General features: G+C 41.2%; 2 protein-coding genes, 1 long non-coding RNA gene and 1 pseudogene across 4 annotated transcripts; 2 read left to right on the top strand and 2 right to left on the bottom strand.

Moving 5' to 3' along the window:
• Positions 1 to 1,305: 1,305 nt before the first annotated feature.
• On the top strand, positions 1,306 to 58,174 carry Vps45 (vacuolar protein sorting 45 homolog). The gene is made up of 15 exons (XM_026404018.2): positions 1,306 to 1,874; positions 2,463 to 2,597; positions 5,247 to 5,307; positions 9,981 to 10,060; positions 11,889 to 11,957; positions 12,072 to 12,209; positions 12,652 to 12,762; positions 15,393 to 15,527; positions 15,927 to 16,040; positions 16,454 to 16,621; positions 25,683 to 25,841; positions 26,054 to 26,161; positions 27,214 to 27,335; positions 37,660 to 37,791; positions 57,555 to 58,174. The coding sequence occupies exons 1-15, from the start codon at positions 1,782 to 1,784 to the stop codon at positions 57,640 to 57,642; spliced, it is 1,713 nt and encodes a 570-aa protein (XP_026259803.1). The 5' UTR covers positions 1,306 to 1,781; the 3' UTR covers positions 57,643 to 58,174.
• A 4,311-nt stretch (positions 58,175 to 62,485) lies between these two features.
• Positions 62,486 to 70,130, top strand: Plekho1 (pleckstrin homology domain containing O1). Of its 2 annotated transcripts, none has more exons than XM_026404031.2 (6): positions 62,486 to 62,608; positions 63,104 to 63,241; positions 66,628 to 66,768; positions 67,435 to 67,539; positions 67,885 to 67,986; positions 69,341 to 70,130. In XM_026404031.2, exons 1-6 carry the CDS (start codon positions 62,579 to 62,581, stop codon positions 70,037 to 70,039), a joined length of 1,215 nt encoding a protein of 404 aa, XP_026259816.2. In that variant the 5' UTR covers positions 62,486 to 62,578; the 3' UTR covers positions 70,040 to 70,130. The 2 variants fall into 2 exon arrangements, with proteins under 2 accessions (XP_026259816.2, XP_026259815.2); XM_026404030.2 differs by having other exon boundaries at positions 63,095 to 63,241.
• Positions 70,131 to 72,088: 1,958 nt separating this feature from the next.
• Positions 72,089 to 73,866, bottom strand: LOC144249083 (uncharacterized). Its single transcript, XR_013342144.1, has 2 exons — positions 73,713 to 73,866; positions 72,089 to 73,545 (listed from the first exon to the last, which is right to left on the bottom strand). It is a non-coding gene; the product is annotated as an uncharacterized LOC144249083 (long non-coding RNA).
• Positions 73,867 to 111,685: 37,819 nt separating this feature from the next.
• LOC144249410 (60S ribosome subunit biogenesis protein NIP7 homolog) lies at positions 111,686 to 112,300 on the bottom strand (annotated as a pseudogene).
• Positions 112,301 to 121,896: the final 9,596 nt, after the last annotated feature.

Genomic DNA, 121,896 nt, shown 5'->3' with positions numbered 1-121,896 from the left:
TCTAAACAAGTAAAACACTTCAATTGACTGAATTTTCTATCTGTTGTCTATAACAAATCACTCTGGGTTTATCCTGGATGAGTCACAAAGCAAGAGTTCGGACTTTATCACTGGTTTCAGCGCTAGTTTTAGAGAGATGGGGAGACAAAAAATGTTCTTGATCTGGAGACATTGAAAATGGCTTGTGTGGCTTTCTTCAGGAAGAAAGTAACGCTGTCAAACTTCAGGACCATGGAGGCACCCTTTAAATATACAATTATTTTGTTCAAAATGTTTTTGTTCCATATCTTATCACTCAATGCATAAAATAACACAGCCACTGACATCAATGGAATTTTATGGGAAATGAAATAACCCCCTTGTCAAAATAGGCATTTTCCTTCTCCCTCAAAAAAGTTATAACTGCCCAAGTATAAATAACCAAAAGGATGTAGATTCTTTCCATGTTTTCTTGGAGAACGAATTAAGGTCTAAAAAACCACAAATTTCATGGACCATGCCTTTTTCTCCTCTAGGTTCTTTCTCAAAAAAGTGCACAAAATAGGGGAAAAAAAAACCCTTATGATATAATATAGTCAAAATTATAGGTAAGAAACACAAAATTCAAGTGACAGGGGAGATGAATTGGAGGTGAATTTTTTTTTTTTCATGAGCATTGTTTCATCACTTTCCGTAATGTAGGAACATTTTTAGTTGACAAGGACAGAATTTTAGGGGCTGGTATTGTGGCTGAGTGGTGGAGCACCTGCCTAGCCCATGCGAGGCACTGGGTTCCATCCTCAGCACCACATTAAAAAACATACCAATAAAGATATTGTGTCCATCTACAACTAAACAAAATTTTTAAAAAGAATTTTACATAACATTTGCCTTTATTTGTATCCATGTAACATAGTTATCAAAGACTTGCTTCAAAACGCATCTCAAAAGTAATAAAACATTCAACTTCCAGTAGAAAAACCCGAAAAGAAGGCATTCTTCACCATTTCGGAGATGACAAAAGTTTCAAGTTTCCAGTGACTTCTGGTGTCCCCTGGAGGATCTGGAAATTGGACATGCTGTATAGTATCAGCAGACTAAGGCCTACCTTAACTGACGACTTCTTAGGGTAAAGTGAAATAACTTACTCGTTAAGGCGGCACTCACTGATTAAACCCAGCCCCCAACGCTGGCCGCTGTCTTAGTGGAAATACTCAGGAGCATCCAGAGTCCATCCACCGCGCGCGGGGCCGGCCGCGGGCCGGGGAGGCCGGCCCCGCTCCCCGCACGCCCGGCCGCCCGTCTCCGCGGCCGGGAAGTCGGGGCGCCGGCAGCCCCGGGCCCCCCCCCCTCGCCCCGTCCCCGCCGCGCCCGAGAAGGCGCGCAGGCACGCGGCCACCACGGCCACGCTCGGTCCTGCTCGCCTCCGAGCCGGCCTCAGAGAGAGGCGCCATCCTCGACCCACGCAGGAGAGGTTCGGGCCGAGGCCCGGGTCAGGCACCCACGGCCCGGAGGGGTCTGAGCGCCCAGGCTGCCGACCCCTCCGGGCGGAAGGAGGCTCGCGCGCCCAGCCCGAGCGCCGCACCTCCCGCGCTCTCACCGCGTTTCCCCACCCCGCGGAGGAGCTTCCCCGCCAGGGCTCGACAGCGGAACTACAACTCCCCACGCGGTGGCCGCCCGGACTCCCGGAAGCCGAGGCCTGGCTTAGCGGAAGCCGCTGCGACCCCGCCAACAGGCCGGGTGTTAATTCAGCTAGAAAAAGGGGGCGGGAAGGGCTGCGGGGCACCTGTCAGCTCGCCACCATGAACGTGGTCTTCGCTGTGAAGCAGTATGTCTCCAAAATGATAGAGGACAGCGGGCCCGGGATGAAAGTGCTTCTCATGGACCGAGAGACGGTGAGTTCGCTTTTGCTCAGTATTTGTGTGTGAAGGGACCCTCCCTCCCTGAGGAGTCCCCTTTCACCGTCGGGTTTAGTATTTGAGGCAGATCCCCAGGCTGGGTTCTGCGTGGGACTGAAAAGTTGCATAAAGCTTGCGCAGTGGGTTTCCAGTGAAAGGGCTTGCACTGCTGCCCACAGACTTTTGTCCCTGGAACGGCGTCTCCGCCAAGAAGTCATTCCTGGGAGAGCCCTGGGAACCTTCGGGTGCCCGGGATCTCCGCTCAACCTTGCACTTTTAAAATACAGCTGTCGGAGGCTCAAGCCGATGCCTCAGGTTATTTGTTGGCTACAGATTTTTTTAAAAGGAGAAAAAAAAAAAAACTCTAAGGCTACGGAGAAATTATTTTTGGAAATTTATGGATTGTTTGTGTTCAGAGAGATCGTGTTTTTCATTCTGATACATTACTATACTTTTTGGATATTTTTCCGTATGTTAATGTGTAAATTACCCTAAGTACTAGTGGAAAAAAAAAAGATATGTTATTGATGCTTGTTTTTATTATTCTGAGCTAGCATAATCTTAGTTCATTCTTCTTCTTTGCAGACTGGCATAGTGAGTATGGTATACACACAATCTGAGATTCTTCAGAAGGAAGTGTACCTTTTTGAACGCATTGATTCTCAAAATCGAGAGATCATGAAACACCTGAAGGCAATTTGTTTTCTTCGACCTACGAAGGTACTATGTAAATCGACCTGCTGTCTGCTTAGGCAAATGCACAACTCTCTGTTCTGAAAGCAAAGAAGGCAAAATAAATTTGTATTTTCATCATTTGTGGCATCATAATTATCATGGTTTGTCAAGAGTTATAACCTTCATTGTTCTCCTTTCCATAGCACAGTTTACCCCTTACAGCCACTTCTTATTTCAAGATATCGTTTAGGTTCACGGGTATTCCCAAAGTCATAAGCAACTCTAAGACCCACATCCTGGACCGACCTCCATACTTACTACTGAACACCATTTCCACTTAGTCTTATATACAGCTATTAGTTTCTTGAGGTTTTACCATTTCATTCACGTCTATGTTCAGGAAACGATAATGGCTCAATTTGATCTCCATGATTAGTAGCTTAGCAAAGTCCTCCTTCAGCTGGTTTGGTCTGCCCTTACTTATCCTACCTTTCTATGTACTGATTTTCTTCGTCTAGTGGAACCAACTAGGCCTTTTTATCATCCCTGGACATGGTCATTCCTGTCCCTTCTTTGTTTGTTTTCCCCTAATCAAAGGATCTTTAGCCATTTGTCAGTTTTTGTTTATCAGCTTCTAAATCTAGCTTGAGTATCTTCTTTAAAAATTCTTTCCTATTTCAATCTCAGTTTGTACATTCTCTTGCCTCATTCATATTCTTAAAATTCTAATGCACTTTTATCACATTTGTATTTTCCAAAATGCAAATCTGATCATGTCATCCCTATTTTAAATCTTTGAATGACTTATTATTGCTTTTATGATAAAACAAAACTCCTTTCTTGATTTTTACAAGGCCCAATAAGGTCTAAATCCTACATTGTCTCCAGTCTCATTTCAAATCATTTCCCTTTTTACACCCTGCACCTTAGCCACACTAATCTTTTAGTTCACGCTATTCTCCTTGTTTCATCAGGCCAGAGGACCTTTGCATAGTCTCTTCTCTTTGCCTGGAACTTCTTCATCCCTAAACAAACCTTTCCTGGCCTTCCTGACCAAGTAAAACCCCTTTTATAAGCACTTCCAGTACCCATCTTCCTCTCTCGTCACTTGTCATGATAGAAATTGTGAGGTATAAATGATTACTTAATATCTGTCTCACCTACTAGCAGTAAGCTCCATGACAGCAGAGATGTTATCTGTTTTTCTGACTTTTATGTCCCTCATACCGGACACTCGATAAATAGCTGCTGAATTAATGAATACATATTGTGTTATGGTGGTTTCCAATTGTTTCACATTTGTACTCATGAAACTTTGGCTTGAGAGGGATCTTAGAGATCATTTAGTTCATTATTTCCTACATTTTTAATGAGAAAATATCATTCACAGTTATATATTTTCTCTCAAACTCTCAGGCTTTGTTATTTTTATCTTAGCATATTATGAGGAAGTAATATTAGGTTTAAAATATTTTTATTAAGAACAATTTGTTCTTAAGATTATATCATAAAATTAATTTTTAATTTATTTTAAGTCTAAATGATAGTTAAGCTTGTTTCCATTTAATAAGTAATGTGCATTTCTTTTTTGTTTTGCAATACTGGAGATTGAACTCACAGCTCTTTACCACTGAGCTACATTCTCCAATCTACAGTCTTTTTTTTTTAATTTTTATTTTTTTAGTTGTAGATGGATACAATACCTTTATCTTATTTATTTATTTTTATGTGGTACTGAGGATCCAACCCAGAGCCTCACACTTGCTAGGCAAACGCTCTACCACTGAGCCACAACCTCAGCCCCTACAGTCTGTTTTTTTTTTTTTTGGAGACAAGATCTCACTGAATTTCTGAGGTTGGCTTCAAATCCTGCTTCAGCCTCCTGAGCAGATGCGATTACAGATGTACACCACTGTTCCCAGCTATAATGTGCAATTCTTAAACTAATTTTAATACTGTATATTCATGTGATATTTTTTTAAAATTCAGGAATTATATATCATGTTTACTTTGGAGGCCTAATTTATAGTGAAATTTAACTATAGGTACTACAAAAAAAAAGCATGCAATTTGATATTATGTAATTGGAATTCTCATATTTCAACCACATAAAAATAACTCATTTTTTGCTTGTAACACTCATTTTATGTTAAAATAATACAGTTATAGAAAAGGTCTTTGCCTGATGTTGCAAATATTTACAAATATTGCTGTTGTTCAGACTCTTAGGTACAATAAGTTAAAAGCCAAAGTGCATATAATTAACTATATTTTCTCTTGAATGTTGTTGAAGGACCAGACACATTTTGATGTTTGGGGTGGAAATTTTCATCAGATGAATATAATTTATAGACAAGCAACTTGAGGCAAAATTTGAAGAAATATTATTAATTTTATGTTGTATTTCAATACGTGGCCTTTATATATTTAACTTAATTTGGCCAGGATAATTCAGCTAATTAATACTTAACATTAATTAATATTACCTGTATCCTATTAAATCATGTGTATGATTCTGATCATTATGTTTAATGTAGCTCTTTTTTTGTGCCCAGTCCTCACTGCCCAACATACACACAGTCTCAACCTCAGCATACAGTAGGCTCTCAGAAAATTAATGAATGAATGGATAATACTTGTTATTCTTTTATTTAAGCAACTCCCCTCATAATTTGTTTGCTCTTTATTTTCTAGGAGAATGTGGATTATCTAATTCAGGAGCTTCGAAGACCTAAATACAGTATATATTTTATATGTAAGTATGTTAATTCACTTTTTCAATCATATACTTATATCCCCCCTAGTATGTTCCACTGAACACTTCATATCAAGTTCTTTGAATTCATCACCATAAAAGTCTAGTTTAGTTAGTGTTCAGTCAAAGTATTATAAGTATTGTGACCAGCATTCTCTTTCAGAGAACTAAATATGGTTTTCATTCATTGATTGCCTTGATTTTAAAAATTTAAGTGTTTTTTGTGACTTTATCTTATTTATTTTTATGTGGTGAGAATCCAACCCAGTGCCTCATACATGCTAGGCAAGCACTCTACCACTGAGCCCCAACCACAGCCCCTAAAAATTTTAAGTTTTCTTTGCTTTTCAAGATGCTTAATAAGTCAAAAGTTGTAAGTAGCCAAATTTTATATCCCACCTCCATCAAAACAAAGTCTATGTTTATTCCTATTTTTCACTTATGAATTGAGGTATATATACTGATTTATTTATTTGGGAGAGGATATACTTGAGTTTGTTGGAAAACCAGAGGTTTCTTTAGGTACAGATGAAAACATCCCAATTCTCTTTGCCACTTTATCTAATTCATGAAAGTATAAACCATCAGGAAGTTATCTCTTATGTGTATACCTTTTTTAGGTAGAGGGTGCTTAGGGAAACTATGGAAGTAAACTAGGTTTATGTTTGCTATACAATTTATATGGATTTTTCTAATACATTCTGCTATGGAAATTACATCTGTTCTCCTCTAGATGTCATTATTGATCTTTGTAGGATAGCTATAATCTATTTGGTAATGTTCCCAAAACCAAGAACAAAACATAACACTCACTTAACTTACTTAATAGTAAGCAGGGCATTTGAGAGGTTTTAAGAATAACTTAAAGGCTTTAGAATTTTAGGGTTTAGACTATAAGGCATACATATTTTCTTTAATGATATCCAGGGGGCCAGGGTTGTGGCTCAGTGGTAGAGCGCTTGCCTAGCATGCCTGAGCACTGGGTTCGATCTCTGTCACCACATAAAAATAAAAACAAATAAAATAAAGGTATGTGTCCATCTACAACTAAAAATATATGTATATATTTTAAAAAATGATACCCAGGGGCTGGGGTTGTGGCTCAACGCTTGCCTAGCGTGTGCAGGGCCCTGAGTTTGATCCTCAGCACCACATTAAAATGAAGGTATTGTGTCCAACTACAACTAAAAAATAAAATATTGAAAAAAATGATACCCAGAATTAACATTTGTAGTAAGACTAAATATTTTATAGAGTTGTATCATTTTATTTCATTTGGCTCTTTGCAACATTCCAAGAGGTAAAAATGGGTTATTTTATTTGTCTCTCATCCTAGGTTTTGTTTAGGGCTAATAGTCACAGGTTTTCCTTCTTTCTTTCTTCCTTTCTTCCTCTCTCTTTCTTTCTTTCTAACTTTCCTTCTTTCTTCTTTATTTGCAGTACTGATGATTGAACCTAGGGCCTCACCAATACTAAGCAAGTTGTCTACCATTGAGCTATATCCCCAACAGACAATTTTACTTTTGAGATGGTCTTGCTAAGTTGCCCAGGCTAGCCTTCAACTTGAAATGCTCCTGCCTCAGCTTTCCCAGTTTCTGGGATTACAACCATGGGCCACTGCCCATGCAGCTTTCCTTTTTTAATTAAACTTTTTATTTTGAAATAATTGTAGAGTTACATGTGCTATGATTTGAATATGATTTATCCCCTCTAAAACTCATGTTGAAATTTAATCGCTGTAGTAGGATATTAAAAGGTAGGAAAATTTAAGAAGCAATTGATATAAACTTTAAGAGGTTATTGATCCATTTATGTGATTGAGGTGATTTGAATGGATCTGCTTTAAAAGCTTAGATTGGCTAGGTCTCTCCGTCTTACCATGTGATACCTTGCACTGCCTCAGGTCTATACCAGCAGGAAAGCCATCCACAGATGCTGCCCTAATCTTTGGACCAGAACCATGAGCCAAAATAAACTTCTTTTCCTTATAACTTACCCAGTTTGAGGTATTGTATTATTAGCAGCTGAAAACTGACAAAGATAACATGCAGTTGTTAAAAATAATACAGAAATCTCATATATCTTTTACCCATTTCCCCCTAATGTAGCATCTTACATGACAATATTGTGTACAAAATCACAACCAGCATATTAACATTGATACATTCAGGTTACAGAACATTTCTGTCTCCACAAGGTTCTCATATTGGACTTTTATGAGCCATGTCCACTTCTTTCCTACCTTAACCCATCATTAACCCTGGGAACTACTGTTCTGTTCTCCATTCTGTAATTTTGTCATTTCAAAAGTATGGAATAAATGGAATCATACAATATGTAACCTTTTGGGATTGGCTTTTTTCACTTAGCATAGTTCTCTGAAGATTCATCCAGGTTGTTGTGTATATCAGCAGTTTGTTTCTTTTTATTGCTGAGTAGTATTCCATTGTAAATTTTATTTAACTATTCCCTGTTTCCAGTTTTGACTACTACAAATAAAACTACTTTAAATATCTTTATATAGGTTTTTATGTGAACATAGTCTTTATTTATTCAGATAAATAAAGCTTAGGAATGCAATTGCTGGGTCATGTGGTAGTTATTTGTGTTTAGTGTTTTAAGAAACTGCCAAATATTTTCCAGAATAACTACATCATTTTACATGTCCACTAGCAATATACTGGTGATCTGTTTTCTTTGCATCTTCTCAGGCATTTGGTATTATCTCTGTATTTTATTTCAGCATTTTTTAGTCTTATCACAAGCTAGGTCCTCTGTTAATATATATAAATAAAATATCCACATATATTCATGTATGTATGGGTGTGTAATATACATGTATATATTTGGCAGCATAGAGAATATCTATACATATTCATATTCTCTATGCTGCCAAATTTAATTGGATATATAATATAAGTACTGTTTTACTAAGACTCTACTAAAAATTGAAGGGGGTCATGTGACAAAAGACCATTTTATCCTGTAAAGAGAGTTCTTTCATGCAACAATTGAGATTAAGGATCGTAATGATAATTAAGAGTATTTACTGGGCTGGGATTGTGGCTTGGCGTTAGAGCGCTCACCTAGCATGGGCGGGATCCAGGTTCTATCCTCAGCACCACATAAAAGTAAAGGCATTGTATTGTGTTGTGTCCATCTACACCTAAAAAATAAAAAAATAAAATAAAAAAATTTAAAAAGAGTATTTACTCTTCTGCTTCTAAAGATTGTTTAATTCAAGACATAACTATGAAGTGGAAGAAAAAAATTATATTAGTTAATACTAAATCTATGAAAAATAGATTTGTTAAAGTAAACTAAAATATATTTTTTATACTAATTTTGGGGGACAAGGTACCAGGCAATGAACTCACAGGCACTCGGCCACTGTGCCATATCCCCAGTCCTTTTTTAATTTTATTTAGAGACAGGGTTTCACTTATTGCTTTTTGCTGAGGGTGGCTTTGAACTCCTGATCCTCCTGCCTCAGCCTCCTGAGCTGCTGTGAATACAGACGTGTGCCACGTAGGCAGCTATTGGAATTTTATGCATTATAAATTTTTAGCACAATTTATATTGACACTAAACTGTCCTTTTGTTTATCTTTTTTCTTATCATATAACAAATCTCAGTGTACCCATCACCCAGGTTCAACAATTATTGAGCCATGCCCAATCTTGTTTTAGCTATGTTGACACCTTCTCCTCCATCAATATTATTTTGAAGCAAATCTAAGACATCATACATTTCATCCATAAGTATTTCAATATGCCTCTCTAAAAGATAGATTAATTTTTATAAGTACTAGTATTTTAGACAAATAAAAAATGAAAAATAATTTCTTACTATTTTCAAATACTCATTCAGTGTTCAAATTTCAAATTCTCTAATGTCTTTTTTTTTCATTGTTTGTTTGAATCAGGATCAAAATAAAGTTCACATATTGCTATTGGTCAATATGTTGAATTTCTTTAATCTTCTATAGGTCCCTCTCTTCCATTCAATTTATTTATTGAAGAAACTAATTTTTCCTCAGCCTGAATCTTGCTGATTGTATCCCTGCAGGGGTAGTTGTACATGTTCCTTGCAATTCAAAATATTCTTCTTTCCTTGTACCTATAAATTTGTAGGTGGATATGGAGCCTTATTTAGATGTCTCAGTTTCCTTTTGGAAAGAATAATTAAGTGATGTGGTATAGTTTCATTGGATGTTTCTTCTTGTGATACTAGCAGCTGTAGATAAACAATGCTTAGATCCATCTACTGATTCATTAGGGGCTGGAAAAATTGATGAAATTCTAATTATTAACATTCTTTCTTTGTTTTTTAGATGGAATATTTCCATAAAGAAAATCTTTCCTAGTTTCTTTTTTGGTTCAATGTCTATATATAATAGAGGATAAGAGCTTATTTCTTTCCCTTTAGTTGTTATTTTCAGTGTAATAACTTGGTTCCCTGATATCCACCAGTCATAGCCCCCCTTTTTTAGTACTGTTATTAATTTATGCATTTAAACACCTTTATGCTTCTCATTCCAATTTGAAGCAGTGTGGTTTGGCATATACCACAATATATATCAAACATGGCTTGTTCATTAGGCTTTAACTCTCAGGCCCATTTATGTCTTATTGCAGCAGAGATGATCTTGCACACTCATGTGTCTGTTTCAGATTTCAGTAATGTGATCAGCAAGAGTGATGTGAAGTCATTAGCTGAAGCTGATGAACAGGAAGTTGTGGCTGAGGTTCAGGTAAACATGTTGGTCCTGTAACACTGTCTTATTTGGCCCTTTTAAAAGATCTTAGTCTAAAAATAAGGTGAGCTGGAGTTGTAGCCTAGAGGTTGAGCGCTTGCCTAGCAAGTGGTTGAGCACTTGTGAGGTACTGGGTTCAAACCACAGCACCACACCAATAAATAAAGATAGTGTGTCCATCTACAACCAAAAACTTTAAATAAATAAATAAATAAAAATAAGGAAGGTGCTGTCTCAATTTAGGACGCTATTGACTAGATGGAATAACTATGCCAGACTCTACTTATATTCAGAAAGTTTGGAAGAGGTATCAAATTGGATAAGAACAATTAAAGGAATAAGTAAAAAGGAGAGAGGGCTAATGAATTGATAGGAAGAGTTTCACTGGGTTGAGGACAGTCAAGTATGTCCTATGTTAGTTTTATGAACCACACTATAAAAATGTTCATCAACAGGACTATATTTAATGGGAAGAGAATAACAAGAATGGTTGTGAATGATGTTTCTTAAAGTTCTATTTGTGGTTATTATTCTTTGGGAGGTAATGGATGACTTTTGTCATTAGGTTAAAACTTGGAAACTCCTAAACATTCATTCTGCATGCTATATAATACAGCACTAAAAAACTAGGACATATTATATTACCTTTCCTTCTTGAATACTTTAGTATTCTTAAATACATTTATCACAAAAGTGTGAATATATTTATCACCTAAGTGAAAAATATTGTCTTCAGGGGCAGCAAATAAATTAGTTTTGAATTTTTTAGAAGAACTGCTAGGTGAATTGTTATTTTTTTTTATATTTTTGGTACTGGGAATTTAACCCAAAGGTACTTTACCATGGAGCTACATCCCCAGTCCTTTTTATTTTTCATTTTAAGTCAGGGTCTCATTAAGTTGCTGAGAGCCTCACTAAATTGCTAAAGCTGTACTCAAACTTGCAATCCTCCTGACTCAGCCTCCCAAGTTGCTGAGATTATAGGCAAGCAACACTATGCCTGGCTGATAAATGAATTTTTCAAATGACCAATTTTTTTTTTTTATACTGGGGATTGAACTCGGGAGCACTTGACCACTGAGCCATCCCCAGCCCTATTTTGTATTTTATTTAGAGACAGGGTCTCACTGAGTTGCTTAGTGCCTCACTTTTGCTGATGCTGGTTTTGAACTTGTAATCCTTCTGTCTCAGCCTCCCAAGCTGCTGGGATTATAGGTGTGTGCCACTGTGCCCAGCTAAATGACCTATTTTAAATCATATTCTTCCTCATGAGAATGTATTAGCCAGGTAGAGTGGCCCTCGGCTGTAATCCTAGCAGCTTGGTAGGCTGAGTCAGGAAGATGGAAGGTTCAAAGCCAGCCTCAGCAACTTGGCAAGGCCCTAAGCAATTTAGTAAGACCCTGTCTTACAATAAAAAGGGCTGGGAATGTGACTCAGTTTTTAAGGGCCCCTAGATTCAATCCCTAGTACCAAAAAAAAAAAAAAGCGGGGGAGAATACATTAGACAGCAAAGCTCTTTTTAATCTGAGTGTAACTTTGTATATCCTATAGCAGTGTTTTATTTTACTAATTGATATGTGTATAGAGGTCTCCTGAAATATAATGTGTATACTTCTATGACTTTTGTTTTTTTAAATTCATCATTATTGCTGGTGGTTTGTAATTATTTTAATTCTACCACACTGACTATTGTTACTCAATTTTTATTTGAATATTTCTTTATACCTGTGTCTTACCATTTGTTTATATCATAGTATTTTAGCACATATAATACTTGTGCTTTATAGAATTCATGGAATGACTAATCTTGATGCTTTATTTACAGGAATTTTATGGTGATTACATTGCTGTGAATCCACATTTGTTTTCCCTCAATATTTTGGGTTGCTGTCAGGTATGAAGTGAAAGGATTTAAAAAATAATTTATTGGGTGGAGTTAATTCAGCAATAAATTGGACTTGTAAGAGAAATAAAATATTTTCTCTCAATGTATGTTTTAAACACAAAGGGTCGAAATTGGGATCCAGCTCAACTATCCAGAACAACTCAAGGACTGACAGCTCTTCTTTTATCTCTGAAGAAGTGTCCCATGATTCGTTATCAGCTTTCATCAGAGGCAGCAAAGAGACTGGCAGAATGTGTAAAGGTATGGCATTCCCTGTCCCTGGCTCCAAATCATCAAGGCCATTTATTTCCCTTTTGTGTTTTAGAAACCATCAGGAATATTTTCTCTACAGCCAAGGGGAGGTTGATATGGTAGGTTTACTGGCAAAGAAGAATGTCTATATATAATTCAAAACAAAAAAAGCAACAAATTAGAGCTAAGTTTGGATTTAACCTAACAAACATTCACAAGCTTTTTGGATAAACAACTGGTAGAGTTTCAAGTCTTAAGCTCTTACATAGTATGCTGCAAAACTTGTAAAGTTTAAAAAAAAAAATCTTGTAACATTTTAAAATCCTTTTATGGAAGGCCTATGAGGGTATGAAGAACGGCTAAAAGTGGTTTTATTTATCAATTTTCTATTTTTACCATCTCTATCTACAGCTAATTAGTTGTTCAAACCTTCTCTCTCTCTTACCTACAGCAAGTAATAACTAAAGAATATGAGCTGTTTGAGTTCCGGCGGACAGAGGTTCCTCCATTGCTACTTATTTTAGATCGCTGCGATGACGCCATCACTCCGTTGCTCAACCAGGTGTAGAACCCTTTGTTAGCATGATATAAGGATGATTTTAAGTGATGTTCATCCAACTGCAGACATAGTCCCTCCACTTGCCTCCTTTTCCCCTCTGTTCTTATTTCTTTGCCTAGTATTTCTTGGTGTTTTGGTATCACTATTTTTCCAACCACAGTCACGGTCACTCCCTCTTCCGCCTCATCCTTCCTATCCCTTTCTGCCACTACTCCCATCCCTAATCAAGGATTCTTGTTTGTTTGTTTCTTTGTTTCTTTGTTGTTGCTTTTATTAGAGCATTATAATTATATGTAGTATTTAGTTTAATTTTGACAAAACCACCCATATAAGGAATTTGATATTAATCCCCATTCCCCCTCCCTCTTCTTTCCCTCCTACCTCCTCTTATTTTCTCTCTTCTCCTCTATTAATCTTTATTTATTTATTTATTTTTGCCTAATCATGGGTTCTCATTTCCAGTGTTTAATTCTATATGCTCTTTTCCATTATTATTGTATTGCCTTAGTGTAGACCCTAATCTCTTATAGAAACAGTGCAACAGTCACCTGTTTGGTTCCTTTCTTTTAATTTCTTTTCACTCTAATATATTCCACAAACACAACGTTATTATTTTTTTTTATAAAGAGAGAGAGAGAGAGGGGGAGAGAATTTTTTAACATTTATTTTTTAGTTATTGGTGGACACAACATCTTTGTTGGTATGTGGTGCTGAGGATCGAACCCGGGCCGCCCGCATGCCAGGCGAGCGCGCTACCGCTTGAGCCACATCCCCAGCCCAAACACAATGTTATTGAATTATTTTTCCTAAGCCCAATTCCAATCCTATTATTTCTGGCCTAAAACTCTTCATTGGTTCCCATCTGCCTGCTGGGTTAAAACACAACACACACGCACCCCTGACTTTGGCGTACCAGCTTCTTAACAGTGTGTACTAAACCTCATATAAAACTGATAGCTCACTGCTACATAGAAGCCACATGTTTTCTTGACATCTTGCTTTTGCTGTGACCACTGTCTAAACTCTGAAATGTTTGGAATACCTTCTCTTCCCATCTTTATTTATCAAAATTTTCTCCCTTAAAACCACTCAAAAGTCACATAACATCTTCTTGAAGACTGTGTCCTTTTATTCAGACAGGTTCTTTTATCCCTAAAATCACTGTGGAATTGTGTCTCCACTGTATCTGGACCTGCACTGAGTTCTGTCTTTGGTTGTTTTTACCCTTCCCTGGATTACATGATCTGTTTAGGCAAACTGTGTCTCACCAGTGTTTATTTTCTTTCAAGTAAAAGCACAGTTCCTTGCACTTAGTAGGTGCTCCATGAATAATGACTTTGGATTTATAAGGAAAAGCAGAATCTGTTTCAGTTTCTGCCCAGCTTATAATGTTGATGCTAAGAGAAATCTGTAGCTGTGGAAACTTCTTTATTGTATAAGATAATCCTGTATTTCTAAAATTGAAAGTAACATATGTTTACTAAAGAAATCTTTGATAATATAAAAAGTTAGAAAGAAAAATAATTGCCTATAATTCTGTCTCACAAAGTAAAGCAACCATTTGTTCAACAATTTTCACTAAGAATCTATTATGTGCCACACACTAAACTAAGTACTAAAGATAAAAGGTCAGGAGATACAGTCTTTGCCTTCAAAAAATTCAATGGCCCAAGGCGGAAAGCAGAAAACACATGGCTTTAAATACAGCGTAAAGTGGTGTGGTAGAGCCAAGTACGAAACATGACATTATACTTATTTTAAATGTCCTAATGGAACTTGCTTTATTAAAGGTTCCTTTGGCAAATGTTTTAGGAAATAAAGCACCTTCTTTTGTTAATTTATAAGTTATTTATTAATAAATCTATTTGTTTGAACTAAAATATATTTATATAAAAATTTTAGCATTTGAATTCTAGATTTAAAAGATAACATGCTGGAAATATTAGTTTTATGTAATGGACTTATGACAGAAGTAATCCATTCTCCATTAGTCGTGAGAAGGCAAAATTTGGAAGTGTTTTCTTTTCAGTTTTACCAGATGAATTTACATTTGAGTACCAATCTTCTTTGTAATTTGTACTAGGTAAAAATATAAAACAAAGTGGATTGAGAGGCAAGTTTTCTGAATATGCCAGTGTTTTGACCAACTCACAAGGTTTCTTCTGATAATATTAGTGTTCCCAGGATAAATATAGCATCTCTCAGATCTGCAAGAACACACTTCTCGTGCTGCAGAAAACCACAGAAGCGTACAGGAAATGGCACAGCTTGTCACTGCAGTACCGATATAGCCCTGTCTGTGAAGCCAAAAATATACTCGATTCACAGGCGAAAATTAGAGCTAATGATAAATATAATTTGTTTTCTTTCTATCAAGAATATTAATCTTGTTGTCTTTCTTCCAAAAGTGTGAAATCTAAAAGTATTTTGACTTTTGGGTGTTTAACCAATTAAAATGATAATCTTAATGCTTATTATAGCATAAACTATTAATAAAATTTGAACAAAATAGAGAATCTTCATGTAAGCAGACTAGTTAATTAAGAGTGTTATCAATTTTACTTATTTTCCTGAATATGTACTATATCCATGTTTTGTTAATAACCATTTTTTTGTCTTAATTCTTTATTTAGTGGACATATCAGGCCATGGTTCATGAACTACTAGGCATAAACAACAATCGGATTGATCTTTCCAGAGTGCCGGGGATTAGTAAAGACTTAAGAGAGGTGGTTCTGTCTGCTGAAAATGATGAATTCTATGCTAATGTAGGTGGTGTTAAATTTTTAAAATTTTGTTTGTTTTTATGTAACAAGGTCAATATTGACTTGTTAGAATGGGGACAGGTATGGGATTTCATGTAAAAAAAAAATGATAGAAGCATACCACAGATAGGTTGCATCTCAAGGGAATGCAAAAGACTTGGATTCTGATCCTCTAAAATAATTTTTTTCCATAGATATCACATAGTTATTTACTTCCCTCCCTTCCAGTGGCTCTTTGTGAGAATAATAATGGTATTCATCACTGGTGTCCTGGCTAATGTCCAAATTTGGTAATTAAAATGGAATTTTCCCTTCAATTCTGTATTCAGGATTCTTTTTCACTTCTTTTAAATTATCTGAAAGACTAGTTCATGAACTGTCTTCCAACTTCCTTTTTCACAGAATATGTACCTGAACTTTGCAGAGATTGGCAGCAATATAAAGAATCTCATGGAAGACTTCCAGAAGAAGAAACCAAAAGAACAGCAAAAACTAGAATCAATAGCAGACATGAAGGTAAATTGAATACACACGTGGTTGACTTACATGTGACACTTTGGAATTATTCATGTAAACAAGATTCTTGGAATTTCTGGGCCTGATTTCTATCTTGGTTCATCTGGTTTTGTTGAGACATTTTCTGTAATGTGTCTCTTTAGTAAAAAATATAGTGAGAAGTTCATAATAAGCCTTGTGCTTCTTTCTGTTGTTTAGTCACATTTGTATTCTTTAAAGACTTAGTCTATTGCCATACATCAGTTTTTCTCTCAAGCATCACAAAATGCTGTATGATAGAGAGCTGTAGGTGCCTTAGCCTGTGCAGAAAAACAACTCCTGGATTTTTTAATTATTATTATTCCTTCTTCATATATGTCTATTCTCAGTCAAAAAGTAACAGAACCTTTCCTATTGATGTTTTATCATGGCAGGCCTTTGTTGAGAATTATCCACAGTTCAAAAAGATGTCTGGGACTGTATCAAAGCATGTGACAGTGGTTGGAGAACTGTCTCGGTTGGTCAGTGAGCGGAATCTGCTGGAGGTTTCAGAGGTTGAGCAAGAACTGGCCTGTCAAAATGACCATTCTAGTGCTCTTCAGGTCAGTCCAATTTGATGAGCACCCACTATGTGTAAGACACTGTGCCAGGCAGAGCAAGAGATGCAAAGGCAAGTACCTTCTTCATCAACGTGGAATTCCATTTATCAAAAAGTTAAGGCAAGGACACAAATGAACACCATTAAGATATTAAGATAGATATTATAAGAGCTACAGAAGAAGTATAAAGTGCAGTCTCCAAGGTTCAGTCAGTTAATTGAGTATTTATGAGAGCAGCCTCATTAACTAGAAAGTGCAGTAGACTACAATTAAGTTCTGGATATTAGTGTTTGGTTTACAACTCACTGGCTTTGTGACCTGGAGCTATTGACTTAATCTCTGAGCCAGTTTTCTCATTTGTGAAATGGATATAATAATACTTGTTTCACAGGGTTGTTAAGAAGACCTTGACAGATAAAATGCATTATCTAAGTTTTTAAAAAATTATTGAAGATTGCTTTTCATTCCACAACATGTGAATGCCTCTTATATGCACATACTGCTATGAGGATCTAAGAGTACAGAGATGAATAGATCCCATCCCCTTCTTCAGTATGCTCACATTATGGGAGGTAAGGAACTATATAATACCATGCAGTAAGTGCTATAATAGTGGTACTTCCAAAAGAGTTTGGAAATACAGAGGAAAGACAAGGGTGAGGCTTGTTAAAACTTCCTAGAGAAATGTGACATGAAAACTGGGTCTGGACAGCTAATAACTAGGAGTGCACCAGGCTGAGCGAAGGGAGGAACATTCTCAGCAAAGAGTATGCAAACATGGAGGGGTGTGTGTATAAACAGAGAGTAGTTCAGTGTAACTAGTGTAGGAATAGAAGCTGAGGAGAGGTTTTAGATAAACTAGAAAGACATATTAGGGTTAATTATGGCCATTGAAATGAGGTTGAGCTTTAATTTTAAAATGATGAGAGCTACCAGAGGATTTTTGAAGAAAAGTGACATAATCATACCCTGACCTCAAGAAATTTATAGTCGATTATAAAATTAAATTTATAGTCTACTATAAAACTAAACTAAAGCAAAATGAATAAATAATGTTTATTATTAAATTAGACAAAACTAAAGCACAAGAAATAAATAATGTTTCAAGATAATATTTAATTAAGTTAAAATTATGATACTAACTATAATAGGATTTTAGGTTATTAGGAAGACTTTCTTAGTGAGGGCAATATGAAGATGAACCAAAAGAATGAATAGAATTTAGAGGAGGATTTCAGTCAGGAATAACAGCAAAAGAAAAGATGCATAAGTATGCAGGAAATAATACATAGCTTCACTTGTTGAGAGTGGGCGTGAAAGAGAAAGAGAAGATGAAGTTGGATTGATAAACAGGAATCAGTTTATAAAGAAGCTAGTAAGAGGAGTTTATATTTGCTGAGATAGGCGAGAGATCCAGTGCAGATCTTGTATAGAAAGTTGAAGGCAGTGTTTTAACCTAGTGAGGATGCATTACGGTGAAAAAACTGAGAGGCTGTAGACTTATCGTGATGTTAATGACAATGTATAATAAGGGGAAATCTAAGAGACATTACAAAGGGAGAAAACAATTAAATGATAGATTGGATCTAAGGATTGAAAGAACAAATCAGACGTAATTCTAAGGTTCATGAGTAAAAAAAAAAAAAATGTGTTGTCCCCAACAATTAATTTAGGAGTGAATCCTTTGGGAGATAATAATTTCTAAGCCACCTGTAAGAAGCACATTTCCTCAATACTAGGATTTTATATGCTAAAACTTAGTTTTACTTTCCCCACTGCAATTCTACTTGATTTCATAAAATAAACCCAGTCTGGTATATCGGAAACATCACAGGCTTTGGAGCCAGGCTGTCCTGGCTGGTATCTTATCTCTACTTGCCAAAGTTTTTTGGGAAAAATTCCTTATTTTGTCCAAGCATTAAAGATAGTGATTTCAAACTTTCAGATTGTTATAAAGAATCAGTGTGATAATAAAATGTTTCATATATGATAGGTGCTTTGTAAATATTATTTCCCTTCCTCTAAGAATAATATTTTTTGCATGGTATAATCAAAAGAAGGAAACCTACCTATGGGTACTCTGTTATATCAAAATCTTTATTGAGATTTTTAGTTTTTAGTTTTAAATTTTTAAAATGTTTATCAGGATTTCTCAGAAAACACCTTCATTTTGAAAATTATAAAGTTGCTATTTGCTTTATATTTTATTTTTATGTAAAGTGCTTCTCTATCATTGTTTTATTTTGTCCCCGTGTTTCTAAATCTTTACAAAGGACTCTGTTCTTTAGACTGACATTATTTCAATAGTGTATTAACTTTTAACTCTTAAATAGATGATATAAGTATTTGGTAAAAGAGGTGTATAGTGAAAACTGAGTCTGTTGTTTTGTATGCATCCTTTCAGTTCTCCATGTATATGCAAGGCTTGGTGTGTGTGTGTGTGTGTGTGTATGTGTTTTAATTAAAATGTTACCATACTAGACACAGAATTCTGCATTTTTAAAAAATATTTTTTTAGTTGTTGATGGACCTTTATTTTATTTGCTTACTTAAATGTGGTGCTGGGAATCGAACCTACTGCCTCACACATATGAGGCAAGCGCTCTACTGCTGAGCTACAACTATAGTGCCCTACAGTTTTGTTTTGTTTTTAACTTTGTATCTCAGAGACTGTTTCATATCAGAACCTAAAGTCTCCTTCAATTTAATCACTAAATAGTATCTTTTATAAAAAATGTATTAAAATCTATTTTACCAGGGCTAAGGTTGTGGCTCAGTGGTAGAGTGCTCACTTCTCACATGTAAGGCACTGGGTCAGATCCTCAGCACCACATAAAAATAAAGTAAAGGTACTGTGTCCACCTACAAACAAAAAATATTTTTTAAAAAACCTGTTTAACTTTGCCAATTTATTTTAAACAACCCTACTAATAGTTTTTAGTTGTTTTGTAGGCCTAACAGAAGTGTTCCTATCTTTATCTCAATAAAATGAGTTTTTTGCCTCTTATTAAATAAAAACAAAACTTTTTCCAATAACCAAATATAATTTTTCTTATATTTATCACTTGATTTTTCTTTTTAAAAGGTTAGAACCAAATTTAGCCAGGTGTAATGGTACATATCTGTAATCCTAGCACCTTGGAGGCTGAGTTAGGAGGATTGGAAGTTCCAGATCAGCCTGAGCATCTTAGGAAGACCAACCAGTCTCAAGATAAAATTTTAAAAGGGCTGGAGGTATAACTCAGAGGTAGAGCATGTCTGGGTTCAGTCCTCAGTGTGGAAAGGAAAAAAAATATCAAAGCTTTATCACTAGCCAATTTCAGTGTCTTTATTTGTATCTCTCTATCATATGGAAAGCAGTTAGAAAAATTATTGTAATTCCTTCTTTGAAACTTTGTTCACTTTAAAAGTAGATATTTAAAAATGTGAACCTGATTTCCGATCTACTTTTTATTTCTAAAACTTATCTTTTGAAGACTTTCTTGTCCAGGGTATTGGGGTTTTACAGTAAGCAGTAGATTCGGACTCTCCCACCATAAAGGATTTCTTTGGCAACATGATTTAAATAGTCTATAAAGGGAACTTTTGTTTGATAGTCAGTAGATGCCAGGGGCCTGATCCCTAAATGGCTATAGCATTCCTTGGCTTGACCTTAGAGAATAATACGTCATGAAGCAATGAATTGAGGTTTTGAGTAGAGATGGGTTGTTTTATTGAGTAGTAAGCATATCATGGTTAGAAAAAGAAAAGCTCATACATTGCTAAAAATTAACCTATAAATTGCTGCCCCTTCTATCCTACAGGTTAACAAAAATATGATTTATAAAGAATTTTACCAGAACCAAAGTGCAATGTACTACTATTGAAGCACATCCATATTCTCAAAAAAAGAGATCGATTTGATTAGTAATGAAGATTTTTCATATCATTAAGAGAAACTTCTGCAGAAAGTGAGCAATCCCCACCCTACTCCCACAGTCCCACCCATGTTGTCATATCACAACTTTTTATTTGGGAGGAGGAACTGGTCTATTTTATATCCTTTTTTCCTGATCTTGCATGAAAGATTTCAGATCATACTGTTATTGACACATGGTAAAAACTCAATAAATATTTGTTAGAAAAATGAGGAGAATGAATCCTTTTTGAAGCAATATAGAATGGTGGCTTAAAGCTTGGACTTTTGATGACTTGAGTTTGGAAATGATTCTTAACTACCCTAAGCCCCCGTCTTTATCTCTAAATGTGGGGAAATAACAGTACTTAATTCAAAGATTGTGGTGAGGATATAATGTGCTAATACATGTAAACACTTAATATGTACCAGGTCCTTAAAATTTTCAACAAATGTTGTCACCATTAATCTTAATATTATTTGATGGTACATTCTATTTTCATTCTGGGATTTAGAACATGTTTTTTTTAATCCACAGGTGACTTTGGATCACTCCCCACTTTCAGAAAGGTTTTTCTGTAAAATTATGATAAAACTGCTTGGAACACATTGGACCATTTTATTTTAATCAGTTAAGAGTAAAAATGACCCTTTTTTCTCTAAACCACCACTTAACCAGTATTTCAGAAGTAATGTTGACCCTCAGGAGATCTACTAGAAAGCTAAATTTTATGTTAGCCAGTCATTAAGAAAAATAATACTGACTCACATGTATTTATCAGTCAGTAGTATTGGGTTCTGACTACTTTCTATTATTTTTCCTAAATAAGCTCTTTAGTGTTCTACAACACTGCTAGATCAGACTCATTCTTATCAGATCAACATATTGAATACCTCTGCCAATTTCATCTTCATATCCTAATCTATTATGATGATGATGATGATGATGATTATAATACCAGGGATTGAACTCAGGGGCACTTGACCACTGAGCCACATCCCCAGCCCTATTTTGTATTTTATTTAGAGAAGGTCTCACTGAGTGCGCAGTGCCTCGTTTTTGCTAAGGCTGGCTTTGAACTTGTGATCCTCCTGCCTCAGCCTCCCAAGCAGCTGGGATTACAGGTACACCACTGCACCTGGCCCTAATCTATTACTTTAGTTACTTATTCATTAACTGTTTTACTACATTATTGTGATGGTAGTTAGCAAGGAAGGAATCCTGTTCTTTAGGTTAAACTAAAGTGGCGAGGTGTGGGGGAAGGAGAGTCTTTCATTACTGAGTACTCTGTAATTTGTATAATGTATGTATGTCATACAAAATTTTTTTCTTTTTCTGTGCTGATTCATCAGTTTTAATAGAATAAAACAAAAAGCAGTCAGCTAGAAACAATGAAAGAATCTCTAAATATTAGAAAATAATTGTTTTCTCATTATGTGTGGGTGTTAGTGCCTTTTGGAAACTTTACCTCTAAAGACAGTATTTTTGCTTTTCTTTTCCTGTTTCTTGATTAGACCTACTTACACAAAGTTTTTGAATCCTATCTTCTTAAATAGACACTAGTTTTCTGTTTTGCTCTTTATTCATCTATTGTCATTATGAGGTAGTGTCCTTTTCTCTCTTGGTAGTTTCAAGGCTTGTAGAAATTTTATCTATCGGTAGTAGGAATTGAACTCAGGGATCCTCTACTACTGACCTGCATCCCCAGGCCCTTTCATTTTTATTTTTGAGACAGGGTCTCCCTAAGTTGCCCAGGCTGGCCTCAACTTGCAATCCTCCTGCCTCCACCCTAACCACCCCAACGCCGTTTCCCCACCACTACTCAACATTGCACCCCAACCAATAGCTGGGATTATAGGCGTGCACCACCACACATAGCAGCTTATGGAAATTTTATTGAGAAATTAGAAATTTTAAAATTTATTATAGAATTCAGTTATATTTCCAACATATAAATACTACCATATGGCACATACCAGGTCTGTAGTTAAAAGTCTCTCTAATTATTTTTCCTCCTCTTCTCTGGTTAGTACTCTGGAATCTCAATATAACATATGCCATTGTCAGTCAAGTTGATGAGTCAAGTAGCCATAGGGAGATAGTTTAAAATCAAAAGATAACATGGGATCAAGTCAGACAAAAAAAAAAAAAAAAGGCCCTGCTTTTTCAAGGAATGACATTGCTGAAAGAGAAGAAAGAACTCAACTTGTACCTACAGGTTTCTTCTCATGAGAAAATAGGTAAGTCTAGCCAGATCATGGATCTGAGCCCTGAGTTGGGTTCTAAGAACTCAAAAGTAGGCGAACTAATCTACTCAAAGTAATCCTAGGTCAGATCTGGTCAAAGTCAAAGAATCTACATACCAGTACCATATCTCAAGAAAATAGGAGTGGATTCTTTTATATTTTTTAATCTGTTCTAATGAGTTATACAGGACAGTAGAATGCATTTTGATACATTGTGCACAAATGGAGGAGTGGATTCTTAAATGGGAAACAGAACCCAGAGTCAAGATCCAAGTGAAGGTAATTAGGAAGGAAGGAAGCAGGAAGGGTATTAACTGATTGCTGCAAATAGTCTTTAACTTTTTGATGCCAGTTATCTGGGTTTATAGTTACATGGGTATCTCATCTCAGATTTGTTTTAAAGGTCAGCCAGAAATTGAGCAGATTATACGTGAAAGAGTGCAAGGGCAGGAAATGAAACATTGTGCCTGTAAGAAAAGTGACAATAGAGATTCCAAGGTGGGATTTCTTAATGTTTTAAATTTATGCCCAGTTGATTAAAATATATGTGAAGTTGTACATAAATACTTGAAGAATAAACTGTACCCTGTCATGTCTTTATATTATGATAGAAAATAGTAGAACACTTGAGCACATATTTTAAATAAGCTGTATTCCATAGTTGCTCTGTGGAAAACATACAACAAAGGGAGAAAAAATTAAATTTTCTTATGAATGTGGGTCTAAAGGAGAAATTTCTTCCTTTTTTAGTCTCTTAAGGATGATGATAATGAAATATTAACCAGAAAAGCCACAACAGGAGTCCCTCTCAGAGAACTTTCTACTTGAGAGCTCCTGGGGAGGCTCCCGTTATCATCCTCGTCGCTACTCGTTATGTACAGAGAGATTCTTAGACGTTGGACATGGTTGTTGTGGGTCACCAAAGAATGATGTGTATGACAGCATCGTATACATTATAAAGTGCCACACAGACGGGGGTTGTCATGTCCTCAGAAGCCGGGGTCCTCCCAGGTGCTTGCCACTCTCACGTTCTTTCCTCTGCTTTCACATTCCTGTTCGGGATGACACTGCTTTCATTCCTTTATACCAATTCCAACTGTTACTGATTCTTTTGCAGATGTCACCTCCGTTGTGAAGTCTTTCCTGTTTCCTCAACAATCAGATGTACTTTATTTTTGTCTTTTCTCCCCTCCCCATGGCACTGATTTTCAGCCTGCTTTCTATACATATATGTCTGTTATAACGCCACATATTTGTTCCTGAAAACCCTTATTTTCTACAAAATCATGCATTAAAAATAAACAGATTATGGGAAAATACGGTTATAAGCAGACCACTTAAAAATCTAAAAAAAATAAATCTATATAACTTTGTAATCAGAGCACTAATAAAAATACTAGCAAAGGAAATCTCCACTGGAATTTGCACATAGAAATTGAGCCAGTCCACATTCACAGCCTTATTCCTGAGGCTCCTGTTTTCTTTAAGATCCAAGGTCTTGCTGGGTGCAGTGGCACATGCCTATAATCCCAGCAGCTCTGGAGGCTGAAGCAGGAGGATTGTGAGTTCAAAGCCAGCCTCAGCAAAAGTGAGGCACTTAGCAACTCAGTGAGACCCTGTCTATAAATAAAATGCAAAATAAGGCTGGGGATGTGGCTCAGTGGTGGAGTGCCCCCGAGTTCAATCCCCTGTAAACCCCCACCCCCACCACCAACAAATCCAAGGTCTTAAAGACATTTGCTTCTCATGGAGACTAATTTCATCAAAATTAAAAATACCATTTGAGGTAGCCTTCTTCATTCATCAATTTTTGCTCATCATTTTGTTTTGTTTTGATTTTTAACAGTGAAATGTCTTTGAATCCTTTTCATTCACACTTGCTCCTTCTCCAGAGAGTTTAACAGTGGAAAGTGCAGCAACTCCTAAAACCAGATCCTTCCTGTAGAAAATACTTTTGTAGCATTGTCATCTTTTTTTTTCTCTTAAAATTTTGATAAAGCTTCTTCTTTAATCATCAGGAAGCCTGTCCATGCTGGAAAAATTACATGTGACTCAACATGCCTTCTGATATCATACCATTTTTACTGTTCTCGTAAAGCTAAAGTACATTAACTAGATATGTTTTGTAACAGAATGGATTATACTCATTTCACCTCTCTTTACCTCATTGTCTGTGTACTCGCTGAGGACAGAAACTGGCTCTAACTCATCTGTGTTTCCCTAACAATGCCTGGCATAGTGCCTGATGGGACTTAAAAAGTTTTTTTTTTTGTTTTGTTTTTTGTTTTTTTGCTAAAATGGAATTATTTGTTCTGTATAATAAATATAAATCTGTACCATATGGAAGACCCTTAATGTGAGAATGGAAAAATATAAACATGTTTTCTTTTGGCTCCTTTTGCTGTCTGTATCTGTACTTTAAGATCATAAATACTCAATTTAGAGATTGCATGCTTTACCATCTTGAGACATATTGTTACTTCTGATGTTTCTTGGGGATTAAGTTTAGTCCTATGTAAAATTCTATCAACTCGTCTCAGTGTTTAATTAAAGCAAAGAGAAAGCAGTAGAGTTGCAAGTCAACTGCTCAGTTCTGTGTGCCGTATTGACTAAAGTGGTGGAAAATAGTATCTGTTCTTATTTCAGCAAGGAAATGATTACTTGGGTTATTAGAAAACAGGAACAATCCAGTATTAAATTCATTTTTTCTAAAGCAATTATAATGGGAATATATTTCCTTATTTAATTCTTATCTTGAGCAAAAGGCAGTTAATTTTCTATAGTTGAGACCTGGGCATTGTCATCATAGCCATCTCATGAATTCAGATGTATCACTATCACTCAATAATTATTAACTCTAAACCATTATACAAGAGATCACTCATGTGAAAGGGGATAAATGTCAGTTCCTTCTTCCTTCAGAATGTAAAGAGGCTCCTACAGAACCCCAAAGTGACAGAGTTTGATGCTGCTCGCCTGGTGATGCTCTATGCTCTACACTATGAGCGGCACAGCAGCAACAGCCTGCCAGGACTAATAGTGGACCTCAGGAATAAAGGTGTTTCTGAGAAGTATCGAAAGGTAACCAATTTTACATGTTGAGCCCAATAAGTAGGAACTGGTTCTGTCATATTCTTAGCACCAACCAATGATAAATCATACCATTTTTATTTATAGAACTGTATAATTCTGTCTTGTCATGTCTTCATTTCCTTAATAAAGGTATTTTTTATTAAATGGGCTTGCTGATCCCTAAGCAATAAAAGATAATTTCTATTTTCTTCTTTCTATAGCTCGTGTCAGCGGTTGTTGAATATGGTGGTAAACGGGTTAGAGGAAGTGACCTTTTTAGCCCCAAAGATGCTGTGGCTATTACCAAACAGTTCCTCAAAGGATTGAAGGTATAGACATCTCTTCTGTGCTGAGAAACGGTCAAAGCCCCTAGGGCAGAAAGTACATGAACATGATCTTCAAATTAACTTCAGGAGTGCTGCTGGTTTAGTACTAGAACAGTTAAATGAAATTATATCAGCCATCTCTTGAAAGCTTTTTCTTTCAGTGCTTTCCTGTATTGGAGTAGTATCAGCACTGGCTCAAATAGCCAAGCAGGAAATAGCTGAAGATATTTCCAGGAAGTACTCAAGAATAAAAAGACAAACAATTCTATTAGTTATAGCTATTTTTCATATTTGTTTATAATCTGGGATTTAGATAGTTTCTCTTTGAAGGACATTAAAGAGAAAGCAAACATTTTTGATCTTTTAAAAATACTAACCAAATTTTTTTTAATGGTCAAAAATTAGTTTTAATTTGCTAGCCTTTCTCATGTTTCCTGAAGTTTCTTTCTTTTTTCTTCCATGTTTACAGTCTCCTTTTCTACAGTTCTTTCCTTTCATTTGCTTTATTTGTCATTTAGCATTTTCACAACAAAATGAGCAAGACTCATTAAAGACATGATAAAAGATTTAAGCAACTCCAGTTTTAAAATTCTTTTATAATAGTTAGCATTAATTTTAGTATTTTTATGAGATTGGAACATTTCTGATTAAATTTTTGAGTAAAATATTTTTCTTTTTCTTTTTCTTTTTTTTTTTTTTTTTTTTTGGTACCAGAGATAGAACCCAGGGACACTTAATCACTCAGCCACATCCCCAGCCTTTTTAATATTTTATTTAGACAGGGTAGCGATCAGTTGCTTAGGGCCTCGATAAGTTGCTGAGGTTGGCTTTGAACTCACGATCCTCCTGCCTCAGCCTCCCAAGTCTCTGGGATTACGGGCATGTGCCAATGCACCCAAAGAAATAAAATAATTTTTAAAATATCATAAAATTCCTATTTGAATCTATCTCAGGAAATATCTATTGAGTGTATGTCCTTTTCTATGTGAGTATTATAAGCTGTTGTATTGCTAGTTTTCCCAAAATGACCTAAGAACCATTTTCCCCTGTTTTAGGGAGTAGAAAATGTATATACTCAGCATCAGCCTTTCCTACATGAGACCCTGGACCATCTCATCAAAGGAAAGCTTAAGGAAAACCTCTATCCTTATCTAGGCCCCAGCACACTCAGAGACAGGTAAGGTAACAAATATATTAATAATAAAAACCAGAAACACTCTGAGAATAGGACATTTAGAATAATGATAAGAACAGACACCAAAGTTATGTCATGTCCACCTTCCTCTGCTTGAGTTCTAATATTCTTTTTGTTTTACATATGTGAATATTAGACATGAACTCCCCTGGTAAGCCTGAAACATTTATGTACTTGGGAATAAAGAGACGGGTGTTTTGGAGGGTCTCGATCCTTAATATTCTGTGTTTTAGTAGCAGACCAGTTTACTTATGCCATGTAAGGTTCAGTTCTATGGCATCTGGCATTTGGAGTTTCAAACATTAAAGCCAAAAATAGATCTGGGCTTGATTGCCATCCAGAGCAGGTTGTTACTATTTTTGGTGAGGACTGGACTTTGCCAAATGTGGCCAGCACACAACCTGAGAGACCTAATTAACAAAAGCCATGTGTTACAAAGGAGAAAGAGATAGGCTCTCTTTTAGTTGTAATTTCAATCCAGTAGGTAATAAATTTTAATAAATATAAAATATGTCCAGAACAATTTACTTACATCAGCCTGAAATTTTAAATATACACAAATTCTACTAGTTAAAAATACATTCCTATATTTGTTATTTGGACCGAATGTTATGCAGGACCTACTATATATAGCTGAACTCTATCGGGCAGTTTAATGTGAAAATTGTATACTAGTAGTATAATTCTTCTGTTGTTTCAGCTACTAATAATCTAAGAGTCTTGGGCAGGGTAGTATTTTAAAAATGAATTTCTGAAAAGGGAAAATGTTTTGAGGTTCAGAGATGACTCTTTTATATGATGAAATGTATTTCTTCACTCTGTCCCTTTAAAAAAAATCTCTATAATTGATACAAAACAGAAAAAAGATCATCTTTTTAAAATCCAAGGTTGAAAGGCAATGTTAAATTAAGAGAGTACATTCATTCAAATAAATGTTTAAGGTCCTTGGCATCAAGATTCAGAAATGTCAACTAAGTGGTAAGAATGAACACCAATCCAAGATATTTGTCTGAGAGGATTTTCAAAAAAATGTAACTCTATTATTGAGACTTTTAATTAATTTGAATAAAGGAAAAATATTAATTTGCTTATGATATTTATATAAGAATTGCTGAAGAAGAAATCAGCTACTCATTGCTAGAGGGAAACCATAGGCTGGAAGAATATATTGTGTATGATTAGTGCACAACAACAAACCTTTCTAAGTTTCATGGTTCATGCCCAAACAAAGCTCAAAATAATGCTCTTCATCCAAAATACACATTTATCAATTGTTGGCATCTGTCAGCGTGTCACTATAGTCTAAATATGTGTATAGTTAATAATTCAATCACTTCACTCTTTTATACAGATGCTTATTTAATGCCTTCAATATGTTAACTGTTTTAGATGCTAGGGATACAGAAGTGGCAGGAAAGAAAAGATACCTGCCCTCAAGGAACTAAAATAAAGGAGACAGTAAATAAGTAAAAAAAACCTAAGTGCTATTAGGATGTGAATAGGATAATAAGCTGCAAAGTATCTGTGGAAGTGGGGAGAACTACTATAGATGGAGAGAGCCTCTCTGAGGAAGTGATACTTAAAATGAGTTTTGAATCACAAGAAAGCCAGTCACATAATGATTAGGAGAAAGAGCATCCCAAGCAGAGGCAACACCAGATCACAGTCTTTGAAGAAAGGGAGAACTTGGCAGGTAGGTAGCCAGAAGGAAGCCCTGTGTGGGTAGAGTAGAGTAAGGAAGGAGGAAATTAAAGAAGATAAATAGGAGCTGGATCACAGAGGGCCTTGTAGGCCCTGATTAAAAAGTTTTTGTTTAATTTTTTATTTTAATATAGGAAGCCATTGAAGAACTTGAAGCATGTAAGCAATGTGAACTGAATTATGTTTTAAAAGTTCACTTTGTGGAGCAAATGGATTCTTGCAGGCAAAAAATAGAAGGAGGAGATGTCTATAAAAGTCAGAAATCAAAGTGGGTTGGATAGGAGGCTGAGGAAGAAAATAGAATCCATAAATTTATTTAGTGGTATAGATTGATGGAACAGAGGTAAAAGAAGCCAAGAATAATGCTCAGTCTTGTTAATTGGAGATGCCTATTAGAAATATCATGCTGAATTGAGAGTTAACAAGATATTAGTGATACCTAAGCCACAGGATTAGGTAAGATTACTTAAGAAGAAAGCAGAGAGAGAGAGAAGAAGGTCAGTGGGGTCACACACTGTCTGGAGGAAAGGAGCCAGAGTGGTAGAAGGGAGTCCAGGAGAACATGGTCAGAAAGGCATCGAGTGAGCGGGGAATGTAAGAAGGTGGAGGAAGTAAAGAACCTATCAAGGTGGCAATATAAAGAAGGTCTTTGATGTTCTTATTCCTACGTTTCAGTGAGATTAGAAGCCAAATTAGGTTTACAGGATATAAAATAAAATGGAGACATTTATATGTAACACTTTTTAAGAAGTTTTGCATAAAGGAGACAGAGAAATAGGAGGGTATCTAAGAGATTGTGAGTTCAAAAGAGAGATTCCAAAGCATGTTTGTAATCTGTTGAGAGTTATCCAATAGAGGAGGAGAAATAAATGAAGAAGAAGAGCTGCTGAAGTAAAATCCTTAGGGTATCTAGAGCACAAAGGAATTGCCTTTGATAGTGGCAAAGGTACTTTCATTTTAACAGGAGAGAAAACAATGTGTATAGTTACACCAGGTTTGTAGTTCATTTTTTGTTTGTTTGTTTGGTATCAGGGATTGAACCCAAGGGCACTCAACCACTGAACCACATCCCCAGCCCTTTTTATGTTCTATTTTGAAACAGGTCTCACTAAATTGCTGAGACTGGCTTTGAACTTGTGATCCTCCTGCCTCAGCCTCCTGAGTTGTTAGGATTGTAGGCATGTGCCACCGTACCCAGCCACCTTAGGTTTATAGTTCTGATCATGAGAACATGGGCTCATCCTGTCTGATTTTTCTCCGTAAAATATGATGGTCAGATTATCAGCTAAGGGAGGGGGTGAAAAAAGAAAACATTGTGAAGTTGTCATCTTTTTTTTTTTTTTTTTTTTTGAGAGAGAGTTTTAATATTTATTTTTTAGTTCTCGGCGGACACAACATCTTTGTTGGTATGTGGTGCTGAGGATCGAACCTGGGTCGCACGCATGCCAGGCGAGCGCGCTACCGCTTGAGCCACATCCCCAGCCCATGAAGTTGTCATCTTGCAGGCTAGGAATCAGACTTGTCAGGGGAATGTTAAGTAGACCTTCTGGGCAAGGTAGAGTGCCTATCAGTGGTCATTAATTTACAATAGTGAGCCTGGTTGTGTGGTTTTATCCAGCAACTTTTAGTTACTCTGGGTTAAATGTAAAGAAGGGAGATAGTTTGGTTTAGCCAGCATTTTGGAAAATGGAAACAGAAAGAAGGTACTGGATAGTGAAAAAAGTATCAGTGATGAAGTCACAGAGTTATTATATTAGGGCATTTTTGTAGTTGAGTTAAAATTGAGAGGTGGTTATTAGACAAAGAGGTGTTAAATTGAAGATTCTTGTAATGAAGAGTTGGTTATAATCAAGAATGTAGGTGATTGATTACAGGGGATGGAATAAAAAAATCAGTGTGAGGGAGGAGACCAGGATGTGAGACGAGTAATCTACATTGATGTCAGAGTCACCGAATATCTTGAAAAGAGAAGGAATAAAAAGGAGGACAGTAAGCCAGAGCTAAATACTTTAGAGAGTAAGAGTGACCAGGAAAGGAGGTCAGGAGGAAACAGTGGGACTGAATCACAAGCTTCTAAAATTGGAGAGATTTTGGAGGAATACAGAGAAATGTTTATGAAACTATAACTATCTACACCACTTCCTGGCTCTGCTTCATAGAAATAAGACTGCAGAAGACTTGAAGAGACTCCTTCCTGATAATTTCACTTCTAAAAGTTCACCCTACAAATATACTTGCACAGGTATACAAAAATATGTTTACAGGGTTGTTCACCAAAACATTATTTGTAATAGCAAAATCTAGGAACAAGTTAAATGCCCACTAATAAAGGGCTGGTTATCTAAATTACAGTATATTACTATGCATTCTTGTTTTAAAATGGCTAACTCTTTGTGAGGTGATATGCAAAACATTTTTTTTATTATATAGAAAGAAAGATGCTGTTATATCCCTTTTTAAAAATATTTTATTTATTTTAGTTTTCGGTGGACACAACATCTTTGTATGTGGTGCTGAGGATCGAACCCTGGCCTCACGCATGCCAGGCGAGCGCGCTACCTCTTGAGCCACATCCCCAGCCCATGTTATATCCCTTTTAAAAATATGTGAGAATAAATGTGACTGTATGTGTTTATAAAATAAGTATATGCTTGAAAATAAATATGTATGCAATATGTATGTATAATACATATACAAACATATATGTATGCATACAGTAACCTTTTTTTTGGTACCAGGAATTGAACCCAGGGGCACTTAACCTTATTCAACCACATCCCCAGCTCTTTTTTATATTTTATTTAGAGACTGGGTCTTGCTGATTTGCTCAGGGCCTCACTAAGTTGCTGAGGCTGGCTTTGAACTTGAAATCCTCTGCCTCAGCCTCCTGAGCTACTGGAATTACAAGCTTGAACTACTGTTCCCTACAGTAACTATTTCTATTTTTTTTTCTTTTTCCTTTTTTTTTTTTTTTTTTTTAAGTCGTTGGTGGACCTTTATTTTATTTATTTGTATGTGGTGCTGAGAATCGCACCCAGTGCCTCACACATGCTAGGCAAGTGCTCTACCACTGAACTACAGCCCCAGGCCCCCTACAGTAACTATTTCTAAAAGAATAAATAAGAAATTATTGGTAATCCTTATCTCTGGATATTGAGACAGTAGTTAATTATGATATACATATCTATCCTTTCTATTAGCTACTATGTTAAGTATTATAATATTGAAATAAGAATTACATTTTATTAATCTTTAAGGTTTTCACAACAGTTAACATGATACTTTTCAAATAATAAGTATTCAATACTTGTTCAGTAAATCATGTAGACATGTATAGCAGTTGATTTGCCAAGATTTGTGTTTGGAAAATTTAAACCAAAGGATAAATTTAGTTGATGCTACAGAAGATTTAGATTTTTGCAGGTTGCTATTAACTCTACATAATATTTTGGCTTTGCAACTACTTGGCCCCACTGTCAGTTCTGTCTACTTTCTTGGCCCTGGTACATCACATTGAGAAAAGTTATTGATTTTGGTCATCTTTATAATGATTTAAATCTCATGGTAGAACATCTTGGTTTTATTGGTGTTGTAATATTGGAAAGTGTCAGAGGAGATGGAGCAGGAATATAACTTTATAAAGCCAGAACACTTGTAGAAATTTCCTAGCCCTTAGCTATTAAATTAGTGGTTAACCTGTTTGGCAGCATAGTCACATCCATAAACTGGGTTTGATCTTTATCCTACAGATGGGATTCCCACATGTAATATTATTAGGCTGATTTTTTTCTCTCCAGAATTGCTTCTTTCCCTGATTTAAAAAACAGTAATAAGTGCCCTCTTCACTTGGTGGGAAACAGAGCTGTGTGATCGTGCACTCCAGAGTCAAAGAGTTCAAGGAGGTGCCCCCGTGTTTTATGATTTTAGCAGACTCTTATCCCAGCCGTTTGCTTTTGTTTCTATAAAGGCAGAAGTCCTTTTTACTGGCTTTTTTTTTTCCTGCAGTAAATTCTCATAAGAATTTTACCATCTGCAAGTATTTTAAAAATTTGAATTTTAGACATAAATGTAAAGGTTCACAAATTAGACAAAATATTGCCTTTTGAAGTTTGTTTTTCTGTCTAACTTATTCACATACAGAAATAATTATTTGCAGAAATACTGTACATGAAAATTTTTAAATTTTTCTAACAAAGTAAGATACAAATTGGGTTCTTAGGATGTCCTTGTATAGCTGGCTACAGTATAAACTGGCTGCTGTTTTCCAATGTTTGCTGTCTGCGTTAATTAATGCCTTTGGTTGCTATGGTGAATTAAAGAGCACAAGAAGATGTACACAAAGAATTGAACTTGTATTTTCCACTTAACTTTGACCATCATATAAAACATTTTGCTGTATATTTTACCATTGGCTTCATCAGAACATCTGCTTTTAAAATTCCCGTGGAAAGGAAAAACATCAGAGAGATTAAAAACTCTTTTTCATAGATACTGTTCTGTAGACCAGATTGAATACGTAGAGGAGGCTCTGGAAACGTGCTTTTGTGTTTCCATGATCAGATGCAGTAAGGGTACCTTTGTTAGGTACGCAGTTGAGCCTAGCACTCAGTCCCTATCCTAGTATTTATGTTTTGTCCACACATCTGTATAACCTGCACCCACAGATAACTATCCATGACATTTTCTTCCCTCTTTAAAAATACCCTGGCTCCCTGCAATTATCAACTAAAGGACAACATTCTAGAAGTCTGCTTGAGTTATTCTCTCCCAGTTCTCATTTTTCTTTTCCATAACAGACAGCTGTATTCTTGAGGTAGATTGAGGTAGATTAGTTGTAGTTGTCAGTACCTTTATTTTTTTATTTAACTTTTTATGTGGTGCTGAGGATTGAACCCAGGGCCTCACATGCGCCAGGCAAGCGCTCTACCGATGAGACCCAGCCCCAGCTCCAGCCCAATAATCTGTGTAATTCATCAGTGTTCAAATAAACCCGTATGATGGACCTCAGTAGTGTTGTCCCTCACCACAGCGAACATTGCACATGGAATCTTACTGTTACAAATCGCTCAATTGGTAGAGTGCTTGCCTCGAATGCACAAGGCCCTGGGTTCAATCCCCAGCACCACCACCAAAAAAAAAAAAAACTCCTCCAGGTGTGGTGGTAATCCCAAAGACTCGAGGCTGAGGCAGGAGAATTGTGAATTTAAGTTTAGCCTCAGCAACTTAGCAAGACTGTAAGCAACTCAATGAGACCCTGTCCCTAAGTAAAATATCAAAAAGGGCTGGGGATATGGCTTAGAGGTTAAGTGCCCCTGGGTTCAATCCCCAGTACCAAAAAATAAATAAATAAAATACTCCTTTTCTGAGAATATATTGTCTGTATTCTCTGGTCTCTCTTCTTTCTTCTTACTTAGCCGCCAGTATTCAGTCATGGGAGTCCACCCTGATAAGTTTATCTAACTCTAATCAGCTCCCAAAGGTCCTGCTTCTAAATGCCATAGCCCCCTCACCAAGGGAATTAAATTTCAGGATATGAACTCTTGGGGGACACCCTCAAATAATATCTAAACCCTAGCAGGTAGCCTCTAGCTACATGTGGCTATTGAACACTTGAAATGTGTCTAAAGGTACTGAGGAGCTGAACATTTTTATTTTATTTTGTTTTAATTAAGTTAAATTTGAATAACCAAATGTAGCAAGTAGACGCACTATTAGAGCAGATCTAGGGAGTATGTTAGGTTAGGAAGGAAGAAGAACCAATGACTGGACTCTGGGCACTATATCATTAAGAGGTTAGGGAGATGAAATAGAGTCATCAAGAGACACTGAAAAGTAACAGCCAGCGGAGTAGGGAGAAAACAAAGAATGTGTATCCTGGAAACCAAGTCAAGAAACTACATCCAGGAGGAACAGTGATCAACTTAATCAAAAGTTGCTGACAGCTGGGCATGATGGCCCAGGCCTGGAATCCCAGCTACTCAGGAGACTAAGGCAGGAAGGTCACAAATTCAAGGCCACTCTGGGCAACTTAGGAAGACCCTATCTCAAAATTAAAATAAATAAATAAAAAGGGCTGAGGTTGTAGCTCAGTGGGAGAGCACCCCTAGGTTCAATCCTTAATACCAAAAGAAAAAATATTTAAAGAAATAACTGAAATGAGAAAGGACCTTATTTTTCAGTGTAGTCTTTTGTATTTTATACTATGTGCATGCATTTATCCTTTCAAAATCAATTATTTTTTAAAAAAAAAAACATGATTTTAGATTAATACACAGCAGTCTAACTTTTTAAGTGATATGGTGCTAGTCTATTGTTTCAGGTGGGTAGTCTTGAATGATGTTTATTTTGTCTTAAACAGTAAACTTAGTCCTGTCAGTGCCACATACCTGTAATCCCAGTAACTCAGGAGGCTGAAGCAGAAGATTGCAAATTTGAGGTCAGTCTCAGCAAGTTAGTGAGGCCTTAAGCAATTTAGCAAGACCCTGTCTCAAAATAAAAAAATAAATGGGCTAGGATATAGGTCAATGGTAAAGGACCCCTGAGTTCAATACTCAGTACAAAAAAAAATGCAAATTTAGAAGTTGGGTACAGTGACACACATTTATAATTCCTGCTACTTTGGAGACTGAGACAAGAGGATTACAGTTCAGTTCTTTTGTGTCTCATGGTTTTAAGTCCCATCCATATAGAAATGTAATAATTGACTCTACCTTGTTGATTGCATTTCTTCATAATTGGGAAATTTCTGCAATGTGAAGACTATCTGAACATCCTTAAATAGCTACAGTACCTGATTCTGTTCTGTGAAGTTCCACTAAAACAAATGCCCTCTACGTTAATTAATTAATTCCTTCCAGGTGTCTTAGAAAGAGAGAGACAAACAGAAAGGAAATGTAGAGTTGGAGTTTTATTTGAGATTTATACATAAGCATGTGTATCTCTTAAAGATGTTTCTGGTTGAGTATTATGTCATAACCTCCAAAATGGGTGCTTCTGCTTGATGTAGTTTTAAATAGTGTCCAATGAGTAATTTAATAAAATTGCTTTCCTTCTAAGATAAAGTAATTTTATCTTTCTGATGGCACAAGAAAAAGAAAACAAGACAAATAATAGCTTTAAAAAATAACATGAGGGGGCTGGGGTTGGAGCCCAGAGCGCTTGCCTCGTACATGTGAGGCACTGAGTTCCATCCTCAACACCACATAAAAATAAATAAACAAAATAAAGATATTGTGTCCATGTGTAATTAAAAAAATATTTAAAGAAAACAACATAAGGGGCTAGGGTTACAGCTCAGTGGGATGAAACACCTGCCTAGTCTGTGTGAGGCACTGGGTTCCATTCTTAGCACCACATATAAATAAATGAAAAAAAAGCTACAAAAGAAAAACTTAAAGAATTAGAAGTTTAAAAAATAATAATATGAGGGACTGGAGTTGTGGCTCAGTGGTAGAGCATGGCATGTGTGAGGCACTGGGTTCAATTCTCAGCCCTGCATATAAATAAATAAATGAAATAAAGATCCATTGGCCGGGTTTGGTGACCCATACCTGTAATCACAGTGGCTTAGGAGTCTGAGATAGGAGTATCATGAGTTCAAAGCCAATCTAGCAGCAGTGAGGTGCAAGGCAACTCAGTGAGACCCTGTCTCTAAATAAATACAAAATAGGGCTAAGGATGTGGCTCAGTGGTCCAGTGCCCCTGAGTTCAATCCCCAGTGCCCTCCTTCCCCCCAAAATCCATCAACAATTAAAAAAAAAAAACCAACTTTCTTTTAAATAGTGATAATATGAGTTTGTTGATATCTGCAAAAGAAGCTCATAGGAGAATCATTCATTTGTTATGAAGCCATTTTAATAGATTGAAACACAGTAAAACAACCTAGTGTCCCCAAATTAAGCTAGTGGCTGAGCTGATATGTGATATGTCAACATGTCCAGTATCAAAATTACACCCACTTTTGTTGTTGTTATTGTTTCCATGGTTTCTTTTTCTTGCTTTATCAAAGGATTCCAAAACAAAAAATTTAAGAAGAGGTGGAGTTCTTGGAAGTGCTATTAATTTATGTGTTACATTCTTTTTATGTACTCAAAATACTATATGTTTCTAGTTCGAGTGTTATGGATATCCAAATATACTATTACTTTCCGAAATGCTTTGAGGTCCTTGGACAGAAGCCATTGTAATAACATTGTACCAACTATTTGACACAGGGTATACATGAAAGGAGATTCATGATACAAGTCCAAATTAGTGCTGATATCATGTCACAGTATGGTATTCTGCAGCCTCTTGATTATGAAAGATTATTTCTGCATTTGGTTCCAGCAAACACTATTGTGCTATTCTGAAATCCACAGCACAGAAATTATAAGACATCCGCTCATACACAGAAAGCAAATCACTATTCAGCATTTCCTGCTCTGTTTCCTGCCAATTTCAGATAATTAAAACTTTTTTTAAACCTTTTATTCTATTCTGCTTTAATTCTGCTTCCTCCACCAAAAAAGAAAGATTAAGAAATTAAAACTCTATGTAATAACAACAAATCTTTGCCCTAGTTTTTTCTTATCCTGTGACATTATCTCTGTCTTCATTTTCTCAGACCTCAAGATATCATTGTATTTGTAATTGGAGGAGCCACCTATGAGGAGGCTCTAACAGTTTATAACCTGAACCGGACCACTCCTGGAGTGAGGATCGTCCTGGGAGGAACCACGGTGCACAACACAAAAAGGTAAAAGACAACAACCATCCCTGCGGCTCTCTCCCTTTTCCCAGAGAATAAAGCTTAAATTCCCTGTAGGTTGGAGAGATTGGTCAGTGATGACCAAACTCCTATTAACCAAATGCTCTGTGTACGCAGCATCAGTTCATAGAATAATTGATCATTTGTGAGATGAAGGTTCTATAGTCCCTTAAGTTCATCAGTCACTTTATTAGGTCAAAGACCTGGAGAACCATCCTATGCTGTCAACAATTTGTGTGTTCTGTGTTCATAGGCTGGCATTTTAAAAATAGCTAAGCATAATGGCATTGAATTGACAGTTTTTCTATTTTGTCTTTAAGTACATTGTTTAATAAGTATTTAGTAAGAAGACTACAAAGACAAACTGACGATCTTGTCTCAAGTTAGTCATTGTCTATTAGGAAAGACAGAACAAAAAAGTAAGAAAATAAGTGCCTGGAGAGACAGAGAAAAGACTCATGGATTCTTAAGAGTGGCTATAGGAAATCACCAAAAGTTTCATGGAGAAGACAGTATGAAAACTATGCCTTAGGCAGAAAACTGGCAGATGCAAAGAGAGTATATTCTAGGTAGAGTTAACCACAGGGACAATTTGTGAAAGCTGTAGACAACAAACATACACAAAGAACAGCAAGTAGTCAACTGTCTGGAAGGAGTGTTAAAGTAAAAAGATTGTTATAATTATGGAAGGGCTTAGATGCTAGGCTAAGTAAGGAATTTGTACTTTTTTATGTAGAAAACTAGAAAATATTGAAGGTTTTTAAGCAATGAAATTTTAAAAGGGTCACAGTACTTTAGGAAGCTTCATTTGTCAGCAAAGGGTAGAGGAAAGAGAAGCAGGAGAATTGTGGCAAGATGATTGAATTTAGTGACTGGGGGCCTTGAGAGAGCAATGCATGGATAACTGGGAATCATCAAAGATATTTGTGTATTTTTCTTTGTGTGTTATTGTTTGGTTTAAAAAAAATACAACTTTCACCTTTATTATGATATAATATATGCTTATTCTGAAATTTGTTTGTTTTTTAATTCAGGAAGCATATAGAAAATAAAACCTACCATAATCTAACCACTGTTACATTTTGATCTTTTCAGACTTCTAAGCCTGTATAGCCATTTGTGTTGAGTGTATGGGCAGAAATAGTTCTCCTTGTACAGACTAGTCTGCCTTATAAGTTTCATTTCACAGTTTGATAGAAACACCTTTAGTGTTATATATATATATATATATATATATATATATATATATATTTTTTTTTTTTTTTTTTTTTTTTTTTTTTTTTCCCCTCACTCAGGTAAATTACCTAACATCTTTGTCAGTGTCCAGAGCTCATTGACCATTTGTATATTTTTTGGGTGAATTACCCATTCATGTTCTCTACCCATTGCCAGGTATTTTTTAATTTTTATGAATAATTTTTCAAAAATTCTGTATATATAATTAAAAATTTTGTCCATTCACATTGTATTTTACAAATCTTTTTCTTCTATTTGATGTTTTTATTTTATTCAGTGTTTTGCAATATGAAGGTTTTCTTGTTATTGTGTTCATTTTATTTACTCAAAACTACCAGCAATTTCTGCCTTTGGTATTATGCTTGGAAAGTTCTTTCTCAATCAAGATTATACTAACTATACTAACATCCATTTTTCCATTGCTTTTAGAACTCATATTTAAACTTATATCTTCATAATCTATCAGAATTTTATTTTGGTTTAAACTGTTCTGTAGAGTTTTCTTTTAAAACTTTGAAAAAACTATTTTATTGAACTATTATTGTATTTTTGTCATTAAGTACATTGTTTAATAAGTATTTAGTAAGAAGACTACAAAGACAAACTGAAGATCTTGTCTCAAGATAGTGCTCCTGACTATCAAATACCTGGCATCTTCTCTAACACTACTTCTCCATTTCTCTCGATACCAACTGGATGCTGAACAATTCAATTCTAACACTAACTGGAGTTAGCATCAGATCTCACCAATTAAAGAGACTCATTTCCACAAGACTCTCGGTCCTTCAAATGCCAGTCATAAGTCCCAGACCACCCATACTCTGTCTAACCACCTATAAATTCAGGATTCTCGTGACCACTTCTCCAAGTTTGAGAATTTATTAGAAGAGCTCACAGAACTTTACTTGCTTTACTTGCATTGCCAATTTATTAGAAAGGACACAACTCAAAAAACAGCCAAATGGAAGAGATGCATAGGGCAAAGTACAGTGGCGAGAGGTGGATTTTCCAGGTCTGCTCCAAGCACACCACCCTCCCAGTACCCCACCAGGCTGGAAGATCTTCCAACCTTATCATTTAGGGGAATTTAAACAGGTTTCATTATTTGTGTCAATGGATTAAATTATGATTGATTAAACTATTGGCCATCTGGGATTAACTCAATCTCTAGTCATTTTCTCCTCCCTAAAGGTTAAAGGGTGGGCTGAAAGTTCTGAGCTTTAGATCAAGACTGGTCTTTCTAGTGACCAGTCCCCTATCCTGAAATATGGAGGCTTCCTTCAAGAATGGCCTCATTGGTATAAAAGACACTCTTATCACCCCTCAGCAAGTTTCAAGGGTTTTAGGAGCTATGTATCAAGAATGAGGGACAAAGCCAGATGTCTTAATGTGATACCACATACATGTATTAAATATAGAAAAATATATAAATGATAAGACATCTCAATAAAATATCACAAAATAAATAATTCAATATAGCCACTGCCAGCACCCTCAAAATCACCTCTTTTGCCCACTCCATGTCTTAACTCCCCACAAAGTAATCAATATTAAGACCTCTGTCACCATAGATTACTTTTATTTGTCCTTAAAACATATTTGTGGCCAGCCATGGTGGCACACACCTGTAATCCCAGCAACTTGGGAGGCTGAGGCAAAAGAATTGCACGTTTGAGGCCAGTTTCAGCAACCTAGCAAGCAACTTAGTAAGATCCTGTCTCAAAACAAAAAAATAAAAAAGGTCAGGGGATGGGGTTAGGGATTTAGCTCAGTGGCACCCCTGGGTTTAATCCTCAGTACCCTCCCTCCAAAAAAAGATACTTGTTTACTTGTTGAATAAAGAAATAGAGAAATAGATACCAAATTTTTCCCTCCTGTGCTGTGGATCAACCTAGGCAAGCACTCTACCACATCCTCAACCGCCATAGAGGTTAAATTAATCTATCTCAAACTTTTCTCACAAATAGATTTGCCACCCATTTTCCTCTGTTTTGTTTGTTTCATCCTGTCTCTTTCTTTCAGTTTTCTTCTTACTAAAGAATATCCTGTAGTAATTCTTTCAGCTACTGGTCAACCTGGTATTTTTGTCTAAAAAATGTCTTAGTTTAGCTAAATTTAGAATTCTAGGTTGATAATTTTCTCTCAGCACTTAAAATCAAGATGAAAATGGACTATTAACTGTTGCCATTAAGAAGTTTGCTCTCAATATCACTATTTTCCTTTTGTAGATAATCATCTATGATTCATTTTTAATATTAGTCTTTAATGTTTTGGCTTTAATATTCTGTATCTAAATGTTTATATATTTTTATTTATGTTACTTGATATGAAAATTTGTGTTTGGCATATTTTGGGAAGTTTTCCAGTTACATTTCTTTGAGTATTGCCACTCTTTCATTTCCTCTTATCTCTCCTTCTAGAACCTCTTATGAGATATATGTTGGACATTCTTCTGTTCTTCGGGCTTCTTGACCTTTCATTTATATCACCCATCTGTTTTCTCTATTTGCTGCCTTCTGTATAATTTTTTCAGATCAGTATTCCAATGCAGTTAAACTCTCTCCAGCTGTATCTAATTTACATTTAATTAAGTTTTAATTTAAAATAGTTACATTGGGGCTGGGGATGTGGCTCAAGCGGTAGCGCGCTTGCCTGGCATGCGTGCGGCCCGGGTTCGATACTCAGTACCACATACAAACAAAGATGTTGTGTCCACCAATAACTAAAAAATAAATATTAAAAAAAATAGTTACATTTTATACCTATAAGTTCTATTTGCTTCTTATTCAGATTTGCCTGATATTTTTTTTTTAAGAGAGAATGAGAGAGGAGAGAGAGAAAGAGAATTTTTAATGTTTATTTTTTAGTTCTCGGCGGACACAATATCTTTGTTGGTATGTGGTGCTGAGGATCGAACCCGGGCCGCACACATGCCAGGCGAGCGTGCTACCGCTTGAGCCACATCCCCAGCCCTGCCTGATATTTTTAATACTGTCTTTTTTTGTGTTTTCAACTCCTTCATCATCTTTCAAAGCCCATAATTTTTCTTTAGAAATTACAGGAGTACCTACAGAAGTTAAGTACCTCTATAATCTAAAGTACTTGGAGGTGTGATACTACTATTGTATCTGCTAACATTAGCTCACAACGAATCATTTCCACATGTTCTATTAGTTTGAACCATAAGTCATTTTAAGCAGAGTTTTATTTATGGGACCCAAGAGGCCTAGGTTGAAGATATATTTCTCCTGCATAGTTTTCCTTTCACTTTGGCTAGGTATATCAAGAACATTATTAGTCTGGAATCATTTTTATGTTGATTTCTATATAGTACTTGAGGTTTCCTGCACTGTTCAAAACAGTGCCAATTTAGGTTCAAACTTCCTTGTTATCTCTCTGTACAGATAGATTTTTTGTAAATCTACTTTTTTAGTATGGTCCTCTACATTATATGGGAGTCTTGATTCTAATTCCTCTTTGTATTGAAGTGTATGCCTTGTTTCCTGACCCTATGTGGCTTTTAAAACACAATGCCCTTGTTTAATAACACTAGCACACGTCTATCAGGTAGCCATAGCATTGGCTTATACTTACCAACCTAAGTTCTGACTCCATTTTTGTGATGACTCTGGAGACTTTGTTTCTCCTTAAGAGTTAGATATTCCAGAGACTAGTTATTTTAAAGGGAAAGGAAGGAAGGTGAATGTGTTAGCCAACAGGTCCTGAGTACCACCTGAACAATCACCTGTCCTGCAGTTTAGCACTTCTTAAGACATTTGGGTTTTTTGTTGTTGTTGTTGTTTAAAATTTTTTATAGTTGTAGTTGGACATACCACCTTTATTTATTTATGTTTTTGTGGTGCTGAGAATTGAACCCAAGCGCTCCACCACTGAGCCACAACCCCAGCCCCTTCTTAAGACTTTGGACAGACAGAAAAGTAAATCCTGCTAGATAACCCCAAATCAGCAATCCTCTTACTCCCAGATTCCCTTTTAGGTCAGTAATAATGACTGCACGTTATAGGTTCGCTATATTCAATTAAAATTGAATTAGATTCAATTAGGCCCTCATTAGCTATAAATCTGCAAAATAATTAATAATCCCCTCTTCAATTATTTTCCCTTTAACTAGCAAAGTTGTATAGTGCCTATAGACATTCCCCTACCACCACCAAGTAAATAATTCCTTCTGATTCTAAAAAATAGATAAACTGTTTTTGTTTGTTTTCAGGACTGGGCATTGACTCCAGGAGTGCTCTGTCACTAAGCACACCCCCAAAGTTGTTTTTTCCTTCTTTCTTTTTTTCCTCTTCCTTTTTTTTTTTTTTTTTTTTTTGTTTGTTTGTTAGTTGCCCAGGCTGGCCTCCAACTTGTAATCCTCCTATCTCAGCCTCCCAAGACACTGGGATTCCAGGCATGCACTGCAACACCTGACCTTTAGGATGTGAGGATGTGTCTTTAACCATTGTCATATAAATGATTCTCAAAAAACACTGTATATATTAGAAGTCCCTGACACCATCCCTGATTATTTCCTTATGATAAATCTGCAGTGAGGCAATCTCAAATATGGCTAGTAGAAATGTAAATTGGTATAACTTCTCTGGAGAACATTTGGCATTATGTATTCAGAAGGGTAACATTACCTTTAAGGCTCTTGTTTTTGTTGGATTTTGTTGGTTGTTGGATTTTGTTGGTTAGAAGTGTCTTTTATCTTAACTGAGGAAGTGGTGATGTAACTGGAATGTTAGTCAAATTTATCAAATGATACCCCTTAAAGTCAGTGAATTTTATTATCTGTGAATTATATCTCAATAAAAATATTAAAATGTAAAAAAGCAAAGCACCATAGTACCAAACTGATACTTTCTCCTTGACACAATCAGAAAGATGGAAAAACAATTTTTAAAAGAAATGGTTTTCTGCCAGGCACAGTGGCACATGCCTGTAATCCCAGCAGCTCGGGAGGCTGAGGCAAAAGCCTGGCGAGTTCAAAGCCAGCCTCAGCAAAAGCAAGATGTAAGCAACTCAGAGAGACCCTGTCTCTAAATAAAATACTAAATAGGACTGGGGGTGTGGCCCAATGGTTGAGTGCCCCTGAATTAAATCCCTGGTACCCGTCCCCCCAAAAAAAAAGAAAGAAAAAGAAAGAAAGAAATGGTTTTCTTACTGCATGATTCAGTGTTATTTAATGCCATGTCCCAGAAACCCGATGTCAGCTGGTATTCTGAGGAACACACTTTGAGGAACACTGGTCTATAGCAATCTAGACAGGTTGTGATGACAATGAGAACTAAAATGTACTGAGAACATATCATGTGCTAGTGTTCCTCTATACTTTATACATATGCTGTCCAGTGATGTAGCCTCTTAGCAATATGGAGCTACTGAGAACATGAAATGTGGTTATTTTGTAAGTGTGCCACAAGTATAAAATATTTCTCAGTTTTCAAGACTTAGTACCAAAAAAATCCTTAATAATTCCAAGTCAATTACATGCTAAAATGATATTTTTGATATGAGGTATATAAAATATGCTATTAAAGTTAATTTTATTCAGTGGTTCAGGAGGCTGAGTCAGGAGGATTGCGAGTTCAAAGCCAGCCAACTCAGTGACACCCTGTCTCTAACTAAATACGATCCAGTGGTCAAGTTCCCCTGAGTTCAATCCTCGGTACCCCCCCAAAAAATTAATTTTACATGTTTCATTTTTCTTTTTAAATGTGGCTACCAGGCCTGGAATGGTGGCATACACCTGTAATCCCAGCGACCTGGGGGGTTGAGGCAGGAGGATTACAAGTTCCAAGACAGCATGGGCAACCATCTGAACAGCCAAGACCCTCTCAAAATAAAAAATAAAAATGGCTGGAGTTGTAGTGTGGTGGTAGAGCGCCCCTGGGTTTAGTCCCCAGTAACACACACACACACACACACACACACACACACACACACACGAAGAATGAGATTTAAGTGACCATGTTATTCTTTGAATAAAAGTGATTAACTTGATAACTAATAACAACTGGTATTTTAATGACTATCTGAAATGATGCTGAAGTCTTGGTAATGATTTAACTTTGACAGTAAATCAGTGATATTAATCTTTTTTTGTAGAGAACACAATTAAGAGCTTAGAAAACAGTTGATTAAATTTGAAGCCGGAAAGGGGCCAATTCATGTTATCAAGAAGTACTTTATAGATTTCTGCCTAAACCAGTAACACTAGAAACTTGGACCTTCTCCTGTAACCACAAGTTGGTTGATCTCTGAATTATTTACAGAAAAATTAGGATACTATGACAGAATTTGCATTTCAAAGAGAAAAGAATCCAGAGAGCTCTCTTCTTCACTTATTGGCATTTCAAGTTCCTGTTTGAAACTGTTGAAACCATTACCTTCTTTGCAAAGATTTTCTTGGGAGTTACTTTTCCTTCTATGACCAAAGTATGAAACATTGCAGAAGTCATAATGGAGTGCACTGCCTGCACCGACAGGCGTTTATTGAACACTGATTGCATGCCAGGTTCTGTTCAAGGTTAGAAAAATGAAGGCATGTTCTACACCTGCAACATCTTAATGTCTAATGGGAAAATAAACATAAATGAGAGCTTATAAGATCCTTCTTTTAAAGTTGAGCTTAACTGAAGACTCAAATCTAGGTATGTTTCCTGATTCCAGTTTATTCATGTACATAATATTTTTAAATTAAAAACAGCTTTTCATTACAAAATCAATACATAATCCTTGTAGGAAGAAAAATTAAATGCAGTAAGCAAAAAACAAAAAAGATAATAGGGGGCCTGGGGTTGTGGCTCAGAGGTAGAGTGCTTGCCTAGCATGTGGGGCACTGGGTTCCATCCTCAGCCCTGCATATAAGAAAATGAATAAATAAAGGTCCATCAGCAACTAAAGACATATTTTTAAAGAATAAAATAAAAAGATAATAGGAGTTGGGGATTTAGCTCAGTGGGCAGAGTGCTTACCCAGCAAGCACAAGGCTCTGAGTTCCGTCCTTAGCCCTGGCTAAAAAAAAAAGAAGATAATAAAAGTATCCATATTGCCACCATCCCGTCATAGGGAATGTTGTCAGCATCCTAATGCATACACTTTTAGACTTTTTAAATAAAAAGAAGTATACGAACATGTGTTTTCAATGAAAATACTCATCTATGTCATTTCTAATGACTGAGTAACATTCTATTGGATTAAGCCACAATTTGTCAGTCCTCAGTTTTTTGTTCATTCAACAAATACTTATTGTGCACCAAGTTCCAAGAGCTATCTTGAGACTAGACATATATTGAAGAAGAACAACAACAAAAAAAAATTTGTTTGATATTAAATTTTTGTAATTTTTCTATAATAAACATCACTTTATATACATCTTTATAGACATATCCAGTTGTTCACTCAAGGTATGCTATATGCCAGACTACTTAATTCACTGTGTATATTATCTCATTTAATCTTCATGATTCAAGAAGTAAGATTATTATCATCATATTTATTTATTTATTTAGGTACCAGGGATTGAACTCAAAGGCACCCAACCACTGAGCCACATCCCTAGCTCTATTTTGTATTTTATTTAGAGACCAAGGTCTCACAGAGATTCTTAGCACCTTGCTGTTGCTGAGGCTGGCTTTGAATTCTCCATCCTCCTGTCTCAGCCTCCCAAGCCACTGGGATTACAGGTGTGTGCCACCGCTCCCAGCAGGTGTAAGCATTTTTAAGATGCTAAATTACTAAATTTACAGCCAGGAAAGTCTTCTATACCTTTATAATCCAAATACCTAAAAGTGTATTTACACTTTCACATCATGCCTTGCCAGCACTGAGGTTAGTTGCTGATGATTCTTAAACTTAAATTTTTAAATCATCAATTTATATGTGAAAAGGTTGACTAAAAACCAGTTTACTTCAATCCAGATACAAAGAAGAATGAAATAGATTAATACTGTGAAGCTTAAAGAATGAACCAAGAATCAGAGGGGTAGATGCTGTCTGGTTCCAAAGCAGTCTTCCTCACCACTCCCCACTCCACCTCCAATGCCATACGATAAACACTTTTCTTTTGCTTGAGCTAATTTGGATGAGTTCCTATTTCTTGCAACCAGAATGTGACTTGTGGGAAAATATTATAGGAAAACATTCTCTTTCACAAGTTTGTAAGAAATGCCTTTTTGTAGAGTGTGTAAAATTCAATACAGCGTTTGCGTATTTCTTCCAGGATTTGTCGGGTAAAATAATAAAAAGTTAAAATGGAAGAAAAAGTCCAAACATGCTAACTCTGTATAGTGGGTCACTTCATTCCTCTGCCAAAACTGTACTACTTATTTTAAGAACCCTTACTTTAACATAATTCAGGGGCAGGATTGTATTATTATTCCAAGTAGAAATATACCCAGGCAATGATAAAACTTACTGTGGAGGTAGTCCAGAGACCACATGACCTTCGTGTTCTGAGACGAGAAAAACATTGTAGTTCCATTTCCATTTGTGCTCACTTAAAATTTCCCCTTGGAAGTCCCCAGCATCAGTACCTCTATAATTAAAGACTTACAAAGAGTCTTCAGCCTCCACGGCTGCTACAGCTGGGTTATTTGGGGCTTTGTTTCCTATTTTTTTAATAGTAGGCATGATTCTTCTGACAAGTCGATGTGGTCTTGAATGTCCCCAGTGGTGGGAAAGCACACCTATAGCTCTTTTCTTTCTCAGAGGATAACCTCCTTTCAGACTTGTGTGACTGATATGATAGGCATTTCTGTCTCCAAGGAATCCATCTCTTACCCCGTGGGATCTGAGGGCAATTCCTTCCTTTCTCTTCACATGGTATTTGAAGGAATAAAACATGCACAATGCTGGATGCGTGTAGAATTCCATTGTTTTCTCTTTTGTCCTGTGGAACTAAAAATAGGGTCAGGGACTCCATTTTTCCTTTGTTTTATTTTACTTAGTTTGTTTTTCATAAGTCAGGTGTCCTGTAAAAAGGTGGGACTTGGGAAGGGGTAGCTATATTTTTTAATAGGCAATTACATCTTTTGGAAGAAAGTATCTCAGGTGAAGTAACCTCAGTGGAACTGGTTATAATCAAGGAAATATTTTATACCCTAATTGTTTCCCAAGGTCCACACTATAGAAAATTTGGAGAGATATTGATAGTTTTTCCATATTTTAAAAAAGATTTTGTAGTCAACCGAGTTTAGAAAATGCTGTTTCCCTTTCTTGGAAAAATTGCAAATCACATTTGCATGTTAAAGATTCTGAGAAAATCTAGAGTAAAGAACCTCACTCTGAGGGTAGAGTTGTGGCTCAGTGGCAGAGCGTTTGCTTAGCACCTGTGAGGCCCTGGGTTCAATCCTCAGCACCACATAAAATGATAAATAAAATAAAGGCATTGTGTTCATTCTGTAATTAAATATATGTATATATTTTTTTTTAAAAAGAGAATCTCACAAATTAAAATTTTTTAAAAAATCAAAAAAAAAAAGAGAATCTCACTCTGGCTGGGCACATTTGGCACACGCCATAATCCCAGCAACTTGAGAAGCTGAGGTAGGAGGATCACAAGTTTAAAGCCAGCCTCAGCAATTTAGCAATGTCCTAAACAACTTAGTGAGACTCTGTCTCAAAATAAAAAATAAACAGTGTTGCATGTATGTGGATGTGGCTCAGTGGTAAAGCATTTCTGGGTTCAATCCCTAGTACCAAAGGAAAGAATCTTGCTCAGCACTCAGGTTTTGTGGTTTTTATTGAATTTTAATATAACATTTGATAATTGTAAAACAAGGTATATAACACGTGAGTTAGAAGGCATAATTATATAATGAACGTCCTTGAACTGTTTGTTCACTTAACTCAAGAGAGAACTAGAAAATTGGCATAACATAGATCTATCCATGTGTTCCTCTTCAGTTACATCTCTCATCTTCCCACAGCAAGCAAGCACTCTCCTAAATTTTGTATTTAATTCCCTTGCTTTGGTGGGGAAAGGTTGTATTTTTGTCACTTATCTATGAATTTCTAAATAACATGTTTATGTTTTTGAGCTTTATAAAAATGATATTATACTTTTTTCAGTAAATATTGTTTCTAAGAGTTGTCAGTATTATTGCATGTAACCTTATTCATTCATTTTTCGGTGTTGTGTAAGATTTTATCGTGTGGATATACCACAGTCAACTTCTTTGCTTTTTATTTTGTTTTTTACTATCTCTGTTGCTTCTCTCAGGAACAGAAGAAATATGAACAAAGAGTATTGACAGAATACTATTCTATTACTTGAGAGCAGCGGGGAGACTATTTATGGAGTGGCTACAAGCTACTATTCAAGGATGAAGCTAAAATACAAAAATAAATAGGATGTGCCTATCTGTCATGAGCCAGTGGGGGGAAATCAAACAAATCTATTTTTCTCAAATTAGAATATTATCAGTCCTAGGGACACACAAAGGCACAAAATAAACATGACACATCTTTTGGAGTGTCCATTTTCTTATATTTTGGAGGGATATGTGGGGGAGAATTAAATAATCTAAATGAAAGTGCCTTAAAATATGTTTATGTCAAAATTTAAAAGGTCAATTTATGAAAAATAGTAAAATCATACATTTTTAAAACACTAGTCAAACTCAAAGAAAGGTGTAAACTGGTCTGCCAATCCAGTCTACCCCTCTAAGACCAAGACATTTTTTCCTAAGATCAAAAAATTCTGCTATTAGGGGTTCTTAGGTCTGATAAAAATTTGAGAAGTGTCAATGAATATAAATAAAGTGTGTCCCACCTAGAAATAACTAATTCTAACTGGGTACTCCGGAAGTGCTTCACTAAGGGTGAGCAGGATCTCCGCAGGGCCACTGAGCAGTCAGGGCTGAGAAAACATGACTAAGAGCAGGAGGAGGAGGAGAAAAGCAGAGCAGAAGTTCTTTATGGTGGAGCATATGTCCAGAGAGGAGCAGGATGATCCTGGTGTAAGACTCCTGGCGTGCAGACCTAGATGCTGAGTGCCAGCCTCCTCTTTTGCTCCCGATACAACTGCTATTGGGAATTCAAAAAAAGTTTGCCTAGTGGGGGACATCTGTACTGGGAGGCCCTGACGCATTTAAAACTTGTATCCACGGATTCATTCAGCAAACCGTTCAGTACTTACTTATACGAAGACGGTAACGCTGAGGGTGTACACCAGTTGTAAGAGAAACCATGAGGAAAGAGCATCACAAGGGGCGCAGCTGGTAGGGGGCTCGCCCCGCATGCCAGGGACCTGGGTTCATCCCCAGCACCACAAGAAAAGAATTTAAAAAATAGAGAACATCACAGCTCCCACCACCACTGCTTCTTGCCGCCTTCCACCTGTCACGCTGGATGGATGCTCTTGGCTAAAGCCAGCCCTTCTAAACTGTGGGCACGAGCTCCCTCCTGCCCACCTCCTCCAGAGCACACTCCACACTTGCCCCCCTTTCTTGACAAATCACTTCCCCCACCACCCTATCGGGTCATTCAAGAAGCATAGAAACACACTGCTGTTTCCTTAAAACCCTCTCTTTAGCCTCCTTTTTCTCTCAGGGCTTTCTTGGGTGTCCTCTCCCTCGCCTCCTCCATTACCCTCCTCCCTTACCCTCCTCCCTCACCTCCTCCCTTACCCTCCTCCCTCACCTCCTCCCTTACCTCCTCCCTCACCTCCTCCCTTACCCTCCTCCCTTACCCTCCTTCCTCGCCTCCTCCCTTACCCTCCTCCCTTACCCTCCTCCCTTACCCTCCTTCCTTACCCTCCTTCCTTACCCTCCTTCCTCACCTCCTCCCTTACCCTCCTCCCTCACCTCCTCCCTTACCCTCCTCCCTTACCCTCCTCCCTCACCTCCTCCCTTACCCTCCTCCCTCACCCTCCTCCCTCGCCTCCTCCCTCGCCTCCTCCCTCACCCTCCTCCCTCACCTCCTCCCTTGCCTCCTCCCTCACCCTCCTCCCTTACCCTCCTCCCTCACCTCCTCCCTTACCCTCCTCCCTCGCCTCCTCCCTTACCCTCCTCCCTCACCTCCTCCCTTACCCTAACCCTTGGGCGGGGAATTGAGCCCAGGGCTTACGCATGGTCAGTACATGCTCTGCACATGAGCTGTGCCCCAGCCCCTCTGAGGCTTTTACAGCAAGATACTCCAAGATGTTGGCACTCCTCTCTCAATTCCTCCCCTCATCTAGTCTCTTCAACCCACGTTCTCCTAAACCACTCTACTCATTCCCCAGATTGCCCTTGTCATGGTCCCCAGGAACCTCCATATGGCTAAACCCAGAGCGAACTCACTCCTCGTTGTCTTGTCGTATGGGCAGCATTTGACACATTCAGTCAGTTCTTTTTACTTTTTCCCTCCCCCGCAGTTCTGGGGATGGAACCCAGGGCCTCACACATGCTGGGCCAGTGCTTACCACTGAGCCTCACACAGGGCCCCTGAAACATCATTCTTCACTCAGCTTCCAGGAAATGCGCTGTTCTGCCCTCCTACCTCAGTGGCCACTCCTTCTGTCTCTTGTGCTGGTTCTCCCTACTTGGGGGATTTCTGGGACACGGGCCTTAGACCATCTCTTACCTCTACACCTGCTGCCTTGACAATCTTGTCTGGTCTCCTGGCTTCAAAGTCTCTCTATCCACTTCTGACTCCCAAATTTATATTTTTAGTCCAAAGTTTCTTAACCTTAACACTCTAATATTTTGAACCAGATAATTTTTGTTGTAGGGAAATGTCCTTTGCATTGTAGAATTTTCAACAATATCCCTGGCCTCTACGCACTAGATGCCAATCATTACAATGAAAAATATGGCCAGAAGTTGCCAGCTATCCCCCTGAAAGTAAAATACCACACCTCCATTGAAACCCTGTTTCTAGTCTGAACTTCTTCCCCAAACTCCAGACTTCTGTGCCCATCCTCCCCCATACTGTCATTTCTACTTGAATGTCTGTAAGCATCCATATTTAATGAGATCGGAAACAAACCTCTGGGCCTTGGATATAAGCCAAGGGTTAGAGTGCGTCTGGCATGTGTAGGTCCTGGGTTCCCTTCCCAGGACTGATGGAAACACACATCTTCTTCCTTCCTCACCCTGATCTATCCCCCTCAGACTTTGAGTTACTCGGGTGAAAGACCTTGGCGTTTCCTTGACTCCCCTGTTTCTCTCACATCTGTGTCCTGATCATCAGTGAATCCTGTGAGCCTCACCTTCAAAATCAGCCCAGAACCTCGTGTCCTCTGGTTATCATACTGCCTCACCCTTGTCCCCCAGACCTCTTCTCAATATAGGAGTAGCGTGGTCCTGTGGAAATATGTGATCTGGGATATGTCACTTTGTGAAAAACCCTCCAGATATCCCTCATTTTACCCCAAAATCGAAAATCCTTACAACCATCAGCAGGTCTTCCGCGATCTCCTCTTCACACTCCCCTCCATCCCCTCCTCTGATCTGTCTGATCTCATCCTTGCTCCTCACACCTATTCACACCTATTCACACCAGCCTCCTTTCTGCTCTGTGAACATCCAAGCCTTGGCTCCTTTGCACATGCTCTTCCCCCAGGTAAATGCTCTACCACCTCATGCAGGTCTTGATTAAATGTCCATTTATCAGTGAGGCCCTCCAGGAGCACTGAATTTAAAACCTCACACCACTGACAGTGTCTCCAGTTCTTCTTTCAACGGGCTTTATTTTTCTCCATAACATGTTCTTCATCTAGCATTGCATCATAGTCAGGAGAACAAACTCTGAAACTAGAATGTCTAGTACTTGACTTTTCTGTGCCTCATTTTCTTTGTCTGAAGTGGCATAATTTCTACCTTCTTCCTGTTCTGTGTTATATATCTATTTTTTTTACCCATTAATTACTTTTATCTTTCTTACTCCCCCATTGGAATATAAATTCCATGAATCCAGAGTTGGTTTTTTTTATGTTCTTTCTTGCTTCTAGCACAGGGCTGGGCACATAGTATGTGCTCAATAAGATATGTGTTGATCAAATCTGTTGTTATCTTTGAAAAGAGTAATGGGGAGAAGAGTCAAGGAAGACATGAGATTTTATGTGTGCTATTTAAAACTTTTACAGTATTTGTGTAACACTTGTGCCCTCAAAAATTCACAGGCTTACATGAAAAGTAGACTTGTAGACAAATTACACACAGTGTAAGATACAGAGAAACAAGTAGGTGACTGACTATTTAGGGGTAAGGCAGTACAGGCAAGGACAGCTCCCCAGGAGAGATCATGTGAGAGGTGTGTTTTAAAAGAGGCACAGTTCCACTAGACAAAGTGTGAGGCAGAAGGGATATTATGTGTAAAAGTAAAGATACATGAAAACCTAATAGTGTCTCTGAAAACTGGGAGGAAAGGGAAGAGGAGCTTTCATTGTTTTAAGATATTAAAAATTCCATCCTATTAGTCTCCCTCACTAACTCCCATACTCAAATATCTCCAGCCAAGTGTTTGGCTTAATTAGAAGCTTACTTCGGCTTAAAGCTAATATCTTAGCCAGGCGCAGTGGTGCACACCTGTAATCCCACAGCTCGGGAGGCTGAGGCAGAAGGATTGTGAGTTCAAAACCAGCCTCAGCAAAAGTGAAGTGCTAAGCAACTCAGTGAAACCCTGTCTCTAAATAGAGCTGAGGATGTGGCTCAGTGGTCAAGTGCCCCCAAGCCTGGTACCCAAAAAAAAAAAAAAACTAATATCTTGGGGTTTTCTCATTTAAAAAAAAATATTTTTTAGTTGTCAGTGAACCTGTATTTCATCTATTTATATGTGGTGCTGAGGATCAAACCCAGTGCCTCACACATTCTAGGCACTGTCTACCACTGAGCCACAACCCCAGCCCCGGTTTTCTCATTTAAAAAAAAAAAAAAAAAAAAAAAAAAATATATATATATATATATATATATATATATATTGTTTTTAGTTGTAGACAGAATACCTTTATTTTGTTTATTTTTATGTGGTGCTGGCATCGAACCCAGGGCCTCACCCATGCTTAGTAAGCGCTGTGCCACTGAGCCCCAGCCCTGCCTGGTTTCCTCATGTTTTGGAAAGTCTTTTTCTATTTTCCTGTTCCCTACAAGCTTTTTTCTTTTTTTTTTTTTTTCATCATACCATTCTTCAGATTTTAGGTTTCCTTGTTGTCTTGGTTACAAGAAACTAATATGTAATTTTTTTATTTGAAATTTATTTTTCAATGATACCTACAAAACAAAAATACATATTTATGGGGTATCATATGACATTTCAATACATATATTTCCCAGTGATTAAATCAGAGTAAACATATCTGTCTTCTCAAATGTTTCTCATTTCTTTATGGTAGAAACATTTAAAATCCTTTCTTCTGGCTTTTTAAAATACAAAGTGCATTACTGTCATCTGTAGTCACCTCTTGGCAGTAGCACCCGGGACTTCTTGGTCCTGTCTGCCTGTAGCCCAGTTCACACTGACCCCCTTCCCCATGGCTCCCCTCCGTCACTTCTGATTTCTGTCTGTGGGTTACAGTGGGGAAGGAGGAGCACATGCTTTAAATGTACACCATATACATTTGTTGTTTTGTGATGTTATATAGCTAGTTTAGGGATACAGTTGATTAGCTTAATTACATTTGTCATTAAAATTTTTAATTCTGGGGGCTGGGGATGTGGCTCAAGCGGTAGCGCGCTCGCCTGGCATGCGTGCGGCCCGGGTTCGATCCTCAGCACCACATACCAACAAAGATGTTGTGTCCGCCGAGAACTAAAAAATAAATATTAAAAATTCTTTAAAAAAAAAAAAAAATTTAATTCTGTAAGTGTTGGTCCCTAGAGCTTTACCAGAGACTTAGACCGTGAAGACCCTTGTTTACTGATGTGTGACTCAGGACTTTTTAAAATCTGGGTGGAGGATTCTGCTTTTCCCACCCACCTTCCTCTATCTGTAGAGTGGGGAACGCACCCTTGATCTTGGTACAAACCAAGAAGAGCAGCAGTGTCAACTCACCAGTGACTTAGTGAGTCTCTGGTGTCACCCCTGTTGACACCATGTCTCACGGTGAGCTGTGATTGGGACCCGTCTCTGACTGAGAGCCCCTGAAGATAAGAATCGTAACAGGTGTTCATTCCTACTCCTAGTTCAGTGCCTGGTTCACAGTGGACGCTCGGTAAACATTCATTAAATTGAATTAAACTGAATTGAATTGGATTATAGCACCACAGGAGATGGGGATTTTTGAGTTTGCATTTTAAGTGAGATTGATTTAAAACAAATCTAGAAAGAAAAATTATTCTTTTTGTTTTGTTTTGTTTTTAAACATAGACTAAATTTAGGATACAGCTAGCTACCAATGTGTTCACTGCCCAGAATCTTTTAAGCATTCTGTGCAATGACTCACCGAAGTCCCCAAATAGATTTTTTTTTTTTAAGTCACAATGGCCATAAGAAGCAAAATAAGGTTTGGAAAATACAGTGTTTCCTTTTTGCAGTCAGCAGTGTAGGGTCTTGTTGATATACAGAGGAGGATCTTTTAAGTGTAATTTTAGCAAAGTTATTTTTTCCTTTGTGTTGAAATGAAACAGAGATCACCTGATAAGTTCCTATAGGGCTTCTCACTTGTTTCGTTCCTACTAGAGGTCACTCATCAACGACCTGGGATGTTCGCTTTCAGAAAAGCAGCACCACCTCGTTTCCTAACACTTGTCTTCTGACCTCCTAGCGTTCCAGTCCAGCTGGCCAACAGACCAGGCCACCCCGAGATGCCTGTATTTCAGGAGAGTAAATGAACTCAACTTACTCCTTTCCCTCTACTTAACTATTTTTTTCCTTTTGCAAAGGAGTTTGGAATTTAAATCCTTCAAACCCAGAATCTTCCAGGTCTGAAACTATGAAACAATAATAATAAAGTACCCGGTCATTCTTTCAACCCTTTGTCTTCTGTAGATCTGTCTCCAAAAGTCCTGAGCTTACTTATAAATACCATCCAAATAACCCCTGTGTTATAGAAAAGGTTCTCTTGCCAATGGGTTGCTATTTTAATTAATTCCTTTCTTCAGCATACCTTTACTGGGTGCCTTTGCTAAGCCCTGGAGAAACAAGCTGAGTAAAAGGTATTCGCACCCTGAGGAGTTCATGATCTATTTTGGCAACAAGAATATAGACAGGGCCATGTTAATAATACAGTACTAAAATAGCCCTAGGACTAAGTGATAATAGTGGTAGAAGTGACCGTTCAGCATGGGGGGTTTGTGAAGGCTTTGCAGGAAAAGTGGTTTTTGATTCTTAGCCTTAAAGATAAAAAGGATTTCGGCAGAGAGAGAAGGGGCAACCTTACATCTCAGACACAGAGCACAGTAAGAGCAAAAGTATGGAGGTGTGAATGTTTGTGACACGTTTAGGGAAGAGTGAGTGCTGTTGGGCGTGGATGGCAGGGACTACCCTGTGGGACATTGACCTAGACAAGTGAGGGGCAGCCTTAAAATTCAAATCATGCTGAAGGGCACCGTCTCTAGTCCATGGGTTTGAATCCCAGCTAAGCCACTCACTAGCTGTTGTGACACTGGCAAGTCACTTTATCTCTCTACAACTTTTTCCATTTTTTCAAATAAAGATAATAGGAGCAGCTATTTCATAGGGTTTCTTGTATATATATTCACACATACGTGTGTAAAACAGTTCTCTGAACAAAATAAATACAATGTATTATCAGGCCACAGTAAATGTAAATACTAGTTATGATCAGGCTACAGTAGGAAGGGCTTGAAACTTTATATACATTTTTCTGTAAATAAAAGGTTTTAAAGAAGAGGTGAGAGTATGCAATATGATATAATCTGTATTTTAGAAAAATTACTCTGGTGTGTCTTTGGAGAGTAGATAAAATAAGGAAGAAACTCAGGCACAATAAAAGTTCTGAGACAATTTCAAGAGTATAGATAGAAGATGCTGATGTAACATGGTCCTGAGTTAATATAGGAGCCTTGCCCTTTAAAATTCTGGGTTCCTATCTAGAAATTTCAAACTTAAAATCTCTCAATCCATCCATATATCTATCTACCTATCTCTCTCTCTCTCTCTCTCTCTCTCTCTCTCTCTCTCTCTCTCTCTCTCTCTCTAGTACTAGCAACTGAACCCAGGGATGCTTTACCACTGAGCCACATCCCCAGTCCTTTTTATTCATTTTGAGACAGGGTCTCATCAACTTTCCAAGGCTGGCCTTGAACTTAGAATCCTCCTGCCTCAGTTTCCTGAGTCACTGGGATCACAGGCCTGTGCCACCTCACTCAGCATAATATCAATCTTAACAACGTTACAAGTTTAATCTAAAACACACAGTGAGGACCCGGGGAGAACAAAGGGACTCTCCTTCTACTGTGGACGTGTTAAGGCTCAACTGAGAACTTGTATTCTACACCAACTATCAGACCAATGCTTTTGCATCCTATTCGTATCTCTGTAGTTCAGTGTCATGAGCAAGATATTCTATTTTTGAGGATACTTTTGCTTTTCCTTTAAGTAACCTCAAGTCTTCTTGTCAGCTTCCTAGAGGAAATTCTGGCTTCTGGACTGCACAGCCGGAGCAAGGAGAGCTCTCAAGTCCCTTCCAGGCCAGCCAGCAGGAGATGAGATGATGGTGGAGAAGGTGGAGAACGGCACAGCTTCCCCCTGGCCCCCCACAGCCTCCCACTGACCCGAGGGCTGGGAGAGGGTCTCGTGCTCTGGTTAGAATTCACCTCCTGGTACCTGTGGTTCCTGAACTGCTAGCACAGACACCCAGACTCCCAGAGATGCGCTCGCTGAGAATAAGTCTGAACCCTTCCCAACCTACTTTTCTTGTGGTTTCTTTATCGAGTAAATGTATTCCTTGTGTATTTGATAGTACAATCACTTCAGTTTATGGTGGATTTTGTTGGGATCTTACTTGGGAAAAGAGTTATCAGAGCCCAGGGGGTTTAAAAGTAATCATGTAGGTACATGCCACCTTCCTCGATTTCCTCTCTTCCCTTGACCCTTTTTTTCTTTCTGTTAACCACATGCCTGCACACCTCAGTTCTGAGAACTTACCGTGTGTCTTTAGAGAGCCATCCAAAAATTGTCCCTACCCTGGAACTTTCTGTGGCACTGAGAAACCATGTATGACCACAATAAAAAATTCATTTTGTGAAATGATACGAGTGATTTCGTTTTATTTCTTTAGGCTTCCTTTGTGGAAATTCATAAAGTGAGGCTTGAGATGACTTTTTTCTTTTAAACATTTTTTAGTTTGTTTTTTTTATTTTTATGTGGTGCTGAGGATGGAACCCAGTGCCTCACACATGCTAGGAGAGTGCTCTACCACTGAGCCACAGCCCAGCCCTTGAGATGACTTTATACCAAACCACGCAGGCATTGCCTCTACCCAAGGACATTTAAAGTACACCAAAGCAAGAATTATCCTGGTATCAATTTGCCTCTCTGGAAAGCGGAAGAAAGAGATGGCATCAATGATGCCAGGAAGTCAAGGCATTCTCAGATCATCATAGCAAAAACACCACAGTTCAACCTCCCCTTTGTCTTCTGTGGCTCAGTTTCCTCTTTATAGTAGGGGGGCAATGCTGGTACCTTCCTCCCAGGATTGTTAAGGGTTAAATGAGATAATACCTGTGAAGTACTTAGAACATTGCCTGCTCTGATAAAGGTAAATAAAATGGATTCCTTTCTCTAAGTTGGGGAATACAGGATTACTATGCAAAGTAACTGGATTCCTGCGGATGCTTCCAGTGCAGGGAAAGAAACGGAAAAGCTGAAAGATGGGTCCCTCCCCATTTTCTCCACTCCTCAACTCTCAGCGTTGTTTCCTTACATTCACTCATGGGAAGCCATCAGGATTCTGTTCACAGTACACCTAAGATCAAAGGGTTTTTTAGATAATTTTTTTTTTAATTCTTCAGTTTTTGTAAGTTTTCAAGACACTTTGCACTTGGGGAGGCAGTATGTTAAATGCAGCATTCTACAAGTTATATAGTCTTCAAAAAAAAGTGGAGAATTCCCTCCTTCAAGTAGAAGTACCTGTGCTTACCTTCCTCTTGACAAAATAACTCTGGAATTTAAAAAAAAACAGACTTCTTATATCATTCTCTTCATTATTTGCTTGCTTCCATTGTGGCGGTTCATCTAACAATATCTAGAAATCTTAGAAATGAACACTACCCACAAGGAGTTTTTTTTAACAGCACTTCAAAAAAAATGGCATTTCTTTGGTAACAATGACTCATTTTTATATCATTTACAGAACTGAATCCCTTATTTCTGGTCCTTAATTTTCCCTTTTAAAAACATCATTTTGATTAAGGTCTTTTATGCTTTTTTTTTTAACAGTCATTGCACATTTTATGCTTTTAATAACCCCTTCCCCTCAGAGATTGAAACACCCTAGTCAAAACCTGTGTCCCATTTACAAAAGCCAAAGGATTTTTTTTTTTTAGAGAGAGAGAGAGAATTTTAATATTTATCTTTAAGTTTTCAGCGGACACAACATCTTTGTTTGTATGTGGTGCTGAGGGTCGAACCGGGCCGCACGCATGCCAGGCGAGTGCGCTACCGCTTGAGCCACATCCCCAGCCCCAAAGATATTTGTTTTTAAACAACTGTTTGGTTAACAGTTTTTGCTCAGTAAATTTGCAGGCAGCAAATCACAAGTTTTTACCTCTGGTAGTCTTCGTTTTTCCCATAAGTGGAATTACTTATAAAATATTCAATTGAATAATTACTGGCACTGATATCTTAAGATTGGACATAATTAGGGAGGTAACCCCATCATAAGTCCTCCCAGTATCTCATCTTCACCAAAGACGAGATAAAAATTGGCTTGAGCATTATTTTTGTAGTTTGTGTATATGGTAGTGTCAAGTTCATTGAAGAGACAGTGCTATAAAAATGTGTAAAGAAACCCAAGAGTGCTTATTCCAACTTCTTAAGCTTTTGGAAAACAGTCTCCCATAGATCTAAAATCAGGTGCTATGAGGTTCACCTGGTAAAAGAGAAATCAGCTTTAAGAACAGGTCAGGGGAAGAGTGTGGCATGTGGAAAGAGGGGTGGCTGCCGTGAGAAAGGGAGAGAGTGTGAGGGATCCTAAGGGCATATTGATTGGAAGAAACAGTACAACAGTTCAGGTTAATGAGAGAGAGGGAGAGAGAGCGCCAGCCAGAGATTTATATAACATCTTAAGGAGCAGACAGGCAGAGAAGGTTCTGCAGCCCACATGCATCTGCTCTAAAATCTGAAAATTACTTTGGAGGGTTACTTTTTATGGGTCCCTCGGCCTGATGTTTCACAAAGCTGTAGCTCCTATGTGATACAGTGACAAGAAGCCCTGTACCCTGCCTTTAGAAGGGACTCAGGTATCTGTTGACTTAAAGAGCTACTGTGAAGGGAGGAAGATAGGGCAAGTCATTGATTCTTTCTTTCTCATAAGCCAGAATCTGCTTGAACTTTACTTTTTTTTTTTTCCTCCAAGTGCTGGAGATGAATAAAACCGGGGGGCTTTGTGCATGCTAGGCAAGCATTCTACCACTGAGCCACACCCCCAACCCCTATTTAAACTACTAATCCAAACCATTCCAACCTGCCTGGCTAAGAAGCCCTCAAAAAATCATGCAGGCTGGTTTCTTCACCACTGTCCTAATATTGGTACATTTTGCTTCCTCTTACTCATGTAGCCAGGATTTTTTAAATTCTTTTTTTCCATCACTTTTTAAAGCAGATGGGAAATAGAGACAGTAGGAAGGAGAAGATGGTTTGAGAAATATGTTGGGGGGGGGGGGGTGCGTGCACAAAATCTGAATAGGTGACTAGAGACAGAAAGCCTGGATTCAAATCCATTTAGCCAGTAACGTGTAAATTTGGGCAAGTCAGTAGATTTGCCATGCCATCTCCTCATTTCCCAAGTGGGGATGCTAATACTTTTCTATATGCCTCACAAGGTGGCACTAAAGATTTAATGAAATGATGAGTATTTTTAAAGGATCAAGTTCTGTATCCGGCTAAAATAAAGGAACGAGTTAGGATGGTTATTATTGAGAGGAGTATCACTGGGTTAGGAGGAAAGGCGGGTCTGTGAACAGAAATGGCATCCCCCTTAAATGTGACAGATACCAGAAAAATAAAAAACGTCCTCAGCCCCTCAATCCACAAATTTAGCCAACGTTTTATCTTGAGACATCTCCGGAAAAAGAATTTTTGCTTTTTTCCTACTCTTCCGTGCCAGGGATATTTAATTCATTTTGTGGTTATTGTGTGCCTCCCATATGCCAGGCAATGTGTTTATTAGCTTACTGTCATCTCGTGATGAGCCCAGAGAACAATACTCCTATTTTCGAAGGACTTTCCCAGGTCATCTCCTAGACTCCTCTTTCCTTGATGATGGAAGTGGCAGTCCATCCCTCACCATTGAATATGTTGAGGACCAGAGGCTCAAAGAAATGCAGTGACTGGATAAAGGCCACAGAGTTGTGATGAAGCCAGTGGTCACCGCGGCTTTCCGACCACCCGCCTCCCGTCTACACGAACTGAAAGACGGGAAGTTGCCAAGGTGTGTCCTGCACGCTCTGAGGCAGACCGGGCAAGAGGGGCAGCAGAGGTTCCCCTCGTCAGAGCATCCTCTGGGCCCTGGGCCCTTCCCTGGCCTGGACTCCAGTGTAGACAGGATCTGGGGCTACAGAGCGGGGCAGGGGGACAGACCCCCAGGAAGCCTGCGCCCCACCTAGAGTCACCTTCCAAGTCCCCTGGTATAACGGATCATGGCTTTGGGGACAGGGCTCTCTGGCCAGCACTTGGGCCGCTGCGTCTGGAGCTCAGAGACCCACCTCCAGTTTGGGGCTACTCTGCAACCCCAGAGGCCCGAGGCTCTGTCACTGGGGAGTCCGCAGCCCCCTCGTGCCCCTGCCAGCTCGGCCCCTTGGAGGCACGAAACTTTTCCCCGACACCTGACCTGCCCGGTCACTCTGGGCCCGGGAGGGGCTCTCCGTTTTGGTCTTGGGCTCGGGAGGGCGGTGGAGTCGGTCTCGGGGATCTCCGTCTCCCAGCCCGTGCGTCTCCGGGGTCCCCTCGGCCCGCGCGACGGAGCCCCGGCGGCCGGGCGGCGGTCCTGGAGGCGCCCCCCTGGCCGGGGCGTCGAGGCGGGGTCCCGGCGGGGTCCCGGCCGGCTCCCTCGCCCTCCGGAGCCAGAAACAAAGGCGGGAGCGCACTCGCCGCGGCCCCGCGCTTCCCGGCCTTCGGAGCCCGCAACGTCAGCGGCCGCGGATGGAGCCGCGGGGCGCGGGCTGGGCCGGCCCCTGCGCGTCGGGCGGCGCGGGTGGGCGCCGGGGCGCCGGGGGGCGGGCGCGGGCGTGCGCGAGGGCGAGTGCGAGGGAGGCCGGCCTTCCGTGTAACCGGAGCGACAAAGGCAGGGCCGGGGGCGGGCGCGGGCGCGGGGGCGGAGCGGCGGCGCCGGGACCTCGCCGCCAGCCTCCCGCTGGGCAGGCGCCCCTGCGAGCCGCCCCGACCCCCTCGCGGGGCGCACTCGGCCCGCGCCCGCGCCCTCGGGATGATGAAGAAGAACAATTCCTCCAAGAGGGTGAGTGCGCGCCCACCCGGCGTCGGGGCGGCGGGCTGGGCCGGGAGGGGCGGCCTGCGCGAGCCCCCCGCCCGCCGGGCCGCGCCCGCGCCCGCGCCCGTCCCCGCGCCCGGCCCGGGGCGCCCGGCGGCGGGGCTTTGTCTGTGGACCCGCGTCGGGGGCCGAACTTGGCTGAGTTTCCGCCGACCCGCGCCGGCTCCTCCCCGACCCTGGCCGCCGCGGGCTCGGCTCCGCGGGGCCGTAAGACAATGAGAAAGAGAAGGAGGCGCCGCTAGCCCCGGGCTGCCCGGAGGCCGGAGCGCGCGAGGCCGGCGGTCGGGGCCCGCGGAGGCCGCCCCCCTCCGCCCGCAGTTTCGGGGTCTGGGGGACGGGGAGTCGCTCGGAGCCAAGACCTGGCCCCGGGGGCGGCGGACCTGGGCTTCCAGGCTTAGAGACGAGCGGGCCGGGTCCCCTCAGGGTCTGGTCCTGATCTTGTCCCTGGGACAGGGGCCTCAGGATGGGAACCATCCGTCTGCACCGCCCGAGAAGGTCGGCTGGGTCCGGAAATTCTGCGGGAAAGGGATTTTCAGGGAGATTTGGAAGAACCGCTACGTGGTGCTGAAAGGGGACCAGCTCTTCATCTCTGAGAAGGAGGTAGGTGCCCTTTGCCTCTAACTTGGCCCTGCTCCCTCGGCTTCCCCTGCCCACGGGGTCTCGGCAAAACAGTGGTGGCATTAGTCCCCATCTGCTGAGAAAGGTCACCCCTGAGCGAGAAGACCCGAGTAGGAATTAGAAGTTGAGTTGCTTCGTCTCAGTGTTTTTCTCTTTGCAAATACCTCTCTGACAGCAGCGATTGCCCCCTAAGTTCTCAGCGTCCCCTGCTGTGCCTCCCACCTGTCCTGCCTCCTGAAATGTGGACTATTGTCCTCCTTTGCTATTGTTGCTGGAACACGATGTTCAGCTCCCCCCTGTCCGGCCGCCACCCAGACCCGGCCTCCTTTCCTGTCTGCAGGAGGGTTATCAGTAGCACAGCCGTCCTGAATCATAGAAAAGACAGGAGCCAGGGCCGCTATCTTTTGACTCCAGTAGTGGATCTGTGAGTGCCAGATAGTTACGTTGGTAGAAGTCACTGTTCCTAACCGGTATGCTTGGTGTAGCTCACCACTCCAGTTAAAAAAGAGGGGGCATTTAACTCTTGTCCTGCCCCCTTCCTGCCTACCCCTATTTGTATGGAGGCGTGAATCCCTGTATGTCTCTGCATGGTTTTAGCTGTGTAGTTCAACATGAAAACATAGGCCACATTTGGTCAGAACCTGCATCCAGATCATTAGATCCAAGCTCTTCTCCCTTTTGTCCCCAATGCTTGGGATGGATACCACGGTATCATACTGGAAAACTGGAATTGCTATTCTGTGACTATGACCTGTACTCCCCTTAGGATTCCTCACCCCAGGCTAGCCGGGAAGCCCTCTGTGAGTCTAACCTCTTCTGCTTTTGGCAGTAGGCACTTTTATTCAGTAGATTATATGTAGGTAAATAAATCCTTTTATGGTATTGAAACAGACACATGTTCAGCCCGGAGAAAGTACTCATCTGGAAACGGTATCTACTGAGGCAATAGGGAAAGGCAAAGCCACGCCAGGGCGGAAGACAGTCTGAACCTAGCTACTCACTCTTGGGAACTTGCTGGCAGAGAGTCTTAGGGGGGAGGTAAGGGAAGACTTTGACAGGAGGATTTATTTTTAAGGGTCACCTCTGCCAATCACAAATCCTACAGAAAGTTTTTTTCCACAATTTTCTGGCTTTCCAGTTTAGAAAGAAAGAAAGAGAGACAAAGAGTCAAAGTGTCTCTCCTGTCTTTCCCGAACTTGATAATAGCAGGAAACTCTAGTGAGCAACCGAGAGAACTTCCTACACGTCAAAGGGGGAACTAGAGAACAGTGAAAGGGTAGGAGAAACAAGTCATTTTTTTTCTTGTTTATTTATCCACACAGCAGAGTTTGGGTTGAAGGAACATGGTTGAGCCTTGTGTGTGGAGAATGGGATACAGAGCCAGGGAAAGGATGGAATGATCTCAGCATGGTGTCCTATGAGTCAGGAGCATCTGATCAGTCCTGAGGCCAACTGACCCCCTGTGGGGAAGGGTATAGCAAAAGAGGGAACAGCATATTGATGTTACTTTTCTTGAGAGCCTGTTTGCCTGCTACTGTGGGCCTGAGTTAAATGTGAAATTGACCGAGGAATCCAAGTTTTATTCTGTTCACTTCCCAAAAGCTCCAGAACCAACAGATTCAAGATTTAAACAACAACAAAAAAGCATAGTATATTTATAATTTGTTTTAATACAAAAAAAAAATTCCTAACCCTCTTTCCCAGAGTTTACAGCAATCATTTTTTTGTTCTTTCCTCCTAAAAAGGCAGGGTCTCCAACAATTACTTCCACCATAGAACTCCTTCTGTGTTTGTTGTGGATCATTTTCCTCATTTTCCAAGGGTGCCCTTTCTCAGGGCTGGGGCATCCTCTGAGCTGGAAAGCTCATGGTAGAGGAAGTTAGGTTCTAGACAATTCTTAGCAAACGTGAAAAATTCCTTCTTATGGGCAGTGGGTGAAGAATCAGAGGAAAGGAAATGTTAATTTGGAAGATGAGTAAATATAAATGAGATCTTGAGAATTAGCTGGGGGGAAAAAACAGAACACAGTGGAGAACAAGGCTCCCAGGAGTGTCCATCTTTTCTGGGCATTAGAATATACTTGTTCTACCGCTTGTCTATCCTCGGCTCCTACCCCTGCCCTACAGTGGCTAACCTCTGTCAATGTCTCCTGTTCCCCGAGCTCCGTATCAGCTTGTGTCCCAGCCAGAACTCCTTGCCCTTCCCTCTCCCTAAGGAAAACAGAACAAGTTACTCTCTTCCCCTGGCTGCATACACACACCCAGCGCTTTCCTCTCCAAGGTTTCTGGCTTCTGCTGATAGTCTGACTCTGGGGAGGAGGGAGAGGAGGAGGATGCGTCATCCTGCATCCTGGCCCCGTGTTTCTGGGAATTGTTCTTGGATGCCCCTGGCAACACCTTGTCTCACCTCCACCCAGAACCCTTCAAGGCTTCTGGTCACTTCCAGCCCAAAGCCAGGGATGGCTGGGAAGGGGTAGCCCTGGAGGAGCCAAGCCTTGTCCAAACGAAGGGAGCTGTGTGATCATCTGTCCTCACCATCATCACCCCCTGGTCCAGGACCATGGAGAAGGATGGACAGACCCACTCCACCACCATGTAGTCCCACAACATCATGCCAGAATTTGGGAAGCGGGGCTCCTTTGTGAACCAGTTCCAGGCAGGGAGGTCTATGTCTTCCAGGGAAGAACTGAGGCTGCTTGTGTTTTTTAACATGTTTGCTTAATTTTAACAGAACAAGTTCTGGTGGTCTGTCCTTTTCATCCTAGGAAACATGGCCATTCTGGGGTGTTCCTAACTGAGCAGAAGAGGGTAGACAGGCTGCCCAGTCTGGATGAGTCTCTTCGTAGTCGTCTATGTTAGAGGAGAGCAGGTTGGGGACAAGAAGGCCACCGTGTAAACTTGAGAGGCCAGGGGCAGCCCCTCATTCCCTGCAGACATCCTGATACTAGGGCTGTTTTGAGAATTCGCTGGGGGTGGAAAAACAGCTCCCTCCGCTGAACCGCTGAGGACCACCAGGTCTTCCTTACTTGGGAACGATCAGATCGGCCCACTCATCATGTCCCTTTAAGGGCTTGAGCCTTTTCTGCGTCCTTCAGTGGATTCATGGTGAGGAGAGGCTCTGGAGGCGGTAGCTCAGCTGAGGAGAGTAGAGGAGAGTAGGGTCGGTGGTTTAAAGAGAAATCTCGGAGGCCGCCCGTCGGGACCCCTGTGATGTAGAGCCTCTGTGTGGCCCGGGTCGGGTGGCCCTGTCCCGTGGTCCTCCCCTCTCCTCAGGCGCGGTCAGGTCCCCAAGGCCTACCTACACTGAAATTTGGGGGGAGGGGCTAAGTATTTTTATCCTCCTCACCCCCCCTTGGGTTTCTCCCCCAGGTCAAAGATGAGAAAAATATTCAAGAGGTGTTTGACCTGAGTGACTATGAGAAGTGTGAAGAGCTCCGGAAATCCAAGAGCAGGAGCAAGAAAAATCATAGCAAGTTTACTCTTGCGCACTCCAAACAACCCGGCAACACAGTAGGTACCTCCGCGTCCTGGACACCAGGGCACTGGAGGGGCTGGGAGGGGCAGAAGGAAGACCTCCCCCTTCAGATTCTCCTTCTCTGCAGTCCTGGCTCCGAGGTCCCGAGCTGCTCTCCTGCTGGCTTTTATTATTTAACCAGAGAATATTGTGGCCATTTCCTTCTCTCCAGGCCTTTAACCTGTTCAGCCACAAAGTCCCTTTACCTGCGTCCCCAGCAGCCCCCTTGCCTCTCCCCTACTCTGACCCTCGCACACACCTCCATACACACATCCCCTGGGAGGAAGTCACCGGTCTCTGTGCCCTGGAAGGCGATCAGGGTTCTGACTCTCATTCCCCTGATCTAAGGAAACCAGGGAAGCCATTTCTGTCACCATCTACTTCCTCAGACATAGAAAGATCTCAAATATCTGTCCTTTATCAAACCTCCTCTAAGTCTCTCCAGAGCCACCTGCCTGCTTAACTCCCCCTTAGTGGTTTCTAAAACAGAGTCCAAGCCGTGGTGACTGGCAGGGGCAGGAGCTGGGTTTCCTGGAGTCAGGGATGACTCTGGAAGCAGGAGCTGGATCCCAGAGAATGCGATTATGATTTCCTGTTTCTTCACTGTCGAGGTGAGGCGCCAACTCTAACACCCAGGCTGAAACGAGACTCTCCCCTCACAGGCACCCAACCTGATCTTCCTGGCCGTGAGTCCAGAGGAAAAGGAGTCCTGGATCAACGCCCTCAACTCCGCCATCACCAGAGCCAAGAACCGCGTCTTGGATGAGGTCAGGGGCTCACTGTGGGGAGAAGGATGCTGGGACACAGGGAGGATTATCATTCGGGGCCCTACTCACCTGCTCCCCCACCAGCCCTTCTTTTCTCTCTCCCTCTTGAAATCCTTGTTCTCCTTTACCTTCCAAGTCTGCTCTGCCAACTCCTCTTCCCCAGCATCACGATGCCCGAGCCGATGTGGGGGAACGCCCTCACATCCAGTAAATCTCTTTGCCTGTGATTGCTCAAAAGTGGTTTATGGGGTGCGCGTATTTCCCAGTCCAACCACCCTCGGGACTTGGGGGATGCTGGGTGGGACAAACAGTCCCAAGAACACCGATGACAGTACTTCTCTTCAGGTCACTGTTGAAGAGGATAGCTATCTCGCCCACCCCACTCGGGACAGAGCGAAAATCCAGCACTCCCGCCGCCCCCCAACTCGGGGACACCTCATGGCTGTGGTACGTAAGCCTAAAGAAGTAAACATTGTCGAAGGGCTAATTCGGGGTCAGTCTGTCCCGGACAGAACTGTCTACCACCACCGGCATTTGAGGAAGACCTTGATAACAAGATCAATACCCCGCATTCTTCCTGATTCCTCTGAATCAGAAATATTTATTCTGCAATAACATCCTGAAAGACAGATGCAAGCTGCTGCCATTTCCTTCTCCGGTGCCTTCTCTGAAGGAGACCTCTCCGCCCTCGGCGAGCCCTTCTACTTAACTTGCTATTTCTTAATTCCTTGGATGGTGATTTGAACTTTTTATCTTTCTGTGACTTAATTTCTCCTGCTTGTTTCCCAGATTCTCCCCTTACACCTACCAAGAGCTAAGACGTCTCTGCTCTCAGTAATTTCATTGTCTTTGGGGGGAAATGAGATGTACCACCCAGGAAAATTAAAAATAGAGAAGATGAATACCATACAAGATGACGTAAACTTCTGTGTGGTGGGTAGCTGTCTTGATGAATGACCATGTTAAGATCTGCGTGGGGGCTGAGGATATAGCTCTTGCCTTGCAAGCACAAGGCACTGGGTTCAATCCCTGGCATGCCCCCCTCCCCAAAATACAAAAGAACTACATGCCTCCAGAGGAGGAAGGATCACAGCAAACCCCTGTACCATACAGTCAATGGTTTCTTTCATGGATCTGAGCTCTAAGTTTCTAGGAAGTAGTAGCATGAATGTAGACTTTGGAGTCGGGCAGAACACAACTTTGTAGTTAACTGTGTGGTTCCTTGGAACTGCGTATCTGTAAAATGGGGCCGTTGAATATCCTTACCACTTTTTAAAAACCACTGTATTCTGGAACAAAGAACACGGTTTGGCTGGGCCTGTGGTGCACGCCTGTAATCCCAGTGACTTGGGGGCTGAGGTAGGAGAGTTGCAAAGTCAAGACCTGCCTTGGGAATGTATCCAGACCCCGTTGGTTGGCTGGAAGGTAGCCTGGTGGCTGAGGTGTGGCTCAAAGGACGCAGGTAGAAAAGGACTGTGCCAAGTGGAGCATCCCGTGTGTGCCAAGCCCAGTACTGTGCTTGGAGCCTCCGGTAGAGGAAGTAGACACCCCTCGGGAAGCTTGTAGCTAAGGGGAGAATCTGGGTAACAAGCAGGAGAAATGAAGTCGCAGAAAGATAAAAAGTTCGAATCTCCATCCAAGGAATTAAGAAAAGGCAAGTTAGGTAGAAGGGCTCGCCTAGGGCGGAGAGGTCGCCCAGAGAAGGCACCGGGAGAAGGGGACGGCAGCAGCTTGCGTCTGTCTTTCAGACGTCACTGCTGAGGTCCCTCCTGATGACCTGATTCCCACACCTTCTCCCCAGGCGTCCACCTCTACCTCAGATGGGATGCTGACCTTGGACCTGATCCAAGAGGAAGACCCCTCTCCTGAGGAGCCAGCCTCTTGTGCCGAGAGCTTTCGGGTGGACCTGGACAAGTCTGTGGCCCAGCTGGCGGGGAGTCGGCGGAGAGCAGACTCGGACCGGATCCAGTCTTCCTCAGACCGGGCCACCAGCCTCGCTCGACCTTGGGAAAAGCCAGACAAGGGGGCCACCTACACCCCCCAGGCACCCAAGAAGTTGACCCCCTCAGAGAAAGGCCGCTGTGCCTCCTTGGAGGAAATCCTGTCTCAGCGGGACCCTGCCCCAGCCCGCACCCTCCTGCTGCGGGAATCTCCAGCCCCCAGCCCAGCCCACCCGGGCCAGCTGTCCCGGATCCAGGACCTGGTGGCCAGGAAGCTCGAGAAGACACAGGAGCTGCTGGCAGAAGTTCAGGGGCTGGGAGACGGCAGACGCAAGGCCAAGGACCCCCCACAGTCTCCACCCGGCTCGGAGTCTGAGCAGCTGCTGCTGGAGACCGAGCGGCTGCTGGGAGAGGCGTCCTCGAACTGGAGCCAGGCCAAGAGGGTGCTGCAGGAAGTCAGCGAGTTGAGGGACCTGTACAGACAGATGGACCTGCAGAGCCCCGACTCCCACCCCAGACAGACCTCCCAGCACAGTCAGTATCGGAAGAGCCTGATGTGAAGGACAGGAACTTGGTGGGGGGCTTATAGATTCTTATCTCCAAGTGTGGCAGGATGAAAGTTTTTTATTTACCTCAGTCAAAAAAAAAAAAAAAAAAACCACTATTGAACTCACTGCTCTTGCTGGTGCCTGACCCCTCAGCCTTTGTCCCCCTACCCACTTTCCTCACTCGACTCCCCCCTACTTGGCCCTTGTAACGGTAATAAGGAGCTTCTCTGCACCCGGGAGGACACAGTGTGCTCCTCTTACACCCCCACCCCCAGCAGTGGGGAGGTGTCGGGCACACGCACAGCCTTCCGGGTTCAGAGGGAGCCGCGGAAGAGGGGTTTCTCGTATGTCCCATTCCAGGTTCTCTCCGAGGGTGAAATTTCAGCTGCCCAACTTGAGTTCCAGGAATGTGGAGGACAGTGCCACCTGTCCATGCCACAGGAGACGTGGAATTTACCCCAGCCCTGAGGAGGACATGTGGCATTTAAATCTCCCTGCCCACCACTGGCTCCTCACCCATAGTAGTGAGTCTCTGGTGGAGAGTGAACTACGTGGGGCTGGGGCTGGGGCTCCGTGGTGGAGTGAGGACCCGGGTTCAACCCCAGGAGATCATGAAGCCAGACTGAGCTGCTAGGAGGTGCTGTCTCCGTCTCCCCAGCCCTGCCAAGCATGGAGTCAAAGATACACCTGTGGACGGTGCGACGGGTTTGGTCAAATGACTAGGGGGTGACTAACATGGGGGACATGGGGACAGCTGACCCCGTGGAAGAACTGAACTAAGAATGAAACTGACTTGCAGTGCAGGCTGGGTAGGAGAAGGGGAAAACCAAACCTGGGCCTGGGTTCCTCTTTCTGCCAAGTGAGGCTTCCTGTGGCCACTCCCTGCCCTTCCTCAGGGGCTCCCACCAGTCAGCAGGTCCAGGTCAGCTGTAAAACTCACGTCTGCTCCCTCCACCATGGTGCCTGCCTGCCTCACAGCCTTCTCTGGGGTCCGTCCCACACGACTCGTTTTGTTTGCTGCTTTTCACTGAAATGTTCTGTTGGCCTTTTCCGTACTAGGCGCTGAGCCAGGAGTGCTGTACTACTGAGGTGCACCCCCAGCCCCTATTTTATTTTTTATTTGGGGTCGGGGTCTTTCTCAGTTGCCAGGGCCAGCCTCAAACTTGCAACCTTCCTGCCCTAGCCTCCTGAGTCACTGAGGTTACAGGCAGGTACCACCCCACCCAGCTCTCTAAGGTTTCTGGGATCTGTTAGTAACAGTGCTAAGGCCTAGAAGCAAGTTGTGAAGGCAAGATATGAGTGATTTGGGGAAAGAAGGGGTCAGAGAGCATCTGGATCGAGTGAATAAGGGATTAAAAACACACACATCCCTGGTGAGCTGCTCTCGATGGTCTTCCCTAGGTCTCTTCTCTCAACCAAGAGCCAAGTCCCAGAGCTTCACTGGGGGAGAAGGGAGAGGAAATAGGGACGACCCACATATAGACACCAGTCATGAGCCTGTTGGATGTCAGGGACATTGGGCAGGAAGGAGAGAGGAAAATCCTGGAGAAAGAGAAGGATTCAATTCCGTGTGTGTGTGTGTGTGTGTGTGTGTGTGTGTGTGTGTGGTGCTGGGACTGAACCCAGTACCTGGTGCACACGAGGCCAGCACTCTGCCACCTGAGCGAGATCCCCAGCCCCCTTCTTCTGTTGTTGACATTGCTCCTACGACCACATCAGATCAGGGAGTCTCTCCAGGTTAAACTGTCCAGGGATGAGGGATCCCTGCTCTCTCTTTAGGCCCCCACCACTCACTGTCATGGAAGTTTTCTGTCGATGCAGCCGAGAGTTATCTCGTCTCTTCATGGAGGAAAAGGTGTTCTGTTGGATTCAGGGAAAGTGCACTTACTGTCATCACCAGCATCTTCTGGGGGATGAGATGAGGGAACCTAGTTCTTCAGGTTTCCTGTCCTCCAAATAGACTTCACTCTCCAAAATTCCAAGCCTGGCCATCAGCGTCACCCATTGCCACAGATAGTGAAAGTCTGAGTTAAGTTTTTATTTTCTCCTGATGAGTCTCCATTTTTGTATTAATTTTATTTTACCAGCATTTTTCCTTTCTCTCCTCCTTGTCACTCCCACATAATGAGAAAAAAGACAAAAGCAAGAATAACATCGTGTGTCCCAACATGCCAATCATCTGTGGTTCCCAGGGGAACTGGGAAATGAAGGGAGACCTGCAGAGGGAATGGCAGGTGAGCAAAAGCAAAGGACGAAGGTCAGAGGAGACCTGGGCACTGGTTCCTGGGGTTTTCAGTCCCCGGAATTGGCAGCTTCCAATTCTCCAGCAACTGCCAAAATATCCACAACACAAAATTGGGGACATGAAACCAGACGGATCTGGATTCAAGTTCTCTGTCCCTCTTTAGTTATGAGGTCCTGGGCAAGACACGAGCTTTCTGAGTGTCAGTTTTCTCATCTGCAAACTGCAGAACTGTTAATTGGGTGAGGACAATGGAGGGAAATGCATGTCGGTCAGTAAGTGGCTGCTATGCCTGCTGTCATCCCTGGGGCCCAGCGGGCAATGGACAGGAAGTCCCAGTGGCTAGACCCAGGTTGAGAGTCAGTGCACTAACCCATTATCACTTCGTTTTCGTCTACACACTTGATCAGGCCACACGCTGTGCCTGCTGTGCCCCTACCTCTTCAAAGGAAAGAGTGTGCCCGCTGCAAAGGAGGGGGGACGCTATTCCCAGGCTTCAAGGACTTCAGGACTTAGCACAAAGCCAGGCTTCCCACTGGAAAAACACAGAGTGCCTTTGTGGTGGGCTACCAGCAAGATTTCTGGTCTGGGGTTCGGCTCATTGGTTCACTGGCCTACCCTGTGGAAGACCCTGGGTTCAACCCCCCACACCCGCAAATAAAGACAATTTTGTTAATGTCGGCTGTGTGTGTGAGCTCAGGCACCGTGACAGGCTCAGGAAGCATTCCTCTGATTTCCCCTCCTCCTAGCACCTCTCTTCCCTCCCTCCTTCACTCCAAACCATTTTCCTGCAACATTTCTCTTAGTTCCTCCAAATAACTGTGTTAGGCAGTAAATGGGTGGATTGAGTCAAGAGAGGCTCCGTGGCTACCTGGGGCAGCTTCCCTATGACACAGCTGCCAGAGGGCTTTTCCAGGATGTCTGGACTTTCCTCCCTTCCTCTCCCCCAACAACTTTGCTGTAGGCTTTTTCTTAGCCAAATGAACTGGGAAGGGGAGCACCTGTGGGTGGCCCCAGGATGGGGAGAAGGGAAAATCCAGGGAGCAGAGTTGAGACATCGTGATAGATAAAGACGGTCAAGAGCCAAACGCTTCATTCCTAATTCCGTGGCATCTTCCTCTGCTCTCCCGGCCTCTGCCTTAAACTGTGGAGAGGTTGGGGGAGTGGATACAAGCACAGTCCTGATCTTCCTCCATTAGGAAGAGTGTCTGAGAGTCGGCCTGGCAGGCTGATGAGGTCATCTGCGTGCAGTTTCCACAACCTAGCTGTAGGTCGTCTAGGACGAGAAGAAGAGGAGAAAGAAAGGAAAAAGGCACATGTTTCTCCAACCCCTGCTCCAGCCCTCACCAACGCCACGCTAGGCCTCAACTCCAACCCCAGGGAAATAGCTCTTGCCTCCCTCCTCACCCACTATCCCAACCCCGGAGCCAACAGCAAATTTACCTCCTTCTCCCCAGAAACCAGCCCCAAAGAACCTCTCCCCTGTCTGCACCTCACAGGCAAGCAGACCAGCCCACTCTACAGCCCTCAAACTGGGCTCCGCACCCTCCCCCAACACACACACACACACACACACACACACAGCCCTCTCACTCCGGCCCTGAGCTCGGTTCTTTCTTTTTCTGCTATCCTTCTACCTCCAGGTCTCCCAACAGCAGCCAATCCCCAGCCTGCTCTAGAGCCACACCATATATGGAGAGGTTGGAAGGAAACCCGAGTAAAAGCAGGAGCGAACACACACACACACACACACACACACACACACACACACAGAGTTTAAGTGCATTTCTGCACATGATCTTGGTGTGTATCACATGAGTTCCACGGTCCCCGGTTCATCCCACCCACAGAATGAGGAACCTGTTTGCTATTCCCCACTTTTATTCATGCCCCAGGAGAACATCACTCCAATGGCTGCCTCTGACCTAGATTCCCTGCACTAATTACAAGCCTAACGAGATCTCACAAACACCCAACTTAGCACAGCTGAGACCCTCGAGGTCAATTAGTGCAGCCCAGCTCCACTCAGGAAATGAGAGATGGAGCCTGAAAGTCGCCTACGTGCCTTACCCAACCCCACGGCAACCCTGGGGTTTGGAAGCAAGAATGGGGAGAAGGCAAAAATTAGCAGGACCAGTTTAAAAATAGGATCTTGGAGAAGTGTGGGGAGAAGTGTGTTCAGGCTGGGGAGCCGTTGGACGATGACAGACTCCCACCTCCTCCTAACTGACCACAGCATAGAGGCTGGTACCATTCAACAAGGATGGACACAGGCGATTTTCCCCAGGACTTCATATGAGGAACTGAAATTCATAGAAAAGCAAGCACAGGAACTCTGGTTCTGAGTCATGACCTTCAGCTCTGCACTCCTCTTCCTCTTAGCTTCCAGCTGGTTTGGGATAGCCTAGAAATCATCCCTTTCTTTCAGAATACTAGACCCAACTTCATTTTCCCTTTTCCTTCCTACAAATATTAAAACCATGACAGCAAACGTCCCCTTCCTCCTAATACTCCGTGCGTAAGTGCATTCGAACTAGAACCCAGGACCTCAAGCAAGCACTCTACCGCTGAACTACACCTGCAGCCCTTCTTATTGTATTTCGTTTTGAGTTAAGGTCTTGCTAAATTGGCCAGGCTGGCCTTGAACTTGCAATCCTCCTGCCTTAGCCTCCAAGTCCCTGGGATAACAAGTGTGTGGTCTGGCTCTCAGGGTTCCTTTCCTTAGGCACAAAGCAAGACAATGGAATAGCTTCTCTAGCCCAGAGTCCTAACCTCCATCCCTGAAAAGAACTCCTACAGAGGTGTAAGGGGGAGGGAGGGAGAGGGCTAGTGGACTGCTTTATATGCCAGAGGAGAAGTGAACTTACAGCCACCTCAGAAACAGAATGCTCCTGCCAGGGGCAGACCTGTCATCCCAGCAGCTCAGGAGGCTGAGACAGAAGGATCCCGAGTTCAAAGCCAGCCTCAGCAATGGTGAGGCGCTAAGCAACTCAGTGAGACCTGCCTCTAAATAAAATACAAAATAGGGCTGGGGTGTGGCTCAGTGGTTGAGTGCCCCTGAGTTCAATCCTTGGCGCGCACACACACACACACACACACACACACACAAATGCTCCTCTCCAAACCCCCGCCCCCCGCCCCGGCTCCACCAGCCCTAGCTACAGAGGGCAGAGGGCAGCACTCTGCTAGTACTACACCGCCTTGTTCACAACTCACACTTATGCAGTAACCAAGAGCCCAGAGAGCAGGACGATTCACATAATGTGCCACATCTATATGGTGGTGACTCCCGAATATATTTCTTAAACCTAAGTCCCAAACCTCTCCCATCAAAGTCCTCATAGCCAAGGGCCTATCTGATACCTCTACCTGTCTAAAAGGAGCCTTCAACATTATAAATGGGGTGGATCACTAAATGATCCTCAGCCAGGTGCAGTGGTGCAGGCCTGTCATGGCAGCAGCTCAGGAGCCTGAGACAGGAGGATCACAAGTTGGAAACCAGACACAGAAATTTAGCAAGGCCCAAGCATGTTAGTGAGACCCTGTCTCAATTTTGTTTTGTTTTTTTGGTACCAGGGATGGGACCCAGGTGCTCTTAACCACTGGGCCACATCCCCAGACCGCCCCCCCCCTTTTTAAATAATTTATTTAGTGACAGGGTCTCACTAAGTTGCTTAGGGCCTTGCTAAGTTGTTGAGGCTGACTCTGAACTCATGATCCTCCTGCCTTAGCCTCTGGAGCTGGTGGGATTACAGGTGTGTGCCGCCATGCCCAGCCCACAAAAAAAAAGAACTGGAGATATGGCTAAGTGATTAATTGCTCCTGGGTTCAATTCCCAGTGCCAAAAAAGGAAAAAGAAAAAGAAAAGTCCTCAATCAACCTCCCACGTGCTCTTTTACTATGTGAGTTTACTGTTCTTCCGATTCAAGAGGCATTGCTATTTTTCCAACTGTTCCTCAAATCTTGTGACTTGGCTTTGACCAATAATAGAACATGCCATATGTGTAAGTTCCAGAGCTTAGGCCTTAAGGAAATGTGTAGTTTCCACCCTGGACCTCTTAAAATTCAGCTGCAGGTCTAGTATCCTTGATGTGACACCATGTGGTGAAGAAGGTCCCCAAACCGCATGGTTCCATCCCCACACCTAAGCCTACTGCCCAACCCAACTGAAGGCTATGAACTAGAGGACCAGCTGCCCGGCCCACCCCCTGAATTCTGAGGAAATCACAAAGCACTGTGGCCTTAAGAGAGTTTGGGGATGCATTTTTTTTAATATTTGTTTTTCGATGGACACAACATCTTTGTTTTATTTCACGTGGTGCTGAGGATTGAACCAGTGCCCCGCGCACGCCAGGTGAGCGCGTAGCTGCTTGAGCCACATCCCCAGCCCAGTTTGAGGATGCTTTGTTACTCAGCAAAGCAAACTAAAACAAAAACTGGCTCTTGGAAGTAGGATGTTGCCATAGTTAAAACCTAAAACATGTGATATTGACTTTGGGACCAGCTACAGAGGCAGCATGGACGTGCTAGTACAGGCTGGATGGTCAGGAAGAAATAGCCATTGGGACTAGGGAAAGGCCCTGCCGGGTTTTATAGTAGTTCCTGTCACCTGCGGAAGTGGACTGTTCCTGAGAAGCCCACTAGAGATGGCCAGGTGCTGTCCAGGCATAATGGCGAAAGCACCAACAAGGTAGGACAAGAAAGATGAAGTAACAGGAACTTTTCAGTTTGCAAGCAAAACTTGAAGGAAAACAGAGGGCTGCAACAGTCTCCAGCTGAAAAAACAAAAATAAATCAGCTTTCACCAGTGGTCATGTAAGAAAATGATCTGATCTAAGAAATCACTTTGGCCAGTGAGAAAAAAATGGGACACTTGAAAAGTTCAGCAGTACAACGCCTACGGGGACAGTGGAAATGGCTGGTTGACACTGCGCTGCCTTCGCGTCTTAGAGAGATAAGGGAAAGCAGCTAACACACCGTGGAAACCCTCTGGGAAGGCCTCTGTCTCCCAGGTAGGAGGAGAGTGTGAGAGAACTAACTCTGACTTGATAGAACTTCCAGAACTACCCTCAGCAGGCAGCCCTGCCACGCCAAGGTCTGGGCTCTGCTTGAGAATCCAGGACTGGAACCCTGACACCTTAGTGGGGACCTCTGGTGCCAAACACAGATTTTTTTTAATCTTTGTTTTATTTATTTATTTTATGTGTTGCTGAGGATCGAGCCCAGTGCCCTCATGCATGGGAGGCAAGTGCGCAACCACTAAGCTACGACCCCAGCCCCCCAACCAAAGAGATTTAATTTCCAGTTTCCCCTCAACCCCCAGAGTCTTCAAAAGTACCCGGCCCTCCCCCATTAACAGCCAACATCAGGGGCTGGGATGAAGCTCAGCGGGTAGAGGGCTTTCTCACATGCACAAGACCCTGTGTGCAGTCCCCGGCACCACACCACCCCCCACACACACACACACACGCGCGCGCGCCAACATCACCTGCCACTCAAGAAAAACAATACAGAGGTCTGTTCTTACAAGGTAATGGGAGTGCCCCCTCCAGATCTGCCCCATCCCTCTCCTGGCTGCCAGAATGATAACTGGGGCCAAGTCACAGCACAGTTCAGCCAAGAACAGGCTGGACCTCCTTAGGGAGGAGAGAAAGTAATACCCAACGTGTACCAACAGGAGCTGGGAGGTTCCCGTGGGTCTGGATATACATTTTTTTCCCCTTGGTGATACTGAAGACGGAACCCAGAGCCTGTGCACGCTAGACAAGTGCTCTATCACTGAGCTACATCCCCAACCCTGGATCTAGATTTTGATGATACAAGAATATAACAGTGAGTGAGAAAGAGTTTTTCAATTGGAGGGAACCCTCTTAGGATACAGGATTTACACTTCAGCAAGGACCACAGGAGACAGTTTGGATGTGCTCTTAGGGTACCCCTGGAATCCTAGAAAAAGTGGTGCTCTACACTGAGCAAAGTTGAAATTCATGAATTTGCTGTATCAGCAGTAAAGGAAGGAATTTAGAAGCTTGGGGAAGTAGACATGCTGAATGGATCTGTTATCCAAGACTGAGCATGGGGTTACGTTTCATGGAAGATCCTGAGACAACATTCACAACTGCAAAGAGTGCAGCGCGAAGCTCAGTGATGATGGTTCTCTTCTGCAAGCCAGGCATGAAGGTGGAGAGGGAGTAACAGAGCTGGGATTATTGACGGCAACAGAAACAAGACTCCCAGTCCCACTGCCAAGTCAGCAGACCAGGGGCAGCAGTAGATCCCAGGGAGCCCAATCATCTCAGTGACAGCAAAGTTAAACAGCGGGTCAAGAGGACTTAACTCACACGGAATTAAGTTGGTTAATAAAAGTTTATAACCCCAGGGGCAAAATAGATGGGCAACCAACCAGGACACTGCTCAATATACATAATGAAATTCGATATATATAATAGATGAGCAGGAGCTTGATCGCAGTTGCCCCAATGCCAAGTCAAAAAGTCCTGAAGGAGAGAAAACCCATGTGCACTGTGGATGAGGATGTAAAACTAAAAAAACTAAAAAGGGAATTGCCACATGACCCAGCAGTCTCACTCCTGGGTATGTATCCAGAGGAATTAAAAGATGAAGCTCAAGGAAATATCTTCATAACCATGTTCATGGAAGCATTATTCACAGCAGCCGAGAGGAGGAAGCAACTTAAGAGTCCATCTATGGATTAATGGATAATAAAATATGGTATAAACATATAATATAATATTATTCACCCTTAGAAAAGACGGAAATATTGTCCCATACTACAACATGGATGAACCTTAAGGAAATTATGCTAAGTGAGATAAACCAGTTACAAAAAGGCAAGCACTGCGTGATTCCACTTATGCCAGGTATATGATGGCGTCCTGAGGGAGAGGAAGTAGACAGATTGCCAGGGGCCGGGGGGATGAGGAGGTACTGTGGAATGGCTCTGGAGTTTCACTATTACAAAACGAAAAAGTTCCAGGGCTCAGTTGCACAATATTGTGAATATGCTTAACACTGCTGGGACTGCACACTTAATGATTAAGATTATAAACTTTATGCTATTGACCACAATCTAAAAATATGTTTTAAATATTTTTTTTAAAGTCATAATCCCTGGCCCATTTCCTAGATCCGAGGCAGTTTTCAGACTTGATATCTATTAAATGAAAAAAGCAGCCAGGTTCCCAGGAGAAAGGACCCTTCAGCATCACACCAAGTGTATTCTATAATAATTCTACCAGTCCTTCTTCCAGAAGAGGGAATGAGACATTTTCCCAGGCAACTGTAGACTAGGGAAAGGGGAATATCAACATGTTTTAAATACAGGGCACAGGGTCAGAAATGACCCTGATCTTCAGAAACCTGAAATGTCATTTGTAGATCCCCATGCGTGACAGGCGCACGTGAGCAGTTGGAGACTACTCAAAGGGAAGAGGTAAAGGAGTCCTCTGAAATCCAGCTTAGAGTAGGTCCACTGGCTCCATGACCCCACTCGTCCCTGAACTTGTAACAGATTAATAAACCTGGCAGGTGGAGAAGCCCCCACACTGGGTCCTTGGTTTATGATATAGGAATATCACAGGGGACAGGTCGAATGGGAACCTCTGAAATGGTGCCCTTCTCTCCATTTCCTTAGGACAAGATAGTAAACTTAAAACAATAACCCATTTTGGAAGAAAAATAGGAATCAGTGTCCCCTTAAGGGTCTCAAGGAAGCTGAGAAATTAGTTAATTCACCCATCAGGCTCCGGCAGAAATGGTCCTGGAGAACACTACATGCTGCGGACGCTCACTCAAGTCCTGATGGAAGCCATCGGGCTGGGTCTGACCTCGTGCGAGAACTGCAGATAGGTGACATTGTGTCGGCTGGTCCCGCAGATGCATTCTCCTTTATTTCAATAACAAAGGAGAGTCAGAAGCAGTATTTTCAGGGGCTGCACAATATTCATTTAATGTTTCCTTATCCCCAAGACTGGTAACTCTCCCAGTCTGGGTCAGGATGTATTCAGAAAGGATCTCGGCCAACTCAACTCCCCACGGACACTGACCCACTGCACCAGTGAGGGACATGTTGATTGGGGAAACTGAGCAAGACACACGCACTTTAGAAAGTGGGACATGGATTCTATAAATACACTGAAACCTGCCCTTTCAGTAAGATTTTCTGGTGTCCCATGGTCAGGGGTGTGCTAGCACCTCACGGCTACAGGAGGACAAACCACTCCTTCTTGCAGGCACAAAGGTGGGAACACAGTGCCCCAGAGCCTCTTTGAGTTCTGAAGGCAACACCTTCCACACTCAGGAACACGGCCTCAGCACTTAGGCTGAATGGCACGCAAGGCTGAGGGGATTCTGTTTTTTTTTTTATTCTTTGGCTTTGTTTTGTTTTGGGTACCGGGGATTAAACTCAGGGGCACTCCACCACGGAGCCACATCCCCACCCTGTTTTGTATTTTACTTAGAGACAGGGTCTCACTGAGTCGTTTAGCACCTTGCTTTTGCTGAGGCTGGCTTTGCACTCGTGATCCTCCTGCCTCAGCCTCCCAAGCCATGGGAATCACAGGTGTGTGCCACTGCACCCAGCAAGGCTCAAGTTCTGAGTGGGGGCTGGGGAAGGAATACTGAGCCCGATTGGCAAAAGGAGTTAGAAGTGTGGTTGTACAACAGGACTAGAATATGTGAGGAACTCGGATGACCAACCTGGGCACCTTGACACCATCTTCAGGACCTATTGTGGCGTCAAGAGCACGTGCAGCCCAGCCTGTGGATGGCTGGTGTTCTCAGGGACTCCTCGTCCCTTGAGAACAAGGGTTTATGTTTACTACCAGGTAAGACCAGCCGGGATGATGATGGTGTCATCTCTAGCAAAGAGCAAGAATGGAATGTAGAATGGATAAGAGAAGAAGGAGAGAAGGTACCAGTTACAACCCCAAAACCTGTGGTTATCCCACTGATCTCCCTCTTTTAAGTCTCTTTAAGAGCCAACTGGAAGTCCAGAACAGCAACTCCTGATGTGTATTGGAAACATGGATCCACTTGGAGTAAGAGGAAGCGTCCCACCCAGATCTGTCTGAGCAGCCTGCCTTTCACACACCAGAGGCACTTAGCCAGCCGCCTGCCCTTACTGCCTTCAGGACCTGACTCACATTTCCGCCAAGGATCACTCCTCCCCAGGCAGCCCCTGGCTGAGCAGCGTGGAGGGGTTACCAGGCTGCACATTTCTGCCCAGTGGGAACTCTTCTCTGAGACACCTTTGCTCTGGAGTCCGCCATGAGTTGCCCAAGAATTGATCTGTATTTCAGCACCCATTGCTCATCCTGCTTCCTCTCCCCTTTCCTCTGTGTGCGTGTGCGTGTGCGTGTGCGTGTGCGTGTGTGTGTGTGTGTGTGCGCGCGCGCGCGCGCGTTATTAAGGATTGGATCCAGGAATGCTCTACCACTGAGCTTTTTATTTTTTATTTTGAGACAGTGTCTCACAGGCTGGCCTCAAACTTCTGATCCTCCTGCCTCAGCCTCCTGAGCCTCGAGGATTACAGGTGTGCCCCACCAGGCCCCGCTCACCTTTCGTTTATAGTCACTACCCCCTTCCAATGGCTGGCACACTCCTGACTCCTCAGCACTGCTTCCCACAGGCCCAAATGGCGTGCCTTTCTCCCTGTCCCTTTCCCCACCTTCAACCTCTAATCCATCAGAAAGTCTTTAGAGGGTCTACCCTAGAGCACATCTAGAATCTGACCGTACCTCTCTCTGTCCACCCCCACCGACAGCTACAGTCTTCGGGTGGCCCCTCTCACTGTTTCTCCTCTGTCCATCTAGCAGCTGCTTGTCTTTCTTAAGCACTGTTGTGTATCTTTATTTGCAGTGCTAAGGACGGGCTCTGACCCAGGCCTCATGCCTCCAGGCAGACTCTCCACCACTGAGCCACATCCCTGCCCCTGGCACGTCTCCGGAAGCAATTCATTCCACCTCTCTACTTAAAACCATCCCCACGTGGGCTGGGGCTGGGGCTCAGTGGGAGAGCACCTGCCATGCATGTGTGAGGCCCTGGGTTCAATTCTCAGCGGAAGGAAGGAAGGAAGGAAGGAAGGAAGGAAGGAAGGAAGGAAGGAAGGAGGAAAGAGAGAAAGGTCTATCGACAACTAAAAAAAAAATAATGAAAATTTTAAAAATAAAAATAAACAAAAGCATCCACACTTCACATCACTCTTAAAAACCCAGATCCTTGCCTTGGCACTAGGCCCTTGATCATCCGACCCACGCTCATCTCCAACTCGTGTCCTCTGGGGAAGCCTCCTTTCTGTTCATCCAACACCCCAGTCTCTCTCCCACGTCGGTGTTGCTTGCTCTTCCTTTTGTATAAAAAATTCTTGTTTTCTTTTTAAAAATCCTTATTCAAACGTCAGCTGCTCTGGGACCCTTCTCTGGCCACCCTGTCCTGAGGGCTCCTTTCAGTGGGATCGTTGCCGTATCATCCTGTTGGCCACCTTCACAGTGACTGCAGTTTGATTACCACCTCACTCTTCTAACGCAAGCCCCCAGGGGCAGGGCCCTGGCTGGTCCTCTGTCCCAATGCCCTCCCTGCAATATGATTCAATTATTATTGTGTAATAAATGATGGAAAAAAAGACGTGCCTACGCCATCCATACCCTGCCACATCCACTCCCCACCATTTAGTTCCATTATAATAATATTTAAATATTTTGATGGCCTCTTACATTTTTTTTTTTTGTACCAAGGGTTAAACTCAGGGGCACTTGACCACTGAGCCACATTCTCAGTCCTTTTTTGTATTTCATTTAGAGGCAGGTCTCACTGAGTGGCTTAGCACCTCGCTTTTGCTGAGGTTGGCTTTGAACTCCTGATCCTCCTGCCTCAGCCTCCTGAGTCACTGGGAATATAGGCCTGTGCCACTGCGCCCGGCACCTTATTTGATTTTTGATCATTATAAATAACCTTGTGAAGAAAATAAAACAGAATTACCCCCAGATTAAGGATTTAAAAAACTGAAGTTGAGGGAAGTCATCAAACCAGCAAGCGTCAAACTCTAAATCTAAGTGCAACGATGCCTGACACCAGTTACCAGAGTCAGGCCAGACCTACAGGGTAAGAGGCCAGCCTCCCACAGGATGCCAGGCACAAATCGGGGTTTCCCGCTAGCCCCTCTGGCTTGATAATTTGCCTGCATGAGTCACACAACTCAAAAAAGCACGATATTTACAATTAACGTTTTATTTAGCGAAAGGATACAAATGAGCCACAAAGAGAGACACAGGAGGCAGGATCTGGGAAGGGCCAAAGCTACACTTCCCCGTTCTCCTCGACGTGCCCCTCGCAGCCCTGACATGGGGCAGTGCTCTGCAGGACTGCAGCCAGGGGAGCCCCGAGTGTTTGGTGTCAGGGTTTGGGGCCTTGCCCACGAGGCTGACCTTCAGAAGGGATGGGCCTGTTCTAGAGCCCCCAGGACAAATCACACTGTTCAGCCGTGATGTGGCCAACCTCCCAGGCGAACAGAGGCAGGCCAGGAGGGAGGCCTTCCAGGGCCAGAGGTCACGGCTCAGTGTGGACAGCCGAGGCCAGACTTTCTTTGGGTACAATTGATTCTTCACCGTTCGCCGGAGTTCGACTCTTTGTCTGAATTTCAAATCTAGGCTCTCAACACAGTATCCTGTTTAACCTTCCATCTCTGTGCTTTGACCCATTTTTCCACTTTTAGGTTCCGCCTCAGGACCACTGGAAAGACGAACAGACCAACAACCAGCCACGACCTGAGAAGAGCCGGAGCTCAGAAGTCAGCAAAGCCCTGATCATCCAGCAAGAGACGCGCTGTTTATAAGAGAAGTGACTTCAGATTCTTCTGTTTTACATGAAATAAAAATGTTCTAATAAATGTAAGTGTTAGTAAGAAAAAGACCAAAACCACCCTCGGCATGACATCAGAGCCACATAATACTGTGATCGACGTGACATTCTCTGATGAGACACGACGATTCACATGCCAAGAAGATGCCAGCCACTGACTGAGCTCAGGATCCGGTGCTTCCCAGGGGTGGGGTGGCTTCGTGGGGGCGCAGGATTGACGTCCTTCTCCCATTTTTTGCACAATGTGATTGCGGTTATTAACTCTGAAGTAAAAACTGTCATCCTGCTGTCATTATAAACACTTGTTAAGGCTCCAAGTTGCAAAGTCTGTTTGGTCTTCAAGTGCAACCACGTGTTTATTGACCTTTCTCCCAACTGGATGGTGAGCAGTTCACACAGGTGCTCAGGGAATGGTTTTAATGATACCTACAAGAACTTAACTGGTTTGAGTTTTTAAAAAGGAATTACAGAACACAATGAAAACATAATAAAAGTATAACGCCAACAATAATGAAAGCATAAGAAGGCACTGAAGTTGCCTGTGGAAGGCCAGGCTTCCAGTTCGGCCCCGTTCCTTACTGTTGGTTGATACTGGACAGGTGTCACTTCCTAAATCTATTTCCTCATCTGAAAAACTCACTTTCTCTACTCCCCGCTTAGGATACTTGTAAGGAGTCAATGGATTTTAAGGCGTCTTGCAAACTGTAACATACCTTGCTGACGTTATTATTTCAACAACAACAACAAAAGGGATTTTAGAAGTGGCCTGCATTTCCCTAGGAAGCAAAATGATGGGAGAAACACACTCAGGAATCTCCGGCCCAGGCAGAGTGAGATCAGGGAAGCCACATCTTCCCCGAGCCTCTTGGAGAACAAACAGTCCCCAGCTGATAATAGTTCAACTTGGAACTTGTCAACTCTATCATGGTACAAAAGCAATATGCATTCAGTAGAAATCAGACCCCATGCATTGGATGCTCTCTCCGTGCTGGGCCGTGGCCGTGAGTCACAGTCCCGGACATCCCCCCATCAGCGGTGGGGGCTGGGGAGGGGACCTGACGGCCCTGGACCGTGTGCTGTGCGGCCAAGCTGTTTGGTAGATTAGGTGTATTGAACGCATTTCGGTTCATGATTTTTTTTCAACTGTTGGGACATGACTCATCATAAGTGGAAGAGCATTTGAAATCCAGAAGTGAATTATTTCTAGCTCTAACTATTTATGTGTCTACTCTGAGATTCCATTTCTTTCTATCAATCCCTCCAACCTCAGTTCTATCGTCTGTGACACTGAAACAAAACATGCCTTATCTCAGAAGTTTTGTTAGTGGGTTCAAATGAGATAATTGTTGCTGAAGTCCCTCTGGCAGCCATAAAGCACGAACAGAAATATAAAGAAATCTATTAAGAAAGCCCTGAATGTAGGAAACGTTCGGGAAGAGTTTCGACAAAGCCCATGAGGTGTGGGAGGCTCACCAGGGCAGCCACATCCCAGGAGGGAAGAGAATATGCTTCTGTCTATGGTCTTGGGTCAGATAAGACACTGACTTACAAACACAGACCCTTTCCCCTCCACCCCTGGGTTCATTAAACCTGCCCGACACTTACGCCGCTGGGAATCACGCCCACTTTACTGATGGGGGAACTGAAGCTTGGAGAAGTCACCCAAGATGAGGCGACTGGGAAATGGCTGCATCTAAAACTGATTCTCCCAACATCAGCAGACAGAGGACCAAGTGCACTTAAATTAAAAGGGGGAAGTCACAGGAGGTGGCCTTCAGCAAGTGGCTCATGTCTCATTTCTCTCTCATACCACTTCCTGTTCAAGCCAGTGAGCCTATTTTGTGTCTTTCACAAATTATGTATTTCCTACAGATTAACACGCCATCTTCTTCATATCTCTTTCACATTTCCCCTTCTGGCAAGGCCCAGGGAGACGACACTGCTAGTAGGTCAATTTAGGATTCAACAGGGTGACCGCTGTGGATGGGCAGGAATGTGTTTCTGCTAGAAGGGAGTATGGTCAACACTCACAGCAGTGACAGCCTCCTCCCCTGGAAGATCTTTAATTAGTGAAGGACAGTTATGGCCAGCTTTCATCCATCCCTGTAAGAAATGCCCGGCTGGGTGTGGTGGCCCATGCCTGGAATCTCAGTGGCTCTGGAGGCTGAGGCAGGAGGATCACAAATTTGAGGCCAGCCTGAGCAATTGAGCCAGGCCCTAAACAACTTAGAGAGACCCTGTCCCAAAATTTAAAAAAATTAAAAAGTCTAGGGATGTAGCTCAGGGGTAGAATGCATCTGGGTTCAGTCCCCAGTGCCAGGGGAGAAGAAGAAGAAAAGAGAGGAAAAAAAGAAAAGAAAAAGAAAAATATCAGACATAAGCTTGCAAAGACACCAAAAAAAAAAAAAAAAAAAAAAAAAAAACGAAAGAATACACAAAAAAACATTAACAGTGTTGACTTTCATTAAAGAGATTTACTTTTCATTGTTTATCTTTAGTACTCTTCTGATTTTACTATAGCATGTGCTCCTGTTTCAATTTAAAAAAACGTAAATCTAACTTAAATCTTTTCCTTCCAAAGTTTTACTCACACATTGAACTTCCTAAGTGTGTCCCAGATCGGGTTATCTCCCTCCTGTGGCTTCTGCCCCAGCTTCACCATGGAGACCAAATATGCTTTGACCTTGAACAACAAAATCTAAAGGAAACAGTGTTACTGTTGTTGTTTTCTTACATAATTATTTTAAAAGAATAGCACCTGCTTATCCAGAATACATGATTCAATTTAAAGCTATCGATGGGAGAAAAATTCTGAGATGTCCTAAATTTAATTACAAGAGGCAGAGAACAAAAAAGTTAATCAGCTAACATCTTCTGCCCAAACCAACCAAGGAATGTTTTCACATTCCTAAAGGGTGTTGAAACCTGGTCTCACAACCCCAAGGGCTGGGCCTGTGGCTCACAGGCAGAGGGCTTGCCTGGCATGTGTTGTCACTGCTGGCCCTGTTGTGTGTGAGTGCTAGCACTCCATCTCTAGCACTGCACGTGCACACACACACACACCACCCAGAAAGTCAGACATCAATTGCATCATCAAGTTCTGCTACAACACCAATTAAGAAGCAGAAAGTACTTCTTATAGTCTGCCCCCCACCCAGAACCTTGCCTGCTTTCTCTTAGCCCTCCTCGTGTCTGGATCTGAGGTAACTAAGTCATCTGTGCTTTCTCGCCCCCAACATTTTCATTGTAAAACACTCTGACTTTTTACATCCAGCGGACACTTGTCCCGCCACCACCTAGCCCTGCCGCTGAGGACTCTGGGGACTTTCCCAGGACCTGTTCTTTCTTTCTGACACCATCTGTCATAGTTCAATAAGCTTTTTTTTTCCCCCCAGCGATCTCTCAGTCTTGAGAGTCTTGGTTTAACACTATCAAGAGACACATTAGCAGCCGCCCCAGTCTGCAAGCCAGATCTTGAATTGCAGAGTTATCTGAAGGTCAGTTTTGAGCTGTCTGCCCTGAGGACCAAAACTGCTCTTCAAGGTTGTGCCTCGACTGGTCCAGGCCGTCAACCCCTCTCTTCACTACTACAAAGTATTCCCATTAATCTCACTGACTCTACTGTTTCTCATCTTCCCTCTTCCATGATCCACACTGCAATCAAATGGACCTAAAAATTAAAACCTGATGCTTACATTCCCCCTGGCCATGAATTAAAGCTCAGTGTCTTCAACACAGCTCCCGAGGACCTGGAGTCGGCTCCTCCTGTCCCTGTCACCCTCCCTCTTCAGTCCTTTTGTGGATACCCTAGGGCCACCCTCTGCTCTGAGCTCCAGCCACACGGCTGGGGACTCCCCTTTCTGTTCCTCCACCTCCTCTTCTCTGGCTTCAGACATCCGCACGTGACGCTTGCTCTTCAGGGACAGCCCTCCACCCCTAACAGGAGGCCAACGAGGCCTGCTTCCCTGGTGTGCGTGCCCTTCTCCTGTTAGAACAAGACCCTAGCGGCAGATGGGGACAGCGGTCACTTTAGCTTTCAACAACAGAGAAGAAGACACAGGGCATCAAGATAAGAAGAATCCAACGTCAAGACCAAGAACTAACTCTGCCACCGCCACAAAGAGGTTAGGAGAGGCCACCGCGGCCACCAAGAGCCCTGTGTCACGAAGTCAAAGCCCCCGCCACCTAGGTGCATCCTCACAGGTGTGTGGCCTTGCGAGCTCACTCAGAAACCTGAGAATCACTTGGATTCCACTTCCCGCCCACCCCAGACTCCCAAACCCTCCTGGCTTCAGTGTTGATGGGGAAAAGTGTGAGTTTTCATCATAATGTGTCCCTCTCCCTGTCCACCTGCAGGATGCCCCGCTGTGGCGCTTCATGGACACTCACCCGCCCGCAGAGGACATGTTGAAAGACTTCTTTGTACTTGAAGAACTGACTCCTTCAAGAAATGTGTGACCTCCTCCTGGATGTCACCAAACAGCACAGACCAAAGGCCAGGTTTTCCGGTTCTTTTGTAATGTCCACGGGATTTTTATTCTTGAAAATCCATCACACGTACAGACAATTCCAGTTAACAGTGAACTCTCCCCGGGTGCAACGGCCATCGATTATTAATTGAACACTTTCTGTGTACTGTCTTGAATTGACCTCTAACAACTACAAGGTGATTTCAACGAGGAGACGACAGATACCACCTGGAGAGAAAAAGGTCTGGCTTTTCATTAAGAGTCTGCCACTGGGCTGGGCTGGGGCTCAGTGGTAGAGCACTTGCCTGGCATGTGGGAGGCCCTGGCAAACAAATAAAATAAAGGTCATTTGACAACTAAAAAAATACATATATATGTAAAGTTTTAAAAAAGAGTCTGCCACTAATTTCAACAAATAACCTTCAACAAGCCACCTCTCTGGGCTTAGTTCTCCTTGCACAGAGAGATAGGGAAGCACTGCTGCCTCTAGGGATCTTCCACAGCTCAGTCCTGGGGACTGAACCCAGGTGGGTTCTATCACTGAGCTACAATGCTCCCAAGCCCCCCCACCCTTTTTTTTTGTACTGGAAATTGAAAAAAAAAAAAAAAAAACAGGGTGCTCTACCACTGAGCTATATCCCCAGCCCTGTTTTCATTTTGAGACAGGGTCTCACTAAGTTGCCAAAGCTGGCCTTGAACTTGAAATCTTCCTGCCTCGGCCCCCAGAGTCTAGGATCACAGGAATGCACTGCTACACCCAGCTCCTAGGAGCTCTATTAATACTTGAATGAAAACCACTGGGGAAGAATCGCCTGGCCCTGGACTTTCTCTAGCAAACCAATATGCCACAGAAAACTTGCATTTTTCCTGGGAGGAACCCTCTCAAAGTCTACAAGTGATTTCACAACTTCACTGATACAAATTTAATAGCTTCAATATCTTGGAAAGGCCATTTTTTTAGTGTAAATTTAAATCTCTCCCGATCAACCTTCAAGAAAACTAAGAAATTGCTGAGCTGAAGGTGCACACCTATAATCCCAGTGGCTTGGGAGGCTGAGGCAGAAGGATCGAAAGTTCAAAGCCAGCTTCAGCAAATTTAGTGAGGCCCTGAGGTATTTCCTGAGACCCTGTCTCAAAAGTAAAAAAAAAAAAAAAAAATTAAAAAGGGCTGGGGATGTGACTCAGTGGTTAAGGGCTCCTGAGTTCAAACCCTGGCATAAAAAACAAACAAAAAAAAACCACCTACAAAACTAAGAAACTGGGGGTAATGATTTAAATTGTCAGCCTCAAATTTGCCTCATTTCTCCTACCGCAGCAATTCCTTTTGCAGTAGCACTTGGATCTTGGTTCAAAAAACAAACAAACTAGTGCTGTACCACGGATTTGCCCAGGAAACTGCAGCTCTCCCACCCAGATCCCCAGGGTTCCACCAAGTAAGCCCAGTGCCTGTTGGAAACATGGCCTGACCTCTAAAGGCAAAAGAAACAAAATCCCTTTCAGGAATTTCACTTGGAAAACCACGTATGATGGAGGGCCCTAATATTTGAAGTTTGGGGGCCATGGGGGGGGGTGGAAATCTTGAGAGCTGGCTTCCGAAGGCACCACACAGACCATGTGCTGCCAGAGGCCCCGGCTGCCTGTGGGTGAATGAAGCCTTTCAGGCCTCCACACTACCTCGCTTGTTCCCCTAAAGTAGCACTTTCTGGAAGCTGAACTCTCAGCTGGCAAGAACGTGAACCCTGTGCCATTTGTCTATCAGCTTCTTCAAGAAGAAAAGCCTCCTGTACAGCTGTCTTGCTTTGTGTTTTCTATTCTGTCCTTTAGTGCACTAATGACAAACAGAGGAGGCAGGGACTCTTCAAACCACGAAGAAAGAAGAGATTTAAAGTGGCCAGAAGTCTTTGCTTTCAGCTACTACAGAAAAGTTTGCATCCATAGAAACCAAACCTAACTTAAAAAACAACAAAAAAAACTAACTTAAAAAAAAATTGTGGGGAGCACCAAAAAATTTAAATATAAAAAACAAGCCGGGTGCAGTTGTGCACGCCTGTAATGCCAGCAGCTCAGAAGACTGGGGCAGGAGGATCTGAGTTCAAAGTCAGCCTCAGCAATGTCAAGGCCCTAAGCAACTCAGTGAGACCCTGTCTCTAAATAAAATACGAAAAGGACTGGGGATGGGGCTCAGTGGTCGAGTGCCCCTGAGTTCAATCCCCGGTTCCAAAAAAAAAAAAAATAATAATAATAATAATAATAATAATAATAATAAATAATGAACATGCATAGCCTATTCTGTCTTTCAAAATCAAACTATCACTCTCCATATTTTAAACATAAAAATGTTTTCACTTGACTTTCACCTCAACATTTTTTTTTCTGTGCTGAGGTTGAACACAGGCCAGTCAAGAGTTCTACCACTGAGCCCCAGCCCCAGCCCCAACAAATTAATTTTTAAAGAATTTTTTCACATTCACACTCTGTTGGTACCATTAAGAAAATACTTGATTCAGATATTCCATGTAATAAGTATTCTCAAAAGCTTTTTTTTTTTTTCTCAAAAGCATTTTACTGTATTTTGGTGTACTCTATATACATTTTGCATAAGACTTATCTTTGTAATTTTATTTTTCTTTAAACGTTGCTTAGTAAAAAGTAGTTTTACCAGGCGCCATGGCCTATGTCTGTAATCCCAACAGCTTGGGAGGCTGAGGCAGGAGGATTGTGAGTTCAAAGCCAGCCTTGGCCACTTAGCAAGGCTCTAAGCAACTTGTGGAGACTTGTCTGTAAACAAAAGTACATGTACAAAGGGCTGGGAATGTGGCTCACGGGTTAAGTGCCCAGGGGTTCAATTCCCAGTACAAAAAAAGAAAGAAAGAAAAACATAGTTTACACTTCTTGAACATATATCCACTAACAGCACAGAAAGTGATCCCAAAAAGTGCATAAAAAGAGCTGGGGGTGGACTGCGCTGGGCTCCATCCTCAGCACCACATTAAAAAATAAATGAATAAAATAAAGGTATTGTGTCCATTTATAACTAAAAATATTAAAGAGAGAGAGAGAGAGAGCAAAAGAGCACCAGGGGCAATAGCCATCTCTACTCCTCAGGAGGCAGAGGATTGAGTTTGAGGCCAGCCTGGATGGCTTAGTGAGATCCTGTTTCAAGATAAAAATAATAAAAAGGACTGGGGATGTAACTCAGTGGCAAGTCCTCCTGGGTTCAATCCCCAGGCCACTACGAGAAGAAGACGAAGAAACAGAAAGGACTAAACAGAACTTAAACTGGGTGTTTTTCACAAACAAGATACCCAAAGAAAAGAAAAAAAAATAATGTTGAAAACCAGCATCTCAAGAAGATTATCTTAAAAGAACTATTCACAATGTTCACTTAAAAAAAAAAACAGATAATGTTTTGATACATAAAGAACTACAAGAAACTGATAAAAAATGAAGAAAAAGTAAATAGTGATGATATAAATAAAAAGGGAATTACCATAAATATGGTGAAATATTCATAGTAATAGTAATCAAGACTTTATAGTATAACAATTAAACAAACATTTTTGACTCCAACTTGGCATTAAAAAGCAAAGGAGACTGCCGGGTGCTGGTGACAGTCATTAAATGGGTCCTGTCCTACTGTGGAAAGAATGCAAATAGGGAAACAATCTTTAAGTAAGCAATTTGTCAAAATGTATCAAGTTCCTTAAATTGTTTATACTCTTCAGTTTGGCAGCTCCAACTCCAGAATCAGATCCAAGAGAAAAATCCTGACTATGAAAAAGAGTTACACACAAGGACAGTCACTGAAGATTGAATATGGAAAAACAGAATAAATGTCTGAACTTGGGAGAGTTGAACAAATCGTGGCTGTTACTGTCACGTGGGCGGGGGTTTTGTTTGTTTTTGTTTGGGTTTGTTTTTTGGTACAAGGATTGAACCCAGGACCCAGGGGCACTTAACCACTAAGCCAGATCCCCAGCACTTGTAGTTGGACACAATTCCTTTATTTTATTTATTTATTTCTATGTGGTGCTGAGGATCAAGCACAGCGCCTCACACGTGCTAGGCAAGCGCTCTCCCGCTGAGCCAGGACCCCAGCCCCTCCCCAGCCCTTTAAAAAATCATTGTTATTTTTTATTTTGAAACAAGGTCCCACTGAGTTGCTTAGGGCCTTGCAATACTCCTGCCTCAGCCTCCTGAGCCACTGAGATTACAGACATGTGCCACTGAACTTGGCTCATGCAAGCATTTTTTAATGATATTTGTGAACCCTAAAACAAATGCTTATGTCATAATATTAAGAGACTAAAAAGCAAAATAAAAACCATAATCTGGGCTGGGGTTGTGGCTCAGTGGAAGAGCACTTGCCTAGCATGTGTGAGGCACTGGGTTCAATTCTCAGTAGCACACAAAATAAATAAAATAAAGGTCCATTGACAACTAAAAATATATATATATTCAAAAAAATTCTTTTTGTAATTATAGATGGACAAAATGCCTTTATTTTATTTGTATATGATGCTAAGGATGGAACCCAGTGCCTCATGCATGCTAGGCAAGCGCTCTACCACTGAGCTACAGCCCTAGCCCTAAAAAATATTTTTTAAAAAACTATAGTCTATGATCTCAAATATTTTAAAAATGTTTTTAAAGCACTTGGAAGGAAATATACAGAAATGTTTGTCTTTAGGAGTATTAATTAATTTTTTTCAAGGGTCATTTTCATAATAGGAAAAAAACAAATTTAAAACCTCTGCTTCTGCCAGGCATGGTGGCACACACCTGTAATCCCAGTGGTTTGGGAGGCAGAGGAGAATCGAGAGTTCAAAGCCAGCCTCAGCACCTGCAAGGTGCTAAGCAACTCAGTGAGACCCTGTCTCTAAATGAAATACAAAATAGGGCTGGGGATGGGGCTCAATGGTTGAGTACCCCTGAGTTCAATCCCCAGTACCAAAACAAAAAATAAACAAACAAACAACAACAACAACAAAAAACTGTTGCTTCTATAATGTGCGAATACTCCTAATTTACTAGGATTAACATGAAATTCTTTTGAAAGAACCAGATATTTCATTTTTAACTCAGGATCTACAATGATCTCTCTCTTTTCCTTCTGCATTTCTGAACCATAAATTGAGCCTTTTCAGTATTTAGCATGTTAGGTCTACAGTTTAAAGACTATACTAAATTTCTATACTAATATTACTTTCCCAATAGATTTCAAGCTGATTGAGAGCCACAATCATATAGTTTGTTTGTATAGCAAATCTATATCTCCATATCCCAACCCTTCTGCACATATTAGAACTTCTCGTGATTGTGCTTATAATTGATAAAGAACTAGTAACTGAATAATATGGCTAGAGAAACGATCAAACATAATTGACAACAGGATCTTCCATTGCCCTGGGTATATTTACTTCTTTTGCCATGTTAAGCAGGCAATAATGGGGGCTGGGGATGTGGCTCAAGCAGTAGTGCGCTCGACTGGCATGCGTGCGGCCCGGGTTCGATTCTCAGCACCACGTACAAACAAAGATGTTGTGTCCGCCAAAAACTAAAATAAATAAATAAATAAATATTTTTAAAAAAAAAAAGCAGGCAATAATGCATCATGAATACATGAATGAGTAACTAAGTAAATATTACTTCAGAATGTAAACAACTAATTTTTTTTAAATATTTTTAGTTGTAAATGGATCTTTTATTTTATTTATTTATATGCGATGCTGAAGACCAAACCCAGGGCTTCACACATGTCAGGCAAGTGCTCTACCACTGAGCCACAGCCACAGCCCCACAACTAAGGTCTCCATCACTAAAACCAACCCTCTTAGCAGTGTCAGGAGATCTCACACCACCCTGTATATTTAAGGGTCTGCCCCAGTCCAAGTAGTTTTAGAAACTCTCATTTACCATCAACCGTACTATTACCACTCCCCTCCCACCACCGCCAACACCCACCCCTAGAATCAAGATTTTTACCTAGACCCTTGAATCACCCAACTAATTGCATGGCTTAGATCAAATTATATGCTTTCAAGGTTTGGATTCCTTCTTTAATTTAGAACTACATTGTTCAGCTACAGGGGCTACTAGCTTCATGCGGCTATTGGCTATTGATTATTCAAAATGTGCATTCTGGGCTGGGGTTGTAGCTCAGTGGTAGAGCACTTGCCTAGCATGAATAAGATCCTGGGTTTAATTCCCAGCACCATGAAAAACAGAAATTGTGCTTTCTGCAAATTCAGATGTGCTACATTTGTAAAATATACATATTATTTTAAATACTTAAAATGAAAAAAACAACGTAAATGATGATATTTTTATATACTGCTTTAAATTGTTAATTCAAAGTAACTTCATCTATTTAAAAGAATTTTTATGTGGCTACTAAAAACTCTTCATGCAAAATCACCAGACATAATGGTACATGCCTGTAATCCCAGCAACTGAGGAGATGCAAGCCAGAAGGATCACTAGCTGCAGGCCAGCCTCGGCAATTTACCAAGGCCCTTAGCAACTTAGTGAGGCGCTATTTCAAAATAAAATGGGGTGGGGGTGCTGAGGTTGTGGCTCAGCGGTAGAGTGCTTGCCTAGTATGTGTGAGGCACTGGGTTCAATTCTCAGCACCACATTAAAAAATAAGGATATCATGTCTAAAAGTATTTTTTAAATTAAAAAAAAAAAGGACTGGGGACGTAGCTCAGTGGTAAAGTATCTCTGAGTTCAACCCACAGTACCAAAAGAAAAGAAAAGTAGTCCTTAATAGTTTCCATTGCATAGCTTGACTTCAAGGATTAGACTGAAAGACTTCACAGATCCTTTCCAGGCTTAAACAAAAAATAAAATTCTTCCAAATGGTTTGGGTTTAAATCTCTGCTCTGCCATTGACTAGCTTCATAACCATGTGCAAATAATAATAATAATATTATTATTATTATTATTATTATTATTATTATACCAAACTTGATTTGCACCTGGTCCAGTTCAGAGCCATCAGACAAGGTAGCAACTGGGAGCATCACAGACCGGGAACATTACAAGCTTGTGCAAACTATTTAAACTCTCTATTTAGTTTCCTCATTCATAAAATATCTACATGAAAACAAAAAAAAAGGTCTGACATAATTCCAAATATAGGATTGCTTAATATTAAGTGATTTGTTTTATTTTTAATTTTTTTTAATATTTATTTTTTAGTTTTAGGTGGACTCAATATCTTTATTTTATTTCCATGTGGTGCTGAGAATCAAACCCAGTGCCTCACGCATGCTAGGCGAGCACGCTACCACTTGAGCCACATCCCCAGCCCCAAGTGATTTGTTTTAAATATCCAAGTAGTTCAGTGAAATGCAAGTTCTCATTCAGCTGGATGGTGTTCTTTATATTTATATTTATTTATTTATTTATTTATATTTATTCATTCAACCAAAAATATTCCAAAAATATGCCTATATGCTAGGCATTTCTACAATCATAGTATAAACAAAAGTAGACTAAAAGTGCTATCTTCATGGAGTTTACATTTTAGTAGCGGGCAATATAGCTAGCTATGACTAAAAAAGTCAGTCCGAATGATGTGAGGTTTTTAGATGACTTATTGTTGAATATTTAAAGTGAATTTAAGCTGGGCACAATGGCACATACCTGTAATCTCAGCAGCTTTGGGAAGCTAAGGCAGGAGGATCATGAGTTCAGCAATTTATCCAGATTCTCTCAAAATAAAATTTAAAAAGCCTCATTAGGTAAACCAAAGAAGAGCATAATATCCAGAGAATTCTTTTTATATTTGTTCCATAGTTTTAGAACACAATCTTATGCAATAAATTGTAGGATTTTACATTTTTTTTTAGTTCTGTAAACTTTTATTGATAATCAATTTTAACATGTACATATTTTCTTATATTTTAAACATTTATTAGCAGATGCTTATGAATATGATTACATGTAGTTTATCATAAAAAATATAAAATGGATTTTCTTTAGAATTCTATTCAATAAATTCATCACACATTTTACACCTGGTCCCATATTATTCCCAATTAATTTGTAAAGATTATCGATTTGTCCAGGCATGGTGGCGCACCCTCGTAATTCCAGCTGCTCCAGAGGCTGAGGAAGGAGGATCGCGGATTTTACATTTTTAAAACTTAAATTTAATGATAAGACAGCAAAAAAGGAATACGTGCAACCCAGCATTTTCATTCCATGAATCTACTAGAGCAGGAACCAGCAAACTTTTCCTTTAAAGGGTCAAACAGTAAATATCTTAGGCTTTTCAGACCTAAATGCCTCTATTACAACTACTCATTAGGTCCCAAACAACCACAGACAATAAATAAATACATGAGTATGGTTGTTCAAATAAAGATCTTATTTTTGGACACTGAAAACTAATTTTTAAAAATTCAGAAATATATTGGGGCTGGGGATGTGGCTCAAGCGGTAGCGCGCTCGCCTGGCATGCGTGAGACCCGGGTTCGATCCTCAGCACCACATACCAACAAAGATGTTGTGTCCGCCAATAACTAATAAATAAATAAATATTAAAAAATTCTCTCTCTCTCTCTCTCTCTCTCTCTCTCTCTCTCTCTCTCTCTCTCAAAAAAAAAAAAAATTCAGAAATATAAAGCTAGGGCTGGGGCTCAGTGGCAGAGCACTTGCCTAGAGTGTGCGAGGCACTGGGTTTGATCCTTAGTACCACATAAAATAAACAAATAAAATAAAGGCATGCTGTCCATCTACAACTACCAAAAAAAAAAAAAGAAAAATAGTCTAAAAGGAAAAAAAAATCAGAAACGTAGAAACCCCTTTAGCTTGAGGGTCATAACAAAAAACAAAAACAAAAAACCAACAGGTAGAGGGCCGATGGACCAAGCTAACTTGGTTTGCTTCATCATTTGCATTAGCAAATATGCAAATACCAAAAATGTTGGTATCCTAAAACTGGAGCTACACGTATCAATGTGGATAAATCTTACAGTAAACCTAATATTTAAGGGAAAACAAAATTGCAGAAGAAAAATTATGATACCAATTATATAAAATTAAAAATGTGCAGAAATCATATGTAAGTGTGCATATTTAACATAAGTAAGACAAGTAGGAAGGAATACATGGGAATGCTCAGCTTCAAACTCATCCCCCCATGAAGCCGGCTGGAGGCAGAAGACGGTGCAATTGGAGACACGGACACAGGACTTCAGCTGCATTGTGGAGATTTACTTTTTTAAGCTGAGTGTCAGATTCACATATGTCTATTCTCTGCACCTTGTCATACACCTTCTTTAACAATTAAAAAAAGGAAGGTGTACATTTAATATGCATTTAGCAAGTAACTCGTCCTATTTGGGGGAAAGGGGAACCAACTGTTACTAAATAATCAAAAACAGGTTTGAGCCTGGATCTCTGATGCTTAAAAGGAAAAACAATTGTTTCCTTTCTAAGTTTGGACAGAACCTTAGGAGAAAGTTGCATTGCATTCTTGCATAGTTAGCTAATGTAAATAGCTTCAAGGAACAAATGGGTTATTATTAATCTGTTTCAGAGAATCAAAGAGCTGAGTCTAGCTCTGAAATGTGAACCCGCTCCATCATGATGCTTTGCTTGTCTGCTCTGTTTGTTTCCTGCTCCAGACACACCTTCCTCAGCTTTGCCATGACCCACAAGTCCTAGGAATAGCAACTTCCCATCACCTGCTCCACGACAGAGCAAACAGAAGTGTAAGTGGCGATGACGCTGGTGTTTCTATGTGTGAAAACCCAGCGTGAATCTTCCCTTTTCTCTGGCAACAGCTCAGGAGGCATCATTATGAAAAGAAGTGTGTGGGGGGGGGGACCTGTTTGCTCTGCTTTTACTGACTTCAAGCCGTAGTTATTAAAACAGTCTTTTGATTTAGAATTACTTAAATAGTTCTTTAAGTGTCTCCTACAGTCACTTACCTTCTGGTTACCTAAATCCACAGCTCTTCCGTCCTCTAAGACCCCTAAAGAAACATTCATTGCAACTACTGGGCAGGTACTGCCCTCTAGTGCTTATGCTTTTATAATAAAAATTTTAAACACTGTCCTTTCATCTAACATCAAAGCAAAGAAAGTCTGCCAAAAATCAAATAATGTCTTATTAACCCAAGATTTTTCGACTTCACATTATCAACATTTTGATCGGCTCATTCTTTGTTGCAGAGCTGTTTTGCTCACTGTCGGTTGTTCAGCCGCAGTTCTGGTATCTACTCACAGATGCAGTGGCATCCACACACACAGCCCAGTTGTGACAACCAAAAATATCTCAGACATTGCTCAATGTCCCCAGGGGAGCAAAATCACCCCTGGTTGAGAACCACCGCATTAGCCTGAATGTTGTCCAAAGAATTCATGTTACGTCTGAAAACTATGAAGAAAAAAAGATTCCTCCTCCGGACTAATTCCTTTGAGTGAGATAAAGACCTGCCTTTCTGCATGAAAGACAAAAAACAGAATCACGACTTTCAGCTCCTCCTGCAACCCCACCCCACCCCCACCTGCCAGCTAAAGTCCTGGCTGACGGGTTGTTCTTTGTATCTGTAGTTTTCTATTCCAGCTTTATTTCTTAGGTTCCTTCACTCCCTTCCAAAATGGTTAGAAAACAAAGCTTGCCTTTTTGGCCAAATGCAGGGAATGTGGGAGGGAAGTATAAGCACTTGGACTCCCATACAACAAATCTTAGAGGGTCAGCCTTAACTAACCACACAGAGAAACTCTGTTGATCATTAGAACAATACAGAAATTCTCACAAAATATCAAACGAAGCTTCAAATCTGGACTTTAGAAAGGTTTATTCAGATCTTCCATGAATGATGATTCCTCCAGTACACTAACTCTGTTTGCAAATCCTGATTCTATGACCTTAAAAACCTATCAATAACTCTGATGCCTAAATAGCTAAGATATAAAAAAGAAGTCTGGACTGGCACTGAGAATTAACTTCCTCCCCTCATTAAATTTCTCACTGATTTTTATTGATTTCACAAAAAGAAAAAAAAAAGGAAATATCAATAAACAATTTTAACTATGGTTTTTAAACTATTGCTTTTTGTTAACACATTCAAGCCCAGTATCTTATGTGTTGCTTTGTTATCTTATGTGTCACTTAATGAAATTGCAAGTATTATAGCTCTACATTTGTCAAGCTCTTAGTAGCAGAACCTTGAAATGGAAATCCTGTTACCAACGCAGAGCAGTTTGTGATTACTCCAATTCCTCCTCTGAAGAGGCTGTTGTTTTACTGATTCTGTGTTTATGCTGATTTGATCCTTTTCTAATTAAATGCAATTAGGAAGTCTTATAATCATACAATAAGGCAAAACACAAATTTTAGGCCTTTATCTTTTAAAAGATAATCAATAATAATGATTTAGGATATATATTTAAAACTAGACCCTAGAGGAGTTATGACTTGAATGGAAATAAAAAGCTAAAAGGAAACACAAAATCTGGAAGGATGTTACTCTAACTGAAGAGTAAGAAGAGGTCTATGTCTCCAGATGGAAGGGTCTTTTTTCAGTTATGCAAAAAAAAATCAGGTTATTCTGAAATATACAATTATTTTATTTTATTTTTTATTTTTATTTTTTTAAGAGAGAGTGAGAGAGAGAGGGGGACAGAGAGAGAGAGAGAGAGAATTTTTTAATATTTATTTTTTAGTTCTCGGTGGACATAACATCTTTGTTTGTATGTGGTGCTGAGGATGGAACCCGGGCTGCACGCATGCCAGGCGAGCGCGCTACCGCTTGAGCCACATCCCCAGCCCTATACAATTATTTTAAAGCATCCGGTTTTAAAAAAAAAAAAAATGTGTTAGAAATTAGTTTATATAGTCATTGCTAATTTCTTAACTAATTTTAAACTCCTTAATGAAAAAAAAATTATATTTTTATTTTAAGGATCTCTGGGAGGCAGTTGACTCTCTACATAAAAGGTCCAAGTCCTAATTTCCGGGACCTTTAAAGATGTTTCCTTATATGACAAAAGTAATTGTGATAAGGATTTCCAGATGGGAAGATGATCCTGGACCCAACATAGTCACAAGGGTTCTTTTAAATAAAAAAAGGAGACAGGTGCCTATCACAATTGTGCACGCCTGTAATCCCAGCTACTTGGGAGGCTGAGGCAGAAGGATGGCAAGTTCAAAGCCAACCTGGCAACTTAGCAAGACCTTGTCTCAAGAAATACGAGTTCCATCCCTAGTACCAAATAAGACAAGACGGAGACAGACAGCTGAGTCGGGGAAGGAGATGTGATGCGAAACAGAAATCAGAGTGAAGTAATGACTGGCTCTAACGAGGAAGGGCCCATGAGCCAGGGAAGATAGGCGAGTGTCTGGAAGCTGCAGCAGGCGAGGGATGGATTCTCAAGGAACATGGCCCTGCTGACCCTTTAATTTTAATCCCATAGACCAATTTTATGTTTCTGACCTCCAAAGCTATAAGAGAATTAATCTGTGTTGTCAGCATCATTTGTGTTTGCAGTGATAGGAAACTAACACAGTAATATTTCATAACCCCTTCGTACTTTAACTATCCTGTTGAGTCAGAATTTTAGCACTTGAATAATTGCATCTCATATTATTATCAGCTTGGTATTATCAAACTGTTTCTACTCTTTCTCTGGTTCCCAATAATTATCATGTTTTCACTACAGTATATTTGCTATTTACCTTTAAGTAAATAATACATTTCAAACATAAAATCCTAAGGCCAACATGTGTATAGTGGCATTGCACGACAAATTTAGTGGACATGACATGCGGCATATTTTAAGCAGCTACCTATCAAATCTCAAGAGATAAAACAAGCCCAGCTACCCAACCATACTGGCTGTCGAACAGGCTGAAACAGGACTCACAAAATAGAGTCTGACTTCAGACGACAAAAATGGCAAAGTTGACAACACTACTTGGATGTGACCCTGTAGCAGAGAGCTGACCTTTTTAGCAGTCATTAAAAACAAGTGTCTGTAGGAGACAGCTGCAGTGGATAAATGGTGCAAAATAGACCACCAACTGGTTGTTATTGACATGTCAATGTCATCTCTATACATAGACAGAGAGAACTGGCAGACCATTACTCTCATCTCTCTTCTCCGGTGTGTAACAGTGGAAGGTAGGCCTCCGTTGATGCAGCAATTCCAGTAATCCCCTTGATCCAAACATTCCTGCATTCTTCTTTTTCCTGGTGTGCATGTGTGTGTGAATATAGGGGCACTGTGCCACTGAGTTATACTCCAGCCCTTTTATATGTATATATTTTTTATTTTGTGACAGGCTTTCCCTAAATTGCTGGGGATGGCCTCAAACTTGCCATCCTCCTGCCTCAGCCTCCCAAATTGCTGAGATTAACAAGCATGTGCCACCACACTTGGCTACAATGACAACTTTTAAGAGTTGTAATCCCTTCCAACAACTACAACAATAGGGTATACTCCAAGAAGAAACAACTTTTCTTGCTTTGCCAACACCTTGACAAATTGAGGAAAGACACACTTTAGTGATTCTGAAAACTTTGTATCGTTTATGACCTTCATGAAAAACAAGAACGTCTACTCCAGATGCTGTCTGCTCCACTGGCTAAAATGTGTCGTTCCCTGACCTGAAATGTAAGACACTGAAACCCCCGCGCAGACCCTGGGCACAGCCCACCGCGCCCACCGCCAGCTGCTTTCTCCAACTTCAACCCAGACGGGACAGCAGCGAAAGCGACAGAAAGAGCAGCTGGTCGCGGTCGCCTCTTTGCTCGCTGACCCTGACGATGTGTGCACTGTGGAGAGAGCGTCCTCCAGCAGCCTAGGGCCCCCCTAGCCTCAGGGCCCCCAGGAATCTAGGGGGTTGCCACTTCGGAACCGAGATCTGCAACCACAGCTCCTCGGACACCCCCTGGTGAGGCCAGCGGGTGGAGGCTCACGTGAGCCCAAGAGCCTCTAGACAGACCCAAGATCCATGTGAAGGTTCTGCTCACCACAGGGGACAGCTGCCCACCCCTGCAGGCCTGGGTGCACTGCCATAGACAGCGACAGCGGCCTCGGGGCCGTCCAGGGGCGCGGCCGTCGGAGAGGTGCAGGTCTCCCCAGCCCCAGAGCCGCAGGCAGGACCCCTGCTCACCACAGCCCTGAGCAGCGCCGGCTTTTGACACCAGTGGAATCACACTTGTCACCGCTTCTGAGAAGGGGACAGTCATCAGGGTGTTTTCCATTCCAGGGGGACAAAGGGTCTCTGAGCGCGGGAGAGGAGTCCAGAGGGGCGTGAGCCTCTGTCCTGGGTTCAGCAGGGACCGCAGTCCCTCCCCGCTCCACAGCACTGAGGCTGTGCCCGTCCTCCCCCAGAGGAGCCCACCCCCGACATGACACCCACCGACCCCTCAAGTGACAAAATGCTGCACCAGGCAGAGCCTCTGTCACCTCCGCCTGCCACTCCATGGCCTTAGTCCGGAGACTCCTCGGTTGTGGGGGGAGGCCCTGGGGCTACTTGCAGCACAGCGGGGACCCCCAGGAAAGTGGCGAGTGTGCCCTGATGCGACAGCACAGGCCGATGGCAGCCTGGGGACGACCAGTGAAGCTGTAGCTCCTGCCTCTCGCTACTGTCCCTTAGGACCCCGCAGCCGCGAAAGGTGCCTAGTGGCCCGGCCTTGGGCAGGACTTGGCATGGGCAGCGCGCGAGCCTCGAAGCCTGCACGGCCCCAGGTGCGCGGGTGGACCAAGCCGCCGCCCTCCCGGGTTCTGCACCGACTGGACTGGACCTGGGAACTCTGACCCCGGGAGAGGAGAGCACACGCCCTGCAGAGGACGTCCTGCGCTGCTGGGGACTGTGACCTGAGTGGGGGAGGACGCAGAGGCGGGTGTAGTGGGAGTCTACGCCGCACTGTTGGGGGAGCACACTGCCTTCCTTCGGTGGCTTTTAATCCTGCCTTTTTTTTTTTTTTTTTTTTTTTTGCCAAAGTTAGCTTTTTGGTAAAACCTCGAAGTCTCCTGGCTTTGCACGCATCACGTGCCAAGCCTGGCTTAGGAGAGCGAGAAGCCACCTCCTAACACACTGAGCGTCTGGTGGCTACTGTCCGCAGGGCCATGGGCGGGGCGTGGTTCTGGTGGCCGAGGCTGCTCCTGCCCAAGGTCCCAGCACTGCCCACCGGGGGTGCTGGTGCATGTCAGCCTTGGACAGAATCCTCTAGCCCTGCAGCTCCCCCCCCCCACTGTTTCCCTCCACTTTATTTCATTAATTAAATTATTTCCAAATTGGATCAAAAAGAAAAGAGAGAAATTGTTTTATTTTAGTACTTACAGTTAAGAAAGTAATTATCTTGTTTCATCTCCTCCTGTCGCATTTCAATCCATCTGGCCTTTGGCTTCAACTAGAGCATGAGTTCGTTTCTTCGTAGCCACAGTCAATGGTCATTTAGTATGTTGACCTTGATAACAGCATCCACAGAATACACTGATTCAGAGCAGAACATTCTGAATTCACCCCTGGCACACACGTGGCCTCAAGGTGTCCACATTGGTAATACATGAATTCAGGTGCGTCTAGTAACTGGGTGATTCCACTGTATTTCCCTCTGGAACGCTTTCCATGATTTTTCCCTCTATCCTTGGTTTGGTGGAACACCTCTGAAGAACTTCATGCTTAAAGTCCTTTTTTCAGTACTAGGCTTGAACCCAAGGGTGCTCCACCACTGAAATACACCTCTAGCCTTTTGTATTTTCAGACAGGGTCTTTCTAAATGACGGAGGTTGGCTTCAAACTTGTGATCCTCCCACCTCAGCCCCCTGAGTCACTATGATTATAGGCTTTCCTCACAGGTTGGCACACTCAGCTTTCTTTCTTTCTTTCTTTCTTTCTTTCTTTCTTTCTTTCTTTCTTTCTTATTTGTTCTAATTAATCATACATAGCAGTAGAATGCATTTTAACACATTGTACACAAATGGAGCACAACTTCTCATTCCTCTGTACATGGTGTAGAGTCACACCAATACTGTAGACATACAAGTGCATAGGGTAATAAAATCTGTCTCATTCCACATCCTTCCCACCCCTACACCCTCTCTCCTCCCCTCACTACCCTCTGCCCAATCCAAAGTTCCTTCATTCTTCACTAGCCCCCCACACACTTATTATGAATCAGCATGCACATAACAGAGAAAACATTCCAACTTTGGTTTTTTGGGGTTTGGCTTATTTCACTTAACATGATATTCTCCAGCTCCATCCATTTACCTGCAAATGCCATGATTTCATTCTTCGTTAAGGCTGAGTAATAGTCCATTGTGTATCTAGACCACATTTTCTTTATCTATTCATCTGTTGAAGGGCATCTAGGTTGGTTCCATAGTTTAGCTATTGTGAATTGAGCTGCTATAAACATTGATGTGGCTGTGTCTCTGTAGTATGCCGATTTTAAGTCTTTGGGATATAAATTTAGGAGTGGGATAACTGGTTCAAATGGTGGTTCTCTTCCAAGTTTCTACACCAATTTTTATGCTTTAAGTTTAAGTAGCAAATACAGAGTGAGTTTTAAGAAATCATCTCTCAAGAAAAGTAAACTAGCCATTTTTAAGTACACTTGAGATCTTTCCCTCCTTGCATTTCTCTAATGAAGCAGTTAATCCCAACTGGACTTAAAGAGGCATTGTAAGAGGACATTGTTATAAAAGGCGAAAGCTACAAAGACAACTGCTGCCCTTCAGGAGTTTCCCCTGGAATAAGGGACTGAGGAACGGCTGCTCGTAACAACTCAGCCAGACAAGAAGCCTGTGGATAGACACAAGAAGCGCTGGGATCCCAAGTCCGTAAAATTGCTTGTCTGGGATTTGGGTGCTTAGCTCTGGGGTATTCCAGGCAGAATGAGAAGTGTGAGCACGAACGAAGCGTGGTGGTGTCTTGGTTCCTTCAGCAGCAAAAGCAAAGCATCACAAACTTAAAAAAAAAAAAAAAAACACGGAAATTTACTCTTCTGTGGCTCCGGAGGCCAGCAGCCTGAAGTCTCGGCTCTAGATGGGGCTTTTCCTGGCCTCTTTCTGGCTTCCAGTGGTCACCCAGCGTCACGGCATTCTTTGGCCTGTAGACACCCCCCTCAGGCTCGGCCTCCACTGCAGCCTGCCGTGTCTGTGGGTCTTTTCACAGGGCCTCCTTCTCTGTCTGTACCTGGGTCTCTTCTGTCATCTCCCTCTAAGGACACGGTCCTAATCCAGTGGGATGTCATCATTTAATTAAGACTCTATGACCAAATCAGTTCACATTCACAAGTACTAGGTAGAACTTGAACATCTCTTTTTGGAGAACACAATTTACCCCACAGAATATGGTAATGAGAATTTCAATGTAACTAGAAAACAGAATATATTTAGGGAAAGAAGAGAAATAACACAAGGAAAAGGGGTCGGGGCATAGAAGACCTGGATGAAGGAGCCATGGGGGTGCCACAGGATATTTTTAAGTAAAGGAATATTACTAACAAAGTTGTCCATTTTTGGAAAATTAATTTGTCATTGTTATGTAAAATTCACTAAAGTAGAAAAGGAGAAATAGAATAGGGAAAATCAGAGAACTGCTTCAGGAATAGAGATTTGTGATACCTCCAATAAAACAGTCCCATAAAATTAAAAAAGAATGGGACATAGCAGAGAGACTGATGAGGAGAGAAGAAATGAGGTAAGACTGAATTTGGCGACTAGGAGAGTAGTGACATAATCATCGTTGTTCTATTAGTCATTTTGTATTCCAACACCAACGCTGTGACACCAGAGCTAAGAGTACTGCCATTCAGTTCTGGCAGTGACCACCCAGAGAAAGCTCCGATTCCACAAGGGCAACACGCCAGCGGCGTGTCCTGGGTGTCCAGCTCACCCACTCTCTGTCCAGTCACCTAGCAGTTCGGGGTATCTCTCAGCTTTGTCTGTTTCAATAATTTGCTAGAAAATCTCAGAAGCCACTGAAAGCACTATATTTATGTTTCAGTTCTATTATAAAGAATATAATTCAAGAACAGTCAAATATCAAAGATGTAGAGGGTGAGTGAGATCTGAGGGTGAAGAGGGGAGGAGAGGAGCTTCCCACCCTCTCCTTATGGAATCTGGGCGCATCACCACTGTTTTGGCACATCAGTGTGTTCACAAACCAGGTAGAGCCCCGAATCCAGAGTATCCACTGAGGTCTCACTATGTAAGTGTGCTTGAGTAAATCACTGTCCTCGAATCCAACCAATCTTTAGTTCCTCTCTCCTTGGAGGAGAAAAGAATTTGGGGGGAGACAGAGGTGCAGAGCTGAAAGTTCTAATCCTCTAATTATATGCTAGGTCTTTCTGGTGTGGCCAGATCCTTCCTTGAAAATACCTAAGGACCTTCCATGAGTCGATTCATCAGCATAAATTCAGGTAAAGTTATAAGAAACTCACAATGAATTTTAAAAAGACACTCTTATCCCTCAAAAAATTCCAAGAGATTTTGAAGCTCCAGGCCAGAAACCAAGGACAAAGATGATATATGTTCTTTATTATATCACATACATCCTAATAACTAATATTTATTAAAGATTTGATGTGCAACAGGCATTGAGACCCAGAGATTATATAATAATCCTCACAGATCATAAAACTTGTAAGTGGTAGAGGAAGGATTCAAAGTCAGGTCCGGTTACTCCAGACTCTGTGTCACTAAACACACAAGATCAGAGCTTCCTCCCTACATATTTTAGGTAAAGTCACTTAACCTCTCCAGACTTTGTTTTCCACCTACCAAGTGAAAGGCTGTGGACTTCATGATCATTAATGTTCCTTTGAACTCCAGTGTTTCCTCTTTCATTTGAATTGGTTCAAAACTCCTCTTCTTCTTTTTATGGACACAATACATTTATTTTGTTTTGTTTTATGTGGTGCTAAGGATCAAACCTACTACCTCACATGTGCAAGGCAAGCGCTCTGCGACTGAGCTACAACCCCAGCCCCTCAAAATACTCTTCTTAAAGGCTCTGTGATATTCCCCCCAGGAGGAAAGGATAATTTACTACTGCTTTACTAGTGGACATTTAGGCTGCTTCCAGATTTTCCCCCCTATAATTAACCCTGCAATGAACATTTAGTATTTCACAGATCATTCTCTTAGATTATCTGTTCCAGTAATGAGGATTTAAAAAGATTTTTCTTTTGGTAATCTAATGAGAGGAATGTAAAGTATATTATTTTAATATTCTTGCTCTTTCAAAGCAATATTATGCCATAATAGTGTAACAGTGGTCCCCTTTATGCTTTGAATATAACCCTTGCTGCTCTGCCACTGCAATTTATTTATTTATTTATTTTAGTTGTAGATGGACACAAAACTTTTATTTTTATGTGGTGCTGAGGATTGAGAACCCAGTGCCTCCCACGTTCAAGGCAAGCACTCTACCACTGAGCTACAACCCCAGTCTGCAACTTATTTTTAAAATGGACATGTTTCTTTCTCTTCTCTTCCTGCTCCTCCCTAATCTCCTTCTTAATCTCAGGGAAAAAGGATGACCTTTCTTCCCATCCTAGACAGAGTTATCCGTCCTTGAGCACACACCTGCCCTAGACATCTATATAGGAATCTATATAGGAATCTGTTACAACTGAGTAATCTAGACTTTGGGGATGACCCCTGAAGATATCAGAAATGACTCTCTCCCAAATTAACAAGTGAATTACAACTCCAACAGAGGACACCTGGCATGTGGCCTTTAAATCTCCTCTTTAAAAGCTCCCCACACACACCCTTCCTGCTGAGGGCAGAGTCACGGCCTCTGGGACAGGAGTCCCTGTGTCTCTCCTTTGCTAGCAAAGCAATAAACCTTCTTTTTCCTTTTTCTCAAAACATTTTCCTCGTTAGTGGATTGGTTTTGGGGACAAGGTTGAAGCTTTCAGCAACAACAGGAATTCAGTAAGAAAAGATGTAACACATTTCACTTTTGCTTGATTTCTTTAAGATTCTTGACATTAATTTTTTTCCTTTCAGGTCTAGACCTTATAAAATTTATTATATTAAGTTTGTTAATGATAATAGCACTTAACAAAAGTCGATAACACCTCTTGCTTCTACCGGATCACCTTACATTTTTAATATCCTGTTCACTCATGTATCTGATGCCGGTGGCCCGCTGGCATTTGAGGGAACAGCAGAAGCAGGAAGGCCACTCTTACCTTTCCTTCTCCCTTCTTCCCTAGAGCAGGTCACACACCAGGCCAGAAGTGCCCTCCCTATACCCAGAGGAAAGAGCCGTCCTCATCTCTGAAGTCACTGGGACACAGAGAGGAGTCACTGGGACACAGAGAGGAAAAAACGGCCATTGCTGTCTCCCCACCAGTTTATTACCATCAGGTTAAACCTCTTTGCCGGATCACATGTCTCCGTGACTCCCCACTTCTTCAAAACACTGAGCATAAAGCCTCCCTTTTCTCTGGGTCTCTGTTTCTGATATCTCCTGTGTCACATGAAACTGATATTAAATAAATGTGTATGCTTTTCTCTCGTTAATCCGTGTTTTGTTATAGGGGCCTCAGCATAAACTCTGTGGTAGTAAAGACAGGATACCTTTTATCTCCTACTTGTGTTAAACCACAACACAAAGAAAAGACCACCGACTCTAATTTTAAATCAAATTAAAGCAAGTAAATCCAACCAGCCGGGACTGTCTCTCCCAAAATCCATGGGATAGAAGGCAGCCCCAGCTCTCTAGGAGCACAGCTTTATGGCACAGAGAGTTGCAAAAGGGGGAGGGTCTTGAGAACTTACAGATAACAGGATTTTGACAAGCATAACACAAAGGCAGGTAGTGGGTTAATGGTCTAAGTGGTTCAGCACTTGGGGAGTCAATTTAGATCCCAACATCAGAATTTATGAGGCACCATTAGGGTTTCCGAGAGGGCTGCTATCTGGTCAGGGAGAGCCAGGCAGGGGTGAGTTCAAGGCACGGGCAGGCATTCCAAATAAGTTTAAAACATCAAAATACAGCCAGGCTAAATAGAATCCTAATACTTTATAGAAAACAGAAATGAATCTTTTGTAACTTTTGACAAGATGGCTCCTGATCTTAAGAGGGAATTAGTCTGGGTTTATCACATCTCCTTAAGCCTTGGAACAAGGAAATCTGTCAATATATATTGAATGAACTCATTGGTCTTACTCTCTTTGGTTTATTTTTTTAAATGAATTTTGGGGAAAAATTGCCCCCATCCAGAAAAAAATATACTAGAAATTTATTTATGTATTTATTTATTTATCTATTATAGTTTAAAGTATTTTATTTTTAGAGATGTCACCTTTGGAATTAAAAGTATTATACTCGGGCTGGGGATGTGGCTCAAGAGGTAGCGCGCTCGCCTGGCATGCGTGCGACCGGGGTTCGATCCTCAGCACCACATACCAACAAAGATGTTGTGTCCGCCAAGAACTAAAAAATAAATAAAATTCTCTCTCTCTCTCTCTCTCTCTCTCCTCTCTCACTCTCTCTTTAAAAAAAAAAAAAGTATTATACTCATTTAAGAAATTGTTTTGTTTTACAGTACAGGTAGTTTTTAAAACTTCTGGCTCTGCAATATTCTTTGTTATAAAATATTTTAATAATTCTTAAGTAATTTTGGGAAGGTATGAGGAAAGATGAAGGTGCTGAATTATTTCAGGATTTGTAATTAGTGCTTTTTAGTTCAGTCTAGTCAGGTAAGTAAACGTTTATAGGAGAAATGTTTTAGAAAATCAGAGTGATGAAACAAAATTACAACCTGTGATCATCCCATCCAAGAAAGAGAAATATTAAAAAAAAAACATGTAAAATTCAAAACAATATAATCGAATTATACTCGTAAGACCCTATACTTGGGCTGGGGCTCAGTTGTCAGTGGTACAGTGCTCACCTAGCACGTGTGAGGCACTGAGTTCAATTCTCAGCACCACATACAAATAAATAAATAATGGTATTGTGTCCATCTATGACTAAAACAAACAAAACATTTTTAAACCCTATTTTAGGGCTGTGGCTGTGACTCAGAGGTAGAGCGCTTGCCTAGCATGTGTGAGACACTGGGTTTGATCCTCAGCACCACATAAAGTAAAATAAAGACATGTGTCCACCTATAACTAGAAAATAAATATTTAAAAATACCCTATTTTAGTAAAAGAAATATGTAATATACATAATATAAAAATAACTCCCCCCAAAAACAAATAACTCCTACTATTTTCTCCAACACCTATTATTTGCCAGGCACTATGCCTTGTGCTTTACAATCAGGTTTCCTAACCCTAAAAAACATTCTTTTTTTTTTTTTTTTTAAAGAGAGAGTGAGAGAGAGAGAGGAAATTTTTTTTTTAATATTTATTTTTTAGTTCTCGGCGGACACAACATCTTTGTTGGTATGTGGTGCTGAGGATCGAACCCGGGCCGAACCCGGGCCACGCATGCCAGGCGAGCGCGCTACCGATTGAGCCACATCCCCAGCCCCCTAAAAAACATTCTTAGGCTGATGGCCAAAGCTGTTTTTTTTGGTTTTTTTGTTTTGTTTTGTTTTTTTTAGTTTTGAGGTTTTTTTTTAAACAGAAAAAAAATGAAGCTTACTGGAGCTCAACGACTCGTCCCCGGCCATAGCTGATAAGTGGCAGAATGGGATTTGAGTCCAAGTTTTTCTTCCATACCACACAGCATTTACTGTATAGAAAAATAGCTGAACTCAATTGCATTTTTTATTTTAGTCAAATTAAATATAAAACCTCAAACATGGTCTACTATTCTTCTATAGCAATATCTGTCTTTTGTGGTATTAATAAATAACAAAGAAAATACATTGTGTTCTTACCGTGAGTTGGGAAAACAGTATTACCACCAATAACAATAATATGCTATTCTTGTCCTCAGTTCCAATAATTTAGGAGCTGTTACCAGAACAAGAAGCCGTCTGATTCAAATATAAAAGTATTCTATTTAATCACAAACACAAAGACCTAAAACCCCACTTCCGAGCCACTTTGGTAGAGGAAGAATCCAGCCTGCACTTGTCAGTGATGATGAGAATATTAAACCAAGAAGTCCCTGCAGAGGTCACAGTCCTGCAAGTCCACATGATGGTGGCATCTGCATGGACCCAGGAAACACAAAGAGGCCCTTCCACACAGCTGTCACGTTCTTGCGATGACTCTCAGTCAGTGTCTCCTCATGCCGGACCCATGTGTTTGCTTGGTGAACACCACAATCTCCAAGGGGTCTACTTCCTTGCAGTCTGGTGTCGATTTTGCTGTGGCCAAAGGGGTGTCTGCCCAGCTGTGAGGTGCAGCCCCTCTCCCAGGGGCTGAGAAGGGCAGGCAGGGGCTCCACCAGACCCGGTTTCGACACAGGTCTCCACGCAGGAAGGACTGCTCTGCTCCAGGCTTTAACGTGCTTGGCACTTGGCAGAGGGTGCGAGGTGACCCAGAGCTGTCGTGTGCAAACGGAATTCGGAGGTCTTAGTGAATTTTCCAAAGCAGTGACATCAGCTGGTCCCCAGAGATCTAGTCAGCCAGCCTCAAAATCTTCTCCATCACCTAGTGCCCGTGGCCCTGGTGCAGCCTGGAACAGCGGGTGCCAACCAGCCTCCCTCCGGCTGCTGAGGACTCTCCTGACACATCTGGCTGACTTCTCAAACAGGGCCCCGCTCTCCTCCTCAGTCAAAGGCCGCATTTTCCCACTGGGTCCTCCAGCCTCAGTAGCAGAAAGGGAAGTGGGGTGCTGGTGGCTCCTGCAGCCCCAAAGCCTGCCTCTCTAGGCCCACCCTGCACTAGTTCCCTACACTGGGAGTTCAGATGGGAATCGTACTAAATTTTTAAATTTTGATTCAGGAAACACTGAAATCTTTATAATCTCTACACTTTCCACCTAAAACTGAGAATGTCTCTCCTTTATTTAATGGTGAAAAAATAAGGGTACATAAATTAAAGGCTGTTCTAATTTTTTTCTCTCTGGTAATAATTTGATAGTTTGGGTTGTATATATACACCTACGATTTTTATTGATATAGTGAACAGAAAATTTTTTCCTTTATTTTCTACTAATTATTGCCATAATTTGTGTTTTTACTGAACTCTTTTTTTAATATTCATTTATTTTAGTTTTCAGTGGACACAACATCTTTATTTTATTTTTATGTGGTGCTGAGGATTGAACCCAGCGACCCGCATATGCCAGGTGAGCGCGCTACCACTTGAGCCACATCCCCAGCCCTGAACTCTTTTTAATTAATTTAAGTAGCTATGCATACAGATTCCATCATCTACATTTTCCCAAAAAATTTAAACCACCTATTTATTTATTATCTTAGTGCATTAGTAAACAAAGTATAGTAACCTGCCCAGAGATTAATCTTTTATTTATAATAAACAACCAGGAAGCCAACCTGCTCCAAGTCAGACTTGCCAGAAGCCAAGTTGCTATCTCTAGTGACAATCCAGAAAGCCAAACAATAATCTCTGTCACAACTGGCCCCAAATGGCCAGGACCTGAGTATAATCAGATGGCTTCCCTAATGTTGATCTGGGCTTCCAACATGGAACCAACCAGAGAAAGTCAACATCCTGCAGATTACATGAGGCCCACTTCAGGCAGCCCCCAGGAGAACCCTCCGGAAGCTTGCCTTCTACCCCATGCCTGTGCCTGACAAAACCAGGGGTTAGCAGGGTGGTAGGACTTGAAGGGCAGACCAGGAAGATCCCAACTTCAAGGACAGCCTCAGGAATTTAGTGAGCCCCTGTCCCAAAATAAAGAATAAATAGGTCTGGGGACTTGGCTCAGTGATAAATCCCCACCAAAACAAACAAACAAACAACCACCAAAAAACCCACCAGGGGTTGCTGCTTCTCTTATTTGCCTGTTCTCATTTGATTGGTCTTCATTTATCCACACAAGCAACAGCAAGCTTCCTTAATTTCCTCTCATTTTAATGGAAACTTTTTTTTGCCATTAAGAATGTAGGAGGGGCTGGGGTTGTGGTCAGTGGTAGAGTGCTTGCCTAGCATGTGTGAGGCACTGGGTTCCATCCTCAGCACCACATAAAAGGAAATCAATTAAATAAAGGTTTACAAAATACCATAACATTATTTAAAAAAAGAGAGAGAGAGAAAGAAAAAAGAATGTAGGAGCCTGGCATGGTGGCGCACACCACCCAGCAGCTCGGGAGGCTGAGGCAGGAGTATCTTGAGTTCAAAGTCAACCTCAGCAAAACTAGGCACTGAGCAACTCAGTGAGACCCTGTCTCTAAATAAAACACAAAATAATAGGGCTGGGGATGTGAGCCCCTGGGTGGTTCAATCCTGGGTACCATACATGCGTGTGTGTGTGTGTGTGTGTGTGAATGACAAATTTTAAAAATTAAAAATTTAAAAAATTTAGAAAAGAACATAGGAGATGCAGGGCACAGTGGCACACACCTATGATCCCAGAGGCTAATCTTAGTTTTAGATAGATTAATCTTAGATAGTATTCAGTATTAATTATATTTTATTCATCATTGGATTTTTAAAATTTTTTTTTAGATGTTGATGGATCTTTATCTTACTCATTTATATATTTGCAGTGCCTTACACATGCTAAGCAATCACTCTACCACCGAGCCACACCCAGCCTCTTCATTGGATGTTTTATTTTCAGATTGAGAGAGCATCTTTTAGAAACTAAAACAGATTAACCACAACATTATCAGTTATTTATAATTACAAAGCAATGAAAAATAGATGTCTCGGCCAGGCGGTAGTGCAGGCTTGTAACCCCATGGCTGGGGAGGCTGAGGCAGGAGGATTGCAAGTTCAAAGCCAGCCTCAGCAACAGCGAGGCACCAAGCAACTCAGTGAGACCCTGTCTCTAAATAAAACACAAAATAGGGCTGGGGATGTGGCTCAGTGGTCGAGTGCCCTGAGTACAATCGCTGGTCCACCCCCCACCCCACCCCACCCCGCAAAAAATAGATGTCTCCCTCCCGACTAGGAAGGCAAGGGAGCGAGCAACCCTGGAGGTGTGGGCCAGAGGTGTGGGCTGGCTGTGAAATAAAAGCTATGAAAGTAGTACTACAAAATAAACACAGAAAACCAGAAATATATATATTTTAAAAGCAGGGGCGGTATATTTTAACAGCAGACCAGATGGGTCCGACTCTAACAAGAAAAAGCCCGCACTTGCCTTATTTACAGCAGTACAGACCAAAGGAAATCCTAGGGAGCTTCTTCAGGAAAACAGACTAGGAGGGGCCACCAAACAGGTTGTTTGGTGCTTGGCAGGTTACACCCTGGGTTCTACCCTCAGCACCACATAAAAGGAAATAAATTAAATAAAGGTCTGAGTTTGAACTTGGAGTTTGAACTTGGAGCTGTGAGCTAGGGCAGGGAGCCAGCATGCTCTGGGCTTTCTTGAACAGGGAATTTCACCCAGAGTTCCCAGAAAAGCAGCCTTAATGGCTCTAACAGTGTCCATAGTTGACACAGGACTCCTGACATCTCACCTTCAAAAAAAAAAAAAGCATAACAGCAATGCAGAATTGTGTTTGCTGGTGGCTGTCCATCACCAAAGTAAGGAGATCTCATAAAAAAAAAAAAAAAAAACACCAGTTGCAAAAGCTCTGGAAACAACTGGCTACAAAAGCAGCTCTTAAGCGTGTGCCCTCTATTGGTGGGCTGAAGCCTGGTGATGTCCATAGAACTTACTCACAAACTTCCCCTCTATGGGGCCAACCCAAGTGCCCTTCAATAGACGAATGGGTAAAGAAAATGTGGTACATATACATAAAGGAATATTACTCAGATATAAAGAAGAATGAAATTATGGCATTTGCTATCGTGTTAAGTGAAATAAGACAATCCCTCCAAAAGTCCAAATGTTCTCTCTGATATGCAGATGCTGACTCACAATGGGGGGGGGGGGAGTAGATGTTCACCAGATTGGGCAGGGGGAATGGGGGGGAGAGAGGGAGTGTGGGAATGAGAAAGACAGTAGAATGAATCTGGCATAACTTTCCTATGTTCATATGTTAATACACAACTAGCATGACTCCACAGACGTACAACATCAAGAATGGAAAGTCATTATGCTCCATGTATGTATGATATGTCAAATACTTTTATTGTCATGGAAAACTAAAAAGAACAAATTTTTTTTTTTTAAAGAAAGAGTAAGAGAGGAGAGAGAGAGAGAGAATTTTTTTTAATATTTATTTTTTAGTTCTCGGTGGACACAACATCTCTGTTGGTATGCGGTGCTGAGGATCGAACCCGGGTCGCACGCATACCAGGCAAGCACGCTACCACTTGAGCCACATCCCCAGCCCCAAAATTTTTTTTAAAAAAGATCTGAAAAAAAGAAAAAGATATTGTGTGAGACTTCAAAACAGCTCTTGGTGCTTTGCAGGAAGCAAGTGAGGCCTAACTGGCTGGCCTTTTTGGAGCACCAACACGGTGCTGTCCCTGCCAAACTTGTAACAATATGGCAAAGACATTCACCAATGCATTGTATGCATGGAGAATGCTTAAGGAGCTACTGTTTCAGCCAGGTGCAGAGCTCCAGAGGCTGAGACAGGAGGATCCCAAGTTCAAAGCCAACTTCAGCAAAACCTAGGTGCTAAGCAACTCAGTGAGACCCTGTCTTTAAATAAAATACAAAATAGGGCTGGGGATGTGGCTCAGGGGTCGAGTGCCCCTGAGTTCAATACCAGGTACAAAAAAAAAAAAAAAAAGAGGCAGCAGCAGCTCCTGTTTCATCCCCCACACTCCCCCAATTTCTCTTCTTGGTATTACTGGTATTTATGAATGTTAGCTATATCTTTCTCCCATGGGGTTCAAAGGCTCCTAAGTATGTGACTAAGAGTGGAAGAGAAAGAAATCAGGTATTATGTTTGTTCCCATTTTAACTTGTATGTGAATTTTTTATATAAACTCAGAACATTAATTCAAGTCAGAATGTTTTAGTGAGCGGGCATGGTGGGCACGCCTGCGATCCCAGCAGCTGGGGGGCTGAGGCAGAAGGATCAGGAGTTCAGAAACAAAAGAGCTTCAGTAACTTGGCAAGATCCTAAGCAACTCAGTGAGACTCTGTCTCTAAATAGAATATAAAAAAGGGCTGAGGGTGTGGCTCAGGAGTTAAGAGCTCCTGGGTTCAATCCCTAGTTTAAAAAAAAAAAAAAAAGTCTGAGTGAAAAAGTCTTAGTATTTCGCTGTAATACCAATTATAAATAAACCTGTAAAAAAAAGTTTCTGGACAATACTAGATATAAGGTTTTGTTTTGTTTGTTTGTTTGTTTGTTGTGTGTGTGGTGCTGAGGATCAAAACCAGGGCCTCATGCGTGCTAGGTAAACCCTCTAACACTGAGCCACATCTGTAGCCCAGATTTTCTTAGAACTGATAAATTCCTGAATAACAGCAACTAAGTGATGTTTATACCCATTCACTGTTCTCTTCTAATAGAGTTATTTTATATACAAGCACATATTTTTCATGTCTGCCTTCTGTGCTGTTCCTAGAAGTTTGCTACTAAAATACATTAAATTATAAAAAACAATTCAAACGTATTCTGAAGTAAAAATACATCTATCAGCAAATCCTCACTTTCATTAAATGGAAAACTATTATTTTAAGCATTGTCATTATTGGAAAATTCTCTACTTATAGAGTACTATAGCAATAAAGCTAGAGAAGGAAGAGAAAATTTAGCCAAAATCTATATCCAAGAGACTAGCAAGTATAACTTGTTGTTTTGTTTTGTTTTGTTTTTATTGTTATTGTTTTGGATTGAACCCAAGGCCTTGTGCATGCAAGGAAAGCACTCTATCGACTGAGCTATAGCCCCAGCCCATAACTTGTTCTCTAGTACAGTTGGCCTGCCACACCCACAGTTCCAAAATCCATGGATCCAACCAACCATGGATAGAAAATATTTGAAAAAAATAAACTGTGGCTGTACTGAACATGTATAGACCTTTTTTCTTGTCATTATGTTCGCAACAGTTCAGTATAACAACTATTTACCTACCATTTACACTGTATTAGATGTCACAAGTGATCTGGAGCAGTGCCAATTATAATCCCACAGTCCACAGTTCCAAATGCAGTGACCCCAAAAAGATCAAAATACCTAAATTCTAAAATCCCTAAGAATCAAAATCACAAAAATAATAATCCCGAAAGATTAAAATTCCAAATGTTGAAGTCTTTTTTTAATATTTATTTTTTAGTTGTAGTTGGACACAATACCCTTATTTTATTTATTTATTGTATGTGATGCTGAGGATCAAACCCAGGGCCTCACACGTGTGAGGCAAGAGCTCTACCACTAGCCATAACCCCAGCCCATAAATGCTGAAATCTTGAAAACAGAAATCCACAATTCCCATTAAAAATATATATATATATATATATTATCCAAAGTACATGTATGAAGACACGAATTGGTGTGAATATTCTTTGTATACAACCAGAGATATGAAAAATTGTGCTCTATATGTGTAGCATTCTGCTGTCATATAAATGAAAAAAAAAATTAAAAAACCATCTATAAGGGGTAGAAAGCCCAATTCTAAAGGAAGAATTAGTGCAACTTTGGTTGTTTGTAACATAGTTGCCAAATTATTCAACCCTATACTACTTCTGCCCCTCTACAAAATACCCTCTATGGGAAAAATAAGGATTTTTTTTTTACCCAGTACTGAGGATTAGACCCAGGGCCTCACACATACTACCCCAGGCCTCTTTCTTTCTTTGAGACAGGATCTCACCAACTGCCCAGGCTGGCCTGGAACTTGTAATCCTCTTGCCTCCACCCCCCTCCAAGAAGCTGAGATTCCAGGTATGTACCACTGTACCTGGCTAGAAAATAAAAACTTAAAACAAAATTTTTTTGACAAGCTCATAAACCTTCTGAATTCTGATATAGAGGTTCCTCCAGTATCACAAAACACTTAAATGGTGAACTATTCTTGGTTAGGGATTTGGAAAATCCATGCAAAGAAGGCAGACTTCTTATATTTACAAGTAAATCTAACAGAAAAACTAGCGCATGCTTCATTTGATTATTAATGGATGACCCTTTCAAAACCATTCCTTCTTTAAAATCAAACATATATAACTCATGACCCTATTAGATCCAAAAAATTCTAGAGTTTATCTGCTTGTTTATGTATTAATGACTAGAAAAAGTAGTCATTTATAAATGCTTGTTTAGAGATTTGGTAGATTTGCAGAAGAAAATGGATTTCAATTAAATCCTTAAACAATAACAACAGTTTTGGAATTAGGTGTGATCAGGGCTTCTAAAAGTGAATTACAAGGTAAGTGAATTACAAGAGTTAAAACTAAACTACAAGTTTATTTTTTTCCCATTCAGTCCAATGCATTTGGCAGAACATTTATGTGAGTGGACGGGCCATACAATATGGCAACCTTTGTACATTTATAATAAGTCAATAAAAATTTTTTTCTAATGTTTATTGAGGTGAAAATGCTATATACCCCGATTCAATCATTACACATTGTATACATGAATCAGATTATCACACCATACCCATAAATAGGTACAATTGAAATAATTTAAAATTTTCAGTTTAATAATGCATCATTTGTCTGCATTAGCATACATCCCAACTGATGAAATTCCAGGAACTCCTAATGAATTAAAGTCTCATTTGCCTAAAGAAGCCAGTGAACTTACTGACTGGGTCAAAAATAATTATGTGCACAGTAGGATAAAAAGACACTTACAAAAAAGAGTCGCTCTTCAATCACCAGAATTGTTTCCGCCAAATCTGTGGTCTGTATATGAATGCATGCAGAATGGATTTCCAGGTTCCCAAAATAACACAGAAGCACAGCACAGAAGAAAAAAAATTAACAGTGAATGCTTGTATCATCATGTATCAAATAATAGAAAGATTAAAAAGAGCAGCACCATGTAGAAAAAATAATGTGAAGGGCTGGGTCGTAGCTCAGGATAAAGCACTTGCCTAGCATGGTGGAAAAGAAAATTGGAAGAGAGACAAATTATGGAATGACTACCCAATTACCTGACAGTTCTCTTTCTCAAAGCCCCCAAACATGCCAGATAAAATGCTTCTTAGTATTTTTAAAATTCCAATATATATGGAGCTTATTCAGACTGATGTCAAAACTGACCCAACTTGTTTCTTTCATTTGTGAAGCTGGCAAATGTTTACTTTTGATTAAAAAACAAAGAAAGAAAACAAAAATAAAATTAAAAGAGTAATTAATTAATTAATTAATTCTTGCTGGGCACACTGGTACAAGAGGCTGAGGCAGGAGGATTGCAAGTTCAAAGCCAGCCTCAGCAATTTAGCAAGTCCTTGAGCAACTTAGTGAGACCTTGTCTCAAAATAAAAAACAAAAAGGGCTGAGTGTGGAGATACACACACATACACACACACACACACACACACACACACTCTCTCTCTCTCTCTCTCTCTCTCTCTCTCACACACACACACACACACACACTTAAGACTAATTCTGCATTTTCAGGCTATATACACTTGGAAGGATGAATCACATTTCTTTTAAGTTGTATATATTTTCAGAATCACAAATAAAATCAAAATTGCAGAATACACTTTACCTATAAAAACATAAGTCTCCAAAGAAAAAGCTTTTCTTTCTTTAGGGATATAGCTCAGTGGCAGAGCACTTTCCCAGTACACATGAGGCTCTGGGTTCAATCCTCAGCATCAGATTAAAAAAAAAAAAAAAGTTATCTTTATTTTTTAAACTTGGCAGCTATTTAATATTTCAGTAATATGCACATTCGGAAATGCACACTGTAGTTTTTACTTGTATTTTTCCCTAAAATGATTGTACTTACAAGTATATTCTGGTTTTGGCACATATATACTAATTCCACTTACTTCCTGGGAATTGTGAGCATTCCCAGTGAGATGAAAACATTCTCTCATTGAAGATAATGTTGTGTGACATTTAAAGGAAGTTCACCACATTCTTTCACGGTTTCATTTGCATGGATGACAATTTAGTGTTTCTTGGAAAATGGTATTTAAATTCCGTAAGTTCTGAAAATACAATATTATTTAACAATGACTAGAGACAGAACCTAAGACTTCTCAGCGAAAGGACTAGTACACATATAATAACGTACGATTTTAACACCAAACTATTCCTGTATTAAATAATAGTACATATATGTTTTACAGATTAGATTACTACTCATTTAAATTTTAAGTTAGGCCCTGACTTCCTTAGTAAGACTCCTATCGCGCAAGAAATAAAATCAAGAATCAATAAATGGGATGGATTCAAACTAAAAAGCTTCTTCTCAGCAAAAGAAACAATCAGTGAGGTGAATAGAGAGCTTACAGAATGGGAGCAAATTTTTACCACCTGCACATCAGATAGAGCACTAATCTCTAGGATATTTAAAATTTAAATGAGTATTAATATAAATCTTAACACTAAAAAAAATATAACCCAATCAATAAATCGTGGTATTAATGATACTAACATTTTAAGTAATTAGATATAAGAAAAATGTCATACATATGTCTAATTACTTAAAATTCTTAAGTAAAATATATACATAAGAATTTAATATATGATAGGGCTGGGGTTGAGGCTCAGTGGTAGAGTGCTCACCTAGTGCACTCTAGGTTCAATCCTCAGCACCACATAAAATAAATAAATAAAATAAAGATATTGTGTCCATCTACAACTCAAAACATATTTTTTAAAAAAGAATTTAATATATGATGAAAAAAGACATCATGGGGCTGGGGTTGTAGCTCAGTGCCAGAGTGCTTGCCTCGAATGTGTGAGGCACTGGGTTCGATTTTTGTATCAATATCAATAAAGAAATATCAATAAAGAAAATAAAGGTCCATTGACAACTAAAAATATTTTTTAAAAAATCATGAATCATTGGCAAAGGCATAGATTATTCAATAAATAGTATTGAGATAACTAAAAATTTGGGGTTATACAAAGACAAAAAGGATTATGCAAAGGATCATCCTTGTGGATCTCCCCAGGTCTCCCCAGAGTAAGTGGGTGGTATCCAGAGGCATCCAATTGCTGCTTCTCCCAGAGTCTACAAGTGCTGAACAGTTGGTCTTCCCAGACATTCTCTAAATAACCAGGCACCAAGCTGGGGATAGTCATGCACACGTGTAATCCCAGCAGCTCAAGATTCTGAGGTAGGAGGATTGCAAGTTCAAGGCCAGCCTCAGCAATTTAGTGAGGCCTCAACAACTTAGTGAGACCCTGTCTCAAAAGAAAAATAAAAAGGG

Source organism: Urocitellus parryii, chromosome 11, assembly GCF_045843805.1.
Source record: "Urocitellus parryii isolate mUroPar1 chromosome 11, mUroPar1.hap1, whole genome shotgun sequence".
Classification (NCBI taxonomy): Eukaryota; Metazoa; Chordata; class Mammalia; order Rodentia; family Sciuridae; genus Urocitellus; species Urocitellus parryii.
Note: the sequence above shows the minus strand (reverse complement) of the source record. Positions and strands in the feature narration are given on the sequence as shown.

Bases quoted from the DNA above. Each gene is read 5' to 3' on its own strand.
- Vps45 (XM_026404018.2), top strand. From the start codon at position 1,782: ATGAACGTGGTCTTCGCTGTGAAGCAGTATGTCTCCAAAATGATAGAG. The intron at 16,622-25,682 runs GTCAGTCCAATT...TTCTTCCTTCAG, and splicing joins ACCATTCTAGTGCTCTTCAG to AATGTAAAGAGGCTCCTACA. The intron at 27,336-37,659 runs GTAAGGTAACAA...TCATTTTCTCAG, and splicing joins CCCAGCACACTCAGAGACAG to ACCTCAAGATATCATTGTAT.
- Plekho1 (XM_026404030.2), top strand. From the start codon at position 62,579: ATGATGAAGAAGAACAATTCCTCCAAGAGG. The intron at 66,769-67,434 runs GTAGGTACCTCC...CTCCCCTCACAG, and splicing joins CCAAACAACCCGGCAACACA to GCACCCAACCTGATCTTCCT. The intron at 67,987-69,340 runs GTACGTAAGCCT...CCTTCTCCCCAG, and splicing joins GGGGACACCTCATGGCTGTG to GCGTCCACCTCTACCTCAGA.